Here is a 108,452-nt window from a genome sequence, read left to right as displayed (position 1 = left end):
CCGAAGTCTGCTCTGTCTTTTCCCGTTATTTTTCTTTCTTGCCTTGTCATTGTGGTTAAGCTCGATAAGCTTTTTGCATGTTCCACTAGTATTTTGAACAACCTGTTTGTGGAGATGAGCTCCAAGACTTTGAGGTTAGAGAAGACATCGATGCAATTGCACTTAATCTTTAACTTTTTTCCAGAGATACTATGAGATTCACATCTTAACTCCAAATATTAACATTTCTTCCAGTCAGGAAAAAACATCCATAGACAAGAATTAAAGCATTGCTTTAAACCTAAATCTGCGTCCTCGGGTGTATTAATAATTTGGATCTAGTCACTCACCTTCAATCATTTTCCTTTCCCTTTTGTTTCAACAACAACCCTCAGCATGTTGGTCCTCCTCTGAGTACTTTCCGTCTTCTCTACCTTGTCTTACCCCGAGGCCATTTGTTCAGGCTGAAGACGTAAAAGCAGCTTGGAAGTGCAGTTTTCAGTAAACAGTACTAGACGTCGGCATCAATACACTGCAGAAAACGCCAGATCAGAGACAGCATTATCACAAATTTCACCTGCATTTGATACTAGTGCACCAAGGAGTCAGCTTTTCCTCAGAATGCTTAGCTAAACGTCAATAACACTGGAGATTATCGTATAAACCGAGGGATATATAAATCTTAGGACGATCCACAAGAGAAGCATCGCATTGGACGCATTTCTGTAAAGTTTAAGGGTTGCTTGAGTGAAAGATTTGATACTTTCAGAACCACAATATTCTAGCAGAACACAATGGAGACTAGAAAAGCCTTCAGCTCACTCCTCTCCAAGTGTGAGCTTTGAGCGGCGCTCGGCATTAACCTTCTGCTGATCCTCCTTCGCTTTCTGCTTTTTTTTACAAGCAGCGGCAGCAGGTTGTGAACCGATGCACATTTTGAATCTTAAAAGCATCTTAAAAGGTACATTGAAAGATAAAAACATCAAAACAGCACCAAACAGCTGCTTAAAATACTGTCTCCGTCCTCGTTTCAGGTACTCTTGTCTTCTTTGGAAATGGAGTGGATGGGCTTAAGAGCTGACGGGGGAAAAGCTTTAAATGCAAGTCAGTTTTAAAACTGAGAAGGTGTTTCCGTCATTATGGACTTCAGAATGAGCTACAGCTACGCAGCCAGCAGGAGCCATCGAAATACAGGAGTCCGGACAGACGAACGCTTCATTGATTTCCTTGTTTATGTAGTAATTTGCACACCGCCTTCATTTCAAGACAGAATTTCGATTTTCTCACAAAATACAGAAACAAGCTGTCATGAGGCACATTTTTAAACCTTTGCATCCAATCGCACTTACTGTTTCTGTTTCTTTTTCTTTTATAATTAGGTACTATTAAGCCGGTTACACAGCAAATCATCCTTTCTCTCCCCATCCTTGGCTGCATGTCACACCAACCCTCTGATATCCTGCTGTGGATTGAAGTTCAGGTGATGCTTGGCGTCAGATTTTTCTGCTGCTTATTTGGATTCATTCTTTCCTCTAAAGGAGAAATGTTTTAAATTCCAGGTGTTGCAAAACTGCAACACGGGTCTTGGATATTAATGCAGCAACATGAACAGAGCAGTGAATGTTATTTTTCAGTTTTAGATAAATAATTAAAAAGAGAATTAAGTGTGGATTTTTTTTAATCTCAGCTTTATAAAGAACAGAAGTCTAATAAGGCTTATTAAATTACTTCTACCACTGCTTTGTATCAGTTGAACACATTTTATATTTCAATTTCTAAATAACTGTTAGTTTCCCACTGAACGAATAAACGCTCATTCACCAACAAAAATTGGCCGTCCTGTTTTGTCTTGACATCTTTAAATTCAAGTCTGACTACCAGCAGTTAATAAATTGATCTAAAGGGTTAAATGAAGCAATAAAACAACTTTATTTATGAATTTCTACCATCAGAAAGAAGGTACCAAAGAACACAAACTTTGCCTTAAAGTTTCTGTATTTGGTTCAAAGATTTGAATATTTGAGAAGGCAAATATGTAAAGATGTTGAATCAGAACAGATAGAAGCTGGCCCAAATGTCACAAAAAAAACTGAAATGGATCTGCAATACCAATTCTAGCATTGTGATGTTTCCGCAGAAAAACAGACTAGAGTGTTTAGACCTTTGTACCCAAATGTCTGGAATGCCATAAAGTAAAGACTGAGAAGCATATCTATAAAGTTGACTCTGGGAAAGAACAGAAATTTTATTTTACAATGTGCAGCGTCCCTGAGCTCTGCTGCCTGGGGGGTCCAGTCTCGGCTCCGGAGGCTCACCAGGTTCAGGTGTTTGGGAGCCTCCGCCATTGAAGCCTACAACCTGGGGGGCTGGGGGACATCTGTGTCAGGTGGCAGCTTAATCTGGCTTTTGGGACACCAATATGTCCAGTCGCCTTGACGGCCATAAGCCTGGAAACACCTTGGGATTCACCTGGAGGAGCTGGGGATGTCTGGGCTGGGATGGATTAATTTAATCCAAGTCATTTTAATTTCCACCCACTCATCCTCTTCACTTAGAATGGACAGAAACTGCTGTGTGCCTCCCAATAAACCTGCATCTGGAACTCATGAGACAAAGATTTCATCCTTTAGTTTTTTTCATGACTTTGCATAATGAACCACTGCGAGGGAAAGCGCAGTGGCTCATCCCAGCACCAGGCTGGATACTGGGATTAAGAAAAGCATGAGGGGGGGTGCGGTAAGACGGAGGAGAGCAAGTAGCGGTGGGAGGAGGGGTGCAAAAGGCAGTCCCGCAGGCAGTGAACGACAGCTGGCTCAGAGGTGTGTGCTTCCTATTTTTGGTTTCCCTCATGCACATCTCGGGCTCAAACAGCTGCTGGAGCATTTGCAAGCTAAAAAAAAGAAGGAAAAAAAAGTCTTCAGCGTGCTGTCACTGCAGACAGACATGCAGGGAGGAGGGAGACTTAAAGTTTACTCCGGCACAGGTGACTTCAGCTCAAACAAAAGCCGCCTCTCTGGTTATGTACTCAGACGGGGCGGGTTCCTTTTGCACATGAACAGAAACACAGGTCACATGACCCCCCGCGCTGCTGATGCACAACGCCTGCAGCCTGATAAGTCAGATTGCTGCAGCTTTGGTACATTTAATGTAGAGAGGGAGATGACAGCCGTAGAGCAGTCAAAGTAGGTCATCAATGACATGGAGAGCTCAGATGTCACTGGTTTTCTCTTGAAATTCTTTACAAGCATGTCTGCTGTTTTTAACAACAGCAGAAAAAATGCTCAGGTTCTTTTAAGTCAAAAAATATTTAATTCATCAAATGCTTTGGTAGATCTAAAAAAAAAAAAAAAAAAAAAAACACTTCTAAAAAGAGGTTTTTCCAGCACAGTTTCTGTAAAAGAAAAAAGAAAAATCCTTTTCTGTTTCTGGCAGCAGAGAGGACGCATTTGATGCCTTTTTGAAAAATAAATGGAAATGTCCCTGAGCAGTGCCTCATTTGGGCTCCGGCTGAAACAAAGTATGAGCTGCGATAATAAGCTGCTGCAGACGTAGGTATGGAGCGTCTCAGCGTGCCGCCTCGGAGTAAGAAAAGAGGTTGTTTCATTTATTTATCAACTCTAAAATATTTACGGGATTCAATGTGCAGGCAGAGGAGCCAGGGAGAACAAACAGTGGGCGAGAAAAAAAAAATTTGGTCAAGCTGCTTTAAATGGAAGCTTATTAAAAAAAAGGGGAAAAAGACATCTGATGGAAGACCGCCTGCTGCTCTGTGTATATTTTAGTCCGAAATGACATTCTGAAACTCTCAGGCAGTCATGACTAAGTCAGTGGACCCGCAGTGACAACACACTGAGGGCCATTATCCTTCCACTCTGTTGTCAGCTGGACTTTCTCCTGCAGCAACAGTGGAAATTTTCACCTGGAAACAAGGTGAGGTATAAACAATGTTAGGCCAAAAAAAAAAAAAAACTGCAGATGCTCCAGTAGAGCCGGTTTGACTGGAAACACAAGCTGACTCTTTCTCTCAGACATTTACTCTGGACAGAAAAAAAAAACAACAACCCTATTTAGGGTGCAGTTTTTTGTTTTGTTTAAACAATGCAAATGAGTCACCTGGGAACCGCAGCAGCCGTATGACCCTCTTACCTTTAGGTGGAGGATCAGTTCCTCCTGAAAGAGAGAAGTTAATTAGGTTTCTCTGACACACCTAATGTGACTCGTCGTCACGTTAGTTGATTGTGACTAATCCTCACCGGGGCATTGCAGCGCGAGGATTATGAGTTCAAATTGTGCTGCCGATTTCATATCCCTTGAAGTTCTTCCTCTTTTTTTTTCTTCTTTTTTTTTTTATGTTACAGCCACAAACTTCAAGGTATTTTAGAAGGATTTCATGTGATAGACCAACATTTAGTAGTGCTAAATTGTGAGGTGGAGGGGAAAAAAATGAAGCAAGAAGAAGTTCCCGTTCCAATTTGGGACAAGCGAGGTTGTGAAAGAAAAGTCGTTTTCAGTCAGAGCGGATTAAAACTGAACTCTCAAAATGCAAAACGCTACGTGAGATCAAAACCTAATGCTGAAGATCGCCCGGGACACAACTGCCTTAGGGTGAAACATGGTGGTGGCAGCATCATGCTGTGGTTCTCTTCGGCTGGAACGCGGAAGTGAGTCAGAGTTTCTTGGGAAGATGGAGCTGAATGCATTGCAGGCTGCACCAGACTGGAGTCTGGGATGGAGGAGACAGCTGGACACATAAATGACTGAATGGAAATGCTTATGGTTTACTTACTCTTTATGTTTCATTCTTAAAATAGGTTTTTACATTGTTAACATGACTTCTTAGTTGATTGCTGAATTGCACGACTGCAGCAGTTCTCCTTGAATAGAGTAAATACTCAAATTAATCATACCATCTGATTGTAAAGGGAGGGGATGTTTGAAGTTTACTTGTTCAGTTTTGTTTTGTTTGTTTTTTCTATTTTGGTCAGACAATCCCAACTCAGTCGTGTATATTTTTATAGTACCACTTCAGTCTTGTTTGTTAGTTTTGTATCATCTGTGGTCTGATCAGCTACTATTTGGGTTCCAAATTATTTTAATTATTTATTCATCGAGGGGTTTATTTCTTCTCTTTTTGAAATTTTTGTAAATCAGTGAAGCCCACATTTAAAAATAGTCAATGGTAGCAAACATTTACAATTCACTGAATTTAGAGAGATAAGCAACCCAAAGCAAATAATCTAATTCTAGTGATAAGAACTTAAAGGCTTTGGCTTTCAAATGAAAGATAAATGAGCTTTAGGCAACGTATCAATAAGTCAATTCAAGCTCTAATAGCCTGAAGACCTTTCCTGATTTTTATCAGCTGAAAATTGATGCTCACAGACATCCTCCGTCCAGCTAGACTGAGCTTGAGTTACTTTGTGCAAAAAATACATCAGTCTCCAGCTGTGCAAACCATGCACAGGCATACCCACAAACAATAGAAGCTGGAAGTCCAAACAAAGCAGGTTCTATTAATTATTGACGCAGGGGGCGGTAAATACAAGTCCAAGCCACACTTTTCAGATTCCACATTTGAAAAGAAAACCTTGAACATCGTTCAGTCATTTTCTTTCACGTTGCAGAGTAAAGTTTGTGGTTTTGCAGCATCAAGATGGGAAAACTTTCGGGAGGCGCCATCCCTCGTACACACCAAACCATATTTCAAAAAAACAAACACCTAATGATCAAATGTAGCAGCAGAGCGAGGGGGTAGGAAGAGCATGACGAAAAAGAGGGAAAGGCAGTGACTTGGCATCTCTCTCTGAGTAAGACAGCACTTTAAATAAAACATGAAAGCCAGAAAAGGAGGCTCTCTTCTATATGCAAAATAAATAAATAAAAGAAACTTGTGGCAAGTCATAACATTCTGAAACTGTGCAACCTGCTTAGATGTGCACCTGGGAACAGCCTTCCCTCTGCCTCATATAGGCGTCATATCAGAGCCATCAGACCTGTCTCCTCACCCCACGGCACAGATGGGCTTTCCCCACGGAGGCCAGCCTGACCGTCGGACTGTGAGGAGCTGATAAGCACTTATGCACACACTTCCTCCCAAGGACCATTTTCTGCCCCCTCTTCATCGCTGAAAGGAAGACAGAGAATCAATTCGCTGCACAGGAAGGCATTACACCGAGTTTCAGTGCGGAAAAATATTTTAAAAGCTTAAATCGGCAGTCGCCGAGGGAGGCCTGGACGGAGGAGGAGGAGTGTCCTGTTCCAGAGCTGATGTGAACATTTGAATAAGTCATCTCTGTTGCTCTCAGACTTGATGTAAAAAGCCATATGTACATTTTTAGAATCCCCCCCCCCAGTTCTGCTGACGTGAAGAAAAAAAAAACATGAAAGATTCATGTTTGTTTGAAAAATTCAAGCCGATGTTCTGAACCTACGGTGCGTAGCCGGCACAGATAAATTATTTAACCCTGGGATTCAAGACTGCCGTTTTGGGTTTTGAAGTGTGCAACTGGAAATCCAAAGGAAAACAATAAAAAAAACAAAACAGCTGAATTCAAACGAGGGATTGCAACTAGAGGACGTTCCTCTGTCTTTGGGAGCCGCCTTCAAGTGAAACTAAAACTTAAATACAGTGTTAGAGGACAAAAGAGGAGCTGGAAGAGGTCAGCTTTGATTTCTGACTCTCCAATTGAGATTTGTTTGGAAAGCGGCAGGTCAATGAATGCTCCAGCAGAGGGCGCCATTGTGTCACATGTCAGCGCTGTCATTGGGTAACTTTGATCTTTTTTATCTTCTTAAAGTCTGTTATGACCTAAAGACGGCTTTAATGATCATTTGAATAAAACAACTATCAAACTACTCTAAGCAACATCTTTTTTTTTAAGGAAATTAAACAAAATTTGAATATCTCTTTTATTTGAATTACTATCATTTAGTTATTTTTGTTATAAGTAGCCTATAACTGATAAATTCCTCCAGGATAACGAAAATATTTGTCTTGTACTGTCAGGGTTACTGAGCAGTGAAAGTTTTCTTATCGTCATCATGTCGCAATCGCTTCAAGGAGCTGCTGCACTCACAAAACAAAACTGTTGGAATTGAACTAACAAAAACCGGCGCAACTGCATTTTACACATTTTAATGGGTTGGATCGTAATCAGCAGGTATTGTGTAAATTTAACAACTAAAAAGTCAGTGAAATAAATTCAATCAATTTACTCTATTTCTGATTGAGTTTCCAAAAAATGAATCGGCTGCATCCGATCCAGAACGCTGCTGCTTGCGTTCTCAAAAGAACCATAAAAACTGAGCACATTACCCCAAAGTGCCCATTGGCTCAGAAAATAGACTTTAAAGTGATTTCATTAGTTCATAAATAACTGGATAGCGCAGAGTCTACTCTGCCTCCCCAGAAACAAAACCGAGCAGAATTCAGCTTTCTTGCTCTACAAATCTGGAACAAACTTCCAGAAAACTCCAAAACAGCTGAAACACTGAACATTCCCTTAAATCAAGGCTAAAAACCCACCTGCTTAAAACTGTCTGTGATTAAGTCTACCTTGAACATGAATCAATATATCTGATGTATATTTGATGTTGACGTTTGACAAACTTTAATGCTTATTGCTCGTTTCAGATTTGATGACTGCATTGTGTTTTTATCGTGTGAAGCTGAAATGTGCTGCACAGATAACCTTGACTTGACTTTCTGGTCACTTTGACATTCACATTGGAACTGTCACTGAACTTAAACTAAAATCTTTGCATCTGGCTCAAATTCAGCCTCACTCTTTACTATAAATGCATCTGGATGGTATTATATATTAGCCATTAAAATATTTCCCATTGAATTTAAATGTATTAGTGTTTAAATGTAACTTTTAGCAATGATTAAATGCTAACTACATTAGCTACGTTTTTTTATATAACAAATCCGGCCTGGATATTTTTCTAATAATTTAAACCAAGCTGTTAGTTCATTGGTTAAGCATTTGTCTCGATTATTGTGTGCTGTGTCCAAACACCAGACAATGTGAGAGGCTGTGTTATGAATAAATATATCAACTTAGTACAAGTTAAGAGCTGCTTCATGACTGTGTCAGAGCAAAAAATTTCAGTTTATATCCACCTTTAACTTAGCAATGGTGTGACCCAGTTCTTTTAAGAATGAAAATGTACTGTGGTTAAAAGATTCATCACTGGAAAGAAAGAAACTAAAATCCACAAAAAGTTCTACAAAAAAAAAGTGTTCATAGAGTCCTTGGTCCAAGGGAGGGTGGAAAATACACGGCGGCCCTTTCTGAATCTGGACTCTGCTTGCTCCCTGAGATCTTTCATTTCTCCCAACCAAGATTGGCATCACTACTGCTGCCTTTCTTCTGCTGCTGCTTTCGCTTGCCTCTCCCAGAGCCTCCAGCTCTCCTGTGGCGCTGGCCTCCTCCTGCTCCCAACCTGGTAGCTGGCCTCCCCTGAGGAAGGAAGGGATCCTCCCCTCTGCTGCTCCATCCAGATGGTTTGCTCAGTCTAGACAGGAACGGTTCATTTATACATCAAATAAAAATCAGTAACACCCACAACTTACTAAGACCATGCTGCAGCAACAAAATCCATGCTAGAAAACAGAAAAAAGCATCGCCCTGCTCGATTCTTAAATTTTGAACTCAAACTTCCTGCCAGCTTCGATTCTTTGCCAAGAAACAGCGGTTGTTAGGAAAACAGTTCCCATGCCACCTTGATTGATTTGATTTCAACATTTTGTTACTATTTCAGTAGCATTTCATGCTTCAGCTACCGTAGCAACAATGTGGATGTTTTAGTCAAGCTTGCTACCAAGCTGAACTTGAAGCAGCGGTTGCCAACGAACACCGTTTTATCTTCCTGTTGTCGGGGAGAAGCTTTGCATGTCGTTGTCTGAGAACGGAATCTGAGAACCGACCTATTGGGTGCATTAGTCCCTGTAACTGTGAAACCGTGTAGATGCATAAACTCAAAGTCCAAACCACACACAAACAATCAATGATAAATGTACAAGTACGCTTTATCAATCAAGTGTGTTTAGCAATGACTGGTGTAAGCTTTGTTTTATGGAAACATATTCTTTATTTACAAATTTAAATTCTTGCCTCACCACAGACACATTTACAACTTCATGTCTGTTGACACTTCTTAACGTTTACTAAACACCACAAATACAAATGTACCAGTCATTCCAAATACAACTCAAGAAAACTGAGAATCACGCTGAACCAACGTTTTCAGTAAGAAAAAAATATATAAACTAAAGATATTCAGATAGTATCTCTCACCAAAGGAAATAGAGAACGTTTTTACAATGTAACCATTACTGAACATTACTGTTTTCAAACAGTGCAGCCTCCTAATATGAACACATTTAAGTATCATTTTTCCTGAATGGGAATGACACGTGAATGCCCCACAAATTTACATTTTCCAAAGTGTGGAGCGACCGCAGCCAGCACCTATGACCTTTGTTTTGCCAGTATGTGCACAAGAGCAGTCATCAAAAAATAAAAAAAATAAATAAAAAGATCAAGCGGAAGAAGTGTTTTATGTAAAAGCTAATCTAGTACTGAGTGTCTGATTTATTGCAGCATCATCGCATTCTAATAATAATTATTATTACTACTATTTGTAGTAGTTGTAGTATAAATTATAAATAATTCATAAAGATGAGTAAAAATAAATAAGATTTTGCAAGGAAGAAACAGAAGCAAAAAAAAAAAAAACAATTGTTGCAAAAGACACACAAAGCTGCTTATCATTTGAAGCATAAAGCTTTTCAAATGAATGGCTGCATTAAGCAACATGTGTGAGTTTAGAACAGAGTAAACTAGTTATTCTCTATATAATGTGTACACCTGATGCCCAGATATAGGTTGTTTTAATTTGGGCAACATGTTTATTTTGAATGGAAGCAGTAATGTTTTGACTTCAATCTGATTGAGAATTTGTGGAAGGAGCCAAAGATTAGGGCGATGATAAGGATGCTGTCCAATCGTAAATACTTACAGTTCATCGCCAAAGATAAATCATAATGTTTTTGCTCTTAGTCGATCTTCCAGGGACAATTTACTGTATGTTGTCCACTACCTTGCCCTTCAAATGCCACTGCAGACTCAGCAGATAGGCAATAAAAATACAACCAGGAAGGCTTTGTTCAAACAGCCAATATAATTTTTGCATAATACGTGGGTGAGGGTGTGTGCATGTTTGGCTCACATCGGTCAGCACAATGAACCTGGGGTGCATAGAGTAGCTGGAAAAGTGAGAGTAGTTTACTTTTTTAAAAAAATGGCACTCAAACAAAAGTAAAAAAATAAAAAAAATCCTAGAAGCACTTCATCTCCACAAGGTTCCTCAATTAAATTTAAGGGTACCGCTATACAGTGTTTCCTCTACACTTCCTCTGGCAAGCTGGTTCAAAATCTTTTGAGTTCATGCTTGAGAAATAAAATGTATAATCAGAGTTTTCATTCAGTTTTCGTGGTTCGAGTTCAGACCGTTTAAATGGCTAATATTTAAAAACCCTGTAAAATTCCTTTTTTACAGTGCAAGGGTTAACTGAGCTCGTCATGACTGAAATCCGACACAGTTCCTGAAGAATGAGCCTGCCTGTGGAGACGTTTCTCTTTTCGCCGGTTCGTTTCGGGCAGCAGCTCCACAGGTGGGTTTCGTGTTGACACGTACAACCAAACTGTAGACGGGAGGTGAGTTGTCGGTGTTTATATGACGCCGGGGTGCTCCTCCTTCCCTCCCCGGGGCAGAGAGCCGCTCCGCCGCCGCCGTCGCCGCCTCCTCCTTCCTCCGGGTTCACACATGGCGACCGCCGGGAAAAACTTACGCCGTTTTTAAAAGCGGAGTTCAGGGAAGGGAAATCACCGTGACAGGCCGTAGATGAGCGTGTAAGTACGAGTTAAAGGCTGTTGCTGTGGTTTTGGTTTTGTTTTGTTTTTTTCCATTTTGGTTTGGAGGAATACGGATGTTTTCGTATATTTCCTGTTGTTGTCTCACCTGTGCAGCCAGGTGAGGAGATAGGACACCTGTGCACACGTAGTGTTGACACGATGTAAACTTCTTATGTAGTGAATCCGCCTTATTAGACGTAACCATGTGATATTTAAACTTCAAACTTAATGTAATTGAAATACTTTAAGTAGTTTGTTGTGTCTCCTGTCACTCCTGTCTCTCCAGCATGATGGATTACAGTGTTTCAAATGGACCTGGATACCTGTTCTCATTTGAACCCGAGGACGTGGCTCTGATATCCCTCCTGGAATGCCCCTTGTGTTTTGAGCGGCTGGATGCTTCTGCCAAGGTGCTGCCCTGCCAGCACACCTTCTGCCTGTCCTGTCTGCAGAGGCATGGGGTGGCCCAGTCCCAGCTGTTCTGCCCGGAGTGTGGAGCTCCCGTCCCTGTCAGGACAGTGGAGGAGCTCCCGGAAAACCTGCTGCTGGTCCGGCTCCTGGAGGGGCTTCAGGGCCTGTCGGGACCTGGAAAAAGCCCAAACAGGGTCCGGTATGCATTGCCAGTAGATAAGGGCAGCTTGGAGGATCAGCAGCAGGAGAGTCAACGCAGAGAGAGGCAAGGGTACAGTGAGGTCAGTGCGTGACTCCAGTCAATATGCTCTACATTTCTTTCGGGGCCTTATTATTATTATTATTTTTATTTTTTATTTTTTTTATTTTATTTATTTCTTAATTTTTTTAAACAATTCTATCATTAAAAGATGAGGTGTTACAGAAAGTATGTGGATCATAACATTGTCCACAACTGCAGAAACTTGAACAACATTGTGCAAACTTTAGGTGTGGCGTGGTGGTAGCATAGACACATTAGTGGCTGTGCCTGTTGTGTGTTTTCTACTGCGAGTTAAAACGATGTTACCTTTGTTCATCATCTTCAAAATCCTATCTGGAACGATCCCTCCGGAGCAAAGGTTCTCAAACATTTTATTACAAGTAACACTACTAAGTTTTGTACATATACTGACACATTTAAAACAGTATTGAAACAGGAATTGGACTTTTAAAGTAAGATTTATTTATAAAATGTCTTTGAAAAATGGTAAAACTAACAAAATACGGACATTTACAATAAGAAAACAAAACATGGCTCAACAACTTTGCTCCTACTAGATAAAACAATGTAATATAAGTTGGTTTTATCGTAAAACCAAAATGTAATCCTTATTTTAAGGACAGTGCAAAACGTACATTTGTCAATGGAAATGCCCTTTTTTGTTTTTTGAAAAACTGAGCAACAAATCATGTAGTTTGTAACAACACAGAATTCAAACAGCATAATATTGCGTTAAATGTGTGACTTTAAAGTCTTTTGTTTTTGCTTTAGCTGCTTAAATAAAGCTGTTAAAATCACATATTTTATTACCTTTACTCTTAAAAATACTTAGCAATGATTACTACTTAGTTTTAATGTATTTTTTCCCCCCAAAGATATTAGGACCAACTAACAACTCTGGCGCTAAAGATCCACATGCGGCTGCAGAGCACTCGATAGTTTCAGTAAAAAGACATTTAATAAAACATAAAAGTTGAGTTTGGCATCATAGCATGGTAAAAACTTGTGATAATGTAGTGCTGGAGTTTAACTGGTGATATTTCCACTCAGTACAGTGATGGATTTTGAAGGTTAGGCTGTTTCAGTGCACACAGCAAAAAATAAATAAAAAAATCTCCTGGCGGTTGTTGCTGCTTGCCCTGTGACAAGGTTCCAGTGACGGTATTTTTATGGTGCGTTTCATCTTTTATGCACATTACAATCTAAAATAGTTTAATTAATTCTGTAATAGTCACACTAGAGCATAATCTGACTCATTAAAAAGGCATTCTCTGCTCCGTTTGGCCTGCAGCAAGGCGGTCCGCTCAGACCTGTGTGTGGATGCTGCTGCCGTTCCTCAGGTGCATGTTACCTCAGAGCTGAGGGTTCACTTCCCTCATGACAAAGAGCCGAACACAAACCCCTGCACGTCCCCCGAGCCCTGTTCTCAAACACGAGTCTCCACTGAGAAAGCCAGTGCAGTGCACAGGCTCAAAGTGCTCATAAGTTATTGAAAAACTCTAAAAGGAATGAATGCATTGATACAGCAAGACTGGGTCAGATGAACTGTGATTCAATCATTACATATCAAATTTCAACTCCTGACGGAGCACTTTCTGACATTCAACACCTGCAACCTGATTGTTTTAATGCTTTTGAAAAATAATAAATTATTAAACATTTTAGAAACAGTAGTCTATTTGAAACCTATCTCAAATTTCCACATTATTTATACCTGGCATTCTGTGAACATACTAAGTAGACTTGTAATTGAGGTGCAATTTTGCTTGAAAGTCACCTTATTGTGATAAAGTATTGTGACAAAGGGGGAAAAAAAACAACTAACTTTCTCCCTTTTGCTCTGGCTAGGAGTTGAGGGTTTACTTCAACTCCCCATCATGAGTTCAGGCAGAGTTGAAAAGACGCTGCTCAGTTCAGGTTATTGAATCTGGGGTCATTTTACAGTTTAGACATGAAGATATCATTTTACATGAAGTTGTTTAATAACGGCAGTAGTAGTAATATAGTATAATAACATAATGTTATGATATGATATTAATATCACTATTATTGCTTTTTATAATATTAACAATAATAATAATGATATTCCCACACAAAGAACAGAACATTCAGTCAGTTTGATGTTTTTAGGCTTGGTGTTTATTTTTGCAATAAGTGATTGCTGTGGTTGATTAGCTACCTCTGCTATTAGCTATGCTAACACAGTGGTGGTTGATTAGCTCATTTAAACACCAGCTCTGCTGATGATTTGTCAGAGTTGGTGTTTAAATCACCTTTTTTATTATTTTTTAACTGAACCGAACACACAGAATTCCACACCAGATCTACATGTTAAGGTCGTCATAGTCAAGCTAGCATAACGGAGCTACTTCCCTCTCTGTGTTTTTCTTAATTAACTTTTTCCTGACCTGTTTTTCTAAGACAGCCATGTACTTCACTAAAGCTCTGCATGTCTTATAATATATTTGGTAAAATGCAGAGTTATTTTGTCATTTAATTTTAAATAAGCACTTTATAGAATTTTAAAAACGGCTTTAAGTTTGCGTTAAGGAAACGCAATTCAGCAATCTTTGATGATAACAGAGTCATCAAAACATCGCTCATTTACTTTGTGGCTTCATGTTCAACCGTTACCGACAAGACACTTTTCTTACAGACAAATTCAGTGTGCATGGTCTTTAAAAGCAATGCTGTCACAGGAATCCGCTGATGTCTGACTCTCTCCTGCTGCTCAGGCGGCTTTCAGATCGTCAGCAAACAACCACCGGGCTGACGTGTTGGGGGAGCTGGTCTGCACACCTGCTAGCAGTGTCCCCCCCAGCCACAAAGCAGCGGACAAGCGGTACTATGAAAACAGCAGCGACAGCAGCAGAGCGTCTCTCGGTGAGCTGCAGGCGGGCAGCCAGACGCCTCAGCTGCAGCCCCTGCAGCAGGCCCAGCCGCAGCCTCTCTGTAGGGCGCTCTGTGACTTCAGCCCAGAAGAGATGGATGTGGAAGACAGCAAATATTATCTCAGTTTCCTCAAGGTCTGCCACTCAACACGACACGAACACAGCAGGGAAGGCTCATGTTCATCGCCTTCGGTTGTCAGTGTGCATAGAGTGGAGTTTTCCTGTGTCTAACAGCCTCATTCGACCAGCTCGCCACCAGCGTTCAAAACGCTTTTGTCGTCCGATGTGCAGCATCACCAGATAGGGGGAAGGTGTACTCACTCGTAAATGGAAAAGACTGCACAAATAGTAGATTTTAAAGTCTTTAATCTTTTGTCTTTTTACAGTTTTTGAGGAGTTTATTTTCAGCTCATGTTTAGGAAAATCTTAACATCCGTTTTCTGAGATTCAGTGGTCATGTAAGATGGCGCTAGGCTAGCTTAGATTTCACAAAACAAAAAAAAATTACTTTGGACAATTTTAATTGTCTTTTTTCCAGTCCCTTATTTTTATTAATCTTTTGCTTATTTTGCAGTTATGATTAAGCATTTTTTTCCCCATTTGACACCCTTGTTTTCATAGTGAAGTAAGATATTTTCTAGCCCTTATTTTAAAGTACTACCATTCATTGCAGGAAAATATCAGTTTTTCATTAGTCCTGTATTTTTGTTCTGCAGACTTGTTTAGCAGGTCTGGTAGGATCCCTCTAAAACCTGCTGAACCTTTCAAATCCCTTTGCGGGGAAATGGAGGTTTTCACCTTCCTTAGAGGTTTTGTGCTTTGTTCAGACCTTAAATGAATCTTCATCCCGTATTAAAGTATCGTTTTTTTTTTTTTAGGAGCTTGGACTGAAAGGTTGATGCTTAAAGTGAATCACAGCTGCTTGGTGTCGAGACAAGTTTAACTGAATTGAAACTCGAATAAATCCTTTTCCTAATGATTAATGAAAATAGGCCATGAGCTGTGAAGGAAGCTTATTAGAAGTTTATTTTTCTTGTTTTTTTTTGGTAGATGTTATCTATATTTGGGTGCCATTTCTTTATTATTATTATTATTGATTAACTTTTGTTTTTGTTACTTTTAAGTAGATCTTTGCAATTAAAGAAAAAGAGGAGAGAAGAAAAATATAAGTTAAGCCAGTGAAACTTCGTCCCACCGGCCAAATATTTTACTGGCATAAAATAATTCAACCCAGGGGTTCACAATTACAGGACTATGTCTGTTGTGAAGCTCCAATCTGAATCACTCTGTATTTAATTATAATTTGCAACAATATGCGTCTTAGTCACATTTCTTTTATCAATATTTTTAAAACAACTGTCATTCTTGGGAAACCATCCACCTCAAATGTTGATACTGGCTAAATTAAAGTTTTGTCACTTTGCTGCATTGGGTGGTTACCTGTATCCAGGTTTCCCAAGTTTTAAAAAAAAAATCACATTTTCAAAGTGGCTAAGATTCTCCAGAGTTAAAGGCCTTTTGCCAAAGAAAATGCTAGTGTTTTCTCTGGCTGGTTGGACCATAGGCTACTACAATGTAGCCCCTCCCCCACCTCTTGCTGCAAATTGCAATTGAGCGACTTTCAAGAAAGAACTTAATCCAAAGTTAATGTAGTCATCTGCAGCAGCAGTAGGGATAGTTATTTCAATGATGAATAAAAGTAATCAGGTCATGTTTTACATTTTTGTGTAAATCTCATGATACTGTAATATAGATATTTTCCTTTTTTTAATTGAATTGTACTGTCAAACAATATAAGAAGAGCACTGAACAGCATTACAGCATCGCTATGACAACAGTCTGTGTTTACTGGGTTTACCTAAAGGTTACCAGCGTTTTCCAAATCCAACAGTAAAACAGATGAAACTCATTCAGCCTTCTTGTTGCCTGCTGGGAGTTGTTGAATGAACCATGTGACCTAGAAAACACACTTTTTATTAACTTCTTCTCATCAGGCTTTACTTTGCTGGTTCTAAAAATAGCCAGATGTGGAGTATACGCTGATCAGATACAGATCGGATCTTTGAGCTTCTGACCGGGCGGTCAGCTGTCGGCGCTGATCAGGCTGAAAATTCTCCTCTCTAGATCAGCAGCTGATTCATTTGCTCCTCTTTCATTTTTTTTTTACTCAAGGTCAGTAATAATGACAATTTGCTGGAAAACTTATAAAGAGTCAGCAGTTTTGAAGATAGCTGACTCACGACCTCAGCATATTTAGTCTCTCTAACAACGTGCGAGCATGAATGCACCGCACAGTAAGTTCACGGTGGTACCATTATGTAACGGTCACTGTGTTTTGTTCGCTCGCCTGTTTCTCACAGAGGGAAAACCGAGACTTATGGAGCTGAGGGCACCGACCTCTGCTGCACTGGTCGTTACTTACCCTGAGGCATCTCTGAGGCTGTTATATAAGGGCCTCGGTTTCTTGCGCGCTCTCCATTAAAGCACACTTGAGCTGGCCTTTCTCTTTAATGGAGGTGGTCAAATGTCTTTTTCCTTTTCTTTTTTTTTTTTTTTTAAGAGATTGGCCACAGAAAGCACCAGGCCTACAGACACAAAGCGAGCTGATGTCACGTACGGCAGCAGAAACACAGGACTCTGAGAGTTTCTGGGCAGAGTGCTCAGTCCCTGGGACGAGCTCCGTCTTGTTACCAACCACCTGATGTTTTCCCGCTGCTCTCTACGTGTCTCTCACTTATTTCCGATCTTTGCAGGGAGACATCCTGACCGCCTTCAGGCGAGTGGACGAGGCCTGGATCGAGGCAAAGCTGGGGGAGAAAGTTGGGCTTTGTCCCAGACAGTTTGTGGAGGTGAGCTTTTTTTCTTCTTCTTTTTTTTCCCCCTCGCTCTACTTTTCGACTTGTTCTGTTTTAAGGTGCTCGGCTCTCGAAAAAAAAAAAAACATGTCCCAGATGTGATTGGGTACAGCTCAGCGGCTGGATGCTGCCTTGTTTTTCAGTTAAACGATTGATTCATCGGTAAAGGTCACTGTTATGCTGCAAAGCGCTGAGGCAGAGGGCTCGTCTGTGAAGCTGTGCTGTGTCTGCAGCTGCTCATTAGCGTGTGACTGGGTGCTTTACTCAGGTTTGCTGGGCTTGCTCAGCTTGCTGGCTGTCATTTGTTTTCCTTTGTGCTTTCTGCCTTAAGGAATTAACTTCATCCATGCTGGAAAGAAAAAAAAAAAAACATTGCATTTGCTCCTACAGTGTGTTCACTGCTCCTGGTTAGATTTTCTCCAAAAAGTCTCCTCATGCACCTGCTTTTGTCCCCCGCGTCCTCGCCTCCTCCTTTTTCATCCATCTTAGCCTCTGCTTGTACTTTTCTCCTCACCAAGCCTGTCTCTCCTCTTGTCGTGCAGCCAGGCGTGAAGACACGGTAATGCTTTCTCTGCCTGGGTGACATAACAGCACATCACAGTGCCGAGGGAGCAGCATCAACCCTGCTATGCCTGTCTGTCTGTCTGTCTGTCTGTCTGTCTGTCTGTCTGTCTGTCTGTCTGTCTGTTCCTTTCTCAGCATCGCTCAGCCCTTCTTGGCTGATTGGCTCGTACTTACCCTGTCTGCCTGCTAGCCTGCCCAACAAGTTGTAAGGGAGAACCGAGTTTCTGATAAGTAGGTGTGTTTAAACAGCCGCTTTGCCGATCAGTGGGAGCAGAAGGTTGTCAGGCACTAGCAGCGTGTAGGAGAGGATGTTGCATGAATTCGTCCTGATTTTTAGTTAACGCTTCTCTGACTGTTCCAGCCAAACTCTGCAGCAGCCAAGCTGCTTAAAGGAAAGGGCCGGGGCGGGAGTGACTCAGCAGAACCTCATCATCAGTCCGGCAGCGGGGGCAAAGACAAGGCCGCTGACGCACCCAGCCGCTCTGCCCATTACGGAGTCCCTCAGGTCCAAACCAAGACCCCCGTCATCAATGCTTTGCGGAAGCAGCCCACAGCCAGCTCCTTCCAGCCGCCCGCCAACATCAACTTTGTCCCTCAGGGCCAGCCGCAGCACTACTCGGCGCTCTCCGCGGCTCGCAGCCAGTCCTACCCTCGCAGAGTGAACTCTCGCCGAAACAGCCGGCGCTCTGACTCCCACAGGCACCTGTTACAGGTGAGTCGAACTCTGAAAGCTCTTCACCTTTTCCTTCCGTTGTGCTCGCGTCGCCGTTGAGCTAAGTCGTATTCGACTTTGTTTTTCTTGTCAGGGATTTTCTCCGAACAGAAAACGTGTGGTTGGCAAAAAGCGTGCGGCCGATTTTCAGTGGGATGATAGAATTGTTTTGCTCGAGTCACAAAAAAGAAGATGAAGTTGACCTCAGGAATGCAGGGAGGGAGATAATAACACCGAGCTCAAGGAGCGGATAAGAAAGGGGGCGTTTGCCCGTGCGTTGGCCAGGGTTTGATTAAGAGGCTCTTAAGAGGACACAGATGTGGAAAAGAGCAAGATACGAAAGATGAGAATGGGTTGTAACTTTGAAAAGGTCTTTAATCATCTGAGTCCAGCGGGAGAGTCCAGGCTGAATTCCAGCCAAACTTTTTCTGCCTTCAATTCAAGCAGAGTCTTGCACAAATTGAGACATTTGATACACGATAAAAAATGATTTTAAAATACCTGTCTCGTGTTAAATATGTAACTGCATCAGACGACAGAAAGATTTGAGATTGACTGATCAGAGATCGGGCTTGTATGAATTCTGGTCAACAATTTTACGGAGCTCTGACCAATTTCTTATTTAGATCTCCAAGTACTTTTGAAATAATTTCTGAATCAACTGAAAATGTGACTGTCTTAAGAATAAAATGTTTCTTTAATAAAATAAAACAATAGCTTTAAACTAACCACAGCTAGAGAGCATCTAGCAAAAGTTTTTGCATCACACAGTAATTTATTCAAAGACATCTGACAGAGGTATCTGTGAAAATAAATACTAGCTAAAACTAGTCACAGCTTGTTATTTACAGAAAATACTAAGGCTCACACAATTATTTTTGCATACTTCAGATTGTACAATGCTATGAGACAAAATATCTTAATTTTGTTTCCAAAATTGTGTAAAAGAACAAAAAAACATTCCAAACCTCCCACATCCGGTTATGCTTCTCATTTCATTTTAAAATCATGAACAAACTGAGAAAAACTACATTTCTTTGAATAACTGAGTTAAATTTGACAGAATGTTTCTGACAACATGAAGCTGACTAAAAGTTGTTAAAAAGCAACTGATTTGAAGGAGTTTATGACCAGATTAAAGTTGATTTAATTTGAGAAAGGTTTCGAAGTCTCAACTAACTTAACCTTGTTGACCTTCTAAAGTGGGCCTAACCCTAACCCTACCAAAAACACTCTTGTCCTCCCCCTCTTCTCCCCCACTTTCTCTCCGCCGTCCTCACCCCTCTTCCCCTCTCTCTCCCCCCCTCCTAACCCCTCACCAAATCTTCACTCTTACCCTAACCTCACCCTTCTTGCCTAAACCTAACTCTCCCCCCCTTTCTCTCCCCCGCTCCCCCTTCTCTCTTCCTCCCCTCCCCTGCCATCACTCTCCATTCTCATACCTTTTTCCCCCCTTTTTTCTGTCACTTCCCAATTCTTCTTTTTTTGATCATGATCACCACATAACAATTCACTACAAGCTCCACTTGAGCCCAGCTCAAATGGAGCAACTGCACCCACCGGAATATGCCAGCCATATTCTACGCACCTTACACAGCACATACAAACCAGAAGGTGGCTCTCTGGAGCACACCGCAAGCACCATACACCAACCATAAAGATAGTCCCTGTTACTCAAGATGGTTCTTGATCTCGAGTGAGAGTGCACTACCTATGAGGAAGCCAAATGGGTTGGAACCAATTGTGGTGGGCCCGCGTACCTCGAGAGTGAAATCGCTCAAATCTAAGAATACATTAGCGACTCAACCAGGAAGTCATAAAATAACCAAGACAATAAATACTGCAGGCGTCACCTGGCTCAGTTAAGGTCAGAGTTCATGAGTTAACAATCAAGAGTATGCAGGAAAAAATGGGTTACTTTAGAAGTTATTTATCCCATTATGGCATGTTCTGTTGTGCAGTGAAACCAAGCTAACATTTTATCGATATAACCTCACATTGATACCTCAGACATGGTGGTGGTAGTGTGATTATCTTGGGTTGCCTTGTTTCGTTTTACTCAGCTGATCTTGATCTAAAGTGAAATACAGTATTTTTTTTTCCTCCGACATAAATTTTAAAATGAATTGAACATTTTCCAGCTTAATATTTTAGAAGACAAAAAAGCTCTTAATTGAATGTTAATTGTTCATGGTAAAAATGTATTTTCATTGTCGACTTCAAACAGCTTTTCTGTCACGATCAGTTATTAATTATTCAGAGTAGCAGCAGAAGCAACATCACCCCCTATATGTAAGAGCAGTCAGTGTCACACAGGTTGACAGATAATACTTCAAAACTTGACCTCATCACAGAGTTCATTTTTAGACTCTTTAACATCTTCATATAGATGGCCCCAAAAATAATCTGATTCCTGCTGCCATTTTGTTTCTCTTTCTTCTGCATCTCCATAGATAGACTCCGATTTATTTAACTGCCACCAAGTTACAGTTACTGATTACGTCTTACTTGTTTACAAAATTTCAAATAAGTAATAGCATTTCAAATGAAAGGCTGCATTTAAGTTTTTACAATCTTAAGGAATAATAAAGCAGAATATCCATTTAGTAGATCATCAAGGCGTTTACACCGACTGCGGCGGTCGCACTGAAACCTGAAAAGCCTTGATAATATAATATGCTGGTCCGCCCCCTCACATAATGGTTTCCCTTGAATTACCTCAGATTTCAGAGCTCTAACCTGCAATTACATGTGTCAGCGCAAAAAAAAAAAAAAGTATGGAAAAAAAAAATCTCATTTGTGCTGAAGAAACCAGGAGGGGAAGGAAGTGGAGGACACCTGAGAAGAGTGATAAGAAATAGGGGAAATGAGATAGGTTAGGCAGGAAGAGGGGAAAAAATGTGAGAGGAAATACTTGTAAAGAAAGATGTTTTTGAGCTGGGAAGAGAAGCAACCCACAAAAAGGCAACAGGGAGAAGGAAGGAGGTGGACAAACGAGAGAATGATGTGGAGAGTGGGAGGCTTAGAGTGTCCCTCAGTGTGTCTGCTTATTTCGCTCATGCTGCTGCTCCTGATGATGATGATGATGAGTCACTTGTGAAGTTGGTTACATAACAGACCACACTATCCTCCTTCCTCTTCATGAAGCAGGTAACACTTTTGCATCAGTCAGCCATAATGGCCGACAGGCCTCAGCATCTCGGTTAGGGCCGGGTCCCTGAAGCCGAGGGCCGGGTCCGCCCAGCCGCCCAAGCCCAGCTGGGGCGGGGGTTTCTCCGTAAAGCTCACAGGCTCCTCTTACCTCCCTCCCACTGCCAGGGAAATGATGATCATCGTTGTGAATATCGGCATGGTTACGTAAGAGCAGAATTTAGGATGGAGATAGAAAAGCTAAAGCAAAATCAATATAAGATCAGGCTTCCTGTTTCACAGCAGAATCACTCATTACGTTTAGCACAAATTATTTTAATCCGTACCAGATGAACTTGTCCACCTGGTGTGGAATTCCTTTTTCAAATTAGAATTTTTTTTTTTTTCTCAACGGGACTTTTAGTTTTTAATGTCATATGTATTTATAACAGGGAAATTTAAATTTTTTTCCAACAAAATTATCTGAGTAAGGGACTTTTATTTTCTGATGAGATATGAGTGCCAACTCAGTTTTTCCTGTCCTTATCGGTGTTTGCGAAAACATTTGAACTACCGCTGCCAAAATGGCAGATGTGGGAGTGAGTCAGGCAGGACATTTCTGAAACATGCATGACAATGTACTGCATTTGTAACTATTTAATAGTGGGGGTGTTTGCACTAGGACTGGGGACAGTCCTAAATATATAATGAACATGTAGGTCCTCAGATATTTGTTACTGACATTTGTCCAAATAATTCTCTTTAAATGCAGATGCACACTATTTATTTTGGAGCAGCACCTTCTGTTTTGAATATGATTCCCCAAATTATCAAAAACTCCCACAAATTAAAATGACTCTCCAAATGTAAGTTTGGAAAGTTAAAAATGTACTCTTATATGGATATTGTTTGACTTACTACGAACCTCCTGCTGCACGGAGCTCTGAAACACGTTCATTTGTATTTCATTGTGTGCGGATCAGTAATTGCTGGTTCAGCTAAGCAAACAGAGCTTTGCTCCCACTTCAATGCCACAATCCGCTCAGCTTGGATGCGGCGCAATGTGCCATGTCAGCTGATGGAAATAGAGAGACGTGTCGATGAAAGCAATACCATGGAAACAGGTTTAAAGCCTAAATGGTCTAGCGCTTATCTGTCACCAAAAAAGCCTATGCGCTTGGACTAACAAGACAGATGCAGACTTCGGTGACCGAGCCGTCTGACACATGCAACATTTGTCGTGCAGACAGTTTTTTTCATCGCACGTGTGACACTCTTGTCGAACAGGTTAGTCGACATGTCAAACGATTTTACGTTGTCTTTTGTCTGACACCTTAAAATACGTCATTATTGTCAGACGTCTTTTCACAAATACTGCTTCTTGTGTTCAGATAACATTCTGATATTCTGACATTTTAAAAGACATCACATTCTGTCGGTGGTGGTAGTGTGATGGGAGGCTTGGTTACTTTAAGATCCCATTTGATTTGCTGTAGTTGATGAAGCCATATATTTGGCGGTGTAGCAGGAAATCCTGATGGCAATCATTCAGCCACTAGTTTCTGATCCAAAGCACACCAGCGAGACAGCAAGCGAGTGACTTAAACATTATTTGAATCGAGGGATTTCAGGGGACTTTGTCAAAGTTGAACTTACATCCGATGGAAATGTTTTGTCATGACCCGTAACAGACTGAGCACGCACATTGTGACTGAATTAAAACAGTTCTGCACCGAGTCCCTCCACATTAATGTAAATGACTCAGAGTATTGTCACTCAGACACTCAACGAAAGTATCTGCATCACACCTCACAAACCACTTATGAGCTGGACTCTTCCTTACTCTCTCATGCAAAGAGAGGTTTCAGTCATCCCTGACAACATTTGATGTCACCCCAAACTTTTCATCACATCCTCTGCACCAGTGACAGCGGTTATAGTCTGAATCATATTATGGATTTTTTTTTTCTCTTCTCTTTGTTGCCGTGACGAAATGTGTGTCTGTGGCTGTCTCCATTCAAAACAAAACTGGATTACCCTAATCCAGTTTTGTTTAGACTGAAGCAGGGTGGGTCTATTTCGGGATTGGTTTTTACAACTTCCTATGATTTTATTATAGATGCACGTTATACCGATTATCTATACTGCACTTTAATTCGAAGTACTCACCTTAAGCTCATCAGCAGTTGAGCTACACTTAGTTATTATGGGAAGCTCATTCATGCACAGTGTTTCTGTGTTGTGACAGCTAGTCTTGAGGGTAAACGGGCCCTGCTCCTGCTGGTAAAAGGCATCCCCACAGCATGATGCTGCTGCCACCATGCTCCTCTACAGAGATGGTGTCTTTTAGGCGATAAGTCAAACTTTTATTGCGTGGTTTGGATATGTAGAAATGAGATAGTTTGTTTTGAGGGGTTTCAAATAGAAATTGGGATGAAATAGTTAACTTAGATTTTGAGAACAGTTGGTTTTGTCCTTAATAATTGCTGAACATTCACTATTAATTTGTGTTTCTGTAAAAGCAGTTCTTATGACAACTTGGTTCATATTGTGTTATCTTCTACATTTCTTTTAAAATACTTGCTGCATTCAGTTTATAAGTGTGCAGTCTGGTTACAAAAATTTTTTTTGGCCTTTTATTTCTCCCTCGTCTCATCGAGACATGTGGTGTCGTTTTCAAGAGCAATCGGTTTTAAACTACCACACAAGTTAACAATACGCTAGTACAAACTCTGCAACAAATTAACAGAAAATAAAATGCAAGATGGGAGCAATCGGGATCGGCCACGCAGTGATTCTTTCACCGTTAAGGCCTTTAGTTTTGACGTCTTTGTTGTTGGTTTCAAAATATCGTGATGGGACACATTTAAGAAAAATATTTATCCCTTGATAAAATATTAAATATATTTCTACATTCAAGCTGGCAGTAAACTTGGAGGCGATTAGGAATCAAAGTTCTGGTGATTAAAGACTTTAAACAAAGTGCTGGTAGAACATTATTCACTTATTAGAACAGCATGTGTCTTAATGGCAGTTTGTTCGGACGAGCCAAAGACAAAAGGCCGTTCAGCTTAAGCGCTCACAGAACATCTTGAACAAACCCTTATTACGAGTCTATCCTGGTGACGCACCCTCACAGAGATTTATTATTTCAACCACGAAGAGCCGAGGGTTCAGCAAATTCAAAACAGCTTTGATTTTTGCTGTGCCAAAGTGGAACAGGAAATCTCCAAAACTGAAGCAGTTTTGCAGAAGATTGTAACATGAGTTACAGAAATAAAATCCTGACGGATAACCTTAACCCCATGTAGTCCTTACCACAACATCCCTTCAGCTTATTCTGAGCTCCAACTTAAACTAAATAGGTGCTCCAAAGGATAAATTGATTAACGCTTGTTAAATGTCATGTAATAAAGAATTAAGCCATTAATGTTAAAACTTGGTGGATTTGAACTGATATTTTGTATTTTTTTATTTTTTTTACAAAGGCTGGGTCAGATCAATTTTTTTGGGTTGGTCAAGTTAATTATATAGCATTTATTGTCTGTTTTGATGACATTGATTTAATTAAACCTTTGATAAGCACGTTCTCCTTCATCCCACAAGTAATTTCTTAAAACAATTAAACCAACCAAGTTAATAATAGAACCAACAGTGACATGCAATAAGTTAACTGATCATCTTGACCGAATTAAAATAACTGAATTTACTATTTTTACATTGAATGTAATATGGGTCTAGTTTTTATTAAAGTGTTATCTTCACATACAAAAAGCATGATATCATTTAACAAACCTTAACCCCTTGTAGTCCTGGCCAAACGTTTCTACGGACTCGTTTAAATGTCATCTGAAAAGTTGTCATTTGAGTCAGACCTGCAGTCTGTAAGATTTTGGAACAGCCCAAACTTTCTCACAATTAAAAACTTGGGCGCTGCGCTTAACAGCCTGGTTAATACGCAGGAATCAACCGGTTTGAATAAATATGACCAGTTCTAGTTGAAATAGTCGCTGAATAAACAGTCAGATTTATGCCTAAGTCTAATTGTCACTACAGTGACCTTACGCTTGATGAACAATTGCTTAAGGTTCATTTAACCACATATTAAAATATGTCTGAACATGTATGTATAATTTTGCATGATTCACTTAAAAACCTAAATGCCGACGGTGACTCTATCCAAAGTTTTAGTGTGAACAGGATGAATATTGATATCCTCACACTCTCTAAGCGCCTTATGTTTCCGTAAGTCCTTAAGCACACAGAGAGAGAAAAAAAAACTTAATTTGGAAGGAATTTAAATAATTCAAGAGATGATAAAAGTATTTTGTTGTTTTTGCACAGGAGTTTTGCATAATTGTAAGAAACTGTGCAAATGAAATGAAACCGCTGCCTTACAAAGGATATGTAAACTCAAACTTGTCAGGTCCTACGATAATGGTCATGATTGTTTTGGGTGTGATTATGTGTATGTAGTAACAGGTGCGAAAGAAGAAATATTAAACATTTTCCTCTGAACGACGGATGACGTAGAACAAACTGTGTATCTTCACTTTCTCTCACAGCTCAGCTATTTCTCATTGCTTTTTTAAATTATTATTATTTAATGAAATTATTTTTAATTGTTTTAAGTGTCCAGTCCTGGAAGTTTGCTTCCACAGCTTAATAATTTTGGTCTTTGTGCTTTTAAGTTTTAATGTGAATTGAGAGACAGATGCGAGCTGTATTTAGGAAACAAAAATGCCCCCGGGCCAGCAGTTATGCTTTAAGTAGAAGATGAGTCGGGGGAGGCTATAAATAGTACCAAATATCTGTTATGACAAAAGATAAAGGGTAGCACAAAAGTTTCTCCACCCCCTTTGTAGTGACTGTATTAAAATAATGTGAGCAGGAGACAGTGGCAGAAACACATCTAGTCAAAGCCTCGTTAAGACCATCATCAGTCCTCTAACAAGAGGGATTAAAGCTCTGAACTGGATCTTTAACGGTTGGCCGGCTCGCCTCCGTGTCACTCCCTGTCATTCACCGACGGCGTCATGGCTGACTCACAGCTGGCCGACATCTAGCCTGGAAAAAGTTTCCCAGCTTCTCAGCCTTACACAGAGAAACTACGTGCATAGAGTTAGCCGTTCTAAATAAGCTGTCGTTCATTCATATTTCATGGTGTATTCTACACAGCTTTATGCATGCACATCATTATTGCATTAGCAATTTGAAAGTGAAAGGTTTTTAGCACTTCAAAGAGTAAATCATCAAATCTTACGCAGACGGATGAGAGAGTAAAAGAGCAGAGCAATTATGATGCTAGCCGTTTGCAACGCAGTTTATTTTTGTCCACTTAAAAGTTATGTGCTGTTGCTTCCGAAATGTCTGATCACAGGCTTGTGCAGCTGTAAAAGATTGTGAGGAGAGATGATGAACAAAACCTCGTTAGGATAGCAGAAAAATTATGCTTTTTGTTGGGATTGTTCGGCTTTATGAGAAGTCTTGCAATCTTATTTCTTGTTTAAAGTCATTAACTCTGCAAAAGCTTTTTTCTAGCTAAGTAAAGTACTTCAGTTATTATGCAAAATGAATATTGTTTGTTTGCACCAGACACTTTTATGTCTTGTGTTGTGTCTTTAAAGCTTTTTTATAAAGTCTGCGATAGAGAGGAAACAGATTAACCATTGCAACCATTTTGGTTAACAACATTAAAAATTATTATATGTATTAAATGCTGTTTGACTAAAGTTAAATTAAGCTAAGTGCTTTGTTGCTGCATGGTGGAAAAGAAAGACAAATATTATTGGTTTATTTTTCAAAGTTTCTGTTTTATGCGTAACTTCTTGAGTGTTTGAATCTCCACCTCACCCAAGCTTCATAATTACATTCACAGAAAAACAGAGTAAATTCTTCCAGTTACCAAATCAGCTTGAGATCTGAAGTTTTTAGACTTTAGATCTGTGATTTTCCTTCTTCATCTGCCAGCTTTGCTCAGGCTGAAGCTGACAGATAGGCTGGTCAACAGAGGAGTTTCATGGTTGATCAGTAACTGCAAAACGAACCCAAAGCTTCATCTCTCTGTCACAGTGCTACCAGCTCCTCAGACAAACTAGACTGCTTTTGTCTCTCTTTAATTTTACAGTGAACAACTTTCACAGTAAACTTGCTAACTGAGGTGTGCATAGTCAAATTTTGTGCGTCTTTTTGAGCATGACCCCATTCTGGTTTCTTGTGATTTTGTTGTTGAAACCCATCCCAGATTTTAAGATGGATTTAAGTAGGAATACCTGAGGACTACTTTCCTTTCTAAATCCTATGGAAGCAGTAATGGTGTGCTTTGCATGCTGCTTTTCCATTTTGTAGTTATTTCTGGTTCGGTGAGTAACGAAAGTTCAGAATCTGCTGTGTGATTTGGAAACGTAGGGTAGTCCCTTCTTATCTAGAATAAATGTTTATTTTTGTGCTACCATTTAAGACCTCGATTTTGAAACGCTTAACTTAAACGCCCCAAATTTAAACAGTGTAGCACAAAAGTTAATTGCGTCAGTTTTTGAACTTCCTTTCAGATAACATCATCGGCTTCCCACAGAAATGTGTAGCATGAGTACCACAAGTTTGTCTTGAGTCAAAATTCTGATTAAATTTTGGGTTAAATGAAGGTGCATCATAGATAAAATCACAGGACTTACTGGTTAAAAATAACTTCCCAGTCATGAAAGCTGTACTGAATTTGTTAAAATGCCCTGAGTGTCACAAAGAGACATCAGCTGTCTAAGTCGGACAGATCAAAGAAATATCAGCTGTAGGTTTTTGCACAGAAATCTCCCACTTTGATATTTTCTGTGCTGGTGCACAAATTACCATTAAGCTACACCCAGTATAAGTCACAGTGCATGTAGGATGAGGTTTAATGACGCCATTCGTACCCACCATCAGGTCTCTTGTTGACTCATGTCGTTTAAAAAAAACAAAAAAAGACATTACTTTCCCAGAAATGCAGCTGTGCCCTCATCTCTTATACATGTGTACTTTCATAATGCGCTATGCATCATGCTTTCAGTTTCTTATTATAATTTCAAATCGGATTGCCTTTCAGAGTGAGAAGAAAATGACCAGCGAGACTCCGTCCACAATCTCCATGGCCCTGATGAACCCCCAAATGGCCTCCTCCTCTGCAGACGGCAGAAACTCCTCCACGCAGCAGCTCTCGATCAGCGTGTGAGTCATCTTTAAAACATTGCATTATTAAGACGATAATGCAGGATCATGCGTGCGAGAATGAGAGTATTAAGGGTACAATGAGAAAAGCCTGAGTGAAATTTCATGGGCCATGAACATGTGGTGACGACTTAAGCGAACCCTGGGCGTGCCCCTCCAGGTGCGCCATCCTGTACTCCTACAAACCTCGACGACCGGAGGAACTGGAGCTGAGGAAAGGAGAGATGGTGGGCGTGTACGGGAAGTTCAAAGATGGCTGGCTGCGTGGGCTGTCGCTCCGAACGGGGAAAGTGGGCATTCTTCCTAGCAACTACATCACCCCTGTGCTCAGGTGAGAGGCTGCATTTGTGTACGTGCTAGGAGGCTTTCAGTCATGCATACGTTTCAGAAATGTGGTCAAACTCAATGAATCTCAAAGCCCAAATAAATAAATAAGAGAGACAATTTTAAGATCTCTCTAAATTATTTATAGGACTTGATGCACAGCTTGTTAGCAATTTATTTAAGGCCATTGTTCCCTGTTGGAAGCAGTGTTATACTGTGTATGAATTTATTTAAATAAACCTGCTTGACTTGCCTTGAGCTGCAGATGTCTGCAGGGCCTCTCTGTTGTTTCTCTGATGAATGTTTTCCTTTATCATCATGTTAGTTTAGGGATTCATAATGCTATTGGTACATTAATGCTCTACAGAATATCTCATAGAAAAGATAGATATATCCTAAAGTTAAATTGTGATTTTGATGTCCTTGTGATATATGTATTCAATTATTTTATTAGCGGATTTCAGAGCAATAAAGCTGTATAAAATGCCCACTTGTTTTTTTTTTTACATAATGGAATAAAACCGTGTGTTTCCATGCAATGCTTTGTGCTGGTCCACCACATCACGTTAAAATCACAATAAGACACAACGTTTGTGTTTGTGGTAAAAGTGTGAAAAAAATGTGAGAATACTCCTGAAAAGTAAAGTGCTGTTTTTAAAATGACCCGTGCTTTTTGCTACAGAACCTCAGCCAGACTTTTGGAGACCAAAGCAGCTAACGCGTCCTCGCATTACAACACAGTGTCTGGGAAGAAACCCACCGCTGCAAAAAATCCCACTGTGGTCCTTGCTCTCGACAAGGTGGGCGGTGATGGAACGAAATTCTCAACAGGACAGGTGTCATCTGTGCCAAATGGAGCGCAGCACGCCGCGTCCTCAGGCGGAGCTGCCAAGTCGTCCTTTTACGGGACGTCTCAAGGTTGGGACACCGTGAGACGTGTTTTTAACCCCCACAGAGGTCAGTGAGAAATAAGTTTCTAACAATTGGGGCTGCTTTATCTTGGTCCAGCAGTTGTGAAACAGAAATGCACTCTTTATGTTTTGTTTCAGCCTCACACCGTCCCTCCCATGTGTCCTCTTACAACATCCCGTCCAACTCGCAACCTTTCGCACAAGTTCAGGCGTCGGGCTACTCGCCTGCCCTGCAGAGAAAGAGAAACAGCAGCTTCCCATTCTCCAACCCCAAACCTTACGGCTGGATGACTGAGCCAGCAGCGCTCTCTGCTGGTGCTGTCATGAAGGACAGGGACTGTGGAGCCTCACACGAAGCAGTATTTCAGCATCACAGGCAGCCTGTTGCAAACGCACCTCAGTCGATTTTAGTCAGACCCGACGCACAGAAAAGCAGCATAGACAAGGTAATGTCAGATTCACGCTTGCCTTCGTTTTCAAGTTCTCAGGCTTTTGGGAAGGTTGAATGTTTCTTTGCGTTTCCAAAGCCTTCAAAATCAGTTCGGTTCCTGACGGATGAAGAGTCTCCTCCTCCGAGACATCGGACCTCCTCCTGGTCGTCTGGGTCTCAGGTTCACCCAAACTGTCGTCCCGGGCCCCTGCCTTTAGAAGTGTGGGCCCCTTCTCTCACCATGGGGAGAGACGGACCGGGGATCCTCCTCAAAGACGGGAAAGGTCCGGTTCTTAGGAAGGTCTTTGAAACGGCAATTTCCGATCCAAATTCTAACCCGCAGAAACCATTCCACTCACAGCCGTCGCTGTCAGCCTTGTCGGCTCAGTTCAGCCCCGTCAGGTAAACTTTGCTTTGGAGTCCTCACTCACCCGAGGAGAGGCGGACCTGAGCAATCGCTCATCTATTTTGTTTGAAATGCTTTGTTTTCCAGGCACAGAGTGACCACAACGCATTTAGCCCAGACAGACTCGGAGCTCAGTCTGCTGCAGGGAGAGGCGGTCCTTGTCCACAGACCTCGGCCTGACGGGCGCGTCCTCCTCACGCAGGAGGGCAGTGGACAAACAGGCATTTTCCACAACACTATTCTCCAAGCCCTTGAGAGGCTCAGCTGACTGTGTATTACTGTTAAATTGATGGATACTTCTGTTAGGGATGCACTGATTGCAGTTTTCTGGCCAATTATGATCTTTAGAAAGTCCCAATTTTGGCCGAAACCAATTTCTTTTGTCTGAGGTGTTGCTAAACATAGCATGAAAGTTGCTGAGTTGGCAGCAGTGGGGTGACTATTGTTAACTGCAAATGTGCAGACGTGACCTGGTGGGCTGGTCTGTCAGTCAAACCTCTCTGACAGCGGAGCAGAAGAGAACAGTGACTGATTTTAAAACCTTTGCTAACGTAGATAAGATCGGGGGATAAGATGTGTTTCACATGTAAGTATCAGCCAATCACCAGTCTCCCAGAAATAAGGAAATCGGCCCAGATAAATCAGCTGGCCGATAAATCGGCTGGCCGTTAAATTGGTGCACCCCTAAATTCTGTCATATCTGTTTGAACTGCCAAATAACTTAATAGATCAACTCAACAAAACGAGTGTTTATGTCCAAAAACGAATCCTGCCACACGACAATCAAATAACAGGTTTTTACTTTGGACCTGAGTGGATGTGAGAGTGTGGGTAAAATCTTCAGAGATGTATTTTGCGTCCTATAATGTGTGCGCATGTTTGTAACACGTGGTATTATTCGAGTTTTGCACTAAAAACCCACTTCAGGTTCCTTGCTTCATCTGTTACACAATGGTGAGTGCCTTTGTCAAAACCCACCAAGAAAACATATTATATTTGTACATACTTAGAGAGATTAGGTAAATTATCTGTACTGCTTTTGTGTTAATAAAGCATAGTTCCAGAACCTGTAACAGTTTGGCTTCTTTCATCTATAAACCAAACGTCCTTTAGGCCACATTAATAAACCTGTAAATATTTTTTCCTTCCAGTACTGCGGCTGGAAAGCTATGACTGAATTTGCCTCAATTGAGACCAAAGTGAAAGGAAAGGAGTGCAGAAGAACCAAACGCTTGTCGAGAAAACTAAATTCCTAAACTAGGACCATTAGGACATTTTTAAAGTTATCGTACCTTATATGCAGGATTTACAACCTTATTGACGGTTTCTGGCAGGCTGTTGTCTGGACTCTTCACCAACAAATCCTGCTGATTATTTCATAGATGAAATTCTAAGAGTAAGACCTGGGTGGCTTCGGTAATAATTTGTTCACGTAGATTAATTTTGAACCATTGAACTATCTATCTGACCTCAGTTTCATAGAAACTAATCATGACTTAAAAGCTGCAACCTGTTGTCTAGACATGGTGCCCACAAGTTCTTTTTTTTCTTTTCTTTTTTTTTACCTCTTCATTTGATTTGCCTCTGAAATATTACAGATTTCAAAGATAATAAAGGTATTTTAAGGAAATCAGATGCCTCTGTAATCTCACCTATAGCATTTTTACAAATCTAATTTAAAAGTGAATCTGTTCACTCCTTTTTCAGAAAGAAAAGACAATCCCTTGCTGTTCAGTCAGGATTTCAACCACAGCACATGCATTGATGCATCAAAAACGTCTTAGTTTTACTGGATCTAAGTGTTGCATGCAATTAAGCATAACATAGTGAATGATAAATAGACCGACCTCAGCTGGTACTAAAGGACTAATTTGTCATTTTCTGATTATAAATCTGAGAAAACTTTAAAGTACTATTATGTCTCATAACATATATGTTGATGACAACTTTTTATTACTGTAAGCACATGACGACAGTTCACCACAGATACTTAAAACAGTGCATCCATAGTAACCATGACAAAGTGGTTCTAAATTTCCCACTGCTTAATTCAAGAAAGGCAGAAGTTATTATTTTAAGTACCATAAAATTGCAAGGTTAGAAGTCAAAGCTCAGCAACAATCAAGGAGGCGAATCGCCACAGTCCGTGTATGGCAACTTTGGAGAAGACTAACTACAGCTCCATTAGTCAGATCAAAGATGGATTATTTTTAAAAATTACAGCAGCAGCACTAATAATTGCATCTCTAATCATTTTGTTTGTTCTTACCATGGAGTTATCAATAGTACCTATAAATATTCAAATTAAAGGTAGGGTTTTTCTGAAATATTAAACAACAGGGATCTATTTTTTTTTGTCGCTGAAAGTTGCTGGGTTTCAAGGTCAAATAAAAAAAAATCTAGTCTTAGTTTTTTGAGAGCTAGATCATGAGAAAATAATTTATAGCATTTTACATATAGGCTATGGAAGGTACTGGATACAGCGTAAGGAGCCAATACATTTTTTTTTACATTGGCTCCTACAATACAAAAAAATAAAAAGTATTATAAAATATCTATTAGTCAGATATTATGCTGACTAATAGCTCAGAGTCCTCGTTTTTGTTATTAAAATAACAGTTATATGGTTTAATAAACTGTAGAGTTACCAAATTAACTTATGCAAAATAGTGCTAATAGATATTACTGTATACTGGCCAGTCGAAACCAGTGGATACGCATGCGCACACCGACTCAGACTGGAGCTGACAAGCCAACCGCCATGAGCTGCTGATGAGAATGACAACATCGCTGGTGCACAAATTCAGCGAGCAGTAACCTAAAATCAAATGTACAGATCACTCCAAGCGTCTAGAAGCCTCCATATATAGCACATTCCACTTCCTCACTATGCCGGTAAGTCGCCACGCCTTTTTGTATGTTTTTTTTTTGTTTTGTTCATAAGTAGGGTTCCTCCCTTCCTCTGTTGATGTGATGCTAACCCCGCTTAGCATCATTAGCATATCAGTTATCGTAGCTGTTGCAGGATACAGAGATATGGTAAAGGCCTCTGTCAACTGTCCGTTTCCTTTTAATGTTGTATGTACTATTGGGTGTATTTTATCACAATAGCTTTTAGTTTGCGTTCGCTTCTTCCATGTAAGTGAACATTGCAGTTATTATTATTAGCCAGCTACGGTCAAAGCAGAGACTTTAACGTCGTTACCTAGCAACATCTTATAACATTTTGACCCATAAAGGGTTAATTAAAACCACTCAGCTCTGATTGATTTATGCATTTATTGTGTCTGCTTTAGACTCCGTGTTCTGTTATGGGGTGTTTATGAGACGGTAAATTGCGTCTGTGCATACAGATGTAATTGCAACCCTGATAAAAAAAAAACGCGTTAAAAGCTGTAAAATCTTTCATTTTAGCAGAATAATCTCGCAGTGAAAATTGTAGTAATCCAACCTTTAATATACAACTTATTTGCGGACTAAAATCACATGCTATAATTGTTATAACAAAATCAGTACACAGTTATTGTCAATGCAACAATCCTTTGCCAATGGAGCAGCACTTCTCTTGTTACGTTTCACAGGACTGGAGCAAACAGAGAGAGGGATTTTTCACCATTTCTCCTTGGAGTCTGTTGCAGCACACACGAATCAAATGAATGATTAATTACCAGGCCTCTGTAGAATTTGCTGAGGTTTGTCCTTTCCATTTGATTCATGTGTTTGGTAGCAAATCCATCTGAAAGTTGCAGGAAAGCAACTAAGACCAATGATGGAGACCCCTGGACTTGTCTAGACTGTCCAGAATCCTGGCACCTCTCTTTCACTTAGCTAAACCATTGGGTTTTATGTAGAATTTAAGTATAGGGACTGATATTGATATATTGTGTTAATTTAACTTTATGTTTTGGAACAAGGATCTGAAAATCAGCCACTGTTTCCCTTTGTTTGTTCATGAGAGAGGGATTGGCTAATATTTTAATTAGTTTGATGTTCTGAAGCATTTAAGTGTGGCAAACATGCAAAAAAAAAAAAAAGGAAATTAAGAGGGGCAAACACTTTCTCACCACTGTTTTACCACAATACTTTTTCTGCATCACTTCTTTATGGATGCCAAAAATGGTCCCATGTGTGCCTATAGCGTTTCCCATGCTATTTGTCAGCTATACCCATAAGTCCATGTATTTCTTATTTTTATCCATTTCAGAGCAGTAAGGCTGAGAAACAGGAAGTCAGCGATAATGTCAAAGTCGTGGTAAGATGTCGTCCCCTCAACCAGAAGGAGAAGATGATGGCCTTCAAGCAGGCCGTCAGTGTGGACGAGATCCGTGGTACCATAACGGTGAACAAACTGGAGATCCCCCATGAACCTCCTAAGACATTCACCTTTGACACTGTGTTTGGGCCTGACAGCAAGCAACTAGATGTCTACAACCTCACAGCCCGCCCAATCATCGACTCCGTTTTAGAGGGATATAACGGTACAGTTGTTTTCCTTATAGAAACGATTTGTTTAACCAGCTCTGTTAAAGTATTGAAATAGTTAACTTTCAGTCGTTGCAGGGACTACTGTAGTGTGGCTTATAACAAGCGTATAACAGTTCTCTCAAAGTAACTTGCACTTGATACTTTGTCATTTTCAATTTTCGCCAATACGTATTATTAGGAATGATGGAATTATATTCTTTGATTCCCCAATCCAGGCACAATTTTTGCATATGGGCAAACTGGCACAGGAAAAACCTTCACCATGGAGGGGGTGAGGGCGGTACCAGAACTTCGAGGGATTATTCCAAATTCTTTTGCTCATATTTTTGGACACATTGCCAAGGCAGAGGGCGACACAAGGTATGAAATCAGACTGTAGACAACATTTTATTTGATCCCTTTACATATTTTGTAACATGGGCCACACTAAACTTTGGTGTCATTTGATCAGATGTTCTTTCTTCACATGTTTGAGGTGTTTTCTATGAGAAAAACTGCAAATAGTTTTTTTAATATATATCTTTCTTTCTTACGTTATTTGTATCACTCTTCTATAAAGGCCATACTCACTCTTGTTTATGATTGTTTGTTCACTAACTGCGTATTTACCAGTGAGGTAAATAGTCAATCTGAGAGTGATGGCTGCAGTCTACAAAATATGCAATACACTCTTCTATTTTTTTGTAAAAATAATAATAATAATAATAATAATAATAATAATAATAATAATAAAGAGCAAGTAGTGCAGCATTTCTTTCCACTTTATTCATACACTGTTTTGTGATGGTCTATCACATAAAATCCCTGCGAAATACATTTAAGTTTTACTTAACAAGATGCTAAAGTAAAAATGTTCAAAGCATATTAATGCTTCTGGCAGATACTCTTGGGAAACAAACCTTAAAGCGTAATATAAACATGAACAGGAAACAGGAAATGTTGCTTGCAGAAACTAGGATAGGCATTAGTGTCTTTTCCTTTGAACACTGGTTCACACAAACTGCATGATTGAACTGAGCTAGGATTTTTTTTTTCGACATAGGTGAACATTTCATATCCTTATTGTGGTCTACCCTCTTTTTAGATTGCAGCTGATAAACAGAGTTTTACACTGGTAGATTAACAGCTTTGATAGTCATTTTTGAAATATGACACAACTAAGTGGCTGGCAAGTTTTACTAACCGATACCGTGGAATTGAATCTATTTCTCGTAACTGTACTTAAAATTGTAAAGTGTGTGACGTAGTTTTGTTTCTGAACAGTGGAGTCGTATAAGCAGAGCATAAGCATGAAGCTCTCCTGTCGCTAAGCTCTGAACATAATTTATCCTACTTACTAGTTATAGATAAACATATGTCATTGTCTGGATGAGCTCAGGAGAAGTAATTTCCCCACATACTTATTAAATCCTACTAAAGAAATATACAATGACTTGTCTTAATCAAAGCTAATTTGGTGATCAACTTCCTTTATATATTCCTGTAATGGGGTAGTTTTTTTTTCCTCATCGAGATTGTGGGAGCAAAGTGAAAGCCAAGGGCGTAAATTCCATCTCATTATTGGGGGGACCATAAACAGGGAAATTTTTTAAGACCAATTTTGGGGGGGTCGGCAAAGTTACAGTCAAATGTAACATAAAATGTGGTTTAAATTTTTTTTTTATTGTGTTCAAGCTGCACTACCAAAAATGACTAGTAAGTAGCAATGAATAACAACAGTGTTTTTCTCAGTAAACAACCTGTTGAGACTCATAGAAGTCAAACTAAGATTCAAATGTTGCTTAGATCTGAGTTTGGTTCAGAGTCACCGATCTAACCTCTGCTACACCTTTACAAAAACTTACGGCTCTAAATAAAGTTTTAATGAGTAACTCCACTTACTAAAATTTCTCATAAATATTGATTTATTGCAGTGGTTCTCAATACAAATCATGTGTTATTTAAATTATAACTTAAGTTGCTTTAAACTTTTTTTGGGGTTGGGGGGTCATGTCCTGGATGGCTGAGAACCTATAAATATGTAGGAATTGAATATCTGGGAAGTATCATAACTTAAACTTAAAGGTCAGCACCAGAGTTTTCTAGAAAATATTGAGATTTTATTTTGTGGTTTTACAGGCTCTACGTTGAAGATGGTAAGAAATAAAGGCATACTTTTTTCTTTTTTTTACTGCCAGCTGCAGTAGCCCCTCTGCTCTCTGCTCCCATACAGAGCTGTCGGCTAGTGCTAAGGAGGAGGGAGCTCCTCCTTAGCACTAACTAAGGAGGAGCTCTTTGGGGGGGCTCCTCCTTTGGGGGGGACAATTCCCCCCCAAAGGGGAGGAATTTCTTTGGGGGGGACAATTCTAGACTTTTCCAAGATTGGGGAGGTCCGGACCCCGCCCGACCCCCCTGACTCTCCCCGGGATTTACGCCTATGGTGAAAGCATTTATATACACAGGGCTCTTTGAAAGGTTTCAACTGTGTATATTCCTACATCAGCCTTTTTAAAATGTAATTTAGTTCTATGTTTGTCTTTGACAGATTTTTAGTTCGAGTTTCGTACCTGGAGATTTACAACGAGGAAGTGCGGGATTTGCTGGGCAAGGACCAGTTGCAAAGGCTTGAGGTAACGGGATATATAACTTTTGCGACCGATTATAAAGGTTTTGCACAACGAGTTGTCTTAAAAGTCGCGGTTGTCATTTGTCTTTGCTAAACTCTAAATTTGGATTTGCAACTGTTGCAACTTTCAATGATAAAGATCTTTTTTTTTTGTAGGTCAAAGAAAGACCTGATGTTGGCGTGTACATCAAAGATCTCTCTGGTTATGTCGTAAATAACGCTGACGATATGGACAGGATTATGACTCTCGGTCACAAAAACCGTAAGAACAACCATTGCATCGATAAGGAATCATGACAGTAACAAATCAAACATAAAACACATATAACTGACTATCAACTCTTGTTTCTATGAGAAATTCTGCTGTTGTCTGAGATTCGCATGCACCCCGACTGGGCACAGATGTCATAATACATTTGGGGTTTGAATGGATTATTTGAATTATTTTTCTCGGGTGGGATAATGCAACTGCATAAAGTCTCAATGATTATATCTGGCTGGATATTGGATCATTTTTCCCAATAAAATTGATAGAGTTCCATTAAATTGGTTTGTTTGCTGAAACCGACCCAGCTTTCAAGCCTCGTTCTTGTATTTTCTATACAGTTAAAGCCTGGTTCCAGTAAGGCTATTCCAGAAATGTAAACTTAGCCAGCTTTATCCATGCCAAGACCAGTTTCAAGGTGTGATTAAATTGTTGGAGCACCTTGCAGTATCCACGTTTTAACCATAACATCCAAACTGTCACCCTCATTCATTGGCTCCAGAATTCAACCAATGATACGTCGAATGTAGACATTTTTTTTCCCTTGTTGTTCACACTGTTGTGGTTAACATTTCACATATTTTTGTAAAAACATGAATGAATGCAGAGAGTTTTGTTCAGACCTCTACTAACTCTCCCTGCAGCTAATGTTGAGTCTGTTAGCTTTTAGCAGTGTGTATTTGGTTTTTAGATTTGTTTGCCTGTTTCACTTGCTAGCTTGACTTTTTTGCCTTAAGCATTCTGGCATTCTTCATGCCAATATATTGATTATTGTGCAAATCAATCACGATGATCAATACTATTTTAATTTTGTTTAAATGTTAAACATATGCAAAACGTTATCACAGACTAAAAGTAACACTAACAGTGAAGCCATCAACATTTTTTATTAGTATTATTAGTATTCTTCTATAGTAGTATAATATCATGTTAATAATATACATTTTTTATTTGCTGTGTTGACACATACCAAATCCAGTTATTTAACTGCTTCAGGCAAAACTTTATTTTCAGGCAAAACTTTATTCTCAAGACAGGAGTGACCCCTAGTAAACGAGCATGGGGTTCAGAATTTCATCCTATGCTCCGCCACATAACTTTCTTTAAACCTTTACTATGACTTCAAATATTTCAAACTCACTGAAAATAGCCTCTGTGATTTTTCTCTTTGTGCACACAGCAGTTGTGGTACAGGAGGAATTGTGTTTATTCTTCTGACTGTTATCAAAATGAAAGTCTGTTGCTTGTAGTGGAAAATGCCAAGGCGGCATTATGTGAAATTCACTGCAGACACAGGCTTCTGTTTGTTAAGTCAATGTGCATAAGGCGTCGAACTCCTTGTAATCCTTCCCCGCTGTAACAAAACAAATCCTGTTTTGCTCGCACAACTTTGTGGATGTCATTTTACAGAGAATTTACTGCCTCTGTCATAAAGTATGTGAATTTGGGTCACCCAGGAAGTGTTGCAGCTCAATTTTTAAATTACACGTCCAGACTTCCTGTGTCAATTAGAAAATAGTGTATCAATAACACTTTTTGTACACGAACCTCAGTTTATAATGGTAGTTTTGGGATATTCTCAAGACATTTTTCACACCACGATCAGTTGCAACATAATGATGTCTATTTTTTTTTTCATTTTTACCGTATGTCACATCTGCTCAGGAAATGAAAAAAAAATAAAGATAAAATGTGACATTTTTGTTGGATGTTGCAACGATATTACTCATGATAAATCTCACCCTTCTCTTTCTTACCGTTGAATGACGTGTCCAATGCTCTGTAGTTTATTGAGCACTTTTCAGTGAGTTTTAATTCAACACACTTCGCATGTTTTTGTATTCAAATGATGAATTCATGATTTTGGAATATAATAGACATCACCAGTCATCACATACATGTTTGGTGAAAGTGGCTTTCAAATTTATAAACACTGTACCATTGTCAATGATAGTGGTGGTAGCGTAATGCTGAGCTTCTCTTTTGCTACCAGCGGTACTATTGAATTGCACAGAAAGGTTGAGATATTGGAGGAGCACTACAAAGTACTTTAAATGCCAAATGTCAAATTTAAATTGATCTTTTTCTTTCTTTTTTTTTTTTTGGTGCAGGATCCGTCGGTGCTACAAACATGAATGAGCACAGCTCCCGCTCTCATGCCATCTTCACCATCACCATCGAGTGCAGTGAGAAGGGTGTGGATGGTAACCAGCATGTTCGCATGGGAAAGCTTCATCTTGTAGATCTGGCAGTAAGTATGAATAATAAAAGCTACTTCTTTTTAAACTTGAATGAATACGTCTAAGTAAGCCTCGCTGCACGTGTTCTGCACAATCTCCGCCGACCACCGCTTATTCTCAACAAACACAGGGTTCAGAAAGACAGGGCAAAACCGGAGCCACAGGTCAGCGTTTGAAGGAAGCAACGAAGATCAATCTGTCCCTCTCCACCCTGGGTAACGTCATCTCCGCCCTGGTGGATGGCAAGAGCACTCACGTCCCCTACAGAAACTCCAAACTGACCCGTTTGCTTCAGGATTCACTGGGCGGAAACTCCAAGACCATGATGGTACAGCTTCAGTTTGAACACATTAATAGGAGCCTTTTTTTAAATGCTATGTCTCACATGGATTAATTGTAAGGCTGTGTTACGGTATTCTGATAAGGTTTTTGTGTCGGATTTAAAAGTACTATTTGAAAAAAAAACCCAAACCTTTAGGCAAGTTGTTCTTTTGCAGATATTAAAGGCACGTTTCTGTATTGCATTTTTTTTTATGTGATATTCTAATTTTATATGTATTGCTTTCATTAATTGTCAGGGGAAAGTTGTTATACCTGTATCTACCTTAAAATTTTACCCAACATACCTTTCCCTACCAGTGTGCAAATATAGGTCCTGCAGACTACAACTATGATGAGACCATCAGTACCTTGCGCTATGCTAACAGGGCTAAAAACATCAAAAACAAAGCCAGAATCAACGAAGATCCCAAGGACGCCCTTCTGCGGCAGTTTCAGAAAGAAATCGAGGAGCTCAAAAAGAAACTGGAAGAGGGTAAGGAGCTAAATATTTAAAAAAAAATATATAACATGCAATGTGCGCGTTTTCTTCAGAGACTAAAATGTTGTTGCTTGTGCAACACTAGGTGAAGAGATTTCTGGCTCAGAAGGCAGTGGATCAGAGGAGATGGACGAAGGGGACGATTATGCAGGAGAGGCAGGAGAAGGTCGACGGAGGAGGAGGGGTAAGAGTTGATCATTAATGAGCACAGATTGTGAAAAAGTTAGACCACCCACATTTTGGTGCGACTAAAACAAAATGTTGTCTTGCAGTTTAGTGTGCGGTTTTAGCACAAGAGGAGATAACCATCTACATGATTTGCATGTAGCTTGTTTGATCCGTCGACAGTGTTTTAATGCTAAGCAAGTATTCAGTTCCTAAGATCTGAATCAAGTCGAAGTTGTTTTGAGGTTTGATGCAAGGCATGACTAAAGCTGCATTTAACCTTGTAGTTTGCTCATTTAGGAGTTCCCCCCGGTATTCTCAACATGTACCTACTGTGAGTTGTGTGAAAAATGAACGAGAATTATTTTGTCGTCACAATAGAATTCCAGTTAGTTAGTTTATTTTTATTTTTATTTTTTACTTTTAGATTTCTTTCTGATTTCAGTTTTAAGTTGTTTCTCTGAGCTTATCTGGTCTGCTGAGTTAGCAGTTTGCATGTCTGTACCTGCAGCTTTTTCACTTGCAAATAATTTTTGCCTTATTTTTCTGTGCTTAAACTTGTAATCACATTTTCCTTCAACTGTTTATGGTTTATCTTTCTTTCATGTTTCTGTCTTTGGGCTTTGGGACTTCTTCTGCTTCTTTTTCAGACAGTTGTGACATCAGCAGAAGTAATAGTTCAGAATTTACCGACACTTCCTCCTCAGTGCCACCGCCCACTGACGCCGACCTGCGGGATAGTGAGTTGGAGTAGCCCTCTGCTCACCAACCAGCCTGCCCACAAATTACAGCCCTTTTCACACATGAGCACAGAAATTTTAAGCTTTAATATATTAAATCCAATGTGATATTTTTGCTGCTGTGACTACACATTCATTTGCATGTTTTATTTTATTTCTTTTTCTTGGTGCCTATTACTTTTCCTGACTTACGCAGCTGTATTCTCAAGGAGAAGAGAACAAAATATAAATATATTAATATGTTCCTTGGAGAAAAAATTTCTAGAAAGCTGAGTTTTGTAGCATGGCAGCTGCATAAAGATCTTTTGGGAAGTTTAGCATCTTCAATCCCTTAAGTCTGTAGACAACAATCTCTTAAATCCAGTCAAAGTTGTCATATATGTGACCTATGCTTTTACGTTATTAATGCATGTGGTTCAACATCTTTCAGTAAGATGTTGAACACTTTTTAGTAACACTCTGTAAATATCTAAAATGGTTTGGGTGATGTATAGGTAGGTGATTTTCCTTAGGGGGTTTCCTGTTGCCTTGATGTCAAGTCTACAAGCTGAGTCAGAGACAGTATTTTTTTCTCTTGCCATAGATCTGAGATAATATAAAAAGCTGTGAGCAATGGTGCAAATGTTGGAGTGTCACAGAGTTTTCTTCAAAGGTATTTTAAATTGAGTGACTGACGGTTGATCTCAGTCATGTAGTCACTGGGAATTTGATACGGATACTTGAACCAAATCGATGTGATTAGGTTCTGGTGAAAACAGAAAATTTTAATCTGACCTTAAAATAATGATTGATTACAAGTATTTTATTGAAAGAGTTGTCAAATATACGGAATAAAACCCAGCCCTGCCCCTCTAGAGAGCTTTTAAAAAAGCAGGACAGCAGCATTCTTGTTCTTCATTGTTCCATGTAGTCCTTTTACGGCTGATCAGTTATGGAAGTAATATTTATAATAATGATTAATAAGTACTGTCACGATTAAACAATTGTTTTTTGAGGTTAGATAAACAGTGTAGCAACTGCTCTTTAATAATATGTTTCAATAAAGTAAGTGTTGAAATGTAATATATTACATCAAATGCAAACTCAAATAAATTTACCTTTTTTTTCCGCACTATAAGGCGCACCTTCAACGAATGGCCTATTTTAAAACTTTTTTCATATATAAGGTGCAACGCATTATAAGGCGCATAGAATTTTGGGTTGCCGATTTGTTCCGTACTCTATTACACATCCACATTTGTAAAGAAATGGTCCCTGAGTGCTTTACATACCAGGCTGCCCCAGTCGTTGTTTCACTCATGGTGTTGGTGTTGCAATATTGTGCCCAACTGCTTTCTGGATAACACAGACCAACCGACACCCTGACGCCACAGTCTCTGTCTCTCTGCCTTCCGTGACTGGGCCGGGGCGTGGCCGGATGATGGCCACCCTTCTCCATTCGCGCACAGCATGTTCGTGGAGAACGTGGTGCTAAATGACCTGCAGACGACCTGATTATCAGGTCGGCAGGTAGATAGGTCAGTCAAACTTGATTAACAAACCAGTGTTCTGACAACTATCCCAGCATGCACCGCGCGCTTCTTCTTCTACGGGGAAAATGAAGTCGGCGGCTGCTTACCGTAGTTGCTAGACCTGTTGTGGCTCAATGTTGGTCCATATATAAGGCGGACCGGATTGTAAGGTGCACTGTCGGCTTTTGAGGAAATTGAAGGTTTTTAGGTGCGCCTTATAGTGCGGAAAATACGGTAGTAATATACCGTTCTTTAACAAAATATTAAATTAAAAAAATCAATGACAAAAAATAATAAAATATAAAAATATAACTGAATTACAATAAGAAATGAATGTTTAATTATCAGACTGTTGTCAGATTGTCAGATTTTTTATGTTTCCAAGAGATCTTTGACTTAGACTTCCATAAAATATTTTCAATACGATTGTGTTTTAATTGACTTTTGTCTCTTTTAATCCACAGAGTTTCCACACAAATGATCTGATTATATTTTATGTTTGCTAAATGCTGCAGCTGTCTGGTTATTTGAGAGATTGACATTTTATACTTCGGTTTCCATCTTTAAAGGACTTTTTATGATGACTGCAGTAAATGTGAAAGTCTAATCTAATGACTTAAAAAGTTCATTAAAATGATTTTTGTGGAAATTATTTAGGATTTATCCTAACCCTAGAATAATCTAAACTAATGATTATTGGCGGCCTTAGGTCCAGTACAAAGGCAGATAAATACTAGACCATTTCTGCTGTTACTAAAAATGCAGGAGTTTATAAAACTCATATTAAAGAGTTGGGCAGCTAAGACACATCTTTAAGTATTGGACATAAAAATTATACTTAAAGATATTATATTAAGTATTAAAATATTATTTTAAGTACTTATTATACTTAATAATAAGTATTATTATACTTATTGTCAGAGAACATTTTCAAAATCATTTCCAGAGTTAAGAACATGTGTAAAAAGGGCTTTTGTCTTTTCCTCTTGTCTTTATCACTCCCGTATTATCACAGTGCAGCTCCTTACCCTTCTTTCATTTTTATTGCACGGATATTAAAAGTGTCTCCCAGGTTCCTGGCGTGGCCCACTTTGCAGATTTCTGTCTGACTTATCTGCTCAGTGGGAGCAAATCTTTCTAAGAATGAATACTTTCGTGAATGCATCGCCCAGAACTTTGTTTCACATTTTACCTAACTGGTTACTCTTTTGACATCACAAAGAGCTTCAGCATGAGCATTGTCTAACCAGATTGTCGGCTTTCATCTCTAACATGCTTTATTATGTGAACCGTTTGCCCCTAACCTCAAAGATGCAGTTTGCCCACGTCTTGTTTCGTTATGTATAATTAAATTCATCTTTCTTGACTGGCACATAGTTGATCTTGCTGAAAGTTTTCGGCAGCATTTGTTTCACTGTTTGACCTCTTATTATTGCGCCTCCCCGTACACGACTTTCTAAATCACTTTGTAATGCATTGGTTTTCTCTCTCTCTCTCTCTCTCTCTCTCTATTTCTCTTTCTCTCTCTCTTTCTCTGTCCTCCTGTTGTTATTCAAGGCCAAAGAGGTTGGTGCTAAAAAATGGTAGCAAACAATTACATTACAATTTAAGGAGATTCAGCCAATACTGTAGTTCACTCCGATGGAATTACTGAAGAAGAGACTATTACTGATAACATTTTTCTGTCTGACTTTCAGGGACGGTTTTCATTTTCATCTTCATGACAATCACTCATGGTGTTGAATCTCTCATTTAATACGATTCTTTGGGGGGTGAAAATACATTACACATTTTCCCACATTATTAACTTAAACTTTGATGTAGTTTATTGAGATTTTATGCGATAGACCAACATGCATCACTCTGAGGTTGAAGGAATTGTTCAGAGCTACACAATATGTTGATTCACAATTGTCTTTAGAGTATTAGTGTGAGAAATGTTGCAGTTGTGCAGGACTGCATGGGTGCAATATTCAGCAAGAGGTTATGTTTTAAGTGTCATGCATGCAAATTCTGCCTCCCAATAACATTTTGGACCTATTGTGTGGACTTTCGCTTTCCTTGATTCCCACAATTAATGTATGTCTTTTAGTTGTGCAGATGCTAAAGGTCAGAGTGTGTGAATATTGGGACAAGAGAATGGATATGCATCCATTGCGTATACTCAGTTATCCATGCAAAAGACTTTTAGTTGTAACTGTAATGAAAGGTGAGCAACAAAATGCACGCCTCAGATTTTTTTCCTTGGTAAAATATTTAGAAAATCAAGCATAATTTTCCTTCTACTTCACAATTCTACCCTTCATATTATCACATAAAATCCTAATGACAGTATGTATGAAAGTTTGTGGTTGTAAAATAACATAATGCACAACGGTTTGAAGACACTGTCTAGGTTTTGTTAGATACATATTAAGAATTTATTATTGTGCATTTGTCATTCCCCTAAAAGAATGACAAATCCACCCTTTAGCATCCATTACACCACCATCATTCCTTGACAGTGGTATAATTAACTGGAACTGTGCAAACCATGAATTACCACTAATACTTTCTAAGACGTATCTGACAGACCTTTGATCATATTCTCTGTTCTCGTTTTAGGAAGGAAGAAGGTTTCTCCGGACAAGATGGTGGAGATGCAGGCAAAGATCGAGGAAGAAAGAAAGGCTCTGGAAGCCAAGCTGGACATGGAGGAGGAGGAGAGGAACAAGGCAAGAGCAGAGCTGGAGAAAAGAGAGAAGGATCTTCTCAAAGCCCAGTGAGTCATAAAACTTAAAAAAAAAAAAAAAAAATCATACATGGTTATTGAGGTCAAATGTGGGACATCTCGAGTGAACCATTTTTAACATATTTTAGACAGGAGCATCACCTCCTGCTGGAGAAATTGTCGGCTTTAGAGAAGAAGGTGATTGTAGGCGGAGTGGATCTTCTCGCTAAGGCCGAGGAGCAGGAGAGGCTCCTGGAGGAATCAAATAACGAGCTCGAGGAGCGTCGCAAACGAGCAGAGCAGCTACGCAAGGAGCTGGAAGAGAAAGAGGTACGATCTGCTGCAAACCAGCTCCCTGGTACCAAACCACTTTGATTGATAGATGACTTGCGTTATGACTCAGGTTTTCTCTATCTCATACAATTATGGCATTTATGAACAATTGGTGGTATACAGCTTCTAGCCTGACGGAGTTATAAGGACAGTCTGATTTTGTATGTTATGAGCAACAAGTAGCCAGACAAAATTCTTGCAACTTTTACCTAAAATCTGCTGTCGGTCAATAAGTGCAAGCTGTACAGGATATGAGACCACAATGCTTACTGCAAACTGAAAAGCTGTCATCATTGTGGTTATAAGTAAAGTTACCTCTCAGACTCAGATTCTCACATCCTTATTTTACTTATACTCCGTGTTGGTATTATCCCATCAGCTCGCACTGACGCAGAATTTGACTTTCTTTTTTTCTTTGTAAAGGAACCTTCTTAAACTAAACCATATGTACAGTGGGTACAGAAACTATTCAGATCCTTTTAGATGTTTCACTCTTTCTTGAAAAGAGTGAAAAATCTTTTCAAGAAAGGAAAGATTTTTCAGACGTTTGCTGAAATCAAAAAGTTCATATTATTTACACCCAGCATCCCATCTTGACAGAAAGAACCCCCAGAAATATAGAAATTTTTTTGCACATTTATTAATAAAGAAAAACTAAAATATCACTTGGTGATAAGTATTCGGACCCTTTGCCGTGATATATTTAACTCGCATATTGTCCATATCTTCCGATCCTCCTTGAGGTGGTTCTGCTCCTTCATTGGAGTCCAGCTGTGTTTAATTAAACAGGTTGGACTTGATTAGGAAAGGCACACACCTGTCTATATAAGACCTCATAGTTGAGGGGTGTCCAAAGTCAGTCCTCAAGGGCCAGCACCCTGCATGTTTTAGTTCTCTCCCTAGTGGTAGTAACAATCTCCTCAGCAAGTCAGTGTTCTGCTTAGGCCTTCTGATGAGCCATCATTTGATGCAGGTGTATAAAACCAGGAAGAGAACTAAAACATGCAGGATGCTGGCCCTTGAGGACCGACTTTGGACACCCCTGTCATAGTGTATGTCAGCACAAATGAGAGTCATGAGGATGAAGGAACTGGCCAAGGAGCTCAGAGACAGTAATGTGGCAAGGCACAGGTCAGGCCAAGGTTACCAAAGAATTTCTGCAACCTTAAATGCAAGAAGTTTGGGACGACCAGAACTCTTCCTAGACTTGACCGTCCAGCCAAACTGAGCAATTGTGGTGAGAGAGGAAGAGAAGAATCCAAAGGTCACTGTGAATGAGCTCCAGAGATGCAGTAGAAAGGTTCTATTTATTATTATTCGTCAGCTATCACTGCAGCTCTCCACTAGTCGGAGCTTTATGGCAGAGTGACTCGATGGAATCCTCTCCTTAGTGCGAGACATAAGAAAGCCTGCATAGTTTGTCAAAAAACACATGAAAGTCTCCCAGACTGTTAGAAGTAAGATTCTCTGGTCTGATAAGATGAAGATTGAACTTCGAGGATCTGCAAGGAAGAATGGCAGAGGATCCAAAAATCCAGGCATGAAAAACTTGTTGCATCATCCCCAAGATGATGCAACTGACTCGAAAGGGTGACTCTACTCAAAACTGAGAAAAGGGTTTCAATCCTTATGTCTATGTGCTATTTCAGTTTTACTTTTTTCATAAATTTGCAAAAACCTCTATATTCACATTTGTATCCTGTCAATATGGGATGCTGAGTGTACATTAATGAGAAATAATATGAACTTTTTGATTTTATCAAATGGCTGCAGAGTGAAAAATGTAAAGGGGTCTGAATACTTTTCATACTCGCTGTATGTTACAATGTATACTATATTGTATACATAGTATATTATATACAATAGTATATTGTATACATAGTATATTATATACAATAGTATATTGTATACATACTACAATATACTATTGTAGTCTGTACAATAGTACAGACTACTATTGTTATACAGATGTATTGTTTCTGTATAACAAATGACCTTTCTCCCTCCATAAACAGCAAGAACGTTTAGATATAGAAGAGAAGTACACAAGTCTGCAGGAGGAAGCTCAAGGAAAGACCAAAAAACTGAAGAAGGTGTGGACCATGCTAATGGCTGCCAAGTCAGAAGTAAGTCCAATAAATAAAAATGACCTGGGAGTGAATTGAATTGTTCGCGTTGGAATAATTTCAAGTAATTATTCATGCTTTCTTGCGATGTTAGACTTTAGCTCCTATTCTTAGTTAATTTACACTAGTTCCTTTATTTTTTTATTTTTTTTAACTTGGCATTAGAAGAATGCCAAATTCGTTGTGCAGAAACATCTTTGAAGTGACTTGAAATGAGCTTGTTGAGAGCAGATTCTTTTTCCCCTTTTCGTGCCTCCTGTGATCTGGAGGTTGATACGTTTGAAGTTATTCACATTTACTGACTTTCCCTGCCTCTGAAGTAACAAGATACCTCCATAGAGATGATGACAGAGTCTCAGGAGATGAGTATCATCTCAGGCCTGCTGCCACTTGAACACTTTGTTTGTAAAGATACTATTAATCCAGTGGCACACAGAGTTCTGTTTCACTGACTGTTCTTTAGGATCTTTGAAATTGTTTAATATCTTTTAAAAAAATGACAGATTCTGATCCAAATTGACAGGCCTCTGATTTGGTCACCTTGCAACTTAGTTTGTCTAAGCTGGTATCCACCTTATTCCTACGCCCCATGATGCTTTGCGTGAATTATGGACGCAACTTCTGCCGCAAGCCAGAACTGCCGTTTGTTTTCATGTTACCCTAACGCTAACCGGCTTTCGTCAGAGCTTTTAGGCTATAAAATATGTGGGAATACCAGCGATCAAAGCTTAAATGTGACAATATTGGTTTACCGCAACCTACAGCTATTGCGGGGAGAGATGACAACTTGAAGAAATGGCCGCATTTCTTCAAGTCGCACTAGCATATGTAGCTACTTCATATGCTACTTCATATGTAGCTATTTCAAGATAACCCACATCTGCATCTGAAGCAACCAAGTCAATACATTGTTGAGAGCAGTATTGACTGGATTAAATAAATCCAGTCAATACATGACTTGGTTGCTTCAGATGCAGATGTGGGTTGTCTTGAACTTGCTGCAGCCACAAACTAAATGTGGTCTGTTTATTGGAGTACAACCACGAACAGCACAACAGTTACCGAGCTCCACAAGGGCATGTTGCGACACTTTCCAGTGGCAAGTTGCTCTCAATAATGGGTTAATGTGTGATTCGGTTTGGTTCTAGTCCAGTGGGAAGATTCAGCTGTTGTGCAAGATCTGGAGCTGCGGTTATTTCTCTGATGATTTGCAGCAACACTCCGCAATGGAGAACCTCAAGGTTCTGGTTCTAGTTCTGATGAATTAAATAAATCCAGATATTTTATTTTGTCTTATCAATAACATTTCCAGGCCCAATCATAATGATAAATACTCAGATCATGAACTTTATTTTTTATTTTTTTAATTCAAACGTAAAATAAAATTCACATCACACCAAGCTAATATTGTGTAGTTCTGGTGTTTAATACTGTCGGCACAACTCAGATCTATGACAGATCTCAGATCTTCTCTGCTTTCTCTTTACTACTGTCAGTTCTTCAGAGAAACAAGCTGCTAGCACTTCTGCTAATTCACGTTCACTCCGTTACAAAACTTAACTATCTTGCTCCCCGTGATTAAACTCACAATTACGATAATCTGTACTGAGCAGCTCTCTGATAGCAGATGGTGTGTCCATAAACAAGTTTTACTAAATATTCTATTATAACCAAAAAGAGAGATGTAAATCATATATCATGAATATAGATTAGCAAAAAAAAAACTACAAATTACAATGAAATAATAATTAATGCCCATAATCGTTTCCCCAGTTAGCCTCCCAGGAATTGATGTGTCAATATTTTATGAGATCTTTAAGTTAATTCAAGAAATATCTTTGGTTAGTTATTAATCACTTCTATTTATTATTACCCTTATCGTTTATAATATGCTATCTTGCTAAATTGATAGAAATGAGTGTTTCTTTGAAAAACTTCACTTGCATATGACCATAAATAAATAAGTCATATGAAATACAGTAACTCATTTTGCATAGTCTATCCACAGACGTGTTCGTTTTACTGTCAGAGATAATGCAACATTTTCTCACAGTAATATTTTTTTCTGATGTATTTATCAGATGGCAGATCTGCAACAAGAGCACAACAGAGAGATTGAGGGCCTCCTGGAAAACATCCGCCAGCTGAGTCGAGAACTGAGGCTCCAGATGCTCATCATAGATAACTTTATTCCCCAGGAGTATCAGGTCTATGCTGGGTTTTTTTTTTGTTTTCTTTAAAGGTTTTTGTTTTATACATAATGCAAAAATGTTACACATTCCTGTTGTTCAACTTAAAAATATTTGCATACCACAAATTAATATGTAATCCGTAATCTCACCCTGGGCCAGACAAAAAGAAAGGATATGTACAAATTTTATTTATTGTTGAGTTCCAACAGTTTTTATAAATATTAACATGTTTTACACCTGTAAATTTGATTAGAAAGGGATGTTTTAATCCCAGCCCCCTGACTGAAGTCGATCCTGACTGATGTATGCTGGCACACACACATGGATACACTGCAGCCTGCAGCTAGAGGACACTTCTCATGCACAGTGGGCTTGAACCAGAGCAACCTTGAAGTTTGTTAGTTCAAGAAAATGTAAAAAGAAAAATAAAATAAAATAAAAATCAGAAACTAAAATGATGTATTGTTTACATACCACAGGCAGACTGTTGTATTTTAGTTTGAGTGAAAATCTGACCTAGTTTCTACTTTCTAGGCGATGATAGAAAATTATGTCCACTGGAATGAAGATATTGGAGAATGGCAGCTGGTGAGTTGAGATTGCACTGTTGTGCAGTTGGCTCAAAAGCTTGATTTAACCTTTGTTTGTATTTTTTAAATATTTTTCAGAAATGTGTGGCTTACACTGGCAATAATATGAGAAAACAAACCCCAGTACCAGACAAGAAAGAGAAAGATGTGAGTTTCAGAAGTTTGTCATCAAATGACTAATCATCTGGATGTTTAGTTGGCTTTTCAGGTGCAATATTGACCCTCTCCTGTTTTTGTCTTCACCACTTTTAGCCATTTGAGGTGGATCTGTCCCACGTGTATCTAGCATATACAGAGGAGAGCATGCGGCAATCACTGATGAAACTAGAGAGGCCCAAAGCCTCTAAAGGCAGTAAAAGTGGCAGACCGAAGACGAGCCGAAGGTAAATTTGCTCCAAAGCAGACCTTATATTTTATGCACCACTGGACTCTGCTCTTTCAGCAACCTTTGCCATGTTTATTTTTTCTAGGCTTGTTGTTTTAAAGTACATTTTTACTCTTTAGAATATTGACAAAAATACCCAAATAATACCAACTTACATAGTACAGTTTTGAACAACAGCGTGTATGTTCAAAACTTTTCTCTCCACAGGAATCAACCTTCTATTTTAACACTGACTGAATATGTGAAGCTTTTTTTTCCCCCCTACCGTTTCTTATCAAATAAGAAAAAGACATTTCCTAACATGACTGCAGTTTCTGCTTCACTTTTTTGTCTTTTTCTTTTTCTTTCTTTTAATTTTTTTACACTTGAGCATCTTGTCTATTTTAATTCTTTCTTGAGCATCTTAAATGCATTCGGTTTGACCTTTTCAACTCATGCTGAGACCGAACCAGTTTATCTCCAAGCCTTTATAAACCCAAGCAAAAAAATAATAATTTTCAATAAAATCTCCCATGTCTGCATAATAAAAACTATGTAGGGATAAAATAAAACTAATTACAGGTATGAAACCTTTGTTTGAGGTGATGTTTATATGTCTACTTGCTTGCTTGGTTAAGTGATTAACTGTCCAACTGATTTACTGGTTGTTTCTTGAAAGTGATGCAGCTCATCATATCTGATAATAGATAATAGCATGCAGTGGTGTTACCAGAATTGCACCCGCCTCAGTTTAAACTCTGTTGTAACTCGTCCTGTGTTTTTTTTCCACCATTTTACAGCATTTTTGAATACTTTGCGTTTTTATGTTCTATTTCAAACAAAACTCTGCTAAATATTATTACTGTTGCTGATGCCTCACCTGTCGTTTTTACTTGCATTTTACTCATGTAAATTTCAACTTTTTCTTTCTTTGCTATTGAACGAAGCTGCATAAGAATTATTTTTTTTGTGCAACTATTTCGGAGGCCGATATATCATTACTTTTTTTTTTATGTGTGTGTGTGTTAAAATTGCGCAAAAGCCTGATCAAAATTGCTGATACCGTGGTACGGAGCTGTTCTCAGAAATCAGGAAACTTAAAGCTACCCAAGGATGTTTGATAACAATAATCATGTGTCCATCTCCCCACAGGAAAAGATCTGCAAAACCAGACACAGTGATCGATTCCCTTCTGCAGTGATGATGTGGAGGTCAACATTTCACTACAGCTTTACCTTGACTTCAGCTTTGATGTAACGTAAAAGAAGTATTTAGTCCTGCTTATGGTCGAACAGTAATAGATTTTGATCGCACACTGCATAAGATGGTAAGGTTTTAAATGTGATCAAGCGGCACCTTTTATTAGGAGAACAACCACTTGAAAATAGGACACAACAAAAGACCATCTGCTTGAAGCGGTGCCTTGCAACTATCCAGACCTCTTCTATTTTTTTCCACATTTTGCCACATTGGAACCACAAACTTTTATGTATGTTGTTTGGATTTTAACAGAGACAAGTGGATAACTGGGAAGTGTAATGGAAACGACGCATTGCTTTTAACATTCCTCACAAATAGAGACCTGAAAGTGTGGTGGGCATTTGTATTCAGAGCCTTCAGGGTTTTGTCTCTCCTGGCTCTGTATGGACAAGGCACCATTCACCTTGTGCAACATTGTGGATGGTGTGTTTAAGATGATGAGATGCAGTATTAGTTTTTCACATAAATTAGCAATGTCCAGGGAGGCCAGATAGCTCTCACCGTTTTTGTTTTTTTTGTTAGCTGGATTCTCTAATTGGTCTGCGACAAACTGCAACAAGGCTTTATTTCAGCAGTGGGATTCAAAGACCAGATGTGTAAAGTGTGCGAATAGTAGTTGACCCGACAACAGGGTCTTCCAACTGAGGTGTGGAGCTCTGCAGCTCCTGCAGAGCTACTTGAGACTGACCTGTTAACATTCTTCCTTCATAAAGCAGTTTTACACTGAGATTAAATCACATAGATGGGCTTTGTTTTACACCGAGGTGACTTCTGAAGTTATGTAGCATTTTATCTAGGAATACCAGAATAAAATGGGCTGAAAACAAATGCACGCCACACTTTTTAGAAACTATGTACCATTTCCTTTCCATTTTTAATATTCAGCACCTTTGGATTGTCTATGAATAATTGAAAGTTTTTGTTGTATTGGGACAAAATGAGAACTGGTACAAGGGGAGTTGAGACTTTTGCAAGGCACTTCAGTCAGATTGTTTGAAATGATATTACAACGCTGGCCTACAAACATCAACACCTATAAAGCTGCTTCCAAGTGTCCTGTTAAACAAATTTATCTCAGAAATTAAACTTTAACTGTTTTGCTTCTCATAAATTAACATATTTCTGTTCAATGAAAAACTGAAAACATTCTAATCGGATTCTAGTTGGTCAAATTATTATATTGCAATTTAGTTAAATTCAGCTGAAGCGCGTACAACTTTCTAACCTGTTTTTTTTAATAGGCCAGAAGCATTAAGGGCATGCATGCCGTTTAGCTCTTATGTCTGTGCCATTTCCTTCACTTCAGTCAAGTTTTTATTTTCAACACTTGTTGTGATGCACCATAAATGTATGTATCTGTATTCCTTATGCACTTGTATGACTTTTTTTTAATGTTTTGGTTTTTAGTGGATGTAAGATAGCTTTTTTTGTTGTTGTTGTGTATGTCAAATGTTTACACCAACAAACATCTGGATTTTATTTAATAAATTATTCATGTCTGATCCCAGGTTCCTGTTGAGTAGTGATGTCACAAAGCGGTGTAATGCACCCAGGTTCCCTGTAAAATTATGTCTGTTCGTTTAAAGATCTTAGTCTGGCTTAATCTAAAGATTGAAAAAAGGCTTGCATAACACATTTATCACATTTTGATTTATTCATGTATTTTTTTTAAAGGCACTTGAATTACAAATATAAATATAAAAAAATAAATATAATATATTAAATAACTTAAGGTGCATAATTCTTCATGGGGTCCCTTCATCTGGTATGATTTAGGAGAAGAGTTGCGCATCTGTTCACATTCCGAACAAACTCTTTTAGTTGATAGTCATCCAGTTCATTGTCCAGTTGACAGTGGGCCATAATTGTCTGAAACAAAATCAATTCGACAAATTTAGCTCCAAAAAAAACATTCAGTTTTCGTAAAGTAACTTTAGGAAAAAAGCTCTTTGAATCTTGTTCAGATTGAATGCTAATTATTCTGTACCTTGTTGTATTCATGCAGGGCCTTCTTTAGGCCTATAAACTTGGGTTGAGTAAGATTCGTTTCCACAACCTTATCTGCCAAGCAGAAGAAGTGGGCCTATAAAGTATAAAAATCACTGTTAAAAGTAGCCAACAGAGTTCAGACTTAGAGAATCACTCGTGGTCTTTACATCTTAACTCATTCAGATCAAACGAAAAGGAGTGTAAAAATGAGGTTCTAAACTTATTTTTCTTAGATAAAGACAACAGATTTCAGCATCATTATTTGTTAAATTGAGAATTGTAAAATCTTATATTTAGAGGGAATTAAAACCCTTTTTTCATTTTGTCATTAATCTGTATGTTGCATCAGGACTAAATGGGTAAAAGTTTAAAGATGTCAAAGACCACTGTGACACAAATACAGCCATCTAAAAATTTTACATTTTCCACATACCGTACACAATTCATTATAAACCTTTGGCACCCATCCATGTAGTTTCTAAAATAAAAACATGATTGCTTATTGTCAAGCAGACCTGAAAAAATAAACTATTAAGTGATTTGTAGTATTCTTACCTGGTGTAACAGATGGTTAGTTGCATTCTCAATGCGGCGCAGCAGAATGACACGCTCATCTTTGTCTGGTGGACGGTTGTGCACTGATGCTGAATACACCGCCACGACCATCATCACACCAATGAATACGGAGCACTGAAACCCAGAGGTGTTCATGTCTGTCTCTAAAGGAGCTACTGAGTCAGCTCTATCAGGTTCAGCAGAAGAACTCGATTCTCCTGCGTACTCTCAATACTGGTGCTTATATCTGTGTCACAGCACTGTGGTCGGCAACGTCAGAAAGGGAAACACCAAATTGGGACAGGATGATGAAGACATCTTATCTGGCTTGCTTACTTTCCACTATAGAATTTTATATTTACCAAGAAATTTACGCCTCCAATTTCTGCTGTTCAGGAACCAATGACCACCTTCATGTAGATATGCAAAATGACCTAAAACGCACTGCTTGTATGAGAAATTGAATGAAGTTCCTCTTGAGGTTTTTCACACTGATCTACTAAAGCCAGATCACACACACCACGAAACAAACTAATCATGTGACAATTATTCAACGAACAACTTTAATGAAACGATGAGATATTATTAGTTTATTACTAAAGTAAGACATTCTTTTCCTGTGTGACATGACAAAATGACTGGTGTGTAGGCACATGGGAAATAATTAGAGGCAAACCTTTAACTTGAGCCCACGCATTAGTAAAAGGAAAATGTGACAGAAGAAAAAAATTCCTGTTAGTGTCAGTTTATGCATACTTCTACACCTGGGGAACTGCCTTTTGTTGTTAGGGTGCAGCAATATTTCATGCTGTGCACAAAATATTAGTAGATGAAAGATATCCAACAATTAAAAAAGAACGTAAAGTCAAACACAAGTATTCTACTAATATGATTATTACCTAGCTGAAGTTGCAACACTTCATTGCTTTTTTGTTAAGCTGGAAATAGAAGCCAGCCTGAACTGATTGACATCGAAAGCAAAGGGGCCAATCAGTCTGACTGGAGCTTGAAACTATGACCTGAAACTATGATGTTAGATATCTTTGCAAAATCTAACATCTACCTTACCACACTCCACCACTTCTGATAAAGCATACGTGCACTTTTGCAGCACCGGGTGGCAACAGTTTGAGCTCCATCTGGAGGCGAATGTTAAATTAATCAAGACCTACTACAGTTTGTCTAAGACTATGACATAGGACAGGACGAAAAAGCCGTCTAAACATTTATTGACTGAAGGCTGCGAAATTCAGTGCATTCACTTTTCTTTTCTTTATTTCCAAACTTAAATGTTTCAGATCAAGCAATTATTAATTCTGGGGTGCTGTGGTGGCACAGGGACAAAGCATGTATTGAGGCCTTAGTCCTCGTGGCAGTGGTCACAGGTTCAATTCCTGGCCTGGTGACATTTGCCGCATGTCTTCCCTCTCTCTCATTTCCCTGTTTCCGGTTGAACTATTCTCAAGTAAAGGCCACTAGAGCCAACAATATCTTTTTAAAAAAGAAGCGATTTTTAATTCCAGACCAGTATAATCTGAGTAAATAGGATAATTTTTTAAGGGAGTAAAGATGCTGTTACGACTCCAGGTCTAAGGATTCAGGGAGTGGCGACGTAAAAATGTTTACAGAGAAAAATAAAAGGTGGAATTTAAAATGGTTTATTACAAAGAAGTGTTTCAAACAAAACAGTACACTTGGACCCAATTAATATTCAAAAACAGGACTGACAAAACTAAAGGGGGGAAAGTAAGGGAGCAGTCAAGTGTAGCTTCAGCAATTAAGTAACCAAACATATCAGTCTAAAACTAAAAACAACTCAAAAGGAAACACTACAGGAGCACCAAACTTCCCAAACAGAAGCTTCTAGATTGAATTAGTCAGTCAGTTTCAGAATCAATCTGCTAACAGAGCAAAGTGGGTCAGCAGTACAAAAATACTCCAAAGCCGCTCTAAACAGTCTTCAAAACGGCTAACAAACAAAGTGGCAGTCAGCTGCACAAAGCCTCTTCCTAAAGCTGATTTCATGAGCGCTTTATAGGGTGCAGGTAGACCTCATCGTCGTCTGATTGGGTTGGTGATTTTCTGCTGCTCCAATGGGGTCGCTTCCCTTCAGCCTCCGGCAGCCAGTGTGTAGACTAGTGTGCTACCACACCTGAATCCGCAAAAACAAAGAGACTGCACAGCCTCTGGAGACCAGGGGCCTTAACAGGTGTTCACTTCCTTCCCTTTTCAAGTCATGAATTAACTTGGAGGAAGCGTAGTTTTTGGTTCAATTTTTGTTGTACATTTCCCTACCTGAAATTTTCCTTCATCAAAATCAAAGTCTTGGGCATCCAGAAGAGTTGTCCTCAGTATTTCAGATACCTCAAAGTCCTTCTTCCTTGGATGAATGTCATCATTTTCCCTCACTTGTCTTGGACAGCAACCCAGGTAAAACACTGCTGGCATTGTCTCTGTTTTAGGAGTAGCTTGACACAAGGAATGTGACATTTTCAGCCTTTTTGTATAGGATCGTCTGTACGCTGTGGCTCTTGAAATGCTGACCTCAACCTCAGTGCGCTCCTGGAGAACTTTACGAAATACTACTTGAGTGGATGTTCATTGACATTCCTTCTTGTGGTTATCAACTTTACATGAATATGTTTGCATACATCACTAAGTGAGAAAACAGCTTTTTTTTTTTTGCAATGACCTCTAGTGGCCTTCATTTGTCTGAAATGTCAGTGATTGTCTTCTAGGCATTGATCCAGTCTCTACGATTGTATAGGCTGTAATATGGCAATTACATATTTTTGTACATTAAAAAGGCCTTTTTTTATTCAGTGTTGTATAATATTATAATTTTCTAAGATGATGAATTTAGGATTTAACACACTTTATTTGTGGGATTCCTCTGGGTTTTGTTTTAGAGCCTTTAGAAAGAGTTAATATTATCGTTTACCTAAATGATCTTTCGAGGACTTTCAATATTAATGAACTTCTAAAAAGACAGAGCAGTTCTAAAAAATTAGGCACCAAACACTGCATGTAGGCATGTATTTCCAATCAAATTTTATCAAATCATGTGATGTTTGGGATCATTAAACATCTTTAGACAGTCATCCCAAGTTCTTGGCCTGAAACATCTTTTTTTCCATTGAAGTTCTATTTCAAAGATAAAAGGGTACGTGTTCAATAATTTTTTATTCGTAAATTTAGCAATGTCTGTCTTTGATTACATAAAAGGTTGGAAAATGAAGAGCTCAGATGAATTTCTCTCTCTTTGTTTTTCAGATGTTTCCGAAAAGACATTTTTTTAGAAGATTGTTTGTATGGGTGACATAAAAGTTTTTTCTTCTTTGTATTTTTGTTTACAAATTGCTCATACAGTTTACAAGCTTTATCGTGGTCTTTCTGTCACACAAATAAAAAAAAGTAACAAAAAAAAGGGGAAAGTCCCAGTTATGGCAAAATGAGTGGACACACCTCTGACAAGATGCCATAAAAATAGACCATGATTAATATATTTCAAAACTTTTTCCACCTTTAATTTGACATTTCCAAGCTAACTAAAGAAAAAACATGTTAAAAGAACAAATGTTAAAAATAAAATGGCCGCAGTGACCCGTTTGATAAAGTTTGCAAAAATTAAGCAGACAGGATCAAAAGCTTGTGTGCACACATGTAGAATGTTTTATGTTTAGAGGGAAACAAGCTCAACTTCTGGGCAACAATCTCCAAACTTTGAGTTTGGCATAGAAACAACACTGAACATCACCAAAAAGACCATACCCATAGGTGGGGACAGATTTATTTAGGGTTATTTTTCTTCAGATGGAGCAGGTTAAAAGTCAAAACAGTTTTGACCCATACCTGTGGAAATGAGCTTGAAATGTGAAGGAAAAAAAAAAAAAAAACATCAAATTTTCAGCATGTCTGTGAGTCCCTGCTTCAAAAATACATTGAAAAACGGCTTAATGAAGTTTCTGGCCTGCTACATTCAAAAGAAAAACCGAGGGAAGGTCACAGATTTTCTCTGATGAGAGATTGTGAATAAGAAAAGAGGTTGAGATGTGAGCTATCTAGAAGACTTGAATCTGAAGTTGGATCAAAAAACCGCATGTGTGTGTGTGTGTGTGTGTGTGTGTGTGTGTGTGTGTGTGTGTGTGTGTGTGTGTGTAATCATGCTACAAAAGCATGTAACTTTTCAATTTTTTTTTTCTTTCTAATAAATTTCTATTTTCCAGGAGAATTGCACATGATAAATGTCACATTGTATGTTTTGAAAAGTTTATCATGTTACATCAGAAACTGAATATTTTGACAGGGGTGTGGGGGATTTTATGAGCCTATGAATCATCAGTAATATAACAGAATAGAATAGAATTTCACCTATGACGATATTTTATCTATTTTGCAGTGTCTATATCTGTAGATGATTACTAGTAAAAAGCATTGCAATGTAAAGTGAGTGTGTGTGTATAATATATGGTACCACTGATTAAGTTACAAAATTACTCCAGGTTTTTATTTATTTTATTTTTTTACTGTAAATCTGTAGGACTATTAATGTGGCTTGTATCTGCGTAAAACATGACCTTCAGCAAAAGTGAGTAATTTTTCAGTTCTCCATCAACAAGGTGAAAATACATGATTTGCTAATTATAGTTATGTTAGCTGGTGTCTTAGCAATGGGTTTCTCAGATTGAATGGGGGCTTCCAGCACGTTGAGGATCTCAGATCACTGGGTGTAAGTCTAAAAACAATATAGAAAAATAGACAAAGACTGGGCATGATATGTCCATGAAAGAATGCCGTTGTTAAGTCTGGAGGACTGAGAAACTACTGCGAAGTCTGGCTTGATTCATTAGTCTATTGTCAGTTTATTATGTGATAAATGGACTTTCCTTAACCAAGCAACACTATCATCTTTGCTCTACTTTCCCTGGAAGCTTTTGCTTCCTTTGGGCTCAGCCAATCACATCCTCAGAGGCCCTGACGCTGCCAGCCAATAGGAATACTCGCGCGGTTGAGACTGGATGCGCCATTTTACTGCGTCCACAGTCATCCGGCAAGATGGTCACTTGCTTTGTTTCTTCTTAGCGGAGTTATTTCGGCTTTTAGCCCTAAATTTTAGCTTCCACACCATCGAAATTTAGTACGTTGGGTTGACCGGGGTTTTCTGAAGTAAAACAATACCTCGCTGCCGTACGTCAGGAAATGACGACTGCTGAAAGCAGGTATGGAGGTTGTTTATACTGTTTGTTTTAGACGAGCCATCGTTGCATTGATTACTGTGTTGGCTTCGTTAGCAGCAAGCCGGGCCATGGCAGCCTTGATGCTAGTTAGCACGCTAGGCTAACTGTGCGCTAACCGTTAGCTGCGCAGCCGGCAACATTGAAGTCCACAGACATGGAGGGTTGAATGCTTACATGCATATACCCGAAGTGTAGCTTAATACAGCAAAAGACGTTTTAACATAAATTATTAATGAAATGTCTGGATTTGTGTTGCAATGTCGACAGCTTAATGCAGCATAGCTAATAAGTGTGGATGCTACACGGTAGTTCCAGGCTGCAGGGCGCGGGTTCGTATCATGTTATGTCCACATAAAGGAAATGAAGGCCTGAATGGATGCCCATGCACAGGACCTTGCATGCAGAACCACTAATGCAATCGTGCTAGTCTCAAATGAGCCAAGGAAATTCTGTTTTCAGTCTTAACCAAGTGCTAAACCCGCAAATTGACTCGACGTCACGATAGTCATGAGTTTCTGGGCTGTCAAAACTGGGAGATGGTTTAGTTGGAGATGAATAAGCCGCAGACGACGGAAGAACAGAAAACCAGGCTTGAACTTAAATTTTAATCATAACACTTACATTTTTTATCTTGAAACTGAGCGATAGTCACTCTCATCTAATGGCATGCAAAGTAGGTTGATGGTAAACAAAATGTGATGGGCCTCCGTCTCAAGTATTTTCTACTTTAAGACGCTGAGTAGAAACTTGACCTATATGTAGAATATAACATCTTTCTGATTATAGTCAAACTTGGAACCGAGGGATTTGATTTTAAATTTTTATAAGCAGTTTTTATAAGGTTTGACACGTAGGTGGTCCCTGTAACTTCGAGTTTATTGTCATTTTTAAATTTATTTAGTTTGTTTCTAAACTTGACTTGGTCACATGAAACACGTGTATTTGTTTGCTGCTAATTTTATGTTGGAAATGGATGTTTGTTTGCTAAATTTGGGAATTGCTTTCTTATGCAAGTCTGCTCAATTTTCATCTCCCAAATCAAAGCATAGCTCAAGGGGCCAGTTTTTTTTTTTTTTTTTTAACCAGGCTAGTGAAAGTGTAAAACAAGCAAAAAAAACAACAAGGGATTCACTGATCAGGCCATTCCTAATTGATACTGATTTCACTTTTCTTAAAACCCGACCTATCAATTCTGAAGTTGTCCAACTTTTATCCAGTTTTCTTTCATTTTGTCATTAAAGGAAAGAGTGTGCTGCAAAGTTTAGATTTGTTGCATCTGATGAGGAATATAAATTAGCTGCATTGTTTTTGGTGACTTGAATGCATTATGTGTTATCACTGAGCTCACAAAAATGTCTGATGTCTCTCCAGGTAAAATGAGTCTGGCTTCTTCCGAATCAAACCTAGATCAAATGGGAGAGAAAGGAGAGGAGGTGAGTGTGCCGTTTGTAAGTTTGAACACTTGCAAACATATTTTTCATTGTTTATAAACTTAAAATAAATCCTGGTTTCCTTGCAGCCTGGGAGCTCATCAGAAAGCATGAAACCGTCTTCTTCTCGAAGCAGGAGGTTAGAAACTCACTTTTAATTTATGAATATGGCTTTTATTTTGCTGTTGTATTTTGATGGTACAGATACTGCTTAAAGTACTAAAGATGCATGTCTACACACAATTTAGGAAGCCCACCAATGTAACAAAGCACACAGAACAGAAAGACTCTGACGCCTCGACTAACAGCGAAAACGAAGGAGCCACTTCTGACAGTAACACAGGCAGCGGATCTAAAGGTAAGAGCTGTGCAGTGTGAGTTGGACTCATTGTAAGTTCTGCTGCAGCTGGAATGAAGTGCAATCTTTGCATTTCTGCCGTTTCATTTTCTCAGGCACTTTAGTGATAAAACCGAGTGGGAATGAAAGCAAAGGTGCCATGAAGCTCAGAGTGGATTTCAAACAGAAAAAAACAGGTGATCTTCTGCTTTTATCCAAATGTTTGAACATAAATCTGATACATTAATATTAGAAAAAAATAAGAAACTACTTAATTTGCTGGTCACAGATGATACCCTGGAGAAGAAAGTTAACTGCACAGCCTGCGGAAAACAAGTAAACCAATTTCAGCGCAACTCTGTGTACGAGCATCCTATGCTCAAAGTACTCATTTGCAAGGTATTAAAATGTAACTTCATCTCAGTGACCTTCTTAAATATTTGTACTGTTTACGGATTGCTGATTGTGTTCATTTCTATTTCTGCAGTCATGTTTCAAATACTACACAAGCGATGACATCGGCCGGGATTCTGATGGGATGGATGAGCAATGCAGGTGGAGACAACCGAAAGAAAACTGTTTTGTGACATGCTGAAGTAAAAAAAAAAAATCTGAATGTTAACAGAAAAAAAATAAAAATAAAACGGACTTTTGTCTAATTAACTGTCATTCTTAGTTGCCAAGCAGAGATGGGTGAATGCAAGAATGAGAACAGCAAGAATTATGTGACCAGCTCTGTGCTTGTTCAGTCCATTCTGCTATAACTGAACAGCTACTACTTTCTAATGCTGGCGGCTTCTTAAAAGGATTTTGATAACCAACATTTCTGGCTCGAATCAGCAGCAGTGTAACTATTAGACGACCTTCGAAACCTTGAAAATAGGTGGGAGCTTTCTCCTAATCTCAAACGCTCCCTAAATTCCAGCAGAGTAAAAATACAATAACCTCTTTACATAAATCTAACTACAGCTGCAAGAGGCAAAGTAAATACTTTTTTTCAGGTTGTACAAACAATTAAATATACTTTCTAAAATTCCTCTTACACAGAATTTAACAGATGCGTCTCAATGCCTTGCGAAAGTATTTACACCCCGTGACCTTTTAATTTCAACCACAAACTTCAGTGTATTTAATTGAGACTTTAATTTGATAGACCAACACAAAGCAGTGCCTACTTGTGAAGTGGTAGTAAAATAATACTGCTTTAAACTTTTCCACCACTTTCTCCCTGACATGTCAATTGTTCTTTTGTCTTCATATTTCTGCAGCTTTTTAGCAAACCTGTTTTGCCTGCGAGACAGACTATATAGCCTAGATGCTAGTATTGGTAGTACTGGAACCGACACTGTTTGGGAAAAGAAAAGTAACATTATCTGCAGCAGTGAAGTAGTAGGCCTCCTGGATAGTATAAGGTAGTTTTCAAATTAACGCAGAAAAATTAGCATCTGCTGAGCTCCATCAGCTACTGGATAGTGAAGTAATGATCAGTACACAAGCCTTTGCTAATTCATGGCTAATAATATAACAACTGTAGCAATCTAATGCAATTCAAGCTGCTGAACATATTTGCATGAGCCAAATCCTTGTCTGGGTGTAGAAAATATTTTAGAATGGAATAGTCCTTTATGAGTCTGGCTTCTACCGAATCGTCTGTATTTAGATCTTTCAAAAAAAAAAAAAAAAGCTTTAAAAGCAACATGTATAAAAGTATTCACTGTTTAACTTGAAATATTGTCTAACTTTGTCCTCAGATGGTGTGCTGAGGGTGGAAAGCTAATCTGCTGTGACTACTGCAACAACGCTTTCTGCAAGAAGTGCATACTGCGCAACCTGGGCAGGAAGGAACTGTCCAACATCACGGATGAGAACTCCAAGTGGCACTGCTACGTGTGCCGGTCCGAGCCCCTCCAGGATCTGGTCTCTAACTGCCACAGCATCATGCAGAGAAAAGAGGAAGTGGAAATGAAGCAAAGAAAAACAGATAAAGCTGAGGAGCGTGAAGGCAAGAAAGAGAAGAAGAAATCCCCCAAGGAACAGAAAGCAATCGCAAATGGGAAAGAACACAGTGAAGGCTTGGGGACCATGACGTTCTCCTATAAAAATCTGCAGATACCCAAAGATCTAATCAAGAAGACAAAGAAGCTTGTTGAAACTACAACTGGGTTAAATAACACTTTCATTCAGTTCATCCAGCAGGCGACCGACGACCAGGCAGACGCCACCATCAGGTATCGACATTTGAAAGCCTTCAAGGCGGTGCTCTCAGATCTGAGGAAAGCCCACAATGCCTTGGAAGAGGCTTTGAAGCCTGAGTTCAGAAACATGGAGCTGCAGAATGGTACCGAAGGGCAACATGTGAGAAAGACTGGCAATGTTGTGGAACCTGCAGAAAACAATGAGATGGATTGTTCTGCAGATTCACTTCCTGGTGAGGACGGTGAGCAGCTTAATGAAGTCAAGCCAATTTGTGACGCAGAAGAAATGAAGGAGTCTAAGCAGCCGCCTAATGAGAATGATTCAGTCTGTAAATCTGGCAAAACCAAAAAGGTGTCAAAGGAGCAGGACAGTATAGGAGATTTAGTTGGTAAGATGGAAACGGTTGAAGAGCTGCCTAACGAAATAGAGGTTTCAAGAAAAGAGTCGCCCAAAAAGCCGTCAAATGAAACAGATTCAGTTGATGAAACAGAAACGATGGACGAAGGGGTGAAAGAGTTGGATAACCAGCAGGACATGAAGTCAGAAGACGAAGTGTCCAATAAGCCTGAAATGGAAGACCACCAAACAGAAACAAGCGTCCCCAAAAAGACAATTAAGAGCGAGGTCTTTGACGGTGAGCCAGTGTCTACTGCTGAAACGTCCCTGGATCACGACATTATGTCTGTTCCTCCTTCAGTTCCTGAGGAGCTTTTCCAGATGGTGGAGAGTCTCGCTGACTCCTCCATGCTCTCACAGACTGATACCAGTTCAGCGAAAGACGTGGATACAAAGTCAAATGAGCATCCTCCAGAAACTCAATGCCCCCAACCCAGAGTTAAGAACCTGATAGTCAAACTGACTCCTGTACCAGTTGTCAAAAGCAGCAGTTCTAGGTCCTCTAGGTCAAAGGACAAAGAAAACACAGAACAGTCGAGCAAGAGTAAGGAAAAAGACAAGGATAAGAAAGACTCTGATTCTAGTAGAGCAGAAGAAGCTGATAGCCCACCACCGACCCGCCGCTCCAGTAGGGTGAAGACCACTCCTTTAAGGAAGCAAGGAGAAAATAAAGGCAAGAAGGACTCCTCTGAGTCAGAATCTGACGGAGACAGCAAGGCCAGGGTCAAGCTATCAAAGAAACCCAGTAACACTAAAAAAGAGACCAAACGTTCAGCAAAAACATCGGAAGACTCTGACTCAGACGAAGTTCCTCCTGTTCTACTGGAGAAAGCTGCAACAGGCAACAGCAGCACGGACGAGGAACGGGAAAGCACGACTAAAAAGCGTCTCTTCAAATCAGACACGTCCTCAAAGGACGCAGAGACGCTAACCAAACGCAAACGGAAGTCCGAAAGCTCAGGTTCAGATGCAGAGAATAAAGACAAGAAGACGTCCAAGAAGAAGAAGAAGAAACAAGCCAGCTCAGACAACTCGAACTCTGATTCAGATGGAGAGAGTAAAAACAAGAAAACGTCCAAGAAGAAGCAGCAAGCCAGCTCAGACAACTCGGACTCTGATTCAGATGGAGAGAGTAAAAACAAGAAAACGTCCAAGAAGAAGAAGCAGCAAGCCAGCTCAGACAACTCGGACTCTGATTCAGGTGGAGAGAGTAAAAACAAGAAGATGTCCAAGAAGAAGAAGAAACAAGCCGGCTCGGACAACTCGGACTCTGACTCAGATGTGGAGAGTAGGAGCAAAGCAGTCACTGCTAGGAGGAGGTCTAGCCGCGTCAAGAAACAGGAGAACTCCAAGGGCAGTGGAAAAGACTTGTCTGATAAGAAGCAGAAGCGATCTTATGAAAAGAAGCGGAAGGGAAGGAGCCCAAAAGCTGCCTCCAAGCTACAATCTTCATCTGAGGAGGAGGAGGAGGAAGAGGAGGAGGCTGGAGGCGACTCCGGAGAGGATAGTGACCAGCAAAAGATCAAACCCATTGTGGAGGATAATGTACTTGGAGGCAGTGGAGTCTTCAATCAGTCCTCAGGTAAAGTTGTTCAGTGTAGAAATGTTTACATTTGGTTTCTCCTAATATGCAAAGACGAAGCCTTTTCATATCGCTGCTTTCAGTTTCCAGAAAGTTTCTTTCAGTCTCATAGAGCCTCTCCGGTTTGCACTAAAACTGTTCATTTTCTTTTACAGAGATGTCGTGATTTTAGTCCCCCTTTATTGGGAAATAATGCTGTTTTTTGTTTCGTTGCTAGGAGACGAGGTAGACACTAAAGACGATTCTCAAGTTTTTGAAGACGACGACGACGACCCTGAGAACAGGTACTGGGGAAATGCATCAAAGATAGGCCTGTCGCGATAAACGATAAATCAATTCATCGCACAATAAATTAAACCTATCGACCTCATTTTATTTATCGTCTCTTCCTGCCTTTTTTTCTTTCTGTTGATGACACTGAATGAAAAAAGGCTCAACTCCGGTGCTCTCCACTGACCCTCCCTTCCTCATTTCCTCTGTATAATGTCCAGCTCCCTACACGAGTTTTCGGCCGACTGTCGGCCCGTTTTTAAAACCTGAGAGACCACACCTTAGCCGACAGAAATCCTAGGCATAACAGTTTGATCGGGTTTGTCATCGTGCTGTGTGGTGTCCAGCCACCTGGGCAAGACATACAAGTCCAGTTAATTCATTTTAAAACCAGGTATTAATCAATGCTTTACTAGAATCTACCTGCAATGCATGTGGATAGAGTCAACGTAAAGTTCTGACTGAATGAAAATCATTATAACCTATCAACTGCGGTAGCAATTTGGCTCCAACTCCTCTCCTTGTCATTACTATATTCTTTGCACGAAATATTGAATAAACATTAATGTTGTTTCCACAAATCATCTCCGATGTCGGTTGCGCCGTTTCAGCTGTTTGGGATTCCCCTCCGTAATTTCCCCTCAGGAAGCACGGAGGAGAATCCAGGCTTTCTGATTGGCTACCTGTCACATTCAGCGTTAAACTCCAAGTCGGGGAAAACCTCTGATTTAGATCTGAGCGGCCACGACGATCCACCGTAACACACCATACACTGCAGGATGATCTGTTACAAAATCACCAGCGACAATCTTAGATTGGCCAACGATCTAAGATTATCGTAAGGGGAAAATAGGGGCAAAAAAATGGCGTAGTGTGAACTACTGCATTAGGTAGTCGGATGTGCCCATTTTCTCTATTTAAATCTAGTGATTACTGAAGGGCAATATAGTATACAGACTTCATAATCTGCACTCTTTTGGTTGAATGCAGTATTCATTTTCACTTTGGCTTTATGTTGATTAGTTTTTATTCAAGTACGTTTTTTGTTAATGGAGACTGAGAATCCATTTTGTTTTTGGTTGTTTTTTAATTTAGTTTTAGTTCCAGTGTTATGTGTTCTTATGAAAATAAAGTGTATTTATCTATGGCAGAAAATGGCAAGCATTATTAGTCATTTCCATGAAACGGGTGTCAAAAGGTCTTGAAACAATATTATCGTTTATAGCAATCATTTTTTAGACAATCGCTCAGAAAAATTTATCATGACGGGCCTAATCGAAGATATTTAATAATTACACACAGTTGACCTCCATTTACTAATTACGTAACTTGAGAAGGAATTAGTCGCAGTGGATTTTATTTATGGGTATGGGTATCAAAGTAACGGGGTATGTCTTTTTCTACACACTTAGGATACCCTGAATGTTCAAACCTTGTAGACGTTGCTACCTGTCTTGAAAGTCATCATTTTTCTTTCCATTCCATAATTATGCACCAGTTTATGTTGGTCTGTTGTATAAAACACAAATAAAATGTTTTGAAGTTTCTAGTTGCACTGTGACAAAATCAGAGGAATGAAAACGGGCAGAGCTGCTTCTAATTGAGGCTACAGGTTAAGTAGAAATGTTAAACCTATTAGTTGGGTGCTTCTGCTTCTGATGGTTTATTGGTTTATTTAAACCTTAGACACTCGCATGCTGAAGAATAATTTATTTCCCCAGACTCCTTCAGTTAGGCAGCATTAACTGGTTGAAACCCAAACAGCTTCTCTGCTGCAGAATTTTGTAATCTTAATATTTCAGTAAGTGTGTTTTTTTGTTGTTGTTTTTTTTTCTTCCATTTTTATCAACAAATAACTAAGTGGAGCTCAGGTGCTCAGACTAATTTGTCTGCAAGTACTCTCTTCATTTAGGGAAATGTGTGCTCATTAAAAATGCATTTAGTTGTTGCTCTAACTTACTTTAAACCAACCGATTAACTATGTTTCAACTTTGAACTTTGATAGTTTGTGGATCTAAAAACACTTTGTGCTCATTTTGATTGATAAAATGCACGACATCTTTAATGGGGCTTTTGTTTCTCTCTTTCCCTTTTTCTCAAAGGATTGCAAAGAAAATGCTTCTTGCACAAATAAAGTCCAGTTACTCTTCAGGAGCAGAAAGCTCCTCTGACAACGAAGAGGAAGACGCAAAAAAGAAATCCTCCAAGAAAGCTAAAAAAGGAAAAGAGGACGACGAAGAGGAACAAGGTAGAGTACAAACTGAAATATGCAAGTGCAGAACTATTCAAGACCAATTGCCTTCCATCCTTTGATAATCTTTTCTTCTGTCCTGAAAGACAATGAATTTACAGAAGACTCCGAGTCTGACGTCGATGTGAAGAAGCGCGGCAGTCGGCACAAATTGCTCCGTCATAAGCTCTCCTTGAGCGAGGGTGAATCTGGAGACTCGAGCAAGGAGAAGAAGAGCAAGGGCAGCAAGAAAAAGTCTTCACGTAAAGGTAGATTCTGGCTTTTATTAACAGGACTCCCAAAATGAGAAACCAGTAAGTGACTTTGTTGCGTTGTTATAAATCAGTTGGCAGCGACGACTCTGAAGACTCAGACTTTGAGAAGTCAGCGTCTGGTTCTGCGTCGGGGATGAGTGAGGAGGTCAGTGACTCAGAGGTGGACAGCAAGCGTCGAAAGACCAGGTGAGAAAGCGGGATCTTGTCCAAGCGGTCTGTTGATTTAGACCCGTTTTCTGTTGGTGGACATAAAAGAAAAAAAAAAACATGCTTCCTGTTTTTATTTCTGTAGATCAGCAAAGAAGAAGGAAGATGAGAATCAGAGGAGCTACAAACAGCAGAAAAAGAAGCGACGCAGAATCAAAGTTCAGGACGACTCCTCCAGCAATAACGAGAAGGTGTTTTAGATGCAGCCTAATAAAATTTCTTATTTCTGGAAGGATTACTTTGTGGTGGAGGCAAACTCAACTAAAGTTTACTAGTCAAGTCATGCAGAGCTTCTAAACTTTCTTTAAACTTACCCTGCAGTGTGTTTTGAGAGTTATTGGACCCATAAATGGATCTTGGGGTTTGCTCCTTTACTGATAAAAAGGACTAGCTCTTTGCACCAGAGGGCTAGAGATCAAAGAGCTGAACTTAATGTCCTTTTTCACAGAGCGGAGAGGAAGATGGTGAGGATGGAGAGGGGCGCAAAGGCCGGAAAAAGATCCGCAAAATCCTCAAGGACGACAACTTGAGGACAGAGACGAGAGACGCTCTGAAGGAGGAAGAGGATAGGAGGAAACGCATCGCTGAGAGGGAGGCGCTCAGGGAGAAACTCAGAGAGGTAAGCATGGACGTTCCTGCTGTTTTGGGAAAAACAAACCTTACACACAAGGTGTGTGCTATGACATTTACCATAGCAAGATTAGATTTTTATGTTGAATGACTAATTTCATGCTCATGCAAAAATAAATAAAAATGCTGAGTTTTTTTTTTTTGGCCTCTTGATCCTTTTAGATCAAGGTTTTTAAACTGGGCCCAGTAGGAAATGGAAAACAAAGAAGCAAGAATGAGATTTTTTCATGTTCGTCTTTTTTTTTAAATTTTTTAAAATCATTTTCATCAATTTGCACAACATGCTTCAAGGGACAATTTACAAGTGGGGAACATTTACAAAATCCAATATGAAAAAACATGTTTGTGAGAATGTCTCTTTGGGTAAAATTCAGTAATATATGACGCTATTGTCTACATTTTTATAGCCATTAACCCGATCAGTGGGTACAACAACTGGTACGTAAACTTTGCAGTTTTTTAAAAACTTGGAATATGGTTAATGTTGTTGCCCATGAACTATTTTCCTCTACACTTTACCTTTAATTGAAAAATGTTTTAAAAGCACCATTCTCACTTGCACAAGAGGAAGCTATATTTGGTGTTGTTGGCTAATTGTCATCAGTTTTAGCTCGACGCTCGAGCTAAGCTAATATTACTAGTTGTATCAATCTGCCTGATCAGCTGATTGAGTCCAGTCTTCTGCAGGCAGGGGAGACATTAGTGATAACATAACAGAACCTGTCTTGGAAAAAATCCAGTCATGTCCCGTCAATTTCTTAAAATAGTTTAATTAGCCTTTTAAAATGGCTTAGAAAACCTTTTTTCTAATTATTAGATTTTTATCTTCCCGTAATCCTCCTACAGGTGGTTGTAGTAGAAGAAGCCTCCCAGGTGGCCTGCCCCATCACCACCAAGCTGGTCCTGGATGAAGACGAAGAGACCAAGGAGCCGCTGGTTCAGGTGCACAAGAGCCTTGTCACAAAGCTCAAGCCTCATCAGGTCGATGGTAAGTGAATGCCGTTGGGATGAAAATGAGAGTTTGAGGCCAGTCTAAAACAATTCCCACTCAGTCTTGTGCTTGGTTTCAGGTGTTCAGTTTATGTGGGACTGCTGCTGCGAGTCTATGAAAAAGATTCAGAAATCTGCAGGCTCTGGCTGCATCCTGGCTCATTGCATGGGTCTAGGAAAAACTCTACAAGTAAGAAATGGATTCATTTGTCTGGATTTGACCTAAGCTGCACTGATGTTAAACGCTACACTTACAGGACATTCGAATTTGTATCTTTAAGATGTTTGTTTACATAAAGAAAATTTAAATGTGTCTCAGTTTGTTCCTCCAACATTTACACGTGATCTTCACTGCGTGAGATTGCCAGAGACTTTGTTGTTAATGTTGCACTGCATTCAGCTGCTGCACAGAAACTTCTCCAAGTAATTCCCAGAGTTGCATTTTTCTTACAACATTGCTACATATTGCAAATACACAAGACAGAATACCTCTGATAGGTGCTGTTTTTATCTCCGAAGCTGTGCGATTTGGCCGTTTTTAACTATTCCCGTCTTGGCCTGTAGGTGGTGGCGTTCCTCCACACCCTGCTGCTCTGTGAAAAGCTCGACTTTAGCACAGCTCTAGTGGTTTGTCCCCTCAACACTGTTCTTAACTGGCTCAATGAGTTTGAGAAATGGCAGGTGGGACTGAAGGATGAGGAGAGCCTCGAGGTAAGAAATGCTCCTGTTTGTTAAATTTTTTTGCTCCTGATGTCAGTCTGGCAAAAAACATGTCTATATTTGATGATTTGTGTATTTCTCCCACACAGGTAACAGAGCTAGCCACAGTTAAGAGGCCTCAGGAGCGAGCCTATGCTCTCCAGCAGTGGCAGGAGTCGGGTGGCGTTATGATCATAGGTTATGAGATGTACAGAAATCTGACGCAGGGACGAAACATCAAGAGCAAGAAGCTAAAAGAGACGTTTCAGAAAACGCTTGTGGATCCAGGTACAATTTGTGTAAACAATAAAAAAAAAAATTCTCTTATGGCTTTATTATGGCTGGAAGGTTGGTGGTTGGGATGGAGGTGTGGGGTAATCTAAATCTGAGGTTCTCTAAGGTATAGATTGGATTTAACAATGAGGTCAAAGCAAATTCCTTTGATTAAAATTGCATGAAAAGTGCTATCAGAATTGGCCTGAAAATACTCTGGACCATAATCTGTTCTAATTTTGGGCAGTAAAGCAAGGAATTTAGCTAAATTTGATTTAACTTAATTACTTTTCATGGCTAAATAAGCTAATTTATTTATGCAAAAGAAGCTGAACTTAATGTGCAACAAGATGCTGTAATGTCATTTTTTAACACATTGTTTTAGGAGATAAAAATCTGAATTTTGTTAATGTCTAAAGTTCCAGACACTTACTGAGAATAATTGAATGTTTTTGTAAAATAAACTTGTTAGTGTTTTTCCTTTACTTATGAGTATAAAGTAAAAGAAAAAACTCTTAGGTAGTTAAAATTAACACATTTATCACTATTAAATCATCTGCAATTGTGGCTAACATTGATTTGCTTCCTTTCCGTTTTGATATGACCCGTTGATAATTAGACACCTGCAGAGGTTATGTACGAATTCTCTGTCTTTTCCTAACAAATTTCTATATTCGGCATAATTCCAAATTTTACAGTGATTTTGTGCCCAATGCCATAGTTTGTTTTGTGGCTTAAACATAAATTTGTTCTGGGTCTGGATTTGAGGATTTTCTGTTTTACTGTAGCTTAAAAAAAGAGGCCTCTGTGAAGCTGATAATGTATAATTGTCCTAATTTTAGGTCCAGACTTGGTGATCTGCGACGAAGGCCACATTCTGAAGAACGAGGCTTCTGCTGTCTCCAAAGCAATGAACTCGATCAGGACGAGGAGGAGGATCGTCCTGACTGGAACACCTCTGCAAAACAACCTCATTGAATGTGAGACATTTTTGTTTCTTTGAAACCAATATTGAGATTTTAAAAAGAAAAAAATTCTCAGCATTTTGCATGAGGATTAAAAGTAAAAATCTTGCTGCTGCAGGTGGCGACTCAAACTGAACCTGATGTTTCTATAAATCCCCACTATCCCCTCAATGCTTGCTCAATAATAATGCATTTTAATTAATTCAAGATGTAATGTGTCCTCTTCAGACCACTGCATGGTGAACTTCATCAAGGAAAACTTGCTCGGGTCGGTCAAGGAGTTCAGAAACCGCTTCATTAACCCCATTCAGAACGGCCAGTGCGCCGACTCGACGCTGCATGACGTCCGGATTATGAAGAAGAGGGCGCACATCCTCTACGAGATGCTGGCCGGCTGCGTTCAGGTAAGGAAGCCCTCAGCCAACGGACTCGGCCTCTGCTCGACCTTTCTCCTTTTCACCTCTTGGAATAACGCTTTGTTCCTTCTCCCGCTTAGAGGAAAGATTACTCGGCGCTCACCAAGTTCCTGCCTCCCAAACACGAGTATGTGCTGTCGATCAGAATGACCCCGCTCCAGTGCAAACTCTACAGACATTACCTGGAGCACTTCACAGGTGAGGATGTTTGGGAATCTTTTTTTAATCTTTTGCAGCAGGATCCTGCAAGGCGTCGTGTTTCCAATAAAAGTTCTCTTTACCTGATGTCAGTTCCAAAGAGAGGGATTTCAGAAAGCCCTTCTGGACTCTCTCTTTTTTTTTTTTGTCATGCATTAAGTAGTTTAGTGGACTTCCCTGTCAGATTGTGGCCCAGGACGTGTATGTGTGTGTGTGTATATATGTATTAGAGTTGAAGTGGCAGCTGGCACTGTGCCGCAGGCAGGTTTTAAGCCCACTTTCCCACGTTTCTCCCTAATGAAGAGCTCTGGGAGAGAGAGGGGGAACAGAGGAAAGGGGGGAGATGTGGGAGCATAAAAAAGGAGAGAAATCTAGCTGAAGTAGGGGCCAGAGGTTTTACACCAAAACCAAAAACAAAGAACAGGAGAGCTTGGTATGCGGTGGGGGGGGATTGGTGGTATGCGCCTCGGCTCGTTAGGCTGAGATGTCCTCAGTGCTGATGTTGTGGCTGTGGACCCTTCACAGTGGGGTCTTGAGGCCAATTTCAGCCGTAAACTGTAACCCCTCGCTTCCTGGGGTCACCGCAGGCCATCTTGTGACGTAGAAGAAATGGGGGGGGAATCAGAACAAGAAATTTGAGTTTATAGTTTTAGGCTGGAAATAAAAATCATTTTGGTTTGTTTGCTTGTGAGCAGATTGAGATCATGCCGCATGTGAGGTGAACACGCATTCATCTTCCTGCTTGTGCTTTTTTTTTTCCTTTCCCCCTCCCCTTGCGTGCAGGTGTGGGGAATGCTCTGGAAGGGGGCCGGGGCCGAGCGGGAACCAAACTCTTCCAGGATTTCCAGATGCTCAGCAGGATCTGGACCCATCCCTGGTGCCTTCAGCTGGACTACATCAGTAAAGAAAACAGGGTACGTCTGGGGAAAGAGGAGCATTCAATTTTATATTAAAAGCTGGGTACAAATCACACACGGACAGTGGGGAAGCTATTGAAAATGTTTTACTGACTGATCAAATTGCCCATGTGTTCTTCTACACCATCACATTATAAACGTTTGACACGAGACTCGTTTCGGTGCAGGGTTACTTCGACGAAGACAGTATGGATGAATTCATTGCTTCAGAAACTGAGGAATCCTCCATGAGTCTGACCTCGGAGGATGAGAAGGCAAAAAAGTAAAGTTGGATTCACTTTTTTCCCCCGTCATGGCTGTATGCCAGCTGTTTTCTGTACGACTTTATCAGTCCCTCTGTTTATTGACGGTTGTGGCCTTTTGTTTCTGCACAGCACTTTTCAGGTCCCAGGATAAAATTTCAGTCAGGTTGATATCTAGACTTGATTTGATCCTTTTTTTTTTCCAAGCCATTGTGTTATAGCTTTGCTGCTGTTTGGGATAAATTTTCTGCTGCCCAAAAAGATTTATGACAGGATAGCTCACATTTGACTCAAGAAGAGTTGATAGTTGAGTTTTCTGCAAAGTAAATTTTTTCCTATTACAGTTTCACATAGAGAAACCCATTGTGTCTGTTTGGGTGCTTTTAGTACCACAGGAAAAGAAAAGGTGTACTTTTTTCCCTCTTGATTGTAAACCGTTTTGACCTCTCTCATCTTTCTTAACTTTCTCACATCTCGGATCAGTAACTCAACCTGACGTTTGTGTCTTCCACTGCTCTGCATTTCCAACAGGAAAAAGAAGCAGGGAAAAGGGAGGAAGAAAGGTTCCGACGACTCGGACAGTGACGAGGTGGAGGTCATCAAGGAGTGGAACAGCAGCTCTCGTGGCAGGAACGGAGAAGGTCGAAGCCAACCTGAGCCTGTTGAAGAACGTAAGTTTATTTTTGTTCGTCCTGGCTGTGAGATTAGACCCAGAGTCTAATGAAATGATGCGATTATTTTCGCCAAAGCTTCCCTGCGAAGTATCATTGAGGTACAAAGAGCACGGCCTGGTCTGAAACCAATAACAAAGATGTCCACCATCTTTTTATAATCATTTGTGTTCCTGAGCCGAGTACTCGGACAGATGAGACGAGAGCTACATAAAGAAAACAACTGTTGTACGCTGCAGCTGTCTAGTAACCCAGATGTTAATGTCTGATTTGCAGTTTGTGATTCGGCACTAAAATAACAGGGCTAATTCATCGAGTGTTTTTTATGTTTTTGTTTGAAGGATTCTGGACTGCTTTTGATAATGTCTTGTTTACCATCTAAAATACTTAAGCTACACCTGGTTTTTGTCATTTTGGCCAGTCATCCACATTCCCATTTATAACACTTTCCACATGCGGCACAGGTGGCACTCCCCAGAAAGGAAGCAAACATTTCGTTTTCAAGAAAATGCGTGGTTGAATTGAGGGATTAATTGCTGCAAAATGCTACGCTCGCACTTCAAAAAAGACAGAAAATATTTCACAAATACAGGTCGGAGTCGTTCTTTAGGAATGCTCTTCCTTGCCAGACAGTTCTGCTGTCAGTTGTTGAGTACAGGATTATTTTATCTGCAGGGAATGTCCTGCATCTCCAGTAAAGACATAAACTTCAGTAAGAAGTACTTGATGTCCGAATTCTTTTAAGACGACTGATGTGTAGTGATGTAACCGAGCCTTGATCTGTGTTTCTACCTCAAGCAGCCCGGGCAGCCAACTCCACGCCAGGGAGTCCCTGCTCTGCCGACTGGTACAAGGAATTTGTGACAGAAGCTGACGCTGAAATCCTGGAGCACTCAGGAAAGATGACGCTGCTCTTTGAGATCCTGCGCATGGCTGAGGAAACGGAAGATAAAGTGTAAGAATGCTTGTGCTATGTGGAGCATAAAAAGCGTGGCTTCGTTGAATCCCAGTGCTTTAAATTAACATTGAGGCCGCTTTTGTCGTCAGGTTGGTGTTCAGTCAGTCGCTCATCTCTCTGGACCTGATAGAAGATTTTCTAGAACTTTCCTGCAGAACAGAGGAGGATGAAAAACTTTCTCCATACAAAGGTTACCTTTCACTTGCATTTCTGTTGAGTTTGTTCTATTTAAAAGCTGCTGAAATGACATATTTCTGATAGTAAATTGCTACTGACTTTGGTTTAGAATAGTGCATTAGACTTAGAAAAATAAAGCAAACGTCAGAGGATGCTGAACCTCTCCAGCATGTATCTTGCTGGTTGTGGTTTGCCTGTTGCCCTTAAACCCAGTCAGATACACACACATGCACGTTGCTGCTGTTGTTTTAAGGTCATGTTTCTAATTAAACTTCAGCAGCTGTTTTTGCTTTCATTTTGAAAATGATTAGAGCTCGGGCTTTTTTTTTTTGTTTTGTTTTTTTTTTATTCCGCGAAAAAATGTTTGCTCAAGGGTTTGTAATTTTGTAATGAAAAGATCAGAGTGCCGTAATTGAAAACATGCCGAAACGTTGGTTATTAAGGCTGGTGGGCGGAGTAGGCCATCTTCAAGACAAAACATTGCATTTAACCAACGTAGCCATCTCTCTGCACTCTTATAATCCATAAGATTTTTATTTATTTGCACGAGGAAAAGCCAAAGTTGATGTCAGATTTAAATTGTGCTTGCTTGCAAAAGAAAAGCTTAATTTCTAATGATACGTTTGGCTGTTAAGGTGAAGGAAAATGGTTCAGGAACATCGACTATTACCGCCTCGACGGCTCCACCAACGCCCCCACCAGGAAGAGGTGGGCCGAGGACTTTAATGACACCAGTAACACGAGGTGCGGTGCTTCATCGATCTCCAATAAACACCAAAACACAAAATATCATGTTGCTGTAATATTCTCTGTCTCACTCAGGGGGCGTTTGTTTCTTATATCCACCCGAGCCGGTTCTCTCGGCATCAACCTGGTGGCCGCCAACAGGGTCATCATCTTTGACGCCTCCTGGAATCCCTCGTACGACATCCAGAGTATCTTCAGGGTGTATCGCTTTGGCCAGGTCAAACCGGTTTACGTCTACAGGTTCCTTGCTCAGGTGAGCTTTTTTTTCCCCGACTGTTCCGACTAGGTGTGTGAAATGGACTTTGTTTTATCACAATATTGGACAGTAATATTGTGATGCCATTAAAAGTGACAATAAGAGCTATTTATTGCATCTTTTTTTAGCTCGATGTATGACTGTGAATGTGTGTCACGGTATGTATAAGCCCACCAACATACATGCTGCTTTGGAGAAACATTCATGGTATTCATTGATGCCTTCATTGATAAACAGTGGAGATGAGGACAGTTTTAAGGGGTTTTAAAAACAATCGATTGGATGATAATTCAAAACTCTCACAAAAAATTGATCAAGATAAATGACAGACATTAGGATAAATGCCCATCCCTGTTTCCGACACTCTTTCAAGTTGCCAATAATCCCAAGAAAATCTGACCACCTGTTGATGTCCCTTTTTTTTCTGTCAGTGTTTCTCAATTCTGATCCTCATGGACCACTGCCCTGCATGTTTTAGGCGGTTCCCTTCTGCCGCACACCTGACTTGAATAAGTGGGTGATTAACAGGCTTCTGCACCTCTTGGTGGCATGCGGAGGAGGTCATCATTTGAATCAGGTGTTCTGAAACAGAGACGCTTCTAAAATACGCTGTGCAGGGGGGCCCCAGGACTGGAATCCTGCTCTATGTCCTTGTTAGCAGTGCGGTGTTAAGGGGAAGAAATTGCAAGGGTGAAATAAAATTTGTCCGTAAGTGCTCTTAACTGAAAGGTCTTCTAAATGTTTTAGCCACTTGTTTCTGGTTAACGAGTCATTTAGCCATAAAAAGAGTCCTTAACCCAAAGGATGAATCAGGGGCGACTACGGACGGCACAGACCAAGAAAGAGGAAGCTTTGTTTCCAGCAGTTTTTCTCAGACTGTTTCCATTTCGTTAGCAAAATATTTTTTATGCATTACAAAGGACTGCACAATGCAAAGAAAACATGTGAAACATAATAATATTGGTAAATCCTGCGATAACAGCAGATTGTGACAAATGCAAAAATAAAGTTTTACCTCTGATCTTCATAAAAAATGTTTTATTGTTTAGACTGCTTTGGTATCAGGAACTAATTATTTGTAGTTCCTGACATTACCGTCTCAAACTCGTCTTAAAAAAGTGTACACTATCAAATATATTGGTCATTGAGATCCTGAATGCATTTTACTTAATTAGCAAACACTCATGACAGTCCAGGAAGTCGTTGATGATATGCTTATTGCTTATTGCACATTCTTACCACAAAATGCCATTTACCTCCAGCAAAGTTTGCACACAGTAGAAAATCAGCTGCAGGAAAATACATTTGTATTTGTTCACTCTAAAAAAGTACAAGAAAGTCTGACTGTCTAATGATGTATAAAGAAATGAATTGAAATTAATAGGTAGAAAAAAAAACTCAATTTCTGACATTAGCATTGTTTTCTTTAGTTGTCCAGTAAATTTTCAATCAGTTTTGCCAAAATAGATATTTTCACAACTGTCTGATATAGTTGTTCTCCCTGCTCTTATTCCCCTCTTTCAGGGCACAATGGAGGAGAAGATTTATGAACGGCAAGTGACCAAGCAGTCTCTGTCGTACAGAGTAGTGGATCAGCAGCAGATCGAGAGACACTTCACCATGAACGAGCTGGCTGAGCTCTACACCTTCGACCCAGACATGCTGGACGATCCTTCAGAGAAGAAGAGCAAGAGAGCAACTCCGATGCTTCCAAAGGTTGGCATGCTTTAACTTTACAAACATCTAATTTTTAATTAGATCAGCTTTTATAACGTCAAACTTGATTTCTTTCCAGCTTGTCCAAGAAAAAATTTTTTTTTGCTTTGTTTTTGTTTTCCCACTAGAAGGAAGTTTTTTTTTTTGTTTTTTTTTTTAGACCCGCAGCTAATAGTAAGGTTTCTCTTTTGAAGTTGAGCATTTAAGTTATAAACTAAACTATTATTTAAACTCTGCCAGCTTATATTGTAATCAACCTTTCTGGAAATTTCTGCTCCTTTTTTTTTTTTTTCCTTTCACACCCCTGCACTCGCCTCTTCTCATTGTAGCGCAGGTGCTGTGTCACTACTTAGGTCTCCTGCGGTTTAATAGGAACACACAAATCCAACATGGGTCATCCAGGCCAGCACAGCTGCATAGATCTGTGTGTTTACTGTTATTTACTAAATAGTCGTCTCAATGCAATACGGCTGCTTCCCTGCTATAAACTTGCAGTCCTCTCGCTCTATTTTTTTAATGTTTTTTTTAGCTTTTTATTCATTCCTTGAGGTCTTTACCTTCCGTTGATCCTTGAGTGGGTTCCATCTATTTCCACGCATTACCTTTCGCAGTCTGGTTTATTCAGGTCTGTTTTTGAAGTGGTTTTTACCTCTGAAATCTGTAAACAGAACGGATAAAAGAAACACTATGTCCAGCTTGCTGGCGTTTTAAATGGATTGTAAAACAGTCGGGTCTTTGCAGGAAATTTATTTTCCATTAAGATGGTCAAAAGATTTTTGCTGTGGCCTTTTACTAGATCTGTTGAGTAACCCGACCTGTTTTCTACTGTCTTCAACAGTCCAGATGACCATATTTGAACCTGTCATAGTTGTTGCCAGGGGAAGCCAGGGTCATTTGTTTCATTCCTTTAAATAGGCCAGTTTCATATTTGGACTAAAAGTTGTTTTAAGGTTCCACATCAAGGCTTCTCCATCACGGTGTCAACACACTCATAACAGTTTACACATTGCTTCTCGGTTATACATTTATCCGTGACGGTTTCCTGAACTGTTCGATTCAGTTTTCAACAGCTGCTGAAACATGGAGTTCAGAGGAACCAATTTGTGAAATTGTTGTTCGTTAAACTTGCTGATGAAAAAGGCAAATTACTTTCTACAGAGAGTCGGCCTTTTCTTCAAGAAGAGAGGTAGGAGTACATTGTTTTGTCTCCAGGATGTTGCAGTGTTTTTATGCAATTGTTGGGGTGTAAAATCACTGATTTTACTTTTTCAAAAGCCGGCGTTGCAAAACATTTTTTTTGTATTTCACATAACATGGCTTTATAAAAAAAAAAAATTCTGCAGATAACCTTCCAAACATTGATTTTAACATAATTTATATTTAAGTTTTTCATTAATTTTCAAGTAACTTCTTGAAATGGCTTTTTTTCATACAAATAAACTCATGTACTGACTGATGAGCTGTCAAAGTGACAAAAGAAGATTTTCATGTTGGTCATTCAAGTTAACATGAACAGTACAAGTAAATCCTGTAGAACATACTGAAATGCTTTTAACAAAAAAAATACAAATGTTACTTGCCTCATCATGCATGGTCGGATTGTGGCTTCATCTGCAGTATTTGGGTTGGTTCTCTGGTCCGTTATGGTATAGAACGAGTTGAGCCAAAAAAGTGAAGCTCTTGATTCACAGGCAAGTCTTCGCTCTCTCGACTCTCGGCCATCACTGCTGAAACAGCAAGATCCTGGAATGTAATCCATAAAAGTGTCACCAATTTGACTGCATTTAAACATGATGTCTATAATTGTGGGATGTAGGTGTGTTCACACAGTTGCTGCTAAGAGTTCATTAAACTGCTGCATGCTGGAAGCCTGCAGTCTTTAATGAGCCAGTTGATATTTATGTGCAGTTATATTGAAGACACAGGCTGGTGAGTCCATTAACAAGCTGACCTGTTGTTGCCAGTGGGGTAACTGTAGTGTGGCAGTGGGACTACAGTACAGTGGAAGGAATTTGCTGTTTGGGATGACGTGAAGATGAGTCAGACGCTCTTCTTCACTTTGAGCCAACAAAGTTCAGAAGGAGAAACTGTTTGAGCCACAACAGTTTTGCCCATTCCACAGAAAATACAGATTTCATTAACAATCCCACCACACAGACTGCAAACTTTGCTCACAAACAGAATGTTTCTCTCTCTCTCTTTTTGCCAGATTTTTTTTTTTTTGGTTCCATTTTGAATCAGAAAACCTCATTAAAGGTCAATATTTCCTCTCGCTCGCTGTTCGTTTTCTGAGCGGTTATTTTAGCACCTGTTATCCCACTTCTGCACGCTGCCTCCTCTTTACTCATGTTGCCTCTCCCTCCGCCAGTGCCCCACGGCATCGTTTCCCCGCCATCTTCCAAGAGCATCTGTTGTTATGACTTTGCACTTTACGGCACTCACTTTGAACACTATCTGCCTCTGGCCTTCCCTGCATGATGAAGGGTCATTATTTTAAACCCCCTCTTAAACATGTCTGTGTGCTCCTCCGAAAAATCTAATTGGAGACAAAGGAAGCAAGCGCACTTCCCCTTAATGACAAAGAAGGCACATCGTAGCCCAGACATGAGTTTGACGATCCCTGCCCACCCTCTCTGAGATTATATTCCACCTCTTCGTGTTCGCCGTACTCGTCTTTTCTCATCTGACGTGCCGCCACACGCACAGCGAGAAGGTACAGGAGGCGGCCTTCTGAGAATTTTAATCCAGATCTCCCAGCCTCTGCAGATGTTGCTGCGTCGCATACCGTCAGGAGGCTCGGAGCATGCCCATGTCCTGCTCTCAGCAGGTAATGGCTGCAGCGGTCATTAGGCTGCGACAGGAACACTTAAATGCTGTGGGCAAGCTGAAGTCGAGCAGCGGCGCAGACCGGAGCAATAAACCGCACCGTGCTTGGCTCATTATATGTAGGAAGCCATCATTTGTTGGAAAAATCTTTTTCAGCAATATCCCATTGATCAGTGGTTCTTGGGAGTTTTTTATGATGGCATTAGAAATTATTTTTAGATCTACTCGCCCATTTCTTCTTCTTAACTGCATTTTGTCACCTCTGAAAAGACATGTCTGATCTTGCTGGGTTGCCGGTGGAAATAAAGGACTAATGATGGCAAGAGCCAAAACCAGAGCTGTTGTGGGTGAGAAAAACCAAGAGGTGGTGTTGGCTCATTTTCAGTTTTCTGGTCTCTTGGGGAATCTGTGGAGTCACTGGTGTGGCTTAAATCAAATCTGCAGCGATTCCTCATGGTTTTCTCAGAGAACAACCGTTTCTTTTATTTATTTTTTTGCATTTGTGCAGTCTTTTCCTATTGTACAGGTGTGCACTTTTGATATAAAAAGCAGCAAAATCCCTCTGTATTACCCATAATGAGATTTTTTTTGCAGATTTCTTTTAGCACTGCATGTGAAAATTGTAATTCTTTGGTCTTTCTTTAGTAAATAGCCAGAAATTTGGGTGTTTGAACCCAAATGAAACCTGATGAAACCTGATGGAAAGTTGAGAACACCATTTGAAATATTATCTAGCCTTCTTTCTGCAAGTGGTCATTTGTTGTTTGTCCGAGGAGCAAAGGGAAAGTTATATTGAGTTGTAGTATTTTAAAACGAAGATGGGGTAATTCCAGAATAGCAAAAGATCACATTTTCTTACTTTTGGCTCACTTTTAACCACGATTGATTTGTCTGGTAATCAGTGCACAAAACTAAACATGAGCTCTTTTCTCTGTGCGTCTTTAATTTGTGTAGATTAAAATTGATTTGTGCTAAATGAATGTTCATGTCCACCTTTGTCTTCATCCTTTTGTGGCAAAACTTTTTTTTTCCACAAACAAGAAAAACACCTGCATGTGAACCTTTCTGTTTAACAACTATCCGTTAAGTTATAAGCATCAATTATCAGACGATAACATTTAGTTAACCTCCAGTGGTGTCTAAAAAACATGTTTTTGAAAAAAATTACCACCCAGACTCGTTAAAATCCTCTCTGAATCCCTCCTGACCTACCAGCTACTCCATCTGGCTGCCTGTTGTGATGAGCTTTTAGAGAAGCAGACCCCCATAATGCTGCTAGCCGAGGCTTGTTTTCATGAAAAAGTGGTATGCATGTTGTCGTTTTTAGGGGATTGTGAAATGCATGATTTTGTGTCTTTGTTAACTGACTGACAGGTGGATAAACCGGTGGACTTGGGCCTGGAGGGTGTGAAAACATTGTGGCTTTGAGTTGAGGGTTGTCCTGAAGCTACAAACAGACCTAAATGATCAGAGGATTTTCACTGAGAAAATGTTAGCAGCAGCCATATAGACGGTGCACATATTACCGGTTTTCTGCTGTTGAACGGCGTTTGACTGGTCGCTACAGATGATGGACATTTTCATTAAACCTGTCTGGTCTTCATCCCTTGATGTATAAAACAAATTTGAAGATATTTATTATGGTCTAAACACAATTATTATTAAACTAAAGTCACTTTCAAGAGTGAAAATGTTTAAGAAATAAAAAAGTGCAGACAACCTGTTGAATACAAACTACAAAGCGACTCAAAGGAAACAGCTGAAGTCTTTCACTCCAATGTTAGTTTTATGTCAGGTTTGCCTCCATTACTGCCCTCTTCATTTTGGATTGTTCATTTAAAAGCACCTCTGTAAAAATTTCTCAATTTTAAGCTGAACTTTATTGTTGTTGTAATGGGAGGTATAAATCGCAAAACGCCTGATTTCTTCATTTGTTATTTTGTATTAATGGGGTCAACATGTTTTAGACCAAATGCTCAATAATGGAGAAAAAAATGCCAGTTTTTATTTTTTTACCTGCGTCATGTATTTTCCAGTAAAGAGGGGGACGTACGTTCTGTTAACGTTCTCGTCAGATGCCTGTGCCAAGCTGTAAAGTCTACATGAGGTCCACTTATGTTTATTTGCAAGTTTTTGTCTTTGTGATGTGAGAGCTGTTGTTTTTAGATCGCCAGTTTATATCTTTTATAGGGGGGCTTGCAGGATTCCCCCAAGAGAAATACCTTGGGAAATCATTTTTATGTTCAAAAATCCTGTTTTTGGGGAGTGTGGGGAGTTTCCAGCAGCGAAACAACTTCTGTAGTGTTTAGCAAGTCATATGGACAAAAATTAGCTTAAACAAGCAAAGCTGCATGGTCTGCTGCCTAACAACCTGGTTTGTTTATTGCTTTAAACTCAAAAACTGGTATAAATTTGACAGAACTTACTAAATAAATAAACTGAATCCATGGGCCGCGTCACTTTATATGAACCAGGATATCTTCTGATGACAAATGTGGTTTTTAAAGCGACGTCGTGTAAAAGCAGGTGAAAGTTGATTTGAGTGTGAGATCTTGGCGTCTCCTCTCTATGCATCTGCCCACCCACTGTCTGTGTCCCCCCCCCCCACACACACAGCAAATTGATAGGCTTCCCTTTGCATGTTCATGAAGATGACAATGGTGCAGGTCAAGTTACCTACATCATTAGTTCTGCCTCAGGACACACACACACACACACACACACACAGAGCGCTCCAGGAGAGAAGATGGACCGGACCACCCCAGAGCCATCGCCGGTGGGGATTACTCGAGTATCCCAGAATGCACTGTTTACCAGCAGGAGCGTCTGTACTGTCATTTGACCTGCAGCTCCTCTGACCCATTAACAGTCAGAAACTCTTCTCTTTCATGACTTTGGAGGAAAACGTTCTTTTTGTTTTAGCGATAAAAAGTAGTTGTTTTTCCTGTCTGGTTTCAGTGTAGATTTCAATGTCCCCTTGGTCAAAATACTGCACTTAAAGAAGACTGGACGCCAAATACCAGGTTTGTGGGTTTGTGTTAGGTTATAAAACATGCCAAGCTTTGCACATCTCATAGAGAAATGTTCAGGCGTCATCTGAAAGTTAAGAGTATGGCTCAAACTGCAAACCTAGGAAGTAATGAGAGCCACTTGAACTTGACAGGCCATTAATCAAGGTGTTAACTTTGGTTGAACCTCTCAGAGATCACCCAATAGTTCTGTACATCAATCCGGACTCTATGGAAGAGTGAAGATGACAGCCATTGTTGAAGAAAGCCAGAATATGTTCTGTCTGGGGTTTGCTACAAGCCTTGTTGGAGATGGACATGCATGCATGTGGAAACAGGTAGTCTGGCCAGATGAGACCAAAGTGCGAACCCAAATCTGTGGCGGAACTTGTAAATTGATGTCCTGACGTTTTCCATCCAATTTGACTGACTTTGAGTTTTATTCACTTGTTTTTCAAAGAATATGCAAAATGTTCAATCTGTAGATTTGCAGAGTTGGAGTCCCAAAAGATTTGCAGCTGGAGTCGCAGCCATAGATGGTTCTATGAAGTATTGCCACACTTTCCAGTTTCTCTTTTTAATTTACCTCTTAAAAACATGTATAAGATTTTTCCACTCCACTGTGAGACACAGACTTGTCTAAATGTCATAGAGGTCTGCAACCTTTTACAACCTAAAAAGCCATTTTTGCTTTCAGGCCAGTTAAATATAACTAGTTTAGAGCCACTACAGTCACATGACAGCTTATGATTTTTAGATGCTTAGTCACTCTAGGAAATTTGGTGTCATTTCTAAAGAACCACCATTTTATGTATATTTCTAGGATTTAAATTGAAGATGAAGAATGTAATTTTGCAAGAAAAGGATGGATTTTTTTTTAATGTAGGATAGAAAGAAAGCATATAAATCCCAATCTGACAAGAAAAAACTGATCTAAAAACATATTTTTACTTTTGATGTTATTCTTTGCAAAAATTAAATACAATTATTGCTTACTGCTAATACCTACATTTGTTACATCTGGTTCTTTATCATTGTTGGCCAAAGTTACTAAGAGCAGAATGTCCAAAGAACCAGTTTGTGGTTATGGAGCCGCAGGGTGAACACCTATATTTTAATCATCTAGGCTCTCACTAAGATCAATTGAAGCTGGCTGCAAAGTGATGAAATGTGCGAAAGTTCAGAGGGTGTGAATATTTTCATAATTATGTCGTGTGTTGGCCTTATTCTCGGGGGGTAAAAAATGGGGCCCCGCTACCTGTTCAGTGTTCCGTCACTCCCACTGCTGATGGCACTGGCTGCATTTTATTTGACCTTTTCTTCACCTTTCTTTGAGAAAACAAGCCTGGCCTTTTATCCTAATCGGGCCATCAAACCCCTCTGTGCTTTTATGTCCTAATTAGAGGGTAAAGCTGGAGCGGAGTCGCTCGCTGCGTGCCGCTTCCAAATGTTTGGTTGTTTAAGGGTGGCCCGGTTTTGTTCTGATTGAGAGCGATGGCCAGGAAACATAAACACACGTCGCTGAGGAGCACCAGTGAGTTCAAGATCCAAGTCCACGAGTCGCTGCAGCGCGTGTGGGTGAGAAGCTCCGCACGGAGAGCCCCAAAAGATGGCTCTTGTGAAGTCGTCCTGCCGATCGCCCACCTCTCCCCCGTCACCCCCCCCCTCCGCGCATCGGAGGGTCCGGTTTCACTCAGTCTAGTCTGGTGTTTATTTTAAATTTATTCACCACAGGTTTGCAATCACTGCTTAATTTCATGGCTTGATGTTTCAGTTTTACCTAATGCCAATAGCATTCGTGGCTTTTGTTTTTTAAAACTAAGTTCACACGCATTCTGTTCAAGGACGGGTGGTGAACGAGCGCTGAAGCCCCGTTTGAACGCTCCGGTAAATGAGCCAACCTGACATTGACGGAGTTTCAGATTAAAGTGAAGCTAAGTTGAGCGAAGGGAATGCAGCAGAGAGCGTAATTTAAACCATGCCGTCTTAATTTCACTCTGCTGTTGTTTTCAATAACAATGCCGGCATGGAAACCAGAAAACCACAGTCCAATTTGTGTCTGGAATTGACTGGACAGATTCTTTTTGCTTTGTAATGGAACTCGTTTGGATTATCTGACATTGGACACGCCGATGTCTGATTCTGCTTCCGTGTCCTATCTAGGATCCCCTCCTCGCCGAGATGCTGCAGAACAACAAGGACCAGCTTGTGTGTTATCACGAACACGACTCCCTGCTGGACCACAAGGAGGAGGAAGCCCTCAGCGAGGAGGACCGCAAGGCGGCCTGGGCCGAGTACGAAGCAGAGAAGAAGGTGAGTAAACGTCAGCTCACAGATGGCGTGGTCAAGAATGAAATTTGTTTTGGGTTTTCCTGGTCTGGAGAAATGATATACGGTATCCCTTTCCTTGCTTCAAAACTTGGCGTAGATTTTTTTCATTTAATTTTTTTTGTGTGTTTTTACTTGATAAACTGTCTAGAAAGGACAGAACTCTGCAAACAAATGCGTAGTTTTAAAGCCTCAGCCGTCGTCTCCTCCTTTGTTGTTGAAAACCCTGACATCCCAGCGTGAATTGGAGCCACGGAGAACCTGTTTTTGTTTGTGAATGTTGGATTGCTAGGCCTATCATCACCTAGAGCAAGCAGACGACAGCAACTGCTGCTGCTGGTTTGGGTTCAGCTTTTTAAATCTCTAAAGTTGGCTAAGCAGTGCCAAAGCTTGTCAAAGTGAGGATGTCGGTTCACAGAAGGTTAGAAACTCCTCGCTCTCTGTCTCCATTGTTCGCCTCTCCTTTCCTGTGGGGCAATTAGCGGGGTTTATTTGGAGAAGTGCAGAAAGGGGTTAATGTTGTACAAGGGCAAATCTTCCCTCCCCTCTTAATCCTAGATTCTAATTCAACCTAATGGTTATTTTTCCAGCACCCTGTTCTCTCTCTCCTGTCCGGTGTGTGCAAAAGCAGCGTTTCCCTCTGAGCTTTTGTGCTTTTCAGTAAACCAGAGTGTTTTACTGAAAACATGGATTCTGGGGTCAAATCATTAATGTTCACATCTCATCTTCTACCATCTTTCTCACAGTAAAGATCCATATATTGGTCCCTGATAAAACGATCACGTTTCTACTGTGGAGGCCTACTTATTGTACGTTTAGGCAGCTAAAATCAAATTGTACAGCTATCCACAAGTAGTTCCTCTGTCATAGGAGAGAATATACTTTAAGGGCTGATTTGAAAATAGGACTCTTACTTGGTTATTTCGCTGTCGTTCACTGTAACGCTGTAGGGTGGTGTTGAAGCTTAGCATAGGGATAAAGGCATTGGGTGAAAGAAGATTAACTTTACTTGTACTATTTAATTTATTTAAATTATTGAGTAGAGTTTCTGGAATAAAGCCATCTCTGATCCCAACTTGTGCTTAATGAATCTGCTTTTAGTGTAGGGTAATTCAGTCCAGGTTCGCCAAGTCGTGGTGCTATAAATATTAAAACGTAGCTGATCCGAGTTGGTCCAGATGCTAGGAACCCCCCCCCCCCCCCCCCCCCCCCCCCAAAAAAAAAAAAAAACGTGCAACAGCCCTTTACCACTTTGCAGAATCAAAAGCCAAATTAAGCATCATGTTGTTTTTATGACCTGTGAAAAGTATAGCTAATAAAGCCCTGCTAGGTAAATATTTTCTTACTACATTTCTAGAACTCTTCCAAATGTCACTGGAAGAGTGACATCCTGAACTGAACTAGGACGTCTAGAAGGCCTGAGAAGTGTTTGCTCAACATCCACTGCAGGCTGTTCCATCAGAGATTCATTCAGTTTTTGGTTTTGAATTTACGAGAGCAACAACTGCAAAGAAACTCAACCTCTGTTATAATGTCTTCTCAGTGTAACGTTCGAAAGGTGCTGGCGAGAAAAAGCCACATGTATAAGATCAGATTTACAATGTGAACAAAAAGAGGGGGGGACCAAGAATGTGATCTTGCTCTTGAAATAAAATTGAAGCTCTGAGTTCTTTGTTCCTCTAACGCACACACCAAAGATGATTTTAAAATAATCTGAGCCCAATTTGAAAATTTAGTCTAGATTATTTTTTTCACTTCACTGAAGTGATCTCCATCCTGAACGGCTGCGTGTTAAAAGTGAAGAGTGTGTATTGTGGTTGTTTGGAGGGTTTGTACTGTTTAGATTTGCACACCTGTCTCTGACCAGGTCCAAAGCCCCCCGTTCCCCCTCCCCTCCCCCCCATTTCACACACACACGCACACACACACGCACACACACACGCACACACACACACACACACACACACACACACGCATCCTTCTACATACCGGATGGCCAGATTACAGGGCATGGGGAAACCATCTGCAGCTGAGACTCAATTACATACAAACATCGGCATTCTGCTGGCCTTTACTGAGACAAGGCTGTTTACTTCAGGTCATTACACACACACGCACGCACACGAACGCACACATTTAATACAGCAGGAGCTGCTTGATACTGGGAAACTTGTTGCTCTCACCGAATGAATGTTCAGAATTTTATGCTGTAACGTTTTTTTTCTCTCCAGATGGATTTTAGAAACGCTTTGAAAGATGCGAGAAAAACGTGAACTCAGATCTTTTTTGTTATATTTAGTTTAAGGCAAGGAGCAGAGCTGTGTCCTTAAATCTCACCTGGCATTCTCTATCCTAGTCATTAAGGTAACCTTTAAGGTGATCTGCTATAAAACAAATAGCACTCTACATTTAATCAGAATTACATGGTTGAAGTCGTGATTTTGTCTCACTGCTTTTATAGGCTGTTGTAAATAGCTTTTTTGAGACGTACCTCAACAGATGCAGCTTCAGTCTTCAGCAAAGACGTCTTTTTATACAAAGCAGTTTGCTGAACTTCTAGACTAAACCTGCTGTTTTTATTGCCCCGTTTTGATACGTCTCATTGATAACATATTTCTCTAGTTTTAGTTAATTGTGTTTAAACAAATCTTTGGCATTGGCATCCTAAATTTGCTGGTGTGAAGACACAGGCAGAAGAGGTCCCATGACATGGAGACCAGAGGCTGCAGCAGCCCATACGGTCTTTTTCACTGTAAATGCGATTTTGAAGGGTGGAAAACACTTGGGTTGTTGGGGAAAACCTTTAATTTTAATATTTGTGCACACAAAAATTGGCCACGAAAGTGCTATGTCGTCGTCGGAAGATTAATAGCCACTTATTCAATAAAGCAACAAATCTGTTGACGTTTTGTTTCGGTGCTACTGGTGACATTTGGAGACTGGCGCTTAAAAGTGTGCATCATCCTAACTTTTGTCCAGCTGTGGGCCAAACCCCATTTCTAAATCCCTCACACTTGACCCTACGATCACAAAGCAGCCATACCATCTGTAGACTGGGCAACAGAAACGTAACATTTTCCCTGAAATAATTCACCATTTCCATTGCCGTCTAAATGTGTCCAGGTTTTTATTGTAGATTGTAAAAAAGAAAACAATGTTTAAAAAAATGACTGCTTGTTAGCTCTGAAGTGGCCCATAAAGTTAAGAGCTAAATTACACTGAAGGAAATTAAAATGTATAACAAAACGGTTATTAAATACCTTGAATGTTGCTGTAAAGGTTGGTTGTGAGCCACTTTTACAGCTCCAAGCCTGAATACAGGTGAAGGGTTTGCATTGGCAGGTAAAACCACATTCATAGCTCTCAACACATTTAGATTAATATTTAGATTTCCCACAATGCCATTTGTCTGTCAACTATGCAAATCAAAGCCATTCAGAAACTTCTTGTAACTTTACTGAGAAGTTGGAAATGGCATCACACAAGGTGAAGATAAAAAAAAAAAAAGTCAGACAGTAGATCTAAAACAAGTATCAGGAGGGGAGTTTCATCCCAGAATCAGGTATTGATCCTATCGTAATCCATGCCAATTCAAAGCCTTATTAGTGATCAGCTAAGGGTTAAAACAGACGCCATGGAGACCAGACCGCTCAAATCCGATCAGATTTTTAGTATTGCTTTGTGAGAAGCCTCGTCTCTCGTCAACCGCGGGGCTCGATAAACAGTTGTTCTCTTGGTGCCTCTAAAGTCCAGTCTAATTGATAGCTACCTCCTCCACACCCCCTCCCCCGCCTGTTTCTCCTCCTTGTTTTACTCAGGGCCTGTCGATGAGGACCAACTACGCTTCGAACTACGCTCAGCCAGATATGGGCACATCTAACTACTTCTCCTTCAATATGGCAGCTTTGGCCACCATGTCCAACCAGCAGCTGGAGGTAAGTAATGAGCCCCATATGCCTCCCCCACAGCAACGGCGCCCCACATTCCTCATCCCTCCCCTCTGCCGCCCCCTCTCACTCCTAATTGTGACACCAGTCTAGCAGCGGCTGACCAGTTCATAATGTCTGGGGCGGCTATTAATACACAGTCACTGAGGGAGGGGAGATGCACACCGCAAGAGGCAGCTTGGTGTTTAATGCGAGTCAAAAATACTTCAAACTTTTGACCAATTTTCATGTTTATAGAAGCTCTTTTTATTTGGAATTGCTGGAAGTGTTGAGAACAATAAAAGCACAGATCTCCATGGGAGACATTTACTGTTGGTTTGTCACTGTGTGGAGTCTTTGTACTATTTTTATTTACTGCATTTAAAGAAAAATACATGGACTCCATGGTTGTCTTCACCCCCTGCTGCGGTGAAAAACTCACCTGTTTCTAATTGAATGTTTCATTTCTCTTCTACGTTTCAACCAGGACCTCATAAACCAGGGACGGCAGAAAGTCATTGAAGCAACAAACGCTTTGAAAGCCTTAGCTCGGGAGTCGATGGAAGACATCATTGCCAGAATAGTGAGTTTTAAAAGCTGCCCGCGCCGGGCTTTAAATCAGTGCGGATCACGGCTCCCAATCGTTAATAAACCTTCTCCGTGCAGTGGAAGGACAACCCAACGCTCACAGAGAGCCAGGTCCAGGCGCTCTCGCTGAGGCACCAAGCCACCGTGGAGATGGAGCTCAAGCGCAGGGAAGGCATTTACAGAGAGGTCCTCAACAGGCAGCAAACGGTGAGAGAACGGCTGAAAAAAAAAATACTGTGTTGTAGTTTTGAATCTCCTTACCTTTCCTTTATTGATCTCGATCCATTTTACCTTGGAATAATAACACTTTTTAGCTCTCACAGATTATTGTACACAATTCTGTAGATCTAAACAAAGCTGTAGGTTGGGCTCTTTTACATTTGAATTGTTTTATAATTGTTGTTTTTTTTTGTTTGTTTTTTAAACAAAGATTTAAAGAAATCTACAACAAATGTTTTGCTGTTGTATTTTGCATCCTTCACTCAGATTCCCTTAAATCCAGTGTGTCAAACTCTTTCATTTCAGGCCACATCAAGATCACAAATATTGGTTGTGGCAGATATAGATAAAACTATTAAGCTGTTAAAATATTATAGCTTTCTCTGCCATCAATTTGTACTTCAGATTAAATAATATCGAACATATCACACTGATGTAATTTGGCTCTATGCAGATAGGAACACAGCGTTTCAGCATTTTTGCAGTTTTCTGGAAGTGTTTTCCTGGTTTGTGGTGTGTAGAAACTGAATTCTCCTTGGCCATGGATCACCTTGTTCTGGATTATAACAACCCTAAACAAACAGCCTGGATGCTCCCTCTCTAGCCGTGTAAAGCAGAGAGGCTTACTTCAGAAGACTCGGAGATGTAATGGCAGCAAAATATTTATTTGTGGCGCTGACTATATATATATATAAAATATTGATATAATTTATTATTTCTACTTCACAATCAAGCACCACTTTGTGTAGGTGTGTCAAGCAAAATGTGATGCCTATATGTATACATTTTATGTCTGTGCGTCTGACTTACGATCCTCTTCATGTATTTTTGTTGTAAACACCGACGTTTCTGTCTGCCCCTCCCCAGCTGATGGTGTATGTCCAGAAGCTGATCACCAACAGGAAGGTGCAGGAGCAGCAGCTGGCCATGGCCAACCAGGCCACCTACCTGAACCAGCTGGCCCTGCAGAACGGCATGATGGCAGGCGGGATGAGCCAAATGAATCTGCTCGGGCTTTACCAGCGCCTCCACGGCATGGGTGGCAATCAAGGCGGCGGCAAGAACCCGGGCCCCTCACAGGGCATGTAGGGTCAGCTCGGGCCCTCTTTTCACCCCACGAGTGGACAATCTGGTTCCCAGCAGCCCCCCCTGCTGTCTGTGACGAAACTCGCTGTGAGACCACTCGGAGCTCAAATGTAACCAAGCAGAGACTGCTGTCTGCTGGGGCCTCTGATTGAATAGTGTTGTGTTGTTCACTAAGAGACAGTAAATATAATGTATACATGACTGTGTTAAAGGTTTGTCCAGAAGGTTGACCGGAGGAAAAAAAAAAAATGTATATACCACCTTTATGTTATTCAAGATCTGTAGAATCACTTTTCATGTATTTAACAAAACAAACCTGTTTTACCCCCAATGCTTTTTAGCATTGTATTGTTTTCCCCTTCAGAAAGGGTTTCCTTGTTATTTAAACTCAGTTTTTTTATACGGTTTTAAATGCCTACCAACATCCGAGTGGGACCACAACCATTGGTTACAGAACTACAGGACAAGATACGCTTTGATTATTAATGATTCCTCATCAAAAACCTAACAAACTAGAACAGCTGTTGGTGCTGCAAAGTCCTGCTTATTTCAGGAGGTAGAAGAAGCTAAAAATGTCAACAAAAAGAGAAAAAAAAAAGGCCTTATATAATTTCCTAAAAAAAGAAACAAAAAAAAGGATCTCTGTAAAAACTTGAGATTTGTTGTGAATATTTTCTATTCTGCTTTTAAGTGTTTACATTAGTTGTTGCTGAAAATGTTAATGGAATGCTTGTGTCGTCCAGAACTGCCTGCTGGCTCCGATGATCTTTTTTGGAACATCATTCTTATTGTTACGTGTTGCCTAGCATAGCACTGCGTGTTCCTGCTCATTCATTTACTTTTTTTTTTGTTTTGTTTCACCTGTGTTGATTTCCCCCAGTTGGGTGGGTTTGCAGGGCCTTGCGAAGCTCGGGCCTCTTCAGCTAGGTGTCACAGGGCCCAAAACTTTGCTCCGAATCTGTCTTTGACATTTCGAAATATCCCTTTCAGAATGGACTTGACAGGAGGAGCGAACGACTGGAATTCTTATTATACGCGGCTGATTTCGTCCGGTGCTTTGTGAGTAATGCTCTCCTGGACGCTGAAGTTTCACCAGGCAGGGTCCCCGGACGACTTGTATTCTACTTTGGCACATTCTTTCTTCTAAGAGCTTAAACCGGTGTCGCCATTTAGCAAAAGGAAGGTGGACTGTTCTCACCAAGAGTTGACTTCTATGTTTGCACAAGCTGTGTTTTCTAAATGTAGAATAAGTTACTTCGCCCATTATCGAAGAATGTTCTTGCGTTAGCAGATACACCGATGTGTTTTGCCATTAACGAACTGCTATAATCTTCATAAGTATTTAATATAACATTTAATAAAGTGACCAAAACAATGAACAGTGAGTGTGAGAGTCCTGCTTATAGACCTGGGAGAGCTGTCTGCAGTTGGAGGAATGTTGGAGTTGTAGTTTGAGTTACTCCTCGGTCATTTCTGCTCTTCCATTTAATCATTTAATTCAAATGGAAAACTAGTTTCAGGTGATGTGCAAAAAAATCAATAAGGAAACTTCAAGGGTTCATTCCAATCTTGAAATGTCTGTTTTAATATTTTCAAAATCTGGATCAGTATGGAATGTGGGAAAGAAAAAAAAACAATCTAGACTTATGATTCTGTTATCTAAAAGATTATAAAATTAAACAATCTTTCACAACTTTAATTTACATCTTTGTCTTTGAAATACCAAATTTAACCACAAACATTTGTTAAAGATGGCAATTTTATTTACATTTTGTCATTTAGACCTTAAATTGGGAGTTTTGGTCTGGAGCTAAATGTGGTTTTGAAACGGTCTGATTTAGATTTCAAACAACACTAAGATTGTTTAGTTTTATGAACAAAGATATCAAAAATTCACAAAGGTTGCTTTAAGGAATCAAAAGTTTAGTGCTGTATTATTCATTCCATATTTGACTAATGTGTTGGTGATTTTAAAGGTGATGTACTGTGCCAGATAACATAAAAATAAGTAACCAGTACCATTTTACCATGCTGCTGGATCTGAAGCCATTCCTGGCATCCTCTTGTAACAAGCTTTATAGAGCACGTAAATAATAAAACCCAAATGGTTACCTTTTTTCCTTTTCTTAAATCTACCTTAATCTCACCTTCTGAAGCCACTAACAGTTTTTTCCAGTTTTTTCTATTGATCTTTAGCTCCTTCAGAGTTACAGCTTCAGATTGATGTTTTCCTTGCCCGGCCTGTTTTGGCCTCGGTTCCCCAACTCTGAAGACCTTCTGTCCTCCAAAACACCTGAATCAAATGAAAAGCTAATTACCAGGCCTCCACATAACCGAATGTCTACTGGTGAATTAATTCAGCCATTTGATTCAGACTATATCTGATTTTTTATTTTTTTAAACGGTGTAAGTTGTATAATAAAACATAGTTTTTGTCACGAGAGCAATACCAGTTGGTGGCGGTAATGGTCACCTAATATTTTGCCGACCGGCAATAAATGTCAAGAAGAAGAAGCTTTGATTCAGTTTGTTGGTACGTTAAGTTGGAATGGTAATCTTTGAGGATTGGAGTTGGAGACCCCTGGTTGAGGTGGAGAGTCTTTGTTGGATGATGGCTTGAAAAGTGCTTTAGATTAAAATTATTGTTTTATAATCTATCTGCTTTAAGCTCTTCCGCAACTTTCTCCCTGACCTGCCATCTGTTTCCCTCCGGTCTTAATGATGATTTGTTCACTCATATTCTCTGAGGACGTCACAGAACAGCTGTTGTCATACTGACATGAATTGGGGTGTTTTCACTTGGTTTAATTGGGGACCAAAATTGCAACATTTATTACATTTTCATCTGGTGCGGTTTGACTTCACACTGTACCGTCAAACGAACCAAACCCTTTGAAAACCCTGTTCCCCTCCTCGCCTGCGGGGGGCACTGCACAAAGAACAATCTAAGGTAACGACACGAAAACCTCCGAAGACATGAGCGCAGCTTCCTTCTTCATGTAAACAAAAATGGAGTGGCTTTTGTGGTTGTAATATTCCTCTCTTGTCCACTTGCCGTTTCTCCTGTTGGCACATTTGTTTTGGTTGTATTTACCCAGAATGCCCAGCGCAATAGTGCGCTTCCTGAGGTGGTCGGCTTGGCGTTCATATTGTTTTGGTTCTTGAACTACTTTGTGTTGGTCAAACCTGGTTCTCAAGGCCCCCTTTCCTGCATATTTTGGTAAGTAAAGTTTTATTTGTATAGCACCTTTCAGAGATAAAATCACAAAGTGCTTCACAAAACATGTAGGAAATGCACATCAAGCATAACATGAAAGTAAATGATTTTTAAATCGTGTGCTTGTTGCTGCATACCTGATGTAAATGAGTGATTACCCTGCTTCAGCAGCACTAGATAGCACACGGAGGAGGTCAGTCAGTCAGTGGAATCAGGTGTGCTGGAACAGAGATGCATCTAAAGCAGGGGTCCCCAAACGATGGCCCGCGGGCCGGATCCGGCCCTCCTCCACATTTGGTCTGGCCCCCTGAACAATACCAGAGAGCATTCAGATTTTTTTCATTTACCGTATTTTTCCTGGACTATAAGCCATTTTTCTTCAACCACCAAAAGGCTCTTTAGCAGGAAGTGAATCATTGGAAGTCTCGGTTCCTTGCGCTGCAACATTGAGCCCACAAGCAGCAAAATAAGTAAGAGATCAGATGTCTTTGGAAAGTTTCTTTGCAAAGGGGAAATGGCCCAGAGAAGAGACGGGAGAATGGATTTATCCCGGACCGGTAAGTGAGTCCCACATTACAAGCCGCTCTGCGTAACATGCGCGGCTGCTACTGAGGCAATGAAGCTTCAAACTGCTTTGCCACGTAGAGACCCAACACGCTGTGGATACAAGCAACACACCTCGGGTGTCATTGTCTCCCATCACTCCCAGATCGAACCGTCTCGTTGCAGAGAAACAATCTCAGAGCTCCCGTTAGTCATTATTGTGAGTTGAAATGTTCACGAAAGTAAAATGTTCGTTTTTGTGGTGCATCTGTATCTTATTTTGAAGGGATATATAAATGTTACCATAGCGACCAGAGTTTGGGCAGTGGTCGAGAGGAGATGAGTAGAGCTTGTGAGGAAAGATTTAAGAATTGTTGGCCTATTCTCCAAACCTCTGTGACCACAGAGCTGATAAAAATTCAACAGGTTCGTGTGTCCAAGGCAGGAGCAGCACGAACCGATTCCGCTCACAAACATCCCGATTCCAGAAGATAATTCACTAAAACCCGCAACATAGCATACTGGAATTTAGAATGACCAAACACGGATGACGATGTAGAAGCAATAGTGATACTTTGTGGAGTCATTTTAAGAGATAAAAGACGTAACAAAAAGAAAAGGCGGTGGATAAAAGAAGACTGGAGCAGCCGCTCTATTTGCTGCACTATGATTTGGAGGTGAATGTTTTTTCATAGTTAACATTTTTAACTGAATAAACATAATAATGACCTTTAGATTTAACAATAAATATTTCCACATATCATCTCCGATATCCACCGGACTCTTAAGTTGCGCGATATGTCAGCTGTTTGGGATTCCCCTCTGTTCTTACGTCACCGCGCTTTCTGATTGGCTACCTGTCACATTCAACAAGTTGTATTCTCGTTCCAAGTCAGGGAAATTCCCACAGGCTGCGATACAAGGGCCAAGACAACCCAATAGGGCATATTCAGTATTTATTGGGAACACCAACATGGAGAAGCCTTATCTGACTGTTCATCGCCCTCTTCCCCCTCTCCCCCCGGGCCGCAACAAAATTTCCAAGTCCTGACCGGTCCGCGGTAATAAACAGGTTGGGACCACTGATTTAGCACATGCTAGTAGCAAACACGAAGGATCAGCACTTTTACGGTTACAGCTACTGTTCAGAAACTACCGTAATCAGTTCTGTTAAATCTAATCTTGGCAACTTTTTCTTTTTCAACCCTAATAAATTTGATATTTAATTGACCTGTTATGACTCAATTTTTGGGTGTCCGCCCCCCTCGGCTGCTGCTGCATCGTTGTGGAAAACCTGGAGCCGCAGAGATATCTGAGGCTTATATGTATATGTTTACTTGTTAAAAAAAAAATTTGGGGTTGTGGTTTATAGTCCGGCGCGGCTCATAGTTCGGAAAATACGGACTATAATCCTTCCTGGATTTATTCTGTGAAGAACCCAGAGAGGGTTATTTGGTTATTATTTATTTCATTAATAGGGTTATTATTTATTTCCTGACTTGTTCTGTGAAGAACCCAGAGAATGTTATTTGATTGTGCTTTCTGGAAAACAATACATTTTTACATTTAGGCACTCCTAAATGTCCCACTCTCTCCTCATGTCCATCTTTCATGTATTTTTCTCCTCGCCCGGTATTGTTTTCATCGTCACACTTTTTCTGTTACAAACTGACTCCGGCCCCCCAGCAGAGAAGGAAAAAGTTATGTGGCCCTCACAGGAAAAAGTTTGGGGACCCCTGATCTAAAGCCTGTGTGATAGGGAAGCCAGGATTGAGAAACACCTGTCTGACACATTACGGGCAGCTGTTTAGTTCGCTTATGCCTCGGACTGGCCCTGCCTCAGAGATCGAATCACCAGCTGTTTCTCTCTCTCAACCAATTAGAGCAAAGAGTTTTAAAGAGATTAAACATGGTTTGAGACGGAAATAGATGAGACATGCATTTTGAAATACTGCCGCATGTTAGCCTGTTTGATTAGACACACCCTTCATCCTGACACACTGTCCACTTATTTTACATTTCATACTCATTCCTTTCTGTCCCATTCTCTCCTCCTGTCCATCTTTCATGTATTTTTCCCCTCGCCCGGTATTGTTTTCATTTCTGACTCTGCCAGGGTTTTCCCCCTGCATGTCTTTGACTTTTCCATTCCCTCCCCCCCCTGGGAGAGCTTGCTCTCACAGTGTACTCATATCTGCCAGTAAAGAAGAAACATTACAACTATTGCAGATGTTGAAATGTTGATCCCATCCTATCGCAAGCCCCAGATCACCACCACGAGCTCAGGTCTGTGGCACATCCCCGCTGGCTGTCGGCGCAGCGGGCAGCTGCTTCTGTCCATTCAGAATAAAAAAAGAAAATCTCTGCAGCAGAGGCCCCTGCAGTGAGCAGCCAATCACTTCGCCTAATCCACCCTGATGTGTAAAGCCAATTAGAAGCTGGGATCCAGTTGCAAAAGGAATCTGATTTTGTACGGTGGATGTATCTGGGCCAAAGCCTGTGGAGACAGAAGGAGCCTGTGTGTATCGCTTCACAATAAGAATCTGACTTTTTAAGGGGTTTATGAGGGTAAACCAGCATTGTAGTGGTTTTCGCCGCTGGGAAACTAGTGCATGTTTTTTTGGCTTTTAACAACATTTAGCTTGATGTTTTTAAGCAGGAACACCACAACCAGATGTTATTCGTAGCACCAGATAACAGGGTTCATATGCAGTCTTGAAAGGCTTGGAAATGTGCAACATTTAATTTCAGTATTTTTATGCTCCAGATAAGAATGAAAAAGAAACTCCGATCAGAAAATTATTTGGGTTTTTCTCTCCTAGACAAATAAGTCCCTGAAAGAGTTGGTGCAACAAAACTGGTTGTCCGAGAAGTTTACGTCTACTTCGGACATAATTATGCTAATGTCACCTTTCTTCATCTATCACATCAAATCTTGAAGTTAACATATGAGGCTTAACCATCTTGAAAACCATAAGTTTGACCTGTAGATGGTCACTGGCAGATGTTACACAGAGAGATGAAAATGAGGGAGAAGTATTGATTCCTCTTTTACGTTTCTTACAAATAGGGCTGTGAAAATATATTTGCCCCTTTACAAATGTTTTGGGACTTTTTCCCTTTTGACTTTTTTGCTGTGTAAAACAAACACATTTTAAAAAGTTAATGCAAAATGCAGTTTTCAAAATACGATTTTATTTATTAAAGTTAAAAATGTCCCTTTGTCATAGGTGACAAAGCAATTTCCCTCTAAGCTTAAGTTGTACTATCCCTTCTACTGCTATTGATTATTTGTGATTACTGGTAATAGGTTTTTGTCTCCATGGAGTGATGTAGAGGCCCACTCTTTTGACAGACTGTGTCAATTCAGCCACATTGCAGGCTTTCCCAGAATGAATGGCCTGTTCAAGCTTGTTCTGCAACATATTAATTGGTTTTAAGTCCAGACTTGGACTAGGCCTTTCCAAAACTTACATTTTCTTTTATTTTGAGCCACAGATTTACTTTGGATCATTGTCCCGCAGCATGACTAAAATGTGCCCGACTTTACGGTCTTAAGGTGGCCAGACATTCTCCTGCATCGTTTTATGTTGGAGAGCATAATTCATGGTTCTGTTAATGACTGCACATCATCCAGATCTTGAAGTAGCAAAGCGGCCCCAGACCACCACACTGCCACCACCGTGCCTGAGTCTGTATGATGTCCAGATGTAACAAGACTTGCAACATCCAGTTAGATCATATTTTGTCTCCTCAGTCAACAGAAAAACCATTTCCTCAATTCTTAGAGACCATCAATATGCTTTTTACCAAATGTTGGCTGGACCTTTGTGTTCTTTGCAGTCAGCAGTATTTTTTACCTTGGAACTCTCCCAAGGAGGCCATTTTAGCCCACTCTTTTTTTTTTCTTCTTCTTCTTCTTGTTGAATTGTGAATTTTGATATGCTGGCCCCACCTAAGAGGGTTCACCGCTGTCCCATGTTTTCTCCATTTGTGGAGAATGGGCCTCACTGTGGCTTTATTGAGGCTTTGGAAATGGCTTTCCAGGCTGATGGATCTTTAATTTCTGTAGGCCAGTAGGATGACATGATGCGTTACTTTTTGATATCATTAAACCTTACTAATTTTGTTGGGTTCTCTTTAAGTGATTTCTTAACTTTACAGATCTGAGAGGGTGAGCGTAAAATGAAATGATTTGAGAACAGCTTTTCAGATGTACTCACATTCTGTCTGGCTATCACAATTTGTTTTATGATCTAAAACATTTAAGTGTTAAAGAAATCACAGAACTGTAGTCTGCGGTTACATATTTAAAACCTGAGCAGAGTACAAGCATTTGGTGTAATTTTAAATAAAATTTTTGCATTTATGTTGGAAAAAGTTACCAAGAATAGAGAAACCGACTTAAAAAAATATAATGGATAATTAGCACTGTTTGAAAATACAATGAATAACACTTCCTCATACATAATATATCTGGTTTTAATTAGTACATCACACTTTAATCCAAGCAAAAATGGTCTCTCACAGTAAGTTCTCGATAGCAGGACAATTTTATTGTCATGTCTGTTGCAGTTCTTCACTCTTTTTTTTTTGCCTCATTTCAGTAGAATCTGCAGTCCAAATATCTTCACGTTCATTACAAAATAAACTCTTTGCAATAAATAAATATATAGATTTACATTTATACTTTATATGTAGAAAATAAATATATTGTACATCTCATAAATAGGAACACCCATATGTACACCTCAAGACGCTTGCATGTTTTTTTTTTTCTTTCTTTAATAATGTTCGCCGCACTCTGAACATTACAAGTCGCCACTCTTTAACCAAACCTATCTGTTATTCCTTTAAACCGCAGTCGGTGAAGTGCTTACGTCCCGAGCCTACTGAATTTACGCTTTCATTTAAATGTGATGAATGTGATGTTTAGGTTCAAACCAGACCCACAGCTGGGACTTTGGATGTTTAGGTAAGTGCTTCATCAGGCCTACAGTCATTGCAAAGATGTTGCCCTCTTTTTCCATCTGTGACGTTCGCCTTGTGGTAGTTTTTAATCTGCGTACAGATTGTGAAGTACCTGATTATACCAAATTTAGCAAGCCAGACCCTTTTTGCATGTCATATCAGAAATGTCTGCAGCAATCCTAAAAAGGGAACTTCCTGGAGCTTTTCTAGCCACCAGAATTAGTTTTTCAGGTTTGTGCTTTAACACACAAGAAGCCCCCACTCTGTGCTGTTGCATATCACTCAAGTGTCTATGCGAGGGGAGCGAGGGGGGGGGGTAACAAAAAAAACCCCTGGCATCTTGGTTTGGTTTTCCTGATTCACCCCCAGCTGCTCAGTCCTCCACAGAGGAAACGGTCTCCTCTTCGCTGAAGTCCAAAGCCGAGGCAGACGAAAGACATCCAGGATTGAGCTGAATGTTTATGTCCTGGTCACATGTGACCTCCGTGAGAGCTCAGGGGTAAACAGTTCTCCAAAAGATCCAGAATATCCACAACACCCCCCCCCCCCTCTCTAGTCTTCCGCCTCTTCGACTTTGTTTATCTCTGGGGCTCCAGATGTAACCAGTTCTCCCAGTGTGAGCGCTGGTCACCTGTCCTGGAGCAGATCTCTGTACGCCTGAGGCATCTTCCCCATCTACACCGAACGTGGCAAGAAGTGGGTGAGTTTCTGGTGTTTCTTAGTCCTGCCACCCTCCCTGGGTGATCCGTCCTTGTTTAATGCCACGTAGTAGAAGCGTCCCGTGTCCGTGTGCTTGTACAGCGTCGAAGCGTAGGTGTTGTACCAGTTCTCCTCAAAATGCTCCCTGAACACGCACTCTGCCGTAAGTTTACTCTGCAGAACAGGAAACATGATGTTAGCCCAAGAGAACAGACAGAAATGATGTTCACAGTTTTCACTTCTTCACCTTGCAGTCACTAGGTTTAATGTAACTGCAATGTGACACATAAAATCACTGGGATTTTATGTGTCAGAGCAACACAAAGTGGAGCATAACTAAGGAAAAAAGTTGTGCATTTCCTTTACTTTAACTGGGCCATAATAAAACATAAATATGCTTCGGTATAAAACCGGAGTCTTCAATCCGGATCTCGAGAGCCAATGTCCTGCAACTTATAGACCCGTCTTTGCTTCATCACACTTGAGTCAAATAATCAAGTTATTAGCAGGATTTTAGCAAGATATGGAAAGCTTAAATAAACACAGAGGAGGTAATTCAGTCATTTGCTTCAGGCGAGTTGGACCAGGGACTAAAAGTCACAGAGTTCTGGATTTGAAGACCCTGATTCATCCATTCATCTATACATCAACTCTGTCTCAGCTGAAGAAAAGCTTTCCCACAGCATGATGCTGCCAACACCAACCAAGGGGATGGTGTCCCCATGGCACTAAAAACTAACATGTGGTTTTAAGTCGCACAATGAATTTTACCAGAATTTTCAACCTTGGTCTCTATATGGTTGTAGATAACTTCCAACTAGACTTCTTATTCCTTTCTTTTATAAAAGCTCACGGCTGTCTGGTTTACAGACACTTCAACTTAGGTAACTTTTCAAGTTACCATGGGTCACTTATCCGTTTTCTGGTTATTTCTTTCCTTTGTATGGCCACATCTTGGTAAGGCTGAAGTTGTACCATTATCTTGAGATTTCCAGACAATTGATGAAGCAGGGTTGAAATAGTCAAACTTCAGAATATTAATTTATAACTTAATCCTGCCTTGAACATCTCCATAACGTTCTGTCTGACTTGTGTGCTGTGCTCCTCGGTCTTCATGATGCTGTTTGTTCCCTGTTTTTTCTGAGGCCTTCACAGACCAGATAGTTTCATGCTGAGATTAAATTGTTAGTCATTTGCAGTCGACCTTGTTAAAGGCTATTGGAGAAAAAAAGAGTTGCTCTAAACATGTGCTGTATTTACAGATTTTTGTTCACAAAAATAGTCAAAATCCATGTAGAATTTTTCTTCTAAATCATTGGCATGCAGTGAAGTTTGTAGAAATAAACTAAGATGAGAAGCTTCAAGGTGTGTGAGATCCCCACAGTTTCCACTCCTGACATGAACTCATTGAAAAGCTAAAACAAAGCAGTACAAGCTCATTTGGGCTGGAGCTCATTATGAAAAAAAGAGGGGAAATCATTACATGCAGCTTTTCACTTTACGCTCCACTCTCACTCCTCAGACCTGCTGACCTCTTGCTGTGCATGGAGAATCATTTCCCTCCCTGTGATGCAACGAGAACAGTCGGCATACCAACATACTAAAAAGCTTCAATGTTCACTGACAGAGCAATATGAGCAATGGCTGCAGGTCCAGCAGGCGAGAGAGAGGGAGAAGGATGAATTTAAAAGTATGAGGAACATGACAGACATCGGAGCTGTCTGTCTTTGCGGCCCTCTCTTTCCCACCAGGGTTGCATGTGCTGCCTTTACGACTCTTCACTTCTACAAAACTGCTGAAGCAATCTCGATGATTGGCTTTCAGGCTGTGCTTGGCTGCTCTGTGCAGGAAGGCTGTTGTCTGTAAACACAGCCTAAAGGGCACATGACTGGGCCAGCTCCATGCTGACACACACCCTCATGCACACACACCTCATCGGATCAAAAGCTCGTTGAGGTCTGCTGCTTGTGGGACGGAAGCACCCCTCTACCTGTTCAGCTTCCCCTCCCCGCCTCCTGGACTCTCGCATCCAGACAGACATGTCGACATCTCCCCTCCTGTCAGTCAGGTGACTCAGTCAGGTGTGCAATTTCCCCTCCAAACCACCACCTCCGACCTCCACCCACACCCTTCTCTCAGGGCCAACCCCCCAGGATGCCAGACTCCGATAACGTGCAGTAACAATATCTGCACTTCCAGCATAATGGCCTACTTAAAGGTAGCCTCTTTTCAAAAACGATGAGAGCCGGGGCCGGCCCACGAGAGGCCCCCAGGTAATGCCCCGGGACACCTGATACAGGATTGCCCTAGCATACTTCCCCTCTACTGCTTTTATCTCTTCCCTTCCCTATGTCCCTGTCTTGAGGTATGTGTGAGAACTGAGGATGTACACCGACCAGAGGAGGAAGCTTGACCACATTTACATCCAAAGTGATTCTGGACCCTTCTCTCTCCTCTTTGTGACATATTTAAAAACTATAGGAAGACACAGGGTCTGTATCCTCCTTGAACCCTTTGCAGATAAAGAACAACCATGAAGAGAAAGGAACACACGCTTGTTTTGTCTCGCTGCGGTTTCACCATTAGCCACATGGGAGCTTTGATTAAGATATAAAGAAGCTTTGATTCTGTTTAGAAAACTAGACCCAATAAATGAAGAAAAGGACATTTTCAAAGCATGACAAGAACATGGTGTGTTTAACACCACACGGCTCCTAGACAACCTTGAAAGTATCTTTGATAAGAATGGAGAAACAATTTTCAGGCTTTATTCTATCTCAAATTGTATCGTCCATCCACTTTGCATAATTTAAAACAGAATATTTATGCCTTAAAACTGCTTTACAAGAACCAATAAGTGGAAATTTGTACGGAATGGTATGAAATTATGTCGTTAAAAAAATGTTTAGGAACCCAGCTGGAGGTTTGGGTTTGTATAGAGTGGGATTCTGTTTTTTATCAGTAGAAACTCACCGATCCATAGAGCTCTCCTTTCTCATTCATGCCCAGGTAGAGTCCAGCATCCACCCCTCTGATGCTGACCAGCCCCACTGCCAGGCTGATGAATTCCAGGATACCTGAGGTCAAAAAAACACACACACACACACACACACCGATATGTCAGCAGAAGCACACAGAACCACTGTAATAATTTTAGGAATCTCCTCCCATTACTACAAGTTGTTTCTGTCTGATATAACACTGGTTATTTCAGTTTAATTGAGGACATTAACTTGGTTGAAAATGGCTAAACTGTTACAAAGTTAGCTATATTTTTGGAAGCTTAATCCTATTGCGACAATTTTAGTAGAATTTATCTGCATTTTGGTTCAGTCAATCACTATTCCCAGCAGACAACTATAACATTGACATGTTTATGGAGTGTAATGTGAGTTAATGCAGTACAGTACTTAGTAAAAGTTATGAACTACAATTAGTTTTGGTTGAGCTTCTGTGTTGAAAGAATTTTAGATTATATTCAGCTTTCGATAGTTTAGTGACAGCACTAATGTTAAAGTCAAAACTTCAGGCAGCTGTTGCTAATGAACAGCAAACTTGCTAGTATACCTCTTAGCTCTGACTCGGATGTATTGATGATGAACGACACATCTTGGTCGTCATTGTCAAGATATGCTTGAATGCAATGTTTTGAAGTACATTTAAAAACCATGATTACTATTTCAGTGGCATTGTGTTTAGACTGGTTTTAGCATCAGTGTTGATGGTAAAGTCAAATTTACCAAGTTGGCTTTTCAAACTAAAGACAGACTTGGCCAAAGAACAGTTATTGTCAACTAAAACAAGAATGTTTTACATTCTGCTTTGTTGGAATAGATTTCATGTCACATGCTTTAATACCAAATCAGTTCTTTTTTTTTGTCTTCTGGTAACTTGGAAGACAAACCAAACGGCCTCTTTGAAAATCAAGGAAGAGATTCTGCATTAATTCAAGTAGCAAAGCATAACTTGACAAATATTGCCTATTTGTAAAGCATAAATGTATTTAGAACCAAATATTTAGAAACTAATTTATCAGACAATATTAAAATGTGATAAAATGTAACTAACTTTATTTGGGAAATACACTTTAAATACTGCTTTGAATTTGTTAGGTGTCTTCAAAAGTTAAACTTCCCACTCACAAATACTGATAAAAATCTACCTCAGTAAAACAGATGTTCAAATTGTTACAATCATGTTACTGACTAACCTGTGACCCCCAATAACAGTTCCTGTCATCAGTGTGAACTGCTAGGTTCATCATTTCCTCTGAATATTATTATTCTATTTTCAAGAGTCGGACTCATCAGAAGCAGAACAGCTTATATTGTGATAATCGCTAAGTTTAAATGTCATGACTGAGAAAATAAGTGAAAAATAAGCTGGAAAAACACTACGATGAATAAGTAAGACTGTCATACTTAAACTAGTACTATAAAAATGTAACTTGTTTTTCATCGATTGCAGTGCCTTTCCCTTAACTGCTATGACTAACTTCTTTCTGCTCTTTCATAATGACGTGAGGTTTTCTGTAAAGCCCGATGTTCCCCAGGGACTTCTAGCACAGCCGGGGAAGACACTTTAATGAAGCTTGTAGATGGTTACAGTGAAGGCAACTTCAAAGGCAGGGAGACAAGTGGTAAAATTAAAAGCCACTGGGTGTTGTGATGCAGAGGTTACTCAGAGAGGATCCAGCTGGCTGCTGTGACTGGCAGAGGCCAGCTCTTCCAGCCACCTGGCCTCCATCTCTCCGACCTCATCAGATGACAGAGATCATCCCTCTAATTTTTTTTTAAGAGAGTGTGTTTCATATCCTCTAATCAAAGTCTCCTCTTGGCGCAGCGAGGACGACCTTGCATTTTCTTTCTTTCTCTCCTCCCTTCTTTCTTCTTTTTTTTTTTTTTCTCTCTTTAACTTTAAGTGAAGCCAGACAGAGACAAACACGCGGACCACCCATCCCCTGTAAAACACCGACTTATTTTTTGGCTCAAGCATGAACATTAAACCGTAGCTTGGATTCCGCGGTGGTCACGCTTTAATTCGGAGTTATTCTGTCCCGCAGCGAGCGAGCCGCCCG

General features: G+C 40.0%; 4 protein-coding genes and 1 long non-coding RNA gene across 8 annotated transcripts in view; 3 read left to right on the top strand and 2 right to left on the bottom strand.

Moving 5' to 3' along the window:
- The first annotated feature begins 10,493 nt into the window (after positions 1-10,493).
- Positions 10,494-32,072, top strand: sh3rf2 (SH3 domain containing ring finger 2). Of its 2 annotated transcripts, none has more exons than XM_008420060.3 (11): positions 10,494-10,660; positions 11,188-11,593; positions 14,310-14,600; positions 17,219-17,314; positions 18,246-18,596; positions 28,807-28,928; positions 29,089-29,259; positions 29,935-30,209; positions 30,302-30,609; positions 30,691-30,995; positions 31,087-32,072. In XM_008420060.3, exons 1-11 carry the CDS (start codon positions 10,599-10,601, stop codon positions 31,265-31,267), a joined length of 2,568 nt encoding a protein of 855 aa, XP_008418282.2. In that variant the 5' UTR covers positions 10,494-10,598; the 3' UTR covers positions 31,268-32,072. The 2 variants fall into 2 exon arrangements, with proteins under 2 accessions (XP_008418282.2, XP_008418283.2); XM_008420061.3 differs by having other exon boundaries at positions 10,553-10,898.
- Positions 32,073-33,728: 1,656 nt separating this feature from the next.
- On the top strand, positions 33,729-54,907 carry kif3a (kinesin family member 3A). 2 transcript variants are annotated; one of them, XM_017307214.2, is made up of 18 exons: positions 33,729-33,894; positions 35,204-35,477; positions 35,700-35,844; positions 38,009-38,093; positions 38,246-38,351; positions 40,466-40,605; positions 40,725-40,922; positions 41,234-41,408; positions 41,500-41,598; positions 42,230-42,319; positions 46,435-46,591; positions 46,690-46,870; positions 48,889-48,999; positions 51,081-51,206; positions 51,726-51,779; positions 51,860-51,928; positions 52,034-52,164; positions 53,298-54,907. In XM_017307214.2, exons 1-18 carry the CDS (start codon positions 33,889-33,891, stop codon positions 53,344-53,346), a joined length of 2,196 nt encoding a protein of 731 aa, XP_017162703.1. In that variant the 5' UTR covers positions 33,729-33,888; the 3' UTR covers positions 53,347-54,907. The 2 variants fall into 2 exon arrangements, with proteins under 2 accessions (XP_017162703.1, XP_008418284.1); XM_008420062.3 differs by lacking the exon at positions 42,230-42,319.
- Positions 54,908-55,040: 133 nt separating this feature from the next.
- Positions 55,041-59,341, bottom strand: LOC145553023 (uncharacterized). Its single transcript, XR_014089198.1, has 4 exons — positions 55,950-59,341; positions 55,828-55,872; positions 55,393-55,488; positions 55,041-55,274 (listed from the first exon to the last, which is right to left on the bottom strand). It is a non-coding gene; the product is annotated as an uncharacterized LOC145553023 (long non-coding RNA).
- A 1,626-nt stretch (positions 59,342-60,967) lies between these two features.
- On the top strand, positions 60,968-95,324 carry atrx (ATRX chromatin remodeler). Of its 2 annotated transcripts, none has more exons than XM_008420065.3 (34): positions 60,968-61,168; positions 62,558-62,619; positions 62,706-62,755; positions 62,865-62,974; positions 63,070-63,150; positions 63,243-63,352; positions 63,441-63,508; positions 64,705-67,127; positions 67,345-67,411; positions 69,500-69,645; positions 69,735-69,896; positions 69,974-70,088; positions 70,195-70,300; positions 70,558-70,728; positions 71,586-71,727; positions 71,810-71,919; positions 72,294-72,440; positions 72,539-72,716; positions 73,544-73,681; positions 73,895-74,070; positions 74,163-74,280; positions 75,064-75,194; positions 75,365-75,459; positions 75,971-76,110; positions 76,912-77,065; positions 77,158-77,258; positions 77,881-77,989; positions 78,068-78,245; positions 79,773-79,964; positions 87,962-88,111; positions 91,945-92,061; positions 92,540-92,635; positions 92,719-92,847; positions 93,727-95,324. In XM_008420065.3, exons 2-34 carry the CDS (start codon positions 62,563-62,565, stop codon positions 93,946-93,948), a joined length of 6,489 nt encoding a protein of 2,162 aa, XP_008418287.2. In that variant the 5' UTR covers positions 60,968-61,168; positions 62,558-62,562; the 3' UTR covers positions 93,949-95,324. The 2 variants fall into 2 exon arrangements, with proteins under 2 accessions (XP_008418287.2, XP_008418285.2); XM_008420063.3 differs by having other exon boundaries at positions 76,909-77,065.
- Positions 95,325-102,171: 6,847 nt separating this feature from the next.
- Positions 102,172-108,452, bottom strand: part of fgf16 (fibroblast growth factor 16) — an 8,345-nt gene continuing 2,064 nt past the window's right edge. The window contains exons 2-3 of the mRNA XM_008420066.3: positions 106,349-106,452; positions 102,172-103,549 (exon numbers count right to left, since the gene is read on the bottom strand). Of these exons, the coding sequence (XP_008418288.2) occupies positions 103,352-103,549; positions 106,349-106,452 (302 nt within the window). The 3' untranslated portion in view covers positions 102,172-103,351. The remainder of the gene's footprint in view (positions 103,550-106,348; positions 106,453-108,452) is intronic.

Source organism: Poecilia reticulata, chromosome 10 (genome assembly GCF_904066995.2).
Source record: "Poecilia reticulata chromosome 10, P_reticulata-male-v2, whole genome shotgun sequence".
In the NCBI taxonomy this organism is placed as follows: domain Eukaryota; kingdom Metazoa; phylum Chordata; class Actinopteri; order Cyprinodontiformes; family Poeciliidae; genus Poecilia; species Poecilia reticulata.
This window is presented reverse-complemented; position numbering and strand designations above follow the sequence as displayed.

What these genes read in the sequence shown, in the direction of transcription:
- sh3rf2 (XM_008420060.3), top strand. Translation starts at nt 10,599, where the DNA reads ATGAGCCTGCCTGTGGAGACGTTTCTCTTTTCGCCGGTTCGTTTCGGG. An exon ending in TTCGGGCAGCAGCTCCACAG is followed by an intron (nt 10,661 to 11,187) that starts GTGGGTTTCGTG and finishes CTGTCTCTCCAG; the next exon opens with CATGATGGATTACAGTGTTT. An exon ending in TACATCACCCCTGTGCTCAG is followed by an intron (nt 29,260 to 29,934) that starts GTGAGAGGCTGC and finishes TTTTTGCTACAG; the next exon opens with AACCTCAGCCAGACTTTTGG.
- kif3a (XM_017307214.2), top strand. An exon ending in CAAAAAGAAACTGGAAGAGG is followed by an intron (nt 41,409 to 41,499) that starts GTAAGGAGCTAA and finishes GTGCAACACTAG; the next exon opens with GTGAAGAGATTTCTGGCTCA. An exon ending in AGGAGCTGGAAGAGAAAGAG is followed by an intron (nt 46,871 to 48,888) that starts GTACGATCTGCT and finishes CTCCATAAACAG; the next exon opens with CAAGAACGTTTAGATATAGA.
- atrx (XM_008420063.3), top strand. Translation starts at nt 62,563, where the DNA reads ATGAGTCTGGCTTCTTCCGAATCAAACCTAGATCAAATGGGAGAGAAA. An exon ending in TCTACAGGTTCCTTGCTCAG is followed by an intron (nt 78,246 to 79,772) that starts GTGAGCTTTTTT and finishes CCCCTCTTTCAG; the next exon opens with GGCACAATGGAGGAGAAGAT. An exon ending in AGTACGAAGCAGAGAAGAAG is followed by an intron (nt 88,112 to 91,944) that starts GTGAGTAAACGT and finishes TGTTTTACTCAG; the next exon opens with GGCCTGTCGATGAGGACCAA.